Raw genomic sequence first — 144,179 nt, 5'->3', positions numbered from 1 at the left:
AAGAAGACCATACAATCAAAGACAAAAAACAATGAGCAGTCACTCCACCAATGATTGGACTTTAGAAAAATAAATCCATTTGTGCAATTGAGAGACCATAGGCTCAGACGAATAAAGCATAGCTTTCAGTGCGTCCCACTAATGTTAGCGCTCCAATCATAAAAAGATTAGTCTGATTTACATTTACTCACACCACACAAGCTTTGAATGAATCTTCCAGAACACAAGAACTTCCTGAGGGCTTGAATATGGGAGAACACAAGTCTACAAATGCTTATACTGAAGAAATGTGAAAGTTATATTTGAGAAATAAGTTTGGTTTAGATGTCAGGCTGATAATTCCTCAGACAGGTCTAAAAACTCTGCTACTGTGTGTTAAGATCATATTCATATCCATTTTAGAATTACACATCTTGCTGATAATGTAATTACTGAACAAGAAGATAGGGAGAACATCTAGATGTGCGAGTACATATTTTTGCACCTTAAGCATCTTATTTTATATACTTCTGTACATAAACTTGGGTTTCTGATTCTGATATTATAATTTTGTACATTCTATAGCAATTCCGTTTGATCTTTCCACATGAAATTTCTCTAAAAATAACAGTGTCTGTGACGTATAACGGCTGTAGAAAAGTGTTCATCATTTCTTTGGTGAAGGTGTAAGGGATTCTACGATGGATTTTACTGTTTTACATTCACATGTTAGGCATAAGAGGTGAGGCTGCCACATACAGAATCTTATGGGCAAATAAGTGTCAAAGAAACATTGTATCACTCTTAATATATACAGAAATAACAATGTGAAGGCTAAATCCTGGAGCCCACTTGAAAAACAAATTCCTAATGTCTTTGAACGTAAAAACAGGTCACAAATATGTAATTTAACCAACAAAAACTACTTAACTCCAGCAGGAAATCTTATGCCATGAAACAGTTACAATGTCAAAGTCCACACACAAGTGTGTTCAACTGTAATCTCTTGAAATATGCCCACAATCGGAGGCAAAATACATATAAAACATTGTGAAGTTGAGAAACAAATTCAAATGGATTCATATAATCAGTGCAAAGTGAATGCAAGTTGATCCTCTCAAGCATAATTTATGGGCAAGCTGGAATGGGCTTTAGTATGTATATCAAATTAGTCTTTACCTCATCCAAAAGTTTATAAAAGACAAATTTAATGTTAAGAAAGGAAATTGAAAAGAAACTAACCAACAAAATATAATTTATAATGATTAATTAAAAAAAAAATACACACATGTGCAAGATGACTCCACCTGTAACGCAAGGCTAGCTCTGCTTTAAAGGTAGCTCCTCATGTTTCCTTTTCAAATGAATAGTCCCATGTTACTCGAAGAACTCATCAGAAACCCGTTTGGAAAAATACCATAGCTCTTTATCAAAGGAAACAAGTTGTTGGGTCGGTTTGGGAAGTAAGGCCTCCATGTTTTGCATATGATGCCCAGGGGACTGAACCGCTTCCTCTCCTTGGGATGGCAGCCTGGTGTGCCAGTGTCTTAGTGCTACAGGGTAGCTAGCACTCTGAAGAAAGAAATGATAAAAACACACAACGACTGTCCTACTCCAAACACCAAGGCCTCCAAGGAAAACATGCTCTTCCCAGCCGCTTTATAAACTCCTGCAATGGCTGCACCTGTAAGACATTTATATTGATATGTATAGCATACAAGAAAAATATTTAGTGACTATTTAATCATTAAATGTCAAAATAAATGACTAAATACCAACATTTTGTATGTCTAGATCAGGGTTGTCCAATCCTGGTCCTGGAGCTCCAACTTGCCCTAACATATCAATCTGGAAGACTGCAGTGGTGCTTTTCCACTGCATGGTAGGGAATGGTACGGTTCAATTTTGGGGGGTTTTCCACTGGGTACAGTACCTGGTACCTCATACTTTTCTCAGTACCACATCGGGTGAGGTTCCAAGCGAATCGTACCATTACCAAAACGAGACATGTAAACTCTGCTGATCACGGATTGGCCGGAGAGAGTCATCACTACCTGAGTCACTGGATTTGTGACACGAGACACAACAGAACCGCTAGATTTAAATCAGCATAGCCAGTGAAGGATCGAACGCAACTGTTTTGAACGAGCGCACCTTTTGTTTAACAACCAAAAAAATGGCCGTTTCATTGTCTGTTGAGGAAGTACAGACGTTCCGCTCACTGACAGCAGAGGAGTGGATCCAGCGAGAGCTTGATGGGGCGACGCGGAATAAAAATGTTTTTTTAGGAGTCACAGCAGTAGAGGCGGCGCAACTATAACGACATGTGAATAATCCCGCCCATTCTAAAGCGATACTAAACTGCAGTGGAAACGCAAACCAAGCCAAGCCGTGCCGATTCGTACCATGCAGTAGAAAAGCGCCATAGTAATCCTGAAGATATTGATTACTCTGTTTCAAGTGTGTTTAATTGGGGAGCTAAACTCTGCAGGACAGTGGCCCTTTAAGAGCTGGATTGGACACCCCTGGTCTACATGCTTTTCATATTCATTATGACATATCTCAGATGTAGCTAGATCAAAAAAACCAAAAACAAGATACATACTAGTAAGAACCCCTCCAAACAGCGGGCCGATGATGCCCATTAGCAGGATGCCGACTGGGAAAAATCGTGCCATCTTATGTCTGCGGAGGGTTGCCAGAGCCAGGAGGGCAGCAGGCAGGTGGAACAACAATGAAGAGACAACAGCCCACAGGAACACCCCGTACCACATCTCTGCCAAAGCAAGACATTACATTCAGAAACACATTCAAAGCCTGAAGATCAGCCAACAGTCTATCAAACCTTCCCACACCTGTGATGTAAACATCTCCCACGTAACCTTAGAAAAGATCTCAATGACTGGCATCATAGAAATTAGGACAGTTTGTTAATGGTGAAGCGTTATTAGCTATAATACAACCCTGTAATACTGTAAATTGAATATTTAACTACATGTGTGATTTCCATCACACAACTTGAAGATAGATAAGACAGACAGACAGACAGAGAGAGATGGATGAATGAATGGATAGACAGATAGATACACAGACAGGCCTAAATATTCAGACTGACAGGTAGACAGATGAATACATAGATGGTTAGACAGACGGATTGATATATAAACAGATGGATAGACAGATAGACGAATGTATATAGATAAATATCTATCTGCAGGATGTCTATCAGTTGATCTGCAGTAATATCTGTCATAGTGTCTGTCCGTCTAATGATAGACAGAACTGACAGATAAATGTTTATCTGCCTGTCTTTCTGTAGTAATATCTGTCATGCTGCCTGTCTAAAGATAGATAGAAAGATATCTGCCTACCTATCTGTAGTAATATCTATCGTTCTGTCTGTCAGACTAAAGACAGACAGATAGATAGATAGATAGATAGATAGATAGATAGATAGATGTCTTTTTGCGTATCTCTATGTAGAAATAGCTGTCCTCTGTATGTCTGCCTGTCGTTCTGTCTGCCTGTCTATACTAACAAACAAGATATAACTACTATGCAAATAAATAGAAAGATTAAACAAACATATAAACAGACAGATAAAAATATCTGTACATATATAACGTTACTGACGCAATTCAATTTACCAATAACACCATAATTTTAGCAAACACAAGCATCCAAACACATTTAACATTAGCCGGACAAGCTAACGGACAAGCTAACAAACTAGCATTAGTTGCTAACCCGTTATCTGTTTGAAAGCCTGAGCGCTTTTCAGTGCAATGCGAATCATACAACACAATAATAGTGTGAGATAGTAGTACAATCATGAGCCGATCGATATGATGTGTGATGTCTGCTGCTGTGTAAACACTCACCGGAGAAATCGCACAGAGACGTGTCGTTCCTCCCGCAGTTGGTGACATTTTTCCTCGGCACCAAATTCAAACTGAGGATCTGCTTCACGAATCCTACGTTATATTCGTCCTGCATTTCTCTTAAGATTAACGGCGCGATCATGCGTGAGGAAAGTGTCAAATCCAAATAACAGCATTAGAAAAGGAATGTGGGCTTGAGCTGAGCGTCTGTTTTTAGCACGGATGCTCATCCATCTGCATGAACGTCCATTTGAACTGCGGAAACCCGATGAGATGAGTGCGCGGATTTATTTTCATTAAACTGAAAGCACTGTCAAACTACCAATACTTTGTAAAACCGTTCAAAAAACAAGAACAGTGTAATTTTAACGACCACAACTATGTCTGGTTTGAGATTATCTTGCTGTCACCTGCGATTTGTGGCAGGCGTATGGGCGGGGCCTGTACAGTATGAAGTATGTCCCTTCTCGGTATACGTAAAAACAGATTCGCACATCATATGGACAGGATGTGAAAGTTTAAACTGAAATGACTAAATTAAAAATAATTTTGTTTTGTTTTATGTTATTATAATTTATATTTTATTTTATTTTATTCCATCTTGTGTTGTGGACTGTCCATAATAATTCCGTTTATTCTCGTTGTTGTTAAATATTTTTCAAATATTTTTGTCACTGTTTTTAAAGCACAAGGTTGGTACACGAAAAAGATTAAAAAAAATACAAAGAAATTATAATAAAAGAGTCAGGAGGGCAGAATTTTATTAGTTTTATAAATTAATTTTATTTCTTTACTCTATTTTAATTTGATATATTTATTATAATGACCTTATAATATAATATTTGACCTTTATTTAAATTTAATAATAATAAAAAATAGTAGTAGTAGTAGTAGTAGTAGTAACTCAGTTTATCATTGTTGTTGTTGATTTTAATCATTAAAAAAATATTTGAATGAATACTTTGTCATTTTTTTTATTTATTGTCATTGTAATTAACACAAGGCAGCACATTATGAAAATTTATATAATATTTATGTAATAGAATACAAGAGCAAGGAAGGCAGAATATTAATCATTTCGTTATTGTATTTAAGTTTGTTACATTTTATTACTAATTTTAATAATACTTTACCTTTAATTATCTTCAATAATAACAATAACCTAGTTTATTATTGTTGTTGTTGTTCTTAATTCATATTTATTAAAATATTTATCATTGTTTTTTAGCACAAGGTTGGTACAATCTTGCAAAGAACTTTAAGTGGGAAAAGGCAAAAGCAGTTTGGCAAAAGCATTTGCAAAGATAGCTCGGAAAATCTATTAGAGGAGGAAAGGAAAAGAAGAGAAAGTAAGTTAAGTCAATATCCAGGAATAACAGAAAGGAATGATGAAGTAGATAGCACCACCAAAGAGCCATTTACACTGGAAGAGATGATGAGAGCAATAAAAAGATCAAAACCAGCATCCCCAGGGAAAGATTAGATAAGCTGTGTGATGCTAAAAAAATTGCGGGAACGAGTGCTTTTGAAGTAACTACATCTTTATAATAGAGTATGGGTGGAGGGGAGAATGCCAAAGGCTTGGAAAGAAGCGGTAGTTATACCGATAAGGAAACCTGGTAAGGACCCGTCAAAACCCACCAGCTATAGACCGATAGCCCTAACATCCAGTATATGCAAGATAATGGAGAGAATGATTACAGAAAGGTTATCATATGAGCTTGAGAAGAAAGGTAAAATGGCAAGCTATCCAAGTGGGTTCAGAAAAGGTTGAAGTACTGTGGATTCTGTGATCAGGCTAGAAAATGAAATAAAGAAAGCTTATGATAATATAGAGGCAGTTATTGTAGTGTTTTTGGACATAGAAAAAGCCTCTGATATGATGTGGAAGAAAGGAGTGTTCATCAAGTTGCAAAAGTTGGAGGGGGAGTTTTTAATTGGATAAAGCACTTTTTGTTTGATAGGAATATCCAAGTACGAATTGGAGCAGATTTGTCAAATCTGTTGAAAATGGTACTCCTCAAGGAAGTGTGATAAGCCCATTACTATTTATAATAATGATCAATGATACCTTCTCAAATGTACCAGCTGGTGTAGGTAGGTCTCTTTTTACAGATGATGGGGCCTTGTGGAAGAGAGGGAGAAATATGGAGTATGTAGTTAAGAAAGTACAAGAAGCTGTTGATGAGGTGGTGGAATGGGGTTATGAGTGGGGTTCTCAGTGGAAAAAACTCAAGTTGTTTTGATTACCAATAAAATAATTGATGGAAGATTGAAAATAAGGTTGTATGGTAAAGAACTAAGGGTTGGAACGTTGACATTTTTAGGGGTGCTTTTTGATTCCCAGTTGACATGGGGAGATCATATTAGAAGAATAGAGGAGAAAAGCAAAAAAGTAATACATGTTATGAGATGCTTGACTGGTAGAGAATGGGGTGCAATTTGTCAATCACTGAAATTAATGTATGTGGCTATGATAAGATCTATGATGGACTATGGCAGTATAGTGTAAACTTCAGCAGCTATGTCTTTAAAAAAAAACTAGATCTAATTCAGCCACAGGCATTGAGAGTGTGCAGTGGGGCTTTTAAAAGTTTGCCAAGTAGAAATGGGAGAAATGCTACTGGTATTGAGAAGGAGGTATTTGATAGCAAATTACTGGGACAATTTGCAAGGGCATAACACAAAAGATGTGTTGAGGGAATGCTGGGAGAATAGGAGAAGCAAGAAGGACAATTTTGGTAGGTTAGGGAATGAAGTGGCAAAAGTGCTTGGGGTCTTTGATATGAAGTTTTGATATGAAGTCAAATTTTTATGGGTTTCAGCGTGAGTGGAGGGGAATGAGAAAGTAGAAAAAGTAGGCAGAAGATGAAGAGAAACATAGAAGAATCAGTAAAGCAGAAGTGAAAGGCATAATCTGGGAATAAATAAACCAAAGGTGGCAAGAAATGTGGGATAAAGAGGGCAAAGAGAGACATCTATACCAAATTCATAAGAGTATTAAAGCAAAGAGGGTAGGAATTGGGAACAGGAGAGAGGTAATTGTGTTGACTATAGGTTAAGGCTGAGACATTGTGCTCTAATTAATACATTAAAATGGTAGGGAAACACCAGTCTGGTCTGTGTGACAAATATCAGAAAGAATCAGTGGAGCATGTAATTCTATAGTGTAGGAAATACAAGACACAAAGAGAGAAGAAATGGGGTGCAGAAACTTACTTTAAAATCAACCCTAAGTATGACGGAAAGAGCTCACTTTAGAGTACTCAGGCTTTTTAAGGAATACTGGGCTTTATTATAGAATATGATGGATATTAACTTATTATTATTAATATTATTTTGATCCTATTCCCCTTATTTCTTCATATCATCGTCTAGAATTGATCCACACTCCGGAACAGATGGTGGCGTTAATCTTGAAGTGGAAAAGAAACAACAGTTCTGGATGGAGGCAGATGGCGCTTTTATAGATCAGATAATGCTAGCAAGCTAACATGCTGGGCTTCTAGTAAGGCGATTTCACGTTGGCTCCAAGCTAGCTGGTTAGCCACTGTGTCTCTTTTAGCCTAGTTATAATCGGGGTCTTTGATTTAGCTGCTAACACAGCGCATCACACAGAGAAATAAAAATGAATTATTCGGATTACGACTCGGACGGCTATTCCTCAAATGAAGATGAAGACTATGTTCCTTCTGGTAAGAGATTTCAGCGTGAAATTAGCATGGTTGTACATGAGCAACAACACAGATGGAGCTGAGCTAACGTTACTTTGTCTGTGCTCTGCATATGTATAGTGCTCCGTTTTAACATCACACATTATTTAATTCACGATAAGTGATATGCAAAAACAATTACACAACGAGTATCAAAGATAATGCTTATTTTGGGTTCATACTATCAGAACGATCTTCAACATATAATTTGCATCTATTATCAAAGTATTGTCTAGAATGTGTATACGGTATATTTATTCGGAATCCATTTGAATATTACAGGTGTTTCATGTGATAAGATTAACTAATATTCTAATGTACTCCTTTCTAAAATAAGTTTATTTGGCTGTGAGAGTGATGAAAAGGATGCAAACAATAACTGATATTATTCATCAAGCCCCCTGCTGGTCTTTCATGGTCCTGTATGCCTTTCAAATGAACACCAAATCTTTCAACTACAGATTTTACTGCTTCTAAGAATTTTTAATATATATATATATATATATATATATATATATATATATATATATATAGTTTTAAGCTGAAAGTGACAACATGCATTTTTAGTATTAGTTAGTTTTTTCTCTTCAACCAACAGTGCACCAATAAGAAAATGAGGCAGAAATGCATCGTGATTTGATTTGCCAACTGCTGTGTTCTTTTTATCTTTGTGTCATAAATATGATCCATTCACATTGGTTTCATTTTTTTAATGGATCAGATGATAATCTGAGCGAGGATGACATGAGTGAATGTGTAAAGGAGGACGCACTGGAAGGGGAGGATAATGATGCGCAGCACGTGAAGAAGAAAAAGAAGAAAACTAAAGCAGACATCCCTATGAGGTATCATATTACAAACGTATATTTAAACCCAAGCAAAACTGATTGTAAGAAGAAATTTTCTAACTTTTTTTCCATATTTACTAAGAAAAGGAAAAAAGGAGGCCTCAAACTAGAAGATGATGCTGAGGGTTGTTCAGCAGACCAACAGAAAGGTGAAGATGGGACAAAAGAAGATCATTTTGTTACGGAGTCAAAAGAGGGCAAAGAAGAGAACATGAAGAAGAAAGCAGATGATCTTTGGGCTAGTTTTTTGAGTGATGTTGGCCCTCGACCCAAAGAGGCAGCTGAAAGTACGGGCTCTCAGCAGGTAAACATCAACTCAAGAAAACGATCAAAGTGAAGTAAGATATATAATTTATTGTTTTTAATTTTCATGTACTAACATAAGATTTCTGTCTTGGCTCCATTTGGGCTGATGCAAAAAAAATTTTGTGTGGTTTATTGTGTTTTTGGTTCAGTGTCTTTGCAGTCATGATACTACAGTCAGAATGCATTACTTATTTTTGAAATTTAAATCCGTAAAATTAAATTTCTTTTTCATTTTATGTGTTTTGTGCTTGTATTTTATCTAATTGTCTCTTAGATAAATGTGCATGTTTTTTGTTTGTATCTCTTATAGTCCACATCTACTACAACTGGCATAGATAAGCCAAGTAAACCCCCTACAGTGTCTCAGCAGCAGGAGGACAAACCCAAAGAATCCTCCAAAATCACAATTACTAAGGTGTTTGATTTCGCAGGAGAAGAAGTTCGGTAAGTAGAACAGTTTTTAGTAACTGTAAGCCTTTTATATGACCACCAGATGGCAGTATACATTCCTAATTAGATGTAGAGTTGAACATTCTCTAAACAATTCTTCAGAAATATGTTCTTTTTAAAACGGTGGTTTGTGCAAATAGGCAGTATATATATATATATATATATATATATATATATATATATATATATATATATATATATATATATATATATATATATATATATATATATATATATATATATACACACACACACACACTTATATAAATATTTGTGCATGTTATTGATGAATTAAAAAATGTATTGAAATATTTGGGCCATTTCAGTGAATGCTGTCATTTAATAGTTAATAAAAATGCAGTCGTCATCTTAGCATACTGTTGCTGCTTTTCAATAATTCATTCTAGTACATTGTATTTTTGAGCCAGTAAAATATTCAAATCCTGCCAAGCACAAAGCACTGAAAAGCTTTGAAGTCATTTGATGAACACATGATGTTTTTATAGAATAAATGTTAATATGAATCTCAATACATTGATGCCAGAAATATTTGGACATTTTTGATACTTAAAAATGTATGAATTTCATTGCGTAAATGGCTAAATATTAAAATGGTGACCCTCTGCAAACAAATGAAACCAGGTATAGGTTCACTAATGTTTGACAACCAGAAAATTATTTTATTTAATATTTTTTTCCAAATACTTTTATTCTTAGTATAAAGCAATTGTTGGATAATTTAAGGCCTAATGTATTTATTATATATGTTTTTTAAATGTTCTGCTTATAAAAATGCGTTTTGCTATATTTTTTAATTTTAAACTTTTGCTATTTCTGTTTTGCTGTTTTGATATGTATGTTTTAAATTGTGACTTGTGTGTCCAGATACTCTTTAAGGTGAAAAAATGCACTACAGTAAAAAAAGTTAAACAGTGATTTTATAAAATATTATTACTGTTTAAAATAAATAGAAAAATAATTTTCTATTTAATGTATTTTAAAATGTAATTTATTCTTGTGATGGCAATGCTGAATTTCCATCAGTAATTGCTCCAGTGTCATGGTGTCAGTATGTTGCTTACGAAACATTTCTTATTATTGATGTTAATTGTGGATTCTTTTATTTAAATTTTGAAATTCAAAAATACAGCCTGGCTCAGGGCTTGCAAAATTTCAAAATCCCTGGTAGCCCTTGAGGTTTTGGTAGCCTGAAATTTTAACTAGCCCAAATAAAAAAAAGACCTTTTTATATTTATATATGAGAGAGAATCAGATCAGTTTATATAGCAATCAAAAATATTTTTTTAAATACACAAATATCAACAAATATGAAGGAAGGAATTTTATTTCACTATTTACAGGGTATCTGCAGAATTTTTAAGGCAATTTATGACCCATTTTAAGAGCTGCACAAGTAAAATGAACAGTATGAGTGGTGTTGGACAATGTCTATGGTAACATACATAAAATTACATGATTTACACTTGAGATACAGGTTTTAACAAAAACAAAAATCTTATATTTTATACAACAGCATTTCAGCCTTTAGAACATTTTTATGAAAAAGGATAAATCAAGTATATAAATTGTCCATTTAAAACTATAAATATTACTGTCTTAATTGTTTAGATTTTTAGAAGGCACATTAACTTCTTTCTCATTTACAACTCTGTGTTTGCTGCGTAAAAACATAAGTTGATATTTGCATTGATCTGACCATAAACATAGGGACTTCCCTTTATAGGGAAGTCGTGGCCTAGTGGTTAGAGAGTTTGATAGGCAAAAAACCTTAAAATGAAATAAAAAAACCAACGACACGTTTCTGAGGACATTCGGTTCTCTTCAGATACATGCAAATAAAGACATCCGCGCTGCGTTGTGACTTGAAATGTACAACGCTCATATTTATTCAATGACATCATTGCCTTTTGAAGTTTAATCCAGCCATATCGCGACTCTTGTCTTTCCGTCCCCAAATGAAAGACCTCTTGAAACTACAATTAAGACATTTCTTATACCATTTAACGTATTTAAAACTTTTTATGGCCTTAAGTTTGATACTACTCACTTTAGTACATGCAGGACATGCAGGAAATTTGGTGCACCGTGTGTATATATGTGTGTGTGTGTGTGTGTATATATATATATATATATATATATATATATATATATATATATATATATATATATATATAGAGAGAGAGAGAGAGAGAGACACAGTGCAGAGCAGAAATAAGTACACCCCCTCTGAATAAACATAAAATATATATTTTCTTAATGATCACTAATATAATTCACAGAAAGGTGGCAAAATTGAAATGTATTAAGCATATACTTAATAAAAACAAAGAAATATATGCCAATATTTCTGTAAAATAATTAAATTAGCCAGTTTTGTTTAAATGATTTAATTCAAAAAATGTATAATATTTTAGTACTAAGTATGTCCTCCAGAACTTTAAGTATACTGTCCTGTTTAAATCCTAAAGGATTACCTCCTTAAATGCCCTGGTCTTTAATGGGGAGTGTTGCTAAACTCGACTCTACAGAATCCTCCACAGGTGCTCAAGATTGTTAAGACTATGTCCACTGAAAGAATGCATATCATCATTGTCATGTTGAAAAAATGGCCAACAGCTCAGGGAATGGAGAGTGTAGCACCTTCTGCTTCAAGTTTTTGTATAACATCACACAGTGGTGTGTGAATTCATGCAAGCATTGATAAAGCATAACACCCTCACACCTTCAGCACTCATAGTTCCAGAACTAAATGTACGGTACTAAAGTACTGGGACGATTTTCCAGAACCATTTAAAGGGTTGCATTCGCACCGACAGTGTGTACTAGGATGTGATGTAAGCCGGGCGACAGCGAAGTCATTTGTGCACGATGTTCAACAACGTTAACAAAGAAGAACAACGTAACAACAGCAGGACGGAGGATGCTGTGGTCGGAGCTGTGTTTTTGTTGTGTCTCGCGGGTTTCACAATAATGGACATGGAATGTCGACGTATACATAAAGCGATTGAAAGAACAGAAAGGAGGTCTAAGAATCTCCAACGACAACTGCCAGTGCTACATTTGCAACAAGTGCCTGCAATTCAGCGACCGTATATTTATTGCTATTTGTCATACTTGCAAAATAAGTTGACACAATGTTTACAGTATGTTTACACAGCATTTTAAATCATTGCGGGTGAGGGCGTTTTAAATGTGTGTGGCCAATCAATGTCTACTTATGTCACAGGTAGTACCAGTTGTGCTGGTTAGACCCTGCTCCGGAGTAGGAGCTAATTTGGTTCTCGAAAAAGGCAGTCCGGTACTAGAATCGTACCCAGTTCTGCACTCGAAAATGTCCAAAAGTGGGTAGTCCCACAGTTAGTTCTGGTACTATGAGAAGGTTCCTGCAGTGCAAAAGGCCCTATAGATCCCTATAGAAGAGCTTTACTACCATTGAACTTCACTGTGGGTACCAAGCACTTCTCACTGGAACATTTTGGATGCTTTTGGATCCGAAATGATTGACTTGTTCTCTTGAGACCAGAGTATGGATTCCCAGAAGTCTATATTTTTTAAATATGGACCTAGGTTAAATGATTTTATTGTGCTTTGGTACAGTAGGTAATTCTAGTGGTGACAACAAGCATGCATGTCACTTCTGCAGGCTGCGTCATACTCTGTGAGATAAAGTGTCACTCTTTTTTATAGCTTTTGCTGGCTCTGAGACACTTGCATGGTATTTCTCCTGCTCTTTTTCTAGCAAAAAAATCACTCACCACTAAATGAAAACTTAAAGTGAAGGCCTGATTATTTCAGAGGCCTTGTCACAAGTCCATTGTTTTTGAATGGTGGTGTTACTTCTGTTATATTTCACACTTAAAACAATGATTTGGTATTCCTCTTGTACCATTGTCCTATTTTATGCTAAGAAATAAGTCTCCTGGCAGTTCTCTCCCAAGTGGTTCCATTGTTGTCAGCATTAAGTCTGAGTACGATTCAGTAGGTTATATAACACTTTTAATTGTCAGGAAATGACTTGTCTTTAAATGTGTTGGTTTAACATACATACCTGTTGATCAAAAATTGCCCCAAAACATTTTTATTTATTAATTTTCAAGAGGGTGTACTTATTTTTTGCAACACAAAACACAACAACTTAAAAAATTTATAAGAAAATCTTATGTTCCTGAATAATTTTGACATTCTTTTTTGGTAACTGATCAAGCAGACTTGTTGGAACAAGTTTTAGAGGGGGTGTACTCATTTATGCTGTGCACTGTAGATAGATAGATAGATAGATAGATCTCTCTTTCTCTCTCTCTCTCTCTCTCTCTCTCTCTCTCTCTCTATATATATATACATATTTATACATATTTTAATGTGTAGAATAAGTATTTTGATCATTGATCATCTTGTTGTGATCCACAGGGTCACCAAAGAGGTGGATGCAGACTCACGAGAGGCCAAGAGTTTTCTGAAGGAGGAGAAAGTGCTGAAGGAGAAAGAAGAGTCCTCTGAGCCACAGCCGTCCGTACCGCTCTCCTCTGGATCCAGGTACCATCCCACAGTGCATCCCTTTAGTCCTGCGTTTGGTTGTTCTGATCCTTCTCAGTACATGCAAAATTACAGTTTACAACCATTGTGTCAGTTAATTAATGAAACAAAGTGGTTTTTAATGGTTCTGTTTTGTGTTTCAGTGACACAGAAGTGAATAACTCATTAGCGCTTAGACTATAATCAATTCTTTATTGATGTTGTTATATTACAGTAATTAGACGTGATCTCCTTCAGTGGGGTTGGTGCTGGTAAATGGATGGAGACGTCTGTGTGTGTTTGCTGTGAGGGGCTAGAGGGAATGCCAGACGTGTCATTGATCTCTGACAGCTATGATAGCGAGTCTTTGATCCTCTGTAATTCCATATCTGCCTGAAGGGAAAACCAGCGATGACACACAGCCGTGGTGTGCACAGACGTGTGTATACGGGTTGAATTTCCTCTACTGAACCAATCAAAAATGGTCCTCGTAGTCCAGACAGGACATCTGTGGAGTTTGTGGATGTTTAAGAGTTAATCGTTGTGATCTTCCTCTAGTCTTCACCACTCCTTACATAGGGTTATTTTGGACAGACGCTCTCATCTGTCCTCTGAGACCCTGAATGTGTGCTGAACAGGAAGTTATATTTTTCTGTGCACAGGATGTACAGTATGGGGCGTTGGCTTGCGGAGCAGGAAAGCAGCTTGAACCCCACCTCTCTCATCCCTTTATCATCCTAACAATCGGCTGTCATTTAATGTCCACACTAGAAATATTCTATATTCACTCTGCCTCTGTCTGTATCTGGCTTTCATTTTGATGGCTTCTAAGTGCTTGCATATAATTTCTCAGTCATTGTGACTTTTTAAATCAGGCCTCTTCAAATTCCAATGGCTGTCTCGCTCCAGCACAGCAGGGTTCCCGCTTAAACTAGGCACTGAAGGAGCCTAAACACAAAGGGTACCTGTCTCCAGTATTCACTTGCTTCCCTTCTCTTCCTTTAAGCCTGTTTTTGTGTGATTTGAGGTTAGAGGGCTTGAGTCAGCACTGTGGCTCTCTGTTTCTTTACTTAACAGTGTCATACTGCGCCTCAATGGAGAACTGCTGACGATGGTAATACACGCAATTCTTCCTTCCATGGCATTTTTGTACCTTTCCTTAAGCACAGGTCTTACTTTGAAACTCTGGTTGCTATAATTATGGAAAATTGTAATCCTTTACAGTAAAGATTAACATTATTAAACATTTTACATATCATAAAGTAATGATGAACAACTTTTTTTTATTAAATAAAAGATACTTTTATATTGTTATAAAATAAATATATCTCAAATTGTGTTACTTTGGGTTCCCTGAAAAAAGATCACAAAAAAAAAAAAAAATTAAATAATTTCACCACATTACTGTTTTTACTATATTTTTGATGAAATAAATGCAGCCTCTGTGAAACTTCTTTAAAAAAAAAACATTAAAAAATGTTACCAGCTTAACCTTTGACCAATAGTGTGTTTAGAAATAAACATTAATTATTGCTGTTAAAGTATTGTAGATTGGAAGCTCATGATATCTAATGCACTACTGTCTGAACTACTGTCAGTTAACTCATCGTTATTGTAATGTTACCAAAAAAAAAAAAAAAAACTAACTGAAACTGACAACTATTTAGATTTAACTATGTTGATTTTTGTTGATACTAACTGATTATACTGATTCTTGTTTGATCAGTTTGATGAAAGGCCAAATCTAATGCTCAGTATTGATTAATTGGATAAGGAAAGTCAAATTTAATGCTCAGGATTTTATTAAAAACTATTTTTTTCAATTGGATGAGCTTCGTTGATAAAACATACAAGAAGTAATTTGTGTAAATAATTTGTAAAGCCGTTCTTGCATAAACTGAAATATGGAATTATAAACAAATCGTTCTGGTTCTGTTTCCTGAATAAGGGCCATTGGTTCCCAAAAAGTTGAAAATGTTACAATATAAGCATGCAGAGCCAGTCATTTTGTCAGCAATTCACATTATTGAAATGATGTTAAACAGCTTTTCAGTTTCTTTCTCCCGCCACACACACAGACTCACCTCAACCCTCCATCTGTTGAATCTTCCCAGCAGCCCACTGGTGTGTGAACAGGGATCAAAATGAACACATTTGCCAAGTGCCAAAATGGAAGTAAAAATGGGATTTGGCAAGTAAATGGAATGTATTTCCTCACCAGTTGGCTGGTAACTTTATAAGGAACTGCAACATTGCTAGATTTAATTGAACTGTAGAATGTCAGTCTAACCTTTTTTCCTCCGTGAAATGGGTACCATTATAGTTATAGGATACCTTTTTTTTTCTTGCAGCAACCGTAAAATTGGAAATGCTGTATACAGTTTCAGAAGAAACTGTAAGAAATATTTAAGACATGTACGTTTGCTTTGGCAGGTGAAGTGGCAAATGTTCATTTTGGACACTTTGTGAGTTTGCATGAACGTGTGAATGATAACCTTTAGGACATGCCAGTTGTGAGCACCATTTGTGTGTACACCACAGACTGATGTAACCTCACTGCTAGAGGTTCAAGTGTGGAGCAGCACTGTGTAATTCTGTGTCGTCTAAGTGCTATCGATCACAGAACCAGCCAGATTTACTGAGCCTTGTTCTGAGCCCCAGTGATGGCTTGATTGATTGTCTAGTGTCTCTGTGGTCTTATCACAGAACTTGACTGACGTTGAGGCTGAGCTCCATGTAAGCACCCAGAAGCACACAAACAAATCTGTACTATAAGGACAATGGTGGCTTCATCAAAGCTTACATATTCACATACATATATAAGTGCTGGTTACACAACACACACTCACACAGAGTCAGAGAGAGATATGACCTCTGTCTTCCTGTTTCTGTTCCGCTTGGCTTCCCGTCAGCTTGCTGTACGTGAGTGTGAGTAACACAACATACAGTGGTTCTGGGAAACCTTTGTGTACGTCCACTTAAACTAATGATTTCCACATGCGCCAGTCACAGCTCTGCTTTTCTAATTATAGAGCCTCATCTCTAGGACCCTAAAATAGGGCCTTGCTCTCCATTATTACAGAACAGTCACACACCTCGCTCTTTGTCGGTTCAAGCAGTTCATCTCCTGTAAAAGAGAGAGACTGTACACTGTGTGTGAATGTGGATGAACAGTTTTTGTCACATTTTGTTACAAATATATACATATATAAGGTTGACACAAACAAAGAAAGAAGCCTTGTGGCCTTGAGCGATAATATTAGTAGTTTTCCCCTTGTGTGTTGTGGTTTGGTTAGTGCTTTCTAGTTCTCAATTTTCTCATGCTCAGGGCAGTATTCTAAGTGTTAGTGAATAATTGCTTCCATTCCAATGAGTAAAACGCAGCTGTTCTGTAGTAGTCCATACAGCAGGGAGTTTATGCTGTGTTATCCCTGCCATTGTAATTCTCCTAGTTTTAAGTCACATACTGTGAACATCAATGCGTCATGTCTTCAGCTGTTTTTAGAAACCTGGTTAAGTGCCTTTCTCAAAGGCACAGTAGTATTGGCTGATGCTGTCTTTATGGGACTCGAACTGGTAACTGGTAACATTTCCATTTCTACTCCAGAGTTACTCCACATAACAAAAAATCCACATCTAATGAAATCCACAACATGGCATTATCAGCACGATGCTCTAACACAGGCAAATTTGCATGACCAACTTGCACAAATGATTTGCGTTGAAGTTTTTTGCTCTTTAACGCGAGTTCCTCACGATCATACAGATTCCTATTGGAATGATGAGGCAAATAATGGATAGAAATGAACTTAATACAAGGTAAATGGTTTCTAATAATGATTAAGTTTCAGTTGCAGTTTGGGTTGGGTATGGAGAACCGATTCCTTTTTAGAACTGGTTCCAAAAAACAAACAAAAACTGTAAATTGAAAAAGACATGCATTTAAGTTTTGTTTACAAATATATATTGGCGTCTCCTCACAAGAGTATCATCATATTTGTGGTCCTCTGCATCAAAAAGTTTGGAAACCCTGCTATTATCAACTGAACTAATGATTCTCTCAGTGTGAAGGTCAAACTAACAATCTTTCTCTTACCAGCTCAGATCTTTAACCACTTCACCACTTCACCCAGCTACTTATAATGAGGTCAAAGGGAGCAGAGGGAAGCTTGTTTTGGGTCTAAATGGGGAAAGGCCGCTTCAGGATTTCATTAGCAGACCTGAAATGACCTGTTCCCTGTCCCCTCGCAGCTGCACGCCGTGTCAGCCGGTCCTCACGCTATAATGAATGCATGTTAACTGAAGTGAGGGTTCGATATCACGCCATCTCACCACCGGACACATCAGCGCGCCGCTGCCGTGTGCTCCGTCTCCCAGCTAATGCTTCTGACAAAACCAGGCCACTCTTCACTCCCCTGGCATCTAAAAATGTGCCGTGGCCCGGAAGAGATCAGGCCACACAGTTTCCTGTATGTGAGTGTGTGTGTGTATGTGTGTGTGCTCCTGCCAAAACAGATGCAGATCCCCCAAGTGACTCCATGTTAAACAAGAGATCACAGAAAGGCATTGTCTCAGGAGGTGATAAATATGTGGCAACAAACTGCGGTTGCATCTGACAGAGCTTCAGCTGATGTATATTTTAATCTTTTTAATATTTGCTTCAACAATCCTAAAAATAAAAGTTCTTTATTGGCTTCTATGGTTCTATCTATGGAAGAACCTTTAATATCCATGGAATCTTTCCGTTTCACAAACTGGTTCTTCTGCGACATTGCTATGAAAACCCCCTTTTAATAGTGAAGCGTTTAAACAGTGGCGATGACCTACAATCAAGCTTCAGCTCTGAATGTAAAATCACACATGAAATATTAAGAGTGTTTACTTCAATATCCAAAGTAGCGCTCAACATTTTTTGGGGGGAATTCACCACAGACACTTTTAAAATGTCAAATCAGCTCTTGCTGTTTAGACACTTTACCTCCCTCCTGTTTCTCTGCGGTCTCTGAGAGCTCCATCAGCCTCCATTCAGTCCGTCAATGAGACACAACTAGACCACTTCAGTCCTCGTCAGGCCTCATCTTCAAACACCAGGATGTGAGACGGATCTAGCTTGTGCTAGGAAGTGTATTTCTATCCTCACTGACATGCAGCTGCGGAGCTTCAATAGTCTGAACATTAAGGGGAAGGTTGGGTAATGCTCTTCTCTTCAATATTGTGGGAACAGATGGTTAATGTCAGTTTGGGGTCCTCTCAAGACCCCCTTCCACATTTCACTGCCCCTGCCAGTTTCCCTTGAAATACAAAGAGAAAACCATTTCAGGAAGGAAATTAGCCTCGTTAGAGACAAAATGGCTGGAAGTGATTATAGTAACTCGCTCTTAACGGTTATGCAGATATAATAAGACCGTAATTAGCTAAGGAAAGCTTTATGGATTTATGCAACTACCAAACTGGCCTCTTCGCAAAGTATGGTAATATGTGAGTGGAATGAGGATCGGAGCAGTATGTTAGTGAGAGAAGAAATGCAGAGCAAGGAACACGCGGTGGCTCTGAAGATGGGAAATGTACTGACAGCTTGGAACTGGGACACTTGTAAGGTGAACAAAGTCTGACAGCCTTGTGTTCACGTGGCAGAGACAGAGGAGTGACGGATGCATGCAAATACAGCGCTCTCAATGCTGATTTAATCAGAGCTCATTCTTTTATCATTGCTGTGTTCAATAGATTTAGCTAACAGATCGCTCCTATTCGTTGACAAAATTAGAAATTATTATCTGCAAACTGTAGTAAATGACGTAATGGACTCAAAGTGGAACTTTGAAAGACGCCAGCAGATGTAAGGTTTCAGTCATTGCTTACAGTAAGTTTGTTTTGGATAACGCCATTGTACTAACTGTTTCTTTTTGTTTATTACCTTTTTATGTGAAGAAACGAAACCATCGTAACATACCATCTCATTATTTGAGCACTATTGAATTCACTGTAACAGCGTCATGGAAATCACACTTTGGTCACTACAGCAATATCGTCATACATATGACGTAAGGAGAAGGTGGGCTTTTTGACCCGTTGTTAACTGCTTAGCAACAACCCAGAACACCCTATCAACTAAGTTTTAGCAAGCAAATTGCAATGTCCTGGCAACCACCAAGAACACCTGCTAGCATCATGGAAGCAGGTTTGGCATGATTCTTGCGTCTTTGTCTATTATCTGTTTTTGTCAAAATATAATAGTCCTCCTGTTACATGCTGGGTTGTGAGATAGCAATGTGATTGTATCTTTGAGCACTGCAAAGACTTACAATTCTCCATTAGGACTGTGCAATCTTCAAATGAGTCTGAAGTCTCTGAAGTTGCCCAGTTTGTTTGTGTCTTGAGGATACATTTCCTGCATTCCAGTCTGCTCCACATCTTGTTACAGACATGCACATATACACCTATATGCTCAGACCCAAAGAATATAAATGCTGGTCTTGTGTGCACACACAAAAGTCACACACTCTCTGAGAAGCTCCAAAGGACAAACCACACATATGTTTCACAGACAGTTTCCCTAGCAACTACTGAACACGTGAAAACAAAATCTGTCTGTGTGTATTTGAGAGGGAAGGCTTTCTCTCTTCACGTCTCCTTACATCTTTCTCCTGCAGAGCTCAGTTGAATTCACAGTTGGACTCAACACTTTGTCCATCTGTGCTGAAAATATCTGCACTGGTAATTTAGGAGAGAGAGGAACTGCTTCTTCATGGGTTCACACTTGAAATAGTTCACCCTGTATTAACATAATTTCACAATGTATTTGTAAACCTGGGTTTGAATATTGAGACAATTTTAATTGTCTCATGAACAATTATACATAGTGCAACATGCAGTGACATGCTTTTTCAACTCTTTGAAAAATAACATAGAAATAGAATCAGTAAATATGCACAAGTTCATTGAAACATGAGGTGACAATTGAACTTAAAATGTGACTTTCTTGATTTACTTGGTTTTAATATTTCAACATCTGGCAACCCCAAGTCAAGACGTACCTCCTTCCATGTGATTTTTCTGCACCACAACTTTGATATGCACTTAAAGACGTCAATAACAACAAGTTCAGTTTGGTTCTCTACACGATGCATATAATTTCTGCAAATGCGATTAACACTACATGCATTTTTTTTTTTTTTTAGTTGAAATTCGATCAGCGTGGTTGTCAATTAAAAAATTACTTGAATTACATAACGGTGTGTGTGTGTATAGAACATGATTAAGCAGTAAAAGGTGAATTGACAACCAGAATTTGATACAGAGTGTACATGGCCTTGGAGTATTTTTAGAAATGTGTTTTTAGCGAACATTTAGACATAACACATTTGTTTGTGTATATGAAACACAAATCACAGCATAGGGGCTGGGTGGAGCTGTAAGTGTCACTAAGTCCAGGTGGCTGATCACAGGGGCCCGGGGCGTAAAAGGTCTTTGAACTTTAGGTCTTAGCACTGCAGGTGTGTTTATGTGAACGACTGCATGTTCATTAGTTGTCTATGAGCAGGTGTGCTGCTCATTGTTCACAGAATGTAAATCTGTCGTTCATCGTGTTTAGAGGCGGAGCAGAGATGCTCAGAACCTCATGTTCCAACTTAAACAGCTCTTTGAAGATTAAAAAGAGAAAGAAAAATAGGACCCTAAAAATCAGAGGGAGTTGACGGGGAAAATATCATATTTATAAACTCCAATATCTTTGCCAATGCAGAATTTATATGTGACTGTCCTTTACAGGACGTGAGGCAAATGACAGTGTAGAATTTGCATGGTTCACACATGGTTTGTTTTACAAATAGTTTTTTGGGGGCCTCTAGATTGTGTTTTTCATTCAAATGTTACATTGCAGTATGCTACAGTGAAGGACAGATTTAAATGTCTCTGTCTTTGCCTCTTGGTAATGCATTGAATCAAAGATTATCACACTTGTTAAGTCTAATTATTTAATGTGTGATTATTAAATTGGTTATGTTTCCTCATGTTAATGAATAATGGGTTGGTTTGTGTAAAACTGTATTTTTTAAATCCGCTTTAGGGTCATGTCCATTAGACACAGATTAGATTTTTTTTTTTTTAGCATTATACGTGCAGTGTCTTTAGGGAAACTAACAATTTCTAAACAATAAATACCTCAATAACTATAATTTCGTAATACACAAAGCTATCATAATCTTCAAACAAATGCAGATCTGTGGATTGTGGGTAATATTTGGGCCACTGCTCACAGCAGGCGAATTGAAGTCTTGACAGTAATTGTCTAGAAATTTATAGTTGAATGTGGTTAATTTGTTACAGTTGGTGCTTTGATGTTGTACCAGCTATGCTTTTAAAGGGAATTAGAAACACAACTACTCTGAGACTGGTTTAGCTTTCTGTTAGCAGTTCAAACAACCCTGACCCGGAAACCTGTCTCTAAATTCATAATTGCAGCAGCACTGCCGCTGGCAATATTAAAGCTAAAATGATTAAAAAACAAATGTTAACGATAACACTTACTAGTCAGCCTCACTAACTGGCTTGTTGGGTGCCAGACAATTAGTCAACTAGGTTTTGATGATTAGCATGGCCCATGACAGCACCATCTGGCTGCAAAAGCCATTTAAAAATGACAGTGTGAGCATGAGACGTTTTTCAAAAACATTTTTAAAAAGATAAAAAAAAACACTTTTAACAGTCATTCACTTATGAGCAAAGATGGCTGATTTCAGATCATGTGATTCTGGGAATCCTTGCACCTGTTATCAATGATGAATGGGAATGCTAACAGATCTCCAGGTACTTTAGACCTCTTTGTTCCACAAGTGTTGTGATGCTTGTGGAAGTTTTTGTCACTAACTAAATGATATATTTGCTGTGTATTTACATGTTGGTATCTCTTCCTTCTATTGTATATATTTTGCAGTGCACGTATATGATTAAAACATGAGCATTAGAAACTTCCTTTATCTGTTGAAATATGTGCGTGTGAATGTTTTGAGATTGTATGTGTTTGTTTTACCACGTGGTCTCTCCTCTGGCTGTTCTTCCAGCTTCCGGCTGTCGGACTGAATGTGGGTCAGTTATGCTGCAACAGGGTCTTATGGAGGATGTGTGTGCACTGGGTTTATAGCCATTTCCCAGGCCCACGCCTGTACGTTCTCGTAAATAGCTGGTCTACAACTAGGCCAGTGTCCGCGCCTCAGGCGGCAAAATACCATTAGATCAGTCTGAGCAAGCAGGCTACTGAGATAATGTAGATGAAGCATTCAGGGTTAGCCGGCGTCCGTCTCCCATGATGCCCTGTTGTGCCTTCTCTTATGATGTCACAAACACTGTAATTACTCACTGAGGAGATGGAAAGACTTGTCAACCAACTGCGGGTCGATGCTGAGTTTATGAGCCGCTCTGTGAACTTACGATGACATAAACTGATATAATGAGGTGGGGGAATCTGCTTCCTGTCTTGAAAGGAGTCAGAATAGGATGTTCCAGCCTTTTCCTCTCCCTACACAGAGTGACGGGACACTCTGACTCTGTGTGTGCCTTTAAATGAGATGATAAAAAGACTTCAGTCATGGGAGAACTCTGACTGCAAATAAACAACTGAATTCACAGACTTCTGGGCTACTGTTTTACCCTGTACATCCTGTTTCCATTTAGGTTTTAATTCCAGTTTATTTGACTTTTAGGTGCCTGCACTGGCGTATAACAAAGTATGCTGTGTTTTATTTGCCTGTGATGTAACGCATACATATGTCTTAGGGCTGTACGATATTGAAGAAAACTGCGATATTCGATATGCGATACGATATTGCTTAAAGGGATACTCCACCCCAAAATGAAAATTTTGTCATTAATCACTTACAAAGGAATTGTTGAATAAAGTCATTATTTTTGTTTTCTTCGCTTACAAAAAGTGTTCCCGTCGCTTCATATAACCCAGATTGCACGTCTGATGGCAGATGGAGTATTCTGGTGATGACTTTCATACCTTTTAAGGACCTTGACACTGTTATTTACTTGGCAGTCTATGGGACAGTGACAGCCCTCCCGGTTTTCATTGAAAATATCTTAAATTGTGTTCCCGAAGACAAACAAAGCTTTTACGGGTTGGGGGTAAGTGATTAATGACAAAATTTTCATTTTGGGGTGAAGTATCCCTTTAAAGTGTGTAAAATCTATTTAAATTATATTTTAAAATATTTAAAAATGAAAATTATATAACCAATTTGTTTCACATTTTTTCTTGGAAAAGAAAGAATCACTATAACTTCTGAAAGTGACCAGCAGTGTTTTAGCATCACATAAACTTTGCTTTCCAAACACTTTAAGTACTTCTTCATATACCACAGCAACAACTATAGTCTGAGAAAGTTCACACATGATTAAAGGCAAGTGAATAGTCATAAAAAAAAAATGCACAATTTACAAGCATAGATAAAATAAACAGTAGTATTCAAGTACAGAAATGTAACTGTTTTGTTTTTTGATTTATATTAGTGACATATTCTGAAACATGTTTCTGTGTATGCGTGTGCTTTGCATGTGTGGCAGAACTGAAGAGACGCTGTGTGAGATTCGGCTTGTGCGTGCGCTTCAGGTGTGAGTCAGACAGCAAGAAGAGACAGCAAAGAGTTGTTTTCTGCAATTTATTGCACTTAACTTTTTAAAGTCAAGCAATTCTCTGCTATATGCATCGAACTAAAACTTTGACCTTTTGCAACGTTTTGATTTAAGTAGCCTATTAATAAAATTATTCAGATATCGCATGCCCTTGCGAAATGCATATTGCGATAATTACATTTGCGAAATTTCGGTAATTTCAATATATTGTGCAGCCCTAATAAATCTCTGTCAGTTTAAGCATTATGTATGATGAGACATGATACAGTCACCTTGGCTCTGCTTTTAGCATTCTGCCCCAGCGTTGTGTACTGTGGTCTGGCTCCCAGCCCAATGTTCCCTGCTCACATCGACGCTGCCGCATGGCACACAGGATTGACTATCAGTTGAGCCCTGATTGCATTTTGATTCCCTGTCAGGATGGGTTTAAGCAGTGCTCCTGTTTCTCTCTGTGTGTATGTATTGGTTCTGTTTACTAAGCTGTTAGATTTACTAAACTGCAGGTAACACTTTCACAATCATCCTCGTCTCACTCTTGTTGTTTCTTGTCTCGCTTCACAAACCAGATTGAGTCAATTCAGTTCAGTTTTTTTTTTGTAAGTCTATAAAGCACTTTACAATAAGGTTCAGTTTGTTAAAGGGAGAGTTCACCCAAAAATTACAATTCTGTCATTAATTACTCACCCTCATGTCGTCATCTTTAGAACACAAATTGAGATATTTTTGATGAAATCCGAGAGCTTTCTGACCTTGCATAGATAGCCATGCAACTACCACGTTTAAGGCCCAGAAAGGTAGCAAGGACATCATTAAAACAGTCCATGTGACATCAGTGGTTCAGTTTTATGAAGCTACGAGAATACTTTTTGTGTGCAAAGAAAACAAAAAGAACGACTTTATTCAACAATTTTATTCTCTTTTAACCATTCTCTTTTAGAACTTTTAGCCAGTAAGATTCCACTGTGCGCAGGGCTACTGCTTTGTGACAGTTTTAAATGAATTATTCTTAAATTCTAATTTTTAAATGGAAAGGCTAATGTGCTGCTCTGCTGTGCTGTCTGTGAAGAATTTCATATAGGCTAACTGAATTGTTCATATTAAAATCTTTGAGGTTTGTGTTTTCCATTTGACTTTAATAGTTATGCAGCAGTCAGGTGAGCTTTCCTCGTATGAAATGTGTTTGTGGACGCAGCTGTAACGGAGGGAATATAATTACAGTATTGATTTTACCATTATTGATTTTTACTTTTTGCTGGCTTTTTTGCACCCCAACATTATTTTTTTCTGTGTTGTCTGGCCAGACTTTGACTGTCGTGGGAACAACACTGCAGTGAAACAGCTGGCACAACGATGCATATACTGTAATCATGGGCTTCATTTGACATGTTTCAGTTTGCAGGTGTGCGTATATACATACATGCAGTTATAAATCATCCAGCTAACAATCCAATATTTTACATATAAATAATATAAAAGAAAACTTATATCCATTTATATATAAAACATTGGAAAAATCTAAAAATATAATGGATTAAAAAAAACCTATAATATATTTACGTTTTACTTATGGATGAATGTGACCAGATATTGTAAGAAAATATCCTAAGAATGTGGAAACAATTCATAATGAAGAACGATTAATTGTGTACGTGCAGATGTTAAAACATTATTCTTTGTTTCTGTTTTTTCATCTTGCATTTTTCACCTCCCTGTTTTCCTCCTTGAATAATGTTGACAGTTTTTGCACAGATGGCAGATGCATTTTAACAGACATTTAGACATTAGTCATGTGTCTGTTTGTGGGTCGCCTCATGCCTCTGTGTGCATGTGCACCCCGTGTGTTGAACACACAAGTCCTGCTATATCGACTTGATCACAGTGAGGAAACTGCAACTTGCAGTTCATTAAGAAATTAATGAAGTCTTTTTACCCTGCAGTCAAGTAATACAAGTTCATAGCATTCATTTTACTTCAGCCTGAAGCAAGACATAGCATTAACAACGGATTTATATAAAGGGAATTTTAAGGAGGTGGTGCAATTTTGTCCTCTGTGTTTTTAAACCGATATTGCAATACCTTCCTACCCAAACCTTTTTGTATATTAATATTTTATATTCATTTCATATTCTGAAAACAATTGTACCATCTTCCACGTACACACAATTTTCCTTCTCGTTCCTCATGGCAGACTTTCTCCTATGACTCGCCTGAGCGTGAAACAGTCTGTCCTTGGACACCCCGGCACCCTCTAATGCACCCCGAGGTCCTATTGCCACCCCCCATTCCCCCTGCAGACCCCCAGCCCACTCACTCCCTCTGGCACCCACATACAAGAGGGAGGGCTGCTGGTCTGGACTCTTCAGCTCTTTCATTCCACAGATCGTTTAACATTTCATTACTGCAGCCAAGCACAACCTCAGTGTCAAGATGACTTTGGTAATGTTCAAAACACATTTTTGTTCCGGCAGCATGTTGCGAGAAACATACCAGCAAAAGATTGCCTCTCCTTCCACTTTGGATCATCATTTGATCTTTTTATAAATAAAATGATGAAATATGTTTTACCCTGTTCCTTTGTCCGTCATCTTGCATTTTGAAACAAAATTATTTTGATGCAGATGATCTATTTCCACTTTAGAATCCAAAAAAAATGTCACTGGAGCCTGTTTTTAGCCCCTCTCAGTTAGAACAGCCAATTTTAATACTTGAAAATCCTGATTGAAAATATCTTTTATGATCTTCCTTTCTCTAGTGCGAAGAGGCCAGCGGGCATGGGGAGCATCCTGAATCGCATCGGGGCCAAAAAGCAGAAGATGAGCACTTTGGAGAAGTCTAAGATGGACTGGGATGCCTTTAAAACAGAGGAGGGCATTTCAGACGAGCTGGCAATCCATAATCGAGGCAAAGAAGGGTATGTTTAAGCCTCATTAGTGACCCAGACAAACACATCATCTCATATTATCTCCCATTAGTGTCTCACACTAGCTTCTGAGATTTTCATCAGAGCTGAATAAATATCATTAAGTGCTTAAAGCCACAGTGTGCTGGCATGTTATATTTCAGTGCAATTTTTATAATACATTACAATTCATTAATTATGCACTGATGTTAACTGGATAGTAAAATGAATGTATTACTACACGTGCATTTGATTAACATTCTGACCTTTGCAGTTGCTCTTAGGACTAGGGATGAGCATTTGGAGAAATAGTGTAGTGTTTGCCAACAGTATGTTTTAATTAAAATGATTAAATTACCATCAGGATGCACACTCTTCTTCACAAGTGTTGACGGAATGAAAAAAACTCTTTGTAAAATTGAGATTATCATTGCCCTCCAGACTGGTCTAAGATCAGTAGATCAGCAGAATGAATGGAAGGGGAGCCAAGCCGGTAGCACTTCATTTAAACCTGCGTATCTTGGCCTTGATGGCTATCTTGAGGAGAAAGAGGTGAAGAATAGGACTTTACTCAAAAACTGATGATGCAAAGCTGTACCAAAAAAAGTTTGTTAACCAGGGTCAAGAAGTTTAAAGTAGTGTTTACAGGAAGTGAATGAAATACTGCAGTATTGACTTCTCACTTTTATTACAGCAGTTTCATCATGGTTCTCGTTTGAGCTGGAATTGAAACAGGGTGTAGCTTAGAGGGATTTAAAACCAGAGAAACATCATGACGTGAAATGTTTAATAGGTATTTATGATTCTGCATTATTTCCAGGTCACAACTCAGATACTTGTGATAGTCATGCAACACTTTGTATAGATAGTCAGACGTTCTTTTTCCATTAAAGCTCAAGATGATTTTTGAATCATCTGCAATCGTGCTGGAGAACATTCATGTAAACTTAAGTTCAACTTTTCGCCAAATCTCTTTGTGGGAAAAAAAACACTTGTATTGGTAAAAGCTGTTTTAAATAAGAAAACCGTACATTTGAAGCTTTGTCACATGTGGACTCTTTTCAACACCTTTGTTATATTAGTATAGTTACGACTGACTCCTAGTCGACCAATCAGAAGTGTGTGGGACATTCTAGCCTACATGTCTTCTATACGAACACATATGCAATTTTAAACACATGAACAGGCCCTTATTTTTTTTTTGCTTCCATTTCATTCCATCATAATAATAAATTAAAGATGCAAGTGTAAAGTCGGATTAGAAAGTGTTCTCACCCTCCTTTGCCTAATATTAAGGATGGGGTTTCTGAAAGAGGTTTTCATGTTAATAACAGACAATACCCCTTTATCGATTCTCTCAGCATACCTCATTCATCTCAAATGTATAATTAATACCTAACAGTCAACGGTGAAAAGGTTTACGCCTGCTGTAATGGAGACTTAAGTGCATATAGAGATGATAAGAGAGTGAACCGTACTCTGTATGGATGGTTTCTTTACATAGTGAGCTAATTTTTGCTTGTCCCCAGGGTTGCTACCACAAACCTAAATACATGGTATTTTCTGGAAAATTACAACATTATGATACAAATTATGATGTTTAAGAGATTGAAAATAAAGTTCATAGATTAAGTATACTTACCACGTCAGGACCGACTGTAGTGCTAGTAATCTACAGATCAGTTTTTAGACTTCAAAAGGCTTTGGAAATTAAACAAGACCATAATTGAGATCTGCACATGCATAGTTTGTGTCTCTCCACTCTACGGTCATGATTAGATTTCATTCATAGTGAGTTTAGGAGGAAGTGAAATCTTGGTGGAACATTTCTTTCCCATCAAGCTTTTGGTGAATGCACCAAATGGGTTTGTTTCAGGAGGTGTGTAAATGTGAGGCCTCTTGGGTTTCATGTCACAGCTGCGGCTGTAGGTTATCTCAGTAGTGCATCAACTTAGTTGTTGTCTTGCTTTCCTCTCTAAACTAGCCCTGTCACCATAGTTACCCATCCTACATTCCTCTGGGGTAACGCAGTGCCACATTTGTGTGACGTTACCCCACTCCCAAGATGCATTTGGTGTAAAAACAAGCAGGGAGATGTGGGAGGAGAAACATGACATAATTATAATGACATAATTTGTGCATCCAGTTGCCATTCTGTTTTACTCCCTTACCATGCATTTGTAAATTTAAACAACTAGTTCAGCCAAAACTTCATCATTTACTTTTTTTCCATTCATACAAAGATGGTCGGTTGGGTCCATTGTTGTTTTGGACCCAACTGACTTTCATTATATGAACAAGAATAGAAAACATCCTTTAAATCTGAAGAATATCATGCAATAAGATATTAAATGATGACAGAATTGACATTTTTAGGTAAACTTTCGATTTAAATCTCACTGCACACTCAGCACTGATGCCCCGGCTTTCCTAAAAGAGCCTGACGCTCCTCATTTTTAATATATGGATGAAAAGAACTGTTAGTTCTCTATCAGACAGTTGTAGGGAGTGGAACAGTTACTAAATTAAAAACCTGGCCTGGGGGTTTAAAAATAAAGCAGACAAAATTATGGTCTGCCACTGTTTCCATATTTCTGTTTCTCTGAGAGGGATGTGGTTTAAGAGGAGGATCGCTGAAGGGTGTGGAGGATGCAAAGACCATAGAATAGCATAGAGACCATAGAATAGCATAGTGCACAGGCCGCTAGGCCAAACTGTATGCCCACAGGACTGTTTTCAGTGTGAGAATGATGGTTGAAGATCTTATTTTTATCACAAAATGTAGGACAACAAATGCACCCAGATCTGTCAGAGCTAACACAGTTTGTAAACCCAGGGCCTCATGTCTCTGGAGGCAAATGGTTGGTTGGGCATCAGAGCTTCGAGAGCATCATGGGATTGAGACACTGGGGAGAGTGACCCTCTGCTGGGATTAAGGGGGAACAGAGCGGACATGTGACAGATTGTGCTCTTCGAATGCTGCAGGCAGGATGTACAATTTTCTAGGTAAACAAAAAACTGAAGTAGCTTACATGGGTCATATCATTAAAAAATAACAATTGTTGCTTCATTTAAAAAGAATTTAGTATGCTATTGAATTGTATACTGTATTTTTTAGAATCCAAAACTTCCTCAATTACAACAAAATCTGTTCAAACACCTATTCTGTGTTTAGAAACATAATAGGAAAACATACTGTTATTCCTAGATGGACAAATAAAAAAAGAAATGTGGAGAGCATGTGCTGTTCTTGGCTGTGTGTAGCACCTACTGCTCCGCAGATCCTCCAGATGAGTCCCTGATAATTTCACTTTAACATGAACAGGTTGAGAGTCATATTTGATTATGTAAACTTGCCGCAGTGTAATTGCACACTGCATTTCTTAAAAAAAAAAAAAAAAAAAAAAAAAAAAAAAAAAAAACGTAAACCTTTAGCCCATGTATAAGCGCAGCAAATTGCTTTATTATTTCATATGCAAAAAGAGCATTTTACATAGAACTCTTAAAGGCAGAGCAGGAAAAAATACCAGTGCAATAGTAAAGGTTAGAAACAAGGGGAAAGTGTGCATAAATTTATTACTGTTTAGATGCCAAAAATTGACTATGGATATTATGTACCATGGCGGAAATAAATGAAGAATGATCAATTATCAAGTATCAACAGCTCTTTTCGTGTGTATTGTGATATACAGTTCAGTGCATATTATCAAAAAATTGATAATAATTATCAAAAAAGAAAATATGTATGGTGGGGACTTAAATCCATCGGTTGTTTTTTGGGCTTTCCACTCAAAATGTGTTGGCAGGTGAATGTATTGTAAAGGTACAGTATTTGGATTTACTTAAACTGAAATAAAAATAAATTACAGCTGTATAGAAATATTAAATAAAACAAATAAAAATGGCAAACAAATAAATAAAAACTGCATGGAATCATCCACAACAAGATCAATGGCATTTTAAAATGTGTAAATTTTAATTTCGTGTCAACTGTATAAAAAAAAACATTTTATGAGCCATTTAAACCCACTGTGCTGCTCAAATCAGATTGATTTTGTACTGTAAGTATGTGGGTGTTTGTGTGTGTTTCACAGAGATCCCATTAGGACTTCAAACAAGACACAGGCAATCAGTTTTTGCTCTCTGTCTTCTTTTCTTTATTGGCAGGGGTGTGATGTGATATCTAATAAAATGTTCAGTCTGCTCCATAGCCTCACATGTCTGCATTGCAGCTGCTCTGAGGGTTTTCCTAGTGTGCACAGTGCTCTACACAACAATTCATTTAGACCTTACAAAAAGCTTTGTGTAGGAGATGCCCTTCTCTGCTGATCATCAGCCAGCTCCCTGAACCTGAACCCAGACTATCAGGAGCAAAACCAGATGATGTCAGCCTGAAAGGGCCATTTTATTTTCTTTGTCCTCAGCATCTGCTCTTACTCTGAGTACCGGCGAGTCTTGTAATGACAATAAACAGGGAGGATGAATACATGCACCTATAACCTCCAAAATCTAATGGATACAGGTTCACTAAAGCCCCTATTGTGTTGGCTTTTGATCATTTGAGCTTGCCTTTATGCTATATAAATATCAAACCTGTGTGGCTTTTTTAATTGAATGAAATTGGACCACATCGACTTTCATTACATGGACAAAAACAGAAATGTTTTTAAAAATATTTTGTGTTCTGCAAAAGAACTGAAGTCATGCAGGTTTGGAGTAACATGAGGTTGAGTAAATTTTACAAAACCTAAGTATGTCAGAAAAGGAAAACTCTGTGGCCCTTTACAATTGCAAACCACTCGTGACAGGTAATAGAATCGTGAAGCCAGCATGCCTAAAAAAAGAAACAAATATGTGTGTGAAAACACTTTACCACCAGGGTGCTGACATTTACCAACACCCCACTGTCCCCACTCACTGCGGTTGTGCTTCATTCCAATGAGAAACGGCAACAAAAGTGCAGAAAGAAGCTTTAGAAACGCATCACTGGAGATGTAGTGTGGAACAGTTGCAAAAAGATGATATTCGGTGTATCCAGTCACTGAACTCACAGACACAAGAAGCAGCAAGATCCAGGGTTTGTGTCAGTGTCATTCTTGCCAAGTGCTTGTTTACATGTGCTTTCCTCCACCATTATCTCAGTGTCCTCACTGTCTCTGCTCTCTGTGTCTGTAGGTACGTGGAGCGAAAGAACTTCCTGGAGCGAGTGGACCACCGACAGTTTGAGTTGGAGAAGAGTGTGCGTCTGAGCAACATGAAACGGTGACAAGAGAAGAGAGCAGATACATTCACTGATCAAAACACAGACTGTCCCATATTCACACACACCCTGCATACACTCACAGTTTTCTTTGTCATATAGGTGGAATGGCCTGTACCCCCCCCCCCCCCCCCCAAAACAAAAACTGGTCTGCCTTCACAATCTGAATGTACAGCTCCCATATTATCTTTTCCTTCTTCCACTCTTTCTTTGTCCAATATTGCATGTCCATGTTTATTAGGGCTTGTTTAATATGAAAGAGGAACAGCTCAAGGTGTTTCTCTTCTCAAGGACTTCAAGGAATTCTTCAAAAACCTCATTGATGTACATCCTAACCATTCAATAAGAGTGACATTAATGAGAAGAAAACCTCTTTCAGATGCACAGATTAGCATAATTCATATCTTTGTTCTGACATTGAGGATTTTTTGTAAATGTAAACGCTCTATAGTGATGCTGTTTACACACAGGCATTCAGGTATATTCATTTATGTGATGGTAAAATGAAAGTGCTGTTGTTTTTGTTTTTCCCATGCATACTTCTGTCTTAAGAATTTATTTTGTTATTAGTGGTTGTATGGTAATTACCCCACCATCATTTTAATCGTGTTTCACTGACAGAAATAAATCATGTCACTGAGTTGGGACGCTTTCTTTTTAAATGAACCGTGTCTTGCTGTTAATTATTTTGACCTACTAATTACTTGCTCCACGTCTTATGGCTTTCCTCTTCCACATCCCTCTTTGCTAGCTTATGCCCTCCTTGACTACAATTTAACTCACCCCCACCACTGTCTGCCTTTTTTTTTTATTTTTTTTTTTTTTTTATATCATCTAGGAAAGGGATCAGCAGGGTTTAAGTCACGTATCTCTGAATCATTGAAGTGAGTCGTGCATGAATCCTTCCCCTTTTCAAGACTATAATAATCTGCTAGATCTTTTTCTGACAATGAAAGTCCTGTAGTTGCAGAATTTCATCATTTAAAAAAATGTGTGCTGCTTGACCATATAAAAGGTGTTTGAGTGGTTTTTATTGCATTGCTAAGCAGGGTGTTATGGGTGATTGCTCAACCCCAAAAGCGCATGACTTAATCTTTGTGATATTCTCATCTCTCGATATGGCTTGGTGTCTTTTTTCAGTTTTTTATTCAATGTCTATTAAATTTTTTCACTCATTTTATCATCCTCCAGGCAAAATGGTAAATCATATAGCATAGAAAAGTAATAGCACACCTCTCTTGCATGATTTGAGGTATCATTGCTGGCCCTATCACAAATGGGATGAGTTACATGCTTTGATGCATTAAAATTAATACTTTTATTCAGCAAGGATGCATTAAATTAATCAAAAACAAAATGTATGACAAAAACAATATGAGCAAAATCAGTAAGTATGTGTATTTCAGACTAAATCGCAGAATTGTTTGTTTTTGATGTGTTGATTCTCAATTTGTTATTTTTCCTGAAAAAACTTATTTGGTTTTTGATAGCATGGGTGGTAACTTGTTCATCCTTTCACTTGAAGATAATGGTCTTGTTTACATAATTCAATCTTTCCTTTTCCTGTGCATAGGCCTGTGTGGGCACAAAGTTTGTTTACTGTCATTTCCTGCTTCTCGACTACCATTTAGAAGGATGTTCGGCGTGTTCTGCGCATCTCTCCAGATTTCTGTAATGGCTGACCCCCGCAGCAGTCTCCTGCCTCACTGCTGCATTGCTTATTTCCCAAATGGAGATGAGTAGCTGTTTTGTGCTCTGATGTTGTCCTGCGCAAACATTAGACTCTGCAGGTGGGAATCTAAATGATACTGGCATAATTCCCTCACTTTATCAATGTTCTCAAAGCTCAGCACTGTGAGATTTTGTTTCACACCAGTACAGGCAGAAATAAATAAATGTGCATACATCAGCATACAGAAACAATCATGTCAAAACGTACATGACATTTGTAGGTATTCCATGCATAGCTGTACTCTGTTCACCCCAAAATGAAAATTCTGTCATTTACTTGCCCTCATGTTATTTCAAAACTCTGTGATTTTCTTTCTTCTGTGGAATACAAATTAAGATATTTTGAAGAATGTTAGTAGCCAAAAAACATGGACAAAACATAGATATAATGACATGTCATAGTGACATGAGGGTGAGTAAATGACACATTATTATTTTTTTGGTCCCACTTATATATTAAGTGGCCTTAATTACTATGTACTTAAATTTAAATGAATCATTTTATACAATGCACTGATTACATAAATGTTTTTAAATTGTACTTATATATTATAAAATAAACCTGCATATAATTAATTTCTGTAATTACATTTTTAATTACACTGTTGACATGTCCTTTACACCTTAACCCACCCTTAAACCTACCCATACCATCAAACCTGTCCCTAACCTTACCAGTATCCCACCTCAATAGCAGCAAGTGTTTTGCAGTACAATATGAACACAATAAGCACATTGTAGGTACAAAAGGTACAGTACACCCCAAAATTGTCATCATTAACTCATGTCTTTTTTTACTTTCTGTGTTCTGTGAAACCCAAAATGTACATTTTTGAGTTCTATCCTGGCCACACTCTTCAGTATGATGAATGAGGATGTGAGCTGCAGAATGTATAACGCCACACCTTGCTTTCTTACCTTGGCATTAAATTACATAAAATTATTTAACGCTAGTGTGTGACTTATCCCCCCCCCACACACACACACTTTTGTAAAGTCATAAAAACAGGATTTTTTTTTGGGGGGGGGGGTGGGTACAGGGGTAAATAAGAAAAAAAAAAAAAAAGAAAAAAAAAACTTGTAGTTTCTGTTCACTACAGAAGTTTATCCAGCTTTGATGACTTCCACTTCTAAGAACCCCGGAAATGTAAAAAGGTTCCTTTTCCAACAGGTAACAGCTCATTGAATTATCAATGTGTGATGACTTAAATTTCAATCTTTTCCTCATGCAAAGCTATTTTATGTTTGGCTTCAGAAGGCTGATGAGTTGTATCATCATATATTTTGTATACTTTTGTGTCCTTTTTGAAGCTTGAAAGTTTGTTTGTTTAGACCAACGTGAGGGTATGATGACAGAATTTTCATTTTTGTGTGAAATAATCCTTTAAACCTGCATGTAATGCATATCACCCTTTCCATGTGAAGGCAGAGTGGGAGTATAGTGAGGTAGCCACACTCATTTTCATTCATGTCCTCCCCCGTCCACTCAAAGTCGATGTTAAGTGTGTGGTATTCAGGAGTAGAGAGGAGCCTATTGTCCTCATCTTTATTCAAATGCACCTGTCCTCTCCTGATCTTACTTTCTCTCTTAGGTCTGAACACTGCTGTTAGCTCCTAAATAATGCCTTTATCCCTTTTCTTCTGTCACTTTTTCGATTTTTCCATCGCTTTCATCTTGCATTACACTTAGACATGTTGATGACACAAGTCTGATTTTCCCTTTGCAGTTGTCTCTGCCATTATCATTAACTTTGACTTCCACTTCACAAGACTTTTTCATTTCCTGTCCTTTTATACTTGCATTTCCTTTTATACTTGCATTTGTCTATTTCCTTTTATCTTATTTCACTTCTTGGGTATATTTCTTGAGCGATAGTATAACAAACTGTCAGATATTAACATTACTTAGATTGCGCTATGTATAGAGTCAAACAAGCAGGCCAAAATGGATCCAATCCAATGCATCCACATATCCAATACTGTGATAGAAGCATAGATCCTTAGTGCCCTATATAAAAAGACCTTTCTGGAGCAACAGGGCCTTAGGTGTCCACTCGGAATTCCTGTAGCATATATATAGCGCAAACTTCACCTCCAGGCATGTGTATTTGTCTGTCACCAAGTGCATGACTTCAAACAGCAGCAGAAACCTTAAAAATAGACAGCGCTGTTGAGAGGACAATTATAAACAATCACTGTGATGAGAACCTAAAATAAAAGCTGGCTAAAATGTTCCAAATGCCTCTTACCTCCAGGTCGCCAGAGTTAAGTGGAGCTTTAAAGCACTGCCGGGTATTTACTTCTCCCTATGTGTAAGCTACAATAAAATGATTTCCTCCTACATTTTCAGTGCATTGCCTGCTGCACTATTTGGTTTGCCTTTAAGGCTAGTACACTTTTTTTATGACCTTGATAAACATTCTTCTTGTCTTTTTGGAATCTGCAGCATTAGCATTTTTCTGCAGTGGAATGTTGCAGAATGGAATTAAATGGGTAAAATGTGTTAAAAAGAGCTGAGACTACCAGAGTGGTACCTGAAAGCATCATTAAATTACCCAAAATATTTAATAAAGAGACATGCGGAGGTGTCGGATGTACAGTATAGAACTTGATGAATGAGGGGCGTTCCAAATCTGAATCTCAAGTTCTGCCCATGCAGATTCTGTATACTAGCTCAGTGGCTAATATACAATTGCAGACCACAAGAAAGATTTTTTTTTTAATCTTTGCAGTAAATTCAGCCTTGTAACAGTGGACTGGTTTAGCAGCCCACCAAAAAGATTTTTTATTTTTCTTTGTGAAGGTCTTCTTTCCTGTGTTTTAGCCCTTTCAGCATTAGCCAATGTTGGCAGATGAAGGGAGGGAGTGCCATGACACCAATTTAACAGACATTTGAAGATAAGAAGAGGACCTTTGACTTCTTTCACACAGCTGCCCTGTATAATTAAAAGCTATTCACAATGCTCATGGCATAGCTTTCAGTGAGTAAACTAATCGTCCCCCACAACACGTACTTCTATCTGCTGTTTGCTAAATAACACAGTTTTTTTCTTAAAGGGAATTTTATTGAAGATGAGAGGCTGTCTGTATTATCTCTGATTTTTGGTGTTAAATCTAAACCTTTTTTGGAGACGTGGTTAATCTTTGTTAGTAACCCCAACCGTCCAGCATCAGCTATTTGAAAGGCCAAATATTTTGTTGTTATCTTTTGCCCCATCAGTTTTATTAATTGTTTTTCTTTCAAAGTTAGATGCTAAAATGTTTGCAGCCAGTTTCATCATGTTAATGGGCAATTGCTACTTTTTATACTAAATATACATGTATATGTTGTCAAAGAGATTGTTTTTCTGCAGATATGAGGGTTTTCCAAACTATGCTCAGTAATTGCCTCAGGATGCCCAGAAAACTAGAAATCAGTAATTAAGTTAAAAAAAGAATTAAACACAATTAGTTATTTTTAAACCAAACAGTCTACATCATCCATTGCTATGATGTGGAGTAAAAATATAGTTTATGTTAAAGTTTTTTCTTGTGTTAAGGATTTGCTCATTGAATAGATGTTATTTGATTGATCTGTGTCTAAGGGTTTGTTAAATGTGCCTGTTACCTTAATAATTGAAATTGAAAACTGGTCACAGCACCTTTTCGTGTTTCTGTATTGTTGATTTTTAAATAATTAAAGTGATCGGTGAATGTAAAAGCCTGGTGTGTTTTAAAGCAACGAATAATACATCTTTAGTGTAAAGAATCATTCAGTGACTTAAGCAACAATGTGGCCTGAACTCATTCATTTTCATTGAGAGCTGGTGATTTTCGCAACATGAGTGACTGTTGGTGACTATGTGGGCTTGTCCGGGGACTCAACAATGTTGAAAAAAACTTTAGGCAAATGTGGTGTAACTTGAAGACCAGCTACTGCGGTTTCTAGGTTTCTTTGTTGCTTACGGTATGAACGGGGCTTTGAGAACATTTCTGATTATTTCCATTTGATGTTTTATTATAGCTACAATAAAGAGGTTTTCGCGGTGACAGCGATTTCAGGGACAAAGCATCATTCATTGTCAATAGACAAATTTTGATCCAAGTTCGCATCAAAATGTTATAGCTGATCATAGCTTAATTACAATTATATACATATATTTTTATAGTAAAAATGGATGTTCTGCATTCTGCTGCTTGGTGCACTCAGTTAATTACTAAAGCCGAAAGTATACTTTAGTTTTGACACAAACATGCATGTACATCCAAACGCATAGTCTTTCGTTCCACACATGCATGCACACTATAAAGATTCAGCCTTTTCTATTGTTTTCACTATTTCTAGCCAGAACACAATTGCTCACCAATATGGGGTCTATTGTTGTTGCATATACAGTTGTTTATTGTTGTTTCATCTCCTACATCTCTTTTGCGATTGTGAAACAAGGGCCCAAGCCCATGTTGCTGCCTTGTGCACCAACTGTTTAGTGCAAAAATTCAAGGTCCATACTAATTATGAAATTTACATCACGTGCACTGTACAGATACTAAATATACTAGTTTGGGGTTGAATGTTTGAGTGTGAACAGATTTTTGGCTGACAAATATTCTCTAGTAGCTATACTACAAAATATCTTTGTAAGGCACGAAAATTATTTTCCAGTGAGACGGGGACATTAAAACAGTATAAAGAACATTAAATAGGAGAGTAGCGCGAGATACATAAACGCATCGAATGTAAACAGATTATTCCGTTCACAGCGTACAGTATAAACCATGCCGTGTTTATCCACACAGAGGTAACAGGAGACTATCCCTTTAAACAGAACTTGATGATTCCATCACAGGGAGAGAGAGCGCCAGAGAGCGAGCGAGCGAGCAGCGTGCTGGTTCGCTGTGCTGTCAGTGTACGCCACCGCAATACAGATAAACACAAGCCAGGTCATTCTTTACTGTAGGGGAAAACCGAGTGAAGAAGAGACGCGTTTTAATTCAAACACAGTCGTTTTATTAGTAGTCCAACATCAGCTCTCTGGAGAGGAGGAGTGAAACTGCGCAGCGCTGCCTGTGCGCGAGGTGGAGCGAAGACACATCCGAAACATTCACATCAAACTTCTCACGCCGTAGAGTCGCGGGTTGCACCCTTACTACAGACAGCATGGAATAGAAGGACTCCAAAAGAAGCCTAACAACACAAATTGATGTTTTCTGCTGAAAAACCATTAGAGGGGAAGAAACTGGTCCGTTAAAATCAGCATCAGCTTTGTAGTGGATTGAAAGAAGGAGCTCAAGATGTCTGTACCGGTAAGTTCTTCAATTCAACCTCTGATCTGATTCATCGCGATGTGGAAAAGTTACTGAACTGCTTGATAGGAAAGAACTTGCGTGCGTTGTACTGGACGCCCAGATGTTGGTCTGAAAGAATAGGCAGTTTGCTCACGGTATTGCTGTGGTGATGCACGCTGTGGTCGTTTGCTATAAAGCAGCTGTTCAGGACGGTAGTGGAACGGAATTTTTGTAGTTCGCTCAAGACAATACACGAGCTGTGTGTCAAAACCTAGTGAGCTGTCTATTTGCCCATTTTTGGGCGTCATAGGCGCGTTCCGAGGATGTCCGAAATGTTGTGAGTGCCAGTAATGCCCCAAAATACGTTCAATATCGGCAGCTTACAAGGTTTTGACACACAACCTCGGAATTCATGCACTGAAGTACAAAAAATAAAAGGATGCAGAATTTCCTCTTGACGGTTTTCCATACTAAATATTTCCGTTTTTTTATTTGCTTTAGGTGTTTTAGTTTTCAAACAAACAAACAACAAAAAACACAGGATTTATTACATTGTCAAGAATACTTACATAAAACACATTTGCCCCCAGTATTTTAAATAGCGTTACGGTTTTTTTTTTTTAATGTTACAATGCTTTTAAATTATGATTGACCCAAATGTGACCCTGGACCACGGGTATATTTGTAGCAATAGCCAGCAATACATTGTATGGGTCAAAATGATCGTTTTTTCTTTTATGCGAAAAATCAATAGGAGAAGTAAAGATCATGTTCCATTAATATGTTTTGTAAATTTCCTATTGTAAATAAATCAAAACTTAATTTTTGATTAGTAATATGCATTACTAAGGAAGGACTTAATTTGGACAACTTTAAAGGCGATTTTCTTAATATTTAGATTTTTTTGCACCCTCATATTCCAGATTTATAAATAGTTGTATCTCGGCAAATATAGTCCCATCCTAACAAACCATACATAAATGGAAAGCTTGTTTCAGCTTTCAGATGATGTATAAATCTCAATTTCTAAAAATGGACCCTTATGACTGGTTTTGTGGTCCAGGGTCACTTATATGAAGAACCTTATGACCTTTCACCTTTGGCCTTTTAGCTTGTTGCAGCTTTTAGTGGATTTATTTATTTATTGGTAAATCAATTAACCAAATTTGAGATTTTTTAAGATTTGGTCATGTTTTCTATGACAGTGTGCAATGGTCTCATAGAGCAAAAGCCCTTTGAAAGTAATTTATATTGCCGCATTTACTAAACAATGCATTTGTTTTGATGGATGTGCAAAGTGTTAACATGGTACTGTAAATAAGAATTGATAAATATTAATAATACTGTGTATATTCACAAGTAAACATGGTTGACCCTGAGGCAAAATTTGTTCTTGCACCATGGAACTGTTTCTTCCAAAAGAGTCTCAGTTCAGAGCTCTCCATCGAATCTCAACCAGTGAGACCTGTGTTCTGCCTCCCTGCTGCTTTTGGCATCTCATTTCGACCTACTGCAACACAATTTAATGTTTGCCCTCGCTGGCTGAAGTTAAGTGGAAGAAGTCAGTGGATTACTAATACGGGGCTGTGGAGGATGCGCAGCTCTGCAAAACATCATCACGGATCCCCGTGGGAGGAACGAGGTTAATTTGCATGTCTTGGCAGCTTACCTATATATTTTCCCACTGCTGTTTTTAGGAGAACTGGCATCTTGATAATGTTATGAATAAATAATAAAATCACCTCTGCTCTTTGCATCCAAGTGAGGAAATGGTCTCGGAAGGCCACCTCATTGGTCTGCGCCTTGTTCAGTTTAACTCTTACAGATAATGAGTGCCAGTGAAAAAGAATAGTGTATGTTCAGATTCAGCATCGCTTGAGTACCGATGTCCCACGCCATTTTCAACAAACAGAAGCCAGATTGCTGTTTTTGCCCGAGGTGTTCGAGCTTGATCGCAGCAGCTGTTCTACCACAAAGACGAGAATATGGTTTGCCTGTCTTGTGCCTCGTTTTCCACGCAACCGGTGTGATTCCGTTTGCCTGAGACCAACAGATGTCACCGAGAAGTGAAAAACAAACAAGTGTAATTGCTAAAACATTTTAATCTAGTGTTTGCAGCCTGTTTGCATCAGTAGGAAACCTGCAGGAGTGTCAGGATTGCAACCCACATTCGTTTATTTATTAGGTCTGAGTTTTAATCCGAACTTGTTTGAACTGGATTCACCATTCAATTATGAACAGTTTGGGCATATTTCAGTTAATAATCGATTTTGCGTGCATAAAAACTATGCAGTTAATTAAATATTTAACATACATAATAATCACCCAAAACTGATCTGTGGATAGTTGAAGTATTTTTTGTTTAAAACATTTATTATAACATTATGCAAAATTAATAAAAAAAAAAATATTTAACATTTCATTTGTTTTTCATCTAATATTTATATTTTATTTTATTTTAGATTTATTTTAGTTCACAAATATGATTTAAAACAGTTTCAGTTTTAGTTATGGTTAACAATATGAAGACAGTTGCTCCACTGATGCTTCACCAGCATGTGTCCAGACATGCATATCTCCATACATTTTCACTTGAATTCTGCAAGCGTGTATGGATACACGCATACTTCCTTTAATACATAAATTCATAAGTTTGAGTTCTACAAATGCTCTGCTTCATACAAATTGATGGGTATTAATGTTTGGCTGTTAACATCATTTGCCTCGGCTTTAGATCTTTATCCCATCCCCTGGATGGCTCCCAGAGAGCGTGAACTTATCCCCCCCCACCGTCCCTCGGAGTTTTGCAGCAAGAGTATAAATGCGACGCCAGCAGGGAACAAGCTTGCTAGATCACTCTCAGACGCCTGACATTTGGTGCTTGTCATAGATGATATTCCACATACATATTAATAATGTTGGCTTAGGTGAGCTGTCGCATTTCAATCAACCAATAAAGACCTTTTGCTATTTGTATGCGTTGCCCTGGTAACTAGAGGCCACCAGCCTTCCACATATAAGTTTCATTGGCAGTGTAACTAGTAGTAAACAGCATATAATGCTACACATGCCATGCATGAACAAGCACGATTCCAAAGACGAATTGTGACACGCGCTTGTGAATACGTCTATGAATTCCTCTCTGAAATCACATTATTCATGCTTGTCCTTGCATTGTAAGTGTCTCATCTCATAGACATTCTTTCCTTCATGCAGTCACACATCAGCGGCCCCTGCTTTGCCTCTCCCGGCAGGCATCTTTATCCGGTTTTAGTGATTAAGGATGGCCATTTTTTGCTCAAATACACACTCTCTTACACCGGACGCATCTTAATCCAGAGACCAGCTGACACGCTCATTAGTTTATTGCTTGTCAGCTCAAGAGAAAAATAGGAATGCTAGAAGCAGCTGCAGGTGAACATATGATGAATATGAATGTAAATATTAACGTTTCTCTCACCTCAGGAGGTAAACAGCTCTTCATATTCATCTGATTTAAATACCATTCGCATTAGTATGCAGTATATTGGTATATGTTTGAGTATCCCTCATTCTCGTTTATGTCTTTGTACGTTGCACACATATTTTGCATAAGAATACAAATGAAGGAAGAATTTGTGTTGTGTTAAAGGTTGTGTGTGTTTTCTGTAGTATGGAGAGTTGTATGTAAAGCATGACAATTGAATTACCTTGGACAGCGCTCACATTCTTCAGCTAAACTGTATTGATCACAGCTACAGAAGAACTTCATTGTGTTTATGTGAGCACTGAACAAAAATCTGAATTTAACTGAATTGACTTGAATGAAATTTATCTATCTGTCTGTCTATCTGTTTATCTATCTATCATCGTCTGTCTGCCTGTTTCTCTATTGTTTGTTATCTTGCTCTTTCTTAGATTTTACCTACTCCATCCATCCATCCATCCATCCATCCATCCATCCATCCATCCATCTATCTATCTTTTAAGGCATTATTGGTTTACATTTACTTCTCTAGTTAAAATTATGGTAATATGAATCTCTTTAAATTTTTTAAACTAATTTTAATTGCATTACCGATATGTTTTTTCTGGGGGCTGATACCGATACTGATATTAGGGATTAATAAAAGGCCGATATCGATATTTGGCGTTCGAGAGGGTTCCTCGAGCGGAAGGGATCCCCTGAATTTGGTGTGGATCCGCCCCATCGTTATGGAGATATGGCCATTTTATCTGCGTTTTATGTTCTGTAAAAAACATGTCATATCGGTGACATATTCGCTGATACCGATACTGTATATCTGCAACAGGCTCAAAACGATATATCGGTCGGGCTCTACTAATTTTTATTGTACTTCCTTGTATTTAAATTTGAATAACATTTTTCATTGGATTTGCTACCTCAGTTTAATTTCAATTACATTTCAGGAATATCATTGAAATTTAAAAAGTCATTCTCTATTCAGTTCTGAATGGCTTGCGTCTATGTTAATGTACACAAATACTGTATATTCAGATGATGGAGTAAAGCAAGTGCACATGTCTGTCTGATATAGTGTAGGAAAAGAATACAGTGTATGGAATTTGTGGTTTTGTGTGCAGTGATAGTGTGCAAGTCTTCAAACAGATCACTCCAAAAATATACTCTCTGACTGGTTTTCTATTTCTGAATATAGCTTCACATATTTCCAGCCTCTTTATACTCGCCAAATGCTTTTTACCCTTTTCTTATTCATCTGTTTTTCTCTGTCCCTGATCTTTTGTCACTCTAAAGGTTCTAAAGGCTTCTTTTTGCTTTTAATTTTAGTTTCCTTGCTTTTAACAGTCTGTGTGTGTGCGTGCACGCTTGCTTTTTTGTTGCAAAGCTTTTTTGCAGTTATATTTGCAGCAGTGGGGGACATACTCAGTGTGAAATCCAAGTAGGCCCCTTATGATTTCAAAAGCCGGTGTCATTTTACTCACCCTGGCATTGACTGTCCTGCAGACGACCCCTCTCAGCTGGTTGGGAGCACACATGCCGATCCTCATGGGACCTAAAACAGTCAAAGTAAACACCCCCTCCTCTTGACCCCAGGGTGTTTAAAGTGTAGCATCTTGTTTTCTGTGTTTCAGACTGGCAGGACTGACTCTTATGAATGCGCGGCCCTCTCTAGAGTTCTGTTTATGCTGCTGTTTAAGTCATATGTGTGTGTCAACGTGGCTTGGCTGTGCTGAGTCGCTAATGAAACGCAGGGCTTTTTCCCCATATGATGATTTGAACTCCATGTAACCAACTCTTTTGTTCCACTGCCCTGTAAATCTATTTCGTCAGCATTAGAAGGGGGAGGAAAAAGGCAATATGGGTGTATGTGCACGTCTGTGGATGGAGATTATATTGGGTGTGTATGTGCAAAATTTGCATGCCTCGTGTTCATGTTTTGTGTTTAGTGATTGTGTTGGTAGAGAGAGATGGTGTTTTGCGCATATTTGTTTGCAGCTCGGAGGACACTGGATTCTGATGTGGATCCTCATTATAGTGCAGCTGTGAGAGTGAAAGGGAGATAGAAAAACGAGCAAGTGTAGTTGTGTGTCTGTGTCTGTTTTTGCCACTGCCTGTGCCAAATCGTCCCGTCCCCACCGTCGTAAATCTGCTGGCTGATGTGCGCCGTGGTCATATTAATGGAGCGCCATCAATCACACCGGGCTGTCTGAGATTAGACTGTATGTGCATGATTGGATGGGGGAGGGAACTGTACCTACAAGTGAACCTGACAGAGACATCTGTTAAGACTAGACCAATTCAGCTAAAACCAATCCACATGAACTCAGCCTAGCCCAGTCTAGCCTTGCTATTTTCAGTGTTGTCCAGTTCAGTATGCCTAGTCCAGTTTATCTCTGCTAAATCCAGCTCAGTCCAGTCAAATTTAGCTATGCCCAGTCATTTAAACTTGGATAAATTCTGACCAGATTAGCTGAAGCCAATCCAGTTGTACTCAGCTGAACCCAGTCTAGTCCAGTCCAGTTTAGTTTGCCCAGTTCAGTCCATATTGGCTTGTCCAGCTGTATACAGCTAAACCCAGTCTAGTCCAGTTTAGCTAAACCTAGTTAGGTCCAGTTTACTGTGCCCAGTTCAGTCCAGATTTGCTAAAGCCAATTGTACTCAACAAAACTGGGCCTAGATCAGTCCAGTTTAGCTAAACCCAGCTATGGCAAATTTATTATGCCAGGTTCAGTGTGGAGTATCTAAGGCCAGTCCAATTGATCTCATCTAAGACCAACCCAGTCAGGTCCAGTTTAGCATGTTTAAATCAGTCTAGAATAGATTAGCTAAGGCCAGTCCAGCAGTACTCAGATAAGACCTGTCAAGTCTTGTCAAGTTTAACTAAACCCAGTCAGGTCCAGTTTAGCATGGCCAGATTATCTTAGGCAAATTCAGTCTACTAAGACTGATCCAGTCCACTCCAGTTTTGCTCAATCTGGTCCAGTAAAGTCTGCTCAATTCAGTCCAGATTAGCTAAAGCCAGTCCAGTTTATCTCAGCTAAGAATGACTCAGTCAACTCTAGTTTTGCTAAACTCAGTTAGGTCCACTATAGTGTGCCTAGTTTTCAGTCTAGAAAATCTGTGACCATTCCAGTTGTACTCAGCTAAACCCAACCCAATCTAGTTTATTTCAGCATTTTAGCTAAACAGGTCCAGTTTATTTCTGCTAAGGCCAGCCCAGTAAAGTCCAGTTTTAGCTAAGGCCAATCCAGTTCAACTCAGATGTGCCCAGCCCAGTCCAGATAAGCTCAGCTAGATCCAGGCAATCTGCAGATTGATCGCCCTCTGAATTGCAGAGTAGCTTGGCAGTGACGAGTGATGAAGTGAAAGGGTCAGATGAAGAGCAGGAGCCAGGAGAGAGGGGGATGGATGAAAAAGAGACACAAATGAGACTAGAACTGGAAGAGTCAAGTGTAATGGCCTCTAGAGAACCAGAAATTCATATGAAAGTTGAAAAGAGAAAGACATAATGGCAACACAAGTGCAGGGTTGCAGTGAAGGACACAGAGAGAAGAAGAGGAAAGACACCATAAGAGGCAAAAGATAGGCTAGTAGTAAGCACAAAATTTGATTTTTTTTTTTTTAGGAAGAGCAGGAAGATAAAGACAAAGAGAAGATTACAGAAGATGCTGTATGTGGACTACAGATAGAAGACAATCAATTTGTTTATTCTGGGCCCACCATCCCCTTCACAATGTTTGACATGCTTGAATAGACCTCTTTCCTAACAGCTGAGAAGAATTAGTGAGCTGTTATGTGTCCTGTCCAGTGTTATTTTTTAGTACTATTCATATACTGTTTTAGTATTTATTAATATTTAGAATTAGATTTTATTTAGATTTTTTTTTATACATTTTAGTAATTGTGTAATGCGCTTTTGTCATTTTTATTAGGTTTTTAATGTTTCTGTTTATCTTTATTATTTCAGTTGGCTGCCACACCAGCATTTCACAATTATTCATCTGGTATTTATATTTAATTTCAGATTTAAAACTAAAGCTATTAAAATGTGTTCATTGAAATAGTTAATAATAACAACACTGCTCCTGTCCTTATGAACCTCTCCACAGGGCACGAGCATGACATCATCAGCATCCTCCTGTGTTTTAATGAACCTCTCTGTCTGGATGCTCATTAAGGACGTGTGAGTGTAGAGCACCTCAATCACATCCTCTCAGCTGTGTGTGTCCATATGAGTGTGTACGTGAAATATCATATTGTATATGCACATGGGAACTCTTAATGCTAATGAGTGTGCTTGAGTGAGTGTGTGGCACTGACGTGCATGCGTGCCCGCGTGCGCCTCTTATTTGATGTGCCTAAGCCGCACTGCAGCAGCATGAAGAGGCTGTAATCTTTAGTTGAAGTCCCGCTAATCCACATGAAGGTTAATGCTGCACTGTATGTTGCATTCCTTAAATTAAAGCAACAGTGTTTGGGATGTATGTGTTGGAATGCTGGAACTCAATTTCATAATTGTTGGATCAGGCAGATTAATCAACTTCGCAAAGTATTAACTACATTCCAGGTTTCAGTATCCGACCTCTGGGACTATCCAGGGTCATTTAGTGGCATGCAAATAAATGTAAGGTGTATGCTAACACTCTTGAAGCTATTATAATCAGGGTCTCTCGGATAAACAGCAAGCATAATGCATAATTAATGTAATTTATTTCACTCTGGTGCTGGAATAGATTAGGGGTGCCCCCTTTGATTTGACTTGACCTCCATCATCACCTTACTGTGGTACTCCTTGAGGAAGCGTCTCATTGGAAGTCGCCGCGGATGTGTTCTTGCTCCTGTTGACCTTTTCGCTGATGGGAACTTGTGAGGTGTGACTGGGGATTTAGGGAGAGAGAGCAGAAGACAGAAAGGTGAGAGAGAAAGGAGGTGATGGGAGAGAGTGAGACAAAACGAGAGATAGTTTTGAAGTGGGCGACTCCATTTCACACAGCTGCTATAATATGACCTTTCTGGAGAACATTGTCCCTCTTCCTTATCAATGCAGTGCAGCGGATTAAAGTTGCATCAGCTGCAGAATGCGCTAACCCAATGCATCTCCCATTTTTCCACTAGAGGGGCGACCTTTAAGCAGCTTGTTGCCTTTTTAAAGTCGATGCCAGTGAGCTGCGCTTGCAGAAGGATAATAAAGGGACGTTGCACGTTATTACTGCAGCTTTGCGGTAAAAGAAAAAGTCATTTGTAGGCAACAAAGAAGCCTGATGTGAAAGAAAATTGATTTTGAAGATTGGCTTTCGATCACTAGGACTTTGTGGGTTTCGTAGAGTTGCCAGCAACAGCTGGGATTTTGCTTCTGTGCCACTGTTTGGAGATTAGTTCCTTAATAACAGTCCCATTACAACTCGCCTACATTGTCAAACACACAGCATACTTAGAATATTCACTCTCTCACTTGAAATACAATGTATGTTTCCATGTTTATGATTAACAATCTGGCATCTATGGAAATCTTTTTCTATCTCAGAGTATTATAGGTATTTGCGACTATATTGCAGTTTTTACTTTTTTTTGCATAATTGTCAGATTATATCTTGCAATGTTTTGTTTCTTTTTACTGTGACTTTATCAAAATGTGAATTTATTTTGCATTGTGACTTCATATCTCACAGTCACAATTTGTTTCTGTTTTGTTTCTTAATAATTGATTTTTATCATAGTTTAATCGTTTATTTTGCAATGTGCAATGTGACGAATTGTCATAATGTTGTAAAAACTTGTAAAATTGTCACTTTATCGTCACTGCAGGGCATCTTTATATTTTTCACTTCTCAATGTATATCTCACAATGTTATTTTGTTTCTCATTATTGCGACTTCACTATTTTGCATTGTGACTTCATCTCACAGTGGTATTTTATTTCTGATAATTGTGACTTTAATTCTAACTGTGATTTTATTGTAATTGTGAAATGTTCTTCTCAATGTGGTTTTTTTTTAAATTTTATTTTTACCTGACAATTATCTGCTTTGCTTTTTACTCTGAGATGGAAATTGGCTTCTGTAGGCATCCATTTCTTGATGTACAGTACAAGCTGTTTATATGTGCTGATGTTTTTTGTCCTTTATAAGGTCCTTGTTTGAGTGTGTGTGTGTTAGCATGTTAGTCTCAGGAGGGAGTAGCTATTACAAAGTTTATGTGCTATAGGAATGCTGTACTTCCTGTAGCACACTTAGAGTGCTGTATAAGAATCCCAGCATGATCTCCGGAATGCTTCCAGCCATCCACTGCAAACTCATCAGTTACCATTAATGAACCACAGCTGGCTCTTATAGATATACCTGCTGGACATTCTTATTCTCACAGCCTAGTTCTTCTCTCACAGGTTCTTACAAACTTTTATACTTCATCTAATGCATCTTTATTAGAGTTGCTCATGTGTGCTGATGTGAGACTGGCTTGGGTCCAAAAGGATGAATTCAGTTCCACAGTAAGGGAGATGTTTGGTGCAGTGGTCATTTTTCAAATTATGGTCATTTAGGTCTGCGATTGTATTGACTAAGCCCACTGAATTGGTCTCTTTGGTGATAAGTAGGATGTTTATGCTCTGGTGAATGCATAGATGTGTGTCAGTACAGGTGGCCAGTAGATCTTGCTACCCAGTGGAGCAGGTAAATGATGGGTTTCAGATAGAGGCAGCGTTTATCAAGGTCTTTAATTTACATAGCAGGTGGAGGCCCTGTGTTCATCCCTGTGGCTCATGGATCATTGCTAGACTTGGCAATAAATGAAGGTAACCAATGTGGCCAATTGCAGACTGGTTAAAGAAGGCCTTGTTCTTTATGACATGAAAGGTTCGCCATCTGCGCCCCCTACCCTACCTGGATTTTTTTCTGGTCTCTGAATTTAGCTACATGGCCGAGGGACTCCTAGTGTTCCTGGAGGCCTGCTCTGGATTGGACCAGAAAATCTAGAAAGCTTATTGAATGATTGGTCCCATTTAAAGCCAAATTTATGCACAACAAACCTTTTGACATGGGTTGGTCCAATTGATATGCATTAAGGAGATGAATGTTAATGTATGTGGGATGGACAAATGAACCAATCTACTGTGTTCAAAGTCTGAGGAAAAGGTTCTGTTCTTGTACTGTGCCCCTTTGCCCTGTTGGCTGGGCAGGTAATCTGCTCAACTGCCATGTGAATTGGGTTTGAACTGGGAGGGCAAGCAATTTACTGCTCATTCACAGACCGTTCCCCAGCTTATGAGGAAAAAAGAGGGGGATGGGGTTGAGAAAGATGAAGAGGAAAAGAATGGGTTAGATAGAAATGGAGAGTAAAAGATAGAGGATGAGATGAGAAATACAGAAAGACATCAGCAGATGGAACGAGTAGGAGAAATATGAAGGGAACATGGGGGTTTGTGAAGAAGAAATACATGGAATAAAGAGAAGTAAAGAAAGGCTTGGGATCTGTTTGCATGAGAGAGAAAGAGACTCAAAGCTTTGTTGATATGATGGTTGTGCCACCTGTAAAGGTTCCAAGATTCCCAATGTTTTTCCAGTATTACATTACACACACTTTTCAGAGGATAAACAATCTTTGAGTCATCAGTTGTTTTTATTATGCATAATTTCTTTGACATTTTTACTGCAAAACAGTATCCATTAAATGTTTATGCAATGTTGGTGTAATGTTGTGTATAGGTTCTGTGCCTGAATTTTGGAAAGCTAATTTGCAGACTTTTGGACCGCCACACTGGAATGCAGGCTTCCATTCCTCTGTTTCTCACTTTTTCTCTCTCCCCCAATTCCTTTCTTTTCTTTTCCAGACTGTGTGCAGGAGCTCTGGGCTTGGAAACTCCCAGAAGCCAAAGTGAGTCTGGGCTAGACTGCTGTCATGTCAACAGCCACTGCGCTGCTAATATACACAGGCACCTCAGCACTCGATCATTTCATCGTCCAGAAGAGCCCCTAATGCCACAGGCTTCACCCCAGTGCTCAGGATAGCTTTTGTGTCATGGAACAGTTTCCTGTGTCACATATCAGCTTCCCAAGGCACAATTCCATTTAATTTTTAGCATTTGTGCAGTGCAGAGCATCTTGCTACTTACTACTATGATAGTATCTTTCCAGAGATTACATGAATTGTCCAGCTGTCATAATCGGAAAGGATAATATGAAAACTGCAGCATTAGTACTAGCAGGCAGGTACTAGCTGGAAAATATTTACTTGGAGAAAGATGTTTATAGTTATTGGGCTGTGGGCATTTTTGAAAGCCTCCTCAGAGCGTAGAAAAAAAAGAGAGGCTTGCCTCGACTAAGGCCTTGGTAGATGTCCAGAGATAGACAGAGAGAACAGCAGAGTTACACACAGTTTGAATTCTTGCATTTAAAAACAACTAGCAACATGAATGCAGGGATCTTGAAACGTTTGAGCTATTTTTAACTAGACATTATCATGCTAAGAAAACACTGAGTGCAAATGAAGAGTTACTTGAGTCCTGTTTTCATAACTATACACTTGTCATGTGGCAGACTGTTTTTGGTTATTGTTTTCTTTTGATGGCTGTGTCTATAGCACCTAGTTTATTCTCCAACGCTGCCTTAAAGCTTCAAAACACAAGATCATGCCAATCTTCAGGATTTGGTTTCAGTGCTGCTGGCTGAGGATACAGACTATTCTGATATTATTTGTACCTCACACATTTGTAATCACACTACAGAAGATAGTACTTTGGAATTGATTAGAAACAGCAGCCAGGATGCTCACATGTGATGCCCAGTAGAGCATTGTTGTTTGTGCATGGTAGGATGTCTTATAGGATTGCCCTCAGAGAGAGGAAAGATGCATTGAGTGAAAATAAAATGAACATTCCACACACTTTCACAGCATATATATATCTCCCTCTGTATCTTTTTATGATGAATTTAAAGGGAGAGTTCACGCAAAAATGAAAATTCAGTTACTCACCCTCATGTCATTCCAAACCTGTAAGACCTTAGTTTATCTTCAGAAAACAAATTAAGATATTTTTTGATGAAATCTGAGAGCTGTCTGACCCTGCATAGACAACGCAACTACACATTCAAGATCCAGAAAGGTGAATGCGCATCGAAGACTGACAGGGAAGAGAAGAAATTGTTGAATAAAGTTGTTATTTTTTCGTTTTCTTTGCACAGAAATGTATTTTCGTAGCTTCATGAAATTATGGTTGAACCAGTGATGTCACATGGACTATTTTAACGATGTCCATACTACCTTACCGGGAATTGAACATGGTAGTTGTGTTTCTGTCTATGCAGGGTTAGAAAGCTACAGAGCCCCGCGCATGGCATGCAGGAAAAAATAGTAGGCTAAATCATGCGCACGATTTATTATTTCGTTCCCTCGTTTTATAAATTGTGCGCACTATTTACTAATTCATTCCCTCGATTTGCTAAATCGTGCACACGGTTTATAAACTGAAAGAACAAATTATTAAATTGTGTGCACGATTTAGCAAATCGAGGGAACAAATTAGCAAATTGAGGGAACGAAATAGTAATCGTGTGCACGTTTTAGTACATCGAGGGAACGAATTAGTAAATCGTGCGCACAATTTATATATTTTTTCTTGCATGTCATGTGCGGGGCTCCGTAGAAAGCTCTCTAATTTCATCAAACACATCTTAATTTGTGTTCCAAAGATGAATGAAGGTCTTACGGGTTTGGAACAACATGAGGGTGAGTAATTAATGACAGAATTGTCATTTTTGGGTGAACTATCCCTTTAATTACCATCGCCTTGAATCACTAAAGAGTTACATTTCACAAAATACAGAGTTTGTACCACAGGGTCTATTATTTTATATTTTATTTATTAAAATTATCTGTGGAAAAATGTTTGTGAAGAGGTTTTGTACAGCTGACCAGTCCTTTTCTCTTCTTTTTTTGCGAGCGGTTGCTCTCACCAGCTGAATACGGCCTTTGAACTGTGTTTGCTGTCTGACTGGTGTGTGTTCTAATGCCAGTTTGATGGCAGATTGATGTTGTGTTAGGATGTGCTTTTCGTCTGACTGATGTGTTTGTCAGTGAAGGTGCTAATACTCTCATAAGCACACACACACTCACTCACTCACTTATACACTCACATACATCCGTTTGCTGTTGACACACTGATGGATCTGATGGTGGCACCAGCTGGGTAGAGGTATTGTTCTGGTCTCCTGTTTCCTCTTCCAGCTCACTGAGCTGGCCATTTTACACTTTGTCATGTTTTTGTATGTGATGAAATAAATGGATTGTAAATATTTATTGGCGATGAATGCAGCAAGATGCTCTGAATCGCTGTCTGTGAGCTGCAAACCTGCCATCGCTCTTGATAGTCTCTCGATGGTACCCAGACCCTCAGAGGAGCTTTGAAAAACCACTATGCAATTGAACAAGAATAAATCTTGGGAATCAGTTGTTTCTCCACACATATTTTTAATTTGTGCACTAGGGCTGAGTATCAGTTGACTGTATAGGCATGATTTAAAAAAAGAAATACATATACAGTACCATTTTTTCACTTTCAGAATATATTGTGATACATTATATACAATTACCATGATATAAAATGACTCTGATATATGTGATATGAGTTTGATCATTTCTCTGATCATACAGCCTTCGCATGATATCATATCATATTGATAACATTTTCTCATTTATCCCCTTCAATCATGAGATGAGCTGAGCTTTGGATCTTAGTGTTGTGATTGGCTCAAAGAACTTCCTCCAATCATATTGCTCCTTATCAGGATTTTTATCTTCTGTTCTCAAGGAGGGAATCAGACAGACCTTAGACAGTCTTGCAGAACTTCGATTATCTGGGACGGGGCCCACTGGGAAATCTTCCTCCACTGGATTACTGCTCAGAGGTCGTTCATTGCTCATCTGTGGACAAAGCAGAAAACAGCAGTGCAGAACAAACACAAACACTAGGAAGAGGGCCTACCCAGAGATGAAATAATGCAGGTCCTTCTAACCAGCCACTCCCCCCACCCCTTTCACAAAAAAATAAATAAATAAAATATAAATAAATAAAATAAAACTTTTTATATGATGCATATTTTTTGTCTTGTCCTCTTTATCATTGAGAAAACCTAATTCTAAGATAAAAGATTATTTTACGATGATTAGTGAATTAGGTGTACCAAACAATCACTAAGCAAAGAAGAATTAAATATCTAGCCTAGGGGTGTGCGATGTTGACAAAAAATTATATCTCGATATTTTTTTCTGGGATAATCAGATGATATATTGCTGAGTGTGTTGCACTGCAGGACTGCCATGGACAGCTGACTCTGTGTGGTGGTCAGTTCACAGCAGTGACAGAAATGAATCTTTTACAAGTTTAAAATTATTTTTACTCTTTATGGGCATTTTACCTTTTTAAAGCCATTTACAAGTGTGTCAAATTCTTACATTTAATCAATAAAGTCATTTACAATAACAAGACATTTGGGGCTCAAACTAATAAAATCATTATCAACAAAATTCATGCAATGCAGAGGAAACACAGAAGCTGCATCTGAAGTGGCATATAGATGTATATACACACTGTTTAATGCAAGGCATGCATAATTTAACCTGCAGTTACAAATGCATAAATAATGTTTTGATATTTTAATCTTAAAATGTTGAATACTGATATTTGAAATGATTTTTTTTTAAATATATAAAGGTACTTTAAAATGTCAAATTAAAACCACTAGTAGGTGGCAGCAAGTCACTGTTAATAAGTGAGTCATGAAGTGAATCATTTAAATGGTTGATTCATTCAGGAACGAAACACTCATGTTTTTCATTGGCGCTTTTCCACTGCATGGTACGGTACGGTTCGGTACGGCACGGCACGCTTTGGCGCTTTTCCACTGCATGGTACGGTACGGCTCGGTTCGGTACGGCTCATGTTTTCAAGCTGTGGCTTTGTTTGGAACCATTTGTTGGCGAAATAGAGCGAAAAATAGGCAATATGGTGTCTAAAACACAAGTCTCTCAATATTAACTTCTTGTTTATTGAACTGTTGTATAAAATTTCTTCGTGTGATATTGATCAACTATATAAAATGATATAAATGCAGTGAAAGAACACACGCTAAATGAGCATTCACTCGAGCTAGTGTTTAAGCACTCATAACTTCTTATATAACCAATTAAGCTGTCCATGCTCGGTATGATAAATGAATCTCTAACTTACATAGTACGTACAACTTCACTTTGTTGCTTACGATGAGGGAATTCGCTAGTTTCAGTCTGAAAAAAAAAACCTCTGCGGTTTCTGCGATGACTCATCTGAACGCCTCTGATTGGTTACTGCATTCCTAAGCTCAACAGAGTCGTGTGCGACTGGTTATAATGAGCAACGCTGTAAAAACTTCATTTGAAGTATTAAAGTTTTATTGAAAAACCAGCGGACCCCCCAAGTATATTTTTTGGATGTTATGGGGGGTCGCTTAATGTTTATGGGAGGTCCGGGACCCCCCAGTCCCACCTCAATTTGAACACTGCATAATATAGGACTGTGCAAAAGTCTTTGTTAGATGGTTATTTATATCTTTTTCTTTGTTTATGTTGTTTTGCTGCTACTTAGATATCAAGTATGAGTTTCCAAACACTCCTTTTGCAAATATTGTAATAATCCAGTGGGGATTTTATATAAACAAAGAGTCCTTCAACAGATGGTAAAGTCCACACAGAGATCTGATGTCACCATGACTGAGTCAGTCTGGGATTACATGAAGAGACTAAAGCAGTTGAGACAGCCTAAATCCATAAAAGAACTGTGGCAAATTCTCGAAGCTTGGAACAACCTCCATACAAAATTCCTGATGATGGTGAGAGCTTTTGCAGCTTTGCAAATGGAATGTTTAGAAATCTAACATTGATATATCCTACAAGCACACCAAAACAAAATATATAAATAACTGTCTTTAAACAAATGTTGCTGTGAAGCATCTAATAAATATCCTTAGGAGTTTTACACAGCACTATACTGTATAATAGCGTCACATTGTAAGTTTAGCAACCTCAAGTATATTCATAGTTAAGACAAACAAGACATTTTCTTATGGGGAGATGGCAACACCTGGGTCTTCATCATTGCACTTTGAAAAGCACTATTTGTGTGATGCACATGCTTTACCATTAACAGATTTGCCTATGCAGAGTCACTTACAGTATGAGCTTCTGTGATGGTTTGGATGCTGCCTTAGAAGACTGCTGCCTACAGTAAGCAGGAAGAGGCAACGCAATTGTTGTTTCAAATTAAGTTTCATTACTACCTAAAACCCATCTCCTTAGAGGTTAATAATGCCTTTAAACATTGTGATTTACTCTTGTGCTGGTCAGACTGGAGGAGTGTTAGGGGCTGATGTGAGTTTTCTTATCATCATCATAATCTCGCCTTCTCTCAGTGGTCCTGCACTGGGCATGCTCACTCAACTCTGTGTTATGGGTCAGGAAATGGACCATTCCTTTGTCCTGACTGGCTGCTGAATAGACTGAACTTGTGTGTATCTGAGATACAGTTTGTGTGCATATGTCAAATGTATGTGTGTGTATGTGGTGTTTTGTTCTGCGCTTGTTTGTGTGCTCAGACCAAGGCTCGTTAAGGGAATTTTGCTGGAATGCTAATCACATGCTCACTAATGGATACAGGGAGAAGAGTAGGCAGTGCCCCGTTGACTACAGAACAGCTAGATAAACAAATGCAGAGAGAGAAGGAGAGGCCACCTAATGTGCAATGCCTAATTCAAAGTCTGAAAACACTTAAAAGCAACCAATAATCATATTTTCAGTTACACACATACAGTGGAAAATCTGTGGGACAATTAAAGTTTGAGCACTGGAATAAACATTATTGTGCCGTTTTAAGAGAATAGCCATAAAATAATCATTTACTACCCTTGAATCCACATTTTTTATTTTTTGAATCCACATGTCTATTAACTGTCTATTATATACGGTTCTTGTCATGGCTGTTTGAAGCCTATAAACCTGGTTACTTTTTCATGTTAGATGTGCCGTAACCATCCACAAAATATGGTTTACATAAACTATATTCACAGGAATTGTGGTGATAAATGATGTGATGAATGATGTGATAAATCAAACAATTTTTTTGTAAAGTTGCCAATGAGCTACCTCTTGATATTGCACAACTACAGTCAAAACTGAGAACCTTTGTTTTTTTTTCTTTTTTCAGTTTTTGCGAAATTTTGGTGCATCACTGTTGAATGCAGAACCAGACGTTTATATGGCTAGAAAGGTTGTTTCACCTTTTAAATAGAACAGTATAGACAATTGAACATATTAAATCATATACATTTTTACAGAGTAATTTATGTTACATTTGTTACAACAAAAACAACAAAAAACAAGTTTTAGATTTATTTTTAAAATACTTTTTGAAATACTTGCCCCATAGACTTCCATTGTAAGTGTGTTACTTACAAGAAAAGTGTGTTAGTTATGTCAAAATAATTTTTTGTGGTGATCCAGGAAATATTCTGTCGAAAAGCATAAAATTATTTAATCCCGAATATTCTTTTTATCATTCATTAACTCCAAACTCGATTATATCAGATAGCCTATAGGTGATGTATGATGCCTGTTTTAGTAATCAGACTTGCCTTGTCAATATTTTTGGTTTGCAAGTATGCATATTCACTTAGCATGAAATGCTTCAGTGGTCTGTGCTCATGAATCAGAGCTGTTTTTATTTTCAAAGTTATGATGAACAGTTGTTTCTGAGTGTTGGCTCACTCCATTCTCCAGCTCCCTGAGTCTTGAAAACCCATCATTGTCAGACCGAAGGGATGTGTTCTGTTGCCTCTGGTAGCAATCCATTAGAGCGGACGTATGCCTCCCTAATGGAGAAACTTCAGGAGGCAGAGATTCCTACAGATGGGGAAGTTGTGTGCTTGTGTTTGTGCATGCACTTTTCACAATGGCCTCACTCAACTCTCTAAATCCATTATCCAAATGTAGGTCATTTTGTTGAGAAGTTGTCTTGTGTGCCATGACATGTTTTCCATGCTCCACCCACTCTCAAGCCTCAAAGCCAAATGAAAAAATTGTCTGCATTAATACATACAGACACATCAAGTGGAAGGACCGGGATTGATGGTGACATTTCCATGTGGCCAGATAGTTTGAAGACTTCTTTCTTCCATCCCATCCTGACAGCAATGAGACTGAGATAGCTGCATGTGTGAAAGAGCTTTGATTGGGTTTCATCTGATCCAGACATTATTTCTCTTTGAGTGGACTTGGGAAAAAAGCAGGGCTGATAGGTCTGACCTGGCATTTTGCTGACAGTGGAGAATTTCTGTATATAATGTAGATTTGTGATTAAATAGTGCTATATACCTGGATTTCTATGCGTGTGCTCACTCTGTACACAAAGTGGCCTCAAAAAGTATTGTTTTGAGTCACAGTTTAAATGTTCATTGTATTTGCATAATATAATAAAATATGAAATCAAATAGCATTTATTTAAAAGATAATTTAGCATCATGTTTGCATTTGCTAAATTTTGATGTTTTGTTAACTAACACGGTGATATTCAGACATTTCATATGTCCAAATGCATTTTGGAACATTTTACATTTTAGTATCTATTAGTAGTTTGAATCAGCTTTTTATATTTTCAGTTTTCATTTTAATTTTAGTGATTTTTTTATAATTTAATTTAATGGAATTTAATTATTTTATTTCAAATAACATAATTTTTAATAGTTGTAAATTTAGATAACAATAACAACACTGTACTGTAAATATGTAGTGGTCAAACTGGTCTCTCTCTCTCTCTCTTTTCTCTTGTCCACTTATGTGTCCTCATCTGTCCATCACAAAATCAGCAAAATCAAGTTGTCTTTTTAGGAAATGAGTGGTCTTCTTTGGGGTGTACTACTCAAATCTGAGCAAAAAACATATTTGTTTCCTACATACACAATCATATACAATCATTGGTTTACATATCGAAATTATGTGTGCATATTTATTTATTAGTAATGATGGCAAAAGTAATCAGAATTGTATGCACAAAAAAAATAATGGTTAATATAACGTTAACCAATATGGAACCAATATATTGTGCATTGTTAAAATTTCTTTGCTGTTGAATTTAAAAGAAGGCAGTTTATGTTTTGCATGAACTGATGCATTTGTATTTATGTATTTGAGCATGTTTTGGGCCTTAAGGACAATAAACAGCAAGAACAGCATTGACTAAATATGTGTTATATAGTGATACATAGTGAGTGTGTGCTGAGCAGTAAGGACTGACGCTCACTGCTAGCCAACAGGTCAGGACAGGCAGACTATCAAAGAAAACATTGCCGTAGGGGGTGCATTCCTGAGGTTATGCTTTCTTCTTGTGTTTTAAATCCTTCTGTCTGTTGTCCATGCTCTAGTTTGTGTTCTTCTCTAGTCTGATTGTGTCAGTAGGGTTGGTGGTCAGACAGTATGAATGGGAACCTGTTTATGTATGTGTGAGATTGGCAGGAACATGAAGCCTGTCAAGGGAGCACAGGTCAGGAAATCCTGCCATGGAGACATACAGTACTCACAGACATCTCTCATTGGCAAAAACACAGATAAAGTGTTGTTTATTTACGTCTGGAACAGGTATGCTTTCATAAATATGTTTGCACATATTTTAGGAATGTGAAAAACTACATATTCTAGTATTGTTTGTGTTGACAAATCAAAATCATCACAAAAAAACGAAATACATCACGGATGACATCTCTAATTAAAAACATCTCTAATTAATTGATTCTATATACAAATAATTTATTATCATTTTATTTTATATATTTTTTTACAGAAATACTGTGTTGTGTATTAACATGTTTCTGCTAAATAAATTCTGGCAAATAATATTTCTGGTAAATATTCCTTAAAAATAATGTTTAATAATAATTTTATTAGTAGTAGTACAGTCATTATATTAAGTAATATTTCTTTCACAGTTTCTTCAAGTTAAACTGAACTTTTATTTTGACAGATTGTTGTGAAGACGTTTAGTAAACAAACCCGCGCATCTGCGCCATTCATTTACACAGAGACATGCAGAACATGCAGGATTCATATTTAAGTGGTATTTTTGCAGTTCAATATTCACAGGCACTAGTCTATATCACATTTTGATTTAAGTGCACTGACCTACTTTTAATATATCCATCCAAAATTTGCAAAATTTTGTGACACTTTGCATTATACAGTAAATTCCATTTTTATGACTGGATTCCGTGATTCTGTCTGAGTTTTCCTTATCGTGTAAATCATAGGGCCCTAAACAATTAGATCAATAAATGTAAGATATTCAGTGGCAACCACCCCCAAAAATTTTGCCCCAAAAGGCATTTGTGTGTCCTTGTGTGTTTGGCTCCATCTGCAAGTCAAATTATCTCAGATTAAAGCAGATAAATGAAATACACGCATAAAATTCTCAAGATTAGGTGATAAGTCATTGTGTGTAAATGATGCTTGTAATCACTCACGGGGAGTGTGGAGTTGAGCCTTGCAGCGTGACGTGATTGGCCTATAGGATTCTGGATGGGGTACTTTCGTAGGTGAGTGGAATTCTAATGAAATCGTGTCCCTCGAGTCTCAGTTTCTATTTCCATAGTCGCTGACTCGGAAGTTGTGCAAGCACGGATTTGTCATGTTACAGGTATTACATTCGGAAAGTGTTTGGCATGTTGAGGAAGGGATTTGCACGCAATAAGCTGCTGCTAGCATGTGATGGGAGCCGTTTCCAACCATTTGCTTTATGTCCAAGAGCTGATTGAAACAAGGATACAAGCACTTGGCTGCATAATAAAAGGCATGAAGAAACTTCTGAACTTCTTGTCTAGGTTTGTGTTTGGGATCATGGGAAAGATTTTAATATGTCTGTTTGAGTGCATCCCTCTCTCTCTCATGCATCAGTGAAGTGTCCATAGCCATTTGAAGTGATGGATGGAGGGTTGGTCTCTCTTTAAGCTGACTGGAGGTGACCTTCAAATTGCCGCTGGTCTCACACTCTCAGGAATAACCCACCCCCTTCCCTCGCTCTCACTCACTTTGTATCTCAAACACACGCTGCTCTCCATCAGCTGTGTGAGAGATGATTGGCACTCATTTTAACAGTCTAAATCAGTCTTACCACAATTCCATAAGTGATGTCATCACTCCAAAAATACACACACTGCTTCATTTAGTTAAAGGGATAGTTCACCCAAAAAACATTCTGCTATCATTCTGTAATGTTCATGCTGTTCCAAAATATTATTCATTTCTTTCTGTGGAACACAAAAGAATATTTGATGATGCACTAATTTTCATCACTGAAAATCAAAATCCAATTCAGTTTCAGGTTCTTAAAATTGTGTTTAAATGAATCCTAAATGTTTCAGTATTACTCACATCTTTGTTTACTTGCGCTTAACATGTTTTCAGAACAAAACTTCAGCACATGCAGAGTGTCCAGTCACCACGTTCAGAAAAGAGTAAGCCAGTGATAATGTCTCCAGAGCTACCGTGAATATAATTCTGTCAGGACCATTATCGTCAAATATGACTGACAATTAGCATACAGTTTGGATTGCCGGTATGGCTCAGTTCTGAACAAAAACTCCCAGCCCATCAATGCAGACTGTCATGAATGAGCAGGGAGAGCAGCAATAACTCCATTAGGGTAAACAGAACAGAACATAATGTAGCAGATATCAGTAATGTTCTTAATGACACTTTAATGTAACAACATTATTCAAGATAAAAGGAGTCTGATTCAGGAAAATGAGGAATATCAGAAAGCCAAGTCCTGATTGTGATGAAAGGAGGAGCTGGGGATGGAGGAGGGTAATTTACTCCTGAGTAAGTGATAAAGCTGCTGAATAATACTAAATGGAGCTTATACAGCAATTCTGTGATAGGTGTTGTTTTCCTACAGGTAGACGTGGATCAGCTGAGAGTCAGCTCATGCGAGCTCGACTCCCGTGACCTGCCAGGACTAACGCTTCACTTGATTTGTCATTATTGCCTTGCTGACATATCTAAAAGAAAGCTGACATTCATCTTAAAGAGTTTAGCAAATATTTAGTAAATATTCAGTCTCATCCACTGACTAGGTTGTGAGACATGAGACGTAAATAAACACACAGGTTCGTTTGGCATAAAACATAAACAACACTGCACGTGTGCAAGGTATTTTTGAATCTGACTGAGAAAATAGTTAGATTCAAGCATTTACATGCTAAATTATTTCCTGTTAATCGGATTTAATGTCTAGACCAATCCTTTCAGCCCAAATGAAATTTCATTCAGATAAGCTCTATTGGATCGATTGAGGTGTTTACATGAAGGATTTGCCAATTAAACCATCAATCTAAATATAAACACTCAAATATCATTGCATGTAAATGTAGCTAAGGTGTCAGATTGAAACAACATTCGACCCAATTGGCTTTCATTGTATAGACATTTTTCAATCCTCTTTTGTGTTCCACAGGAAAAAAAGTCTTGTAGGTTTTGAATGATGATGGCAATATTTAAATTTTTGAGTGAACTGTCCTTTTAAGAAAACATAGAAGTCTGACCCCTCTGTGTGCATGCAGGCAACATGATAAAATACTTGTAGTAATGAATATATTTGAACTTTGAGCTGGCCATCTTGTGATTGACTAAGCCAGTATGTTGTGGCCCATGAAGGATTTTTCAGTAGGATTTAAAACTAGATTTTTACAGTATTTCAGTGTCATTGGTAGTATTTAGGTAGGTATTATGAATGGCTTCCAGTGAGCTGATTTGTGGTTTCTAGGATATTCTTAATGGTTTATACTATAGGACACTGATTAGACCTTGCTTACTAGCCCAAGTAAAAAGCACCCATCTCCGAATCTTGTGTTGTTCCTTGTTTCATTGTAAGTCCAAGTTCCATTTTTTATGTGTGCTAGATAAGCACTGTACTGTAAGTCTGATCGCTTGGAAAAATAATTGCATACATCTCCGCAACATGTCATGCAATTTAAGGTAATGTCTAGCACAAATTGTGTGGGATGATTTATGCCATGAAGTTTAATTCCGAGGGTTAGCATGAGCAAGAATAATGGTAATGCTTGTCTTAGCAAATGCTGTTAATCCTCCTGTATATCTCCTGATCATCCTCGATTAAAGCATTAGTAGGAGACTCTGTATATTATTCTGAGCTGGGGTGTTTGAAGGGTTAGGATGTGGATATCACACATTCTCGCTTGTTCTCTGAGTGAGGTAGCATGGCTGTTATTAATATGATTTAAGTAGGCCTGCTTTTCTAATTAGCCTACTCCACTTCCGAGAGGGTATAAAAAGCTTGTCTTTTCTCAGAGGAAACACTGTTCCTTCTCTTCTCATTTTTTCACTGTTCCCAACATTCATAGTGACGCTCATTCCAGCTGATGTGTGTGTGTGTGTGTGTGTGTGTGTGTGTGTGTGTGTGTGCACCACAGACAAACATGTGTGGATGTCTGCTTGTGTCTTGGTGCACTGTGCTTTAAAATTACATATGTTTTTAGAGTAGAATAACAGTTTTTTTTTATCTTGATGAGGCTAAATTCATTGACAGTGCTTTATGTTTCCTAATTAGAATTAAATAATGTTTTCAAAAATGTCAGTTTCATAATTGAAGAAACATTTATATGTGAAAGTACTATTGGTATATTTGTCTTCATGTATGTGTATTTTGTCATTTCCTCTGTCTACATGTGTTTTTGTGAGTTTGTGTGGATCTTATAGTCAAATGTATTGTTATTCAAGCTGCTTTTGCCTGCTGGGAGAGCTTGTCTGTGAGTTAGTGGAACAAATAGCTGGACAGTGTCTGAGCTGTCAGTCTTCATGTCCTGGAGAGAAGACTCTCTCTCTATCTCTCTCAATCTGTGTGTGTGTGTGTGTGTGTGTGTGTGTGTGTATAGGCAGCACATCTGACAACACACAGATACACTGGCTCATGGTGCTGTTCTCTATTCCCCAGATCCACTCAGAAGAACTCACTGCCCCACAGCCACAGGCTCACAGGAAGTGCCACAATAGATTTCTGACCTCTGTGTTATTGATAAGACATCAGAATTTCATAATCCAGCAGAAATCCCATCAACTGTATGGAAACCACTGCATAATGGTCTTTTTGGAGGGCTGGGCCATCAAAATAACATTGACGTTTTCACACTTTTAATGATGTAGTATATATCTCAATATTTTTATTTATTTGCCTTGAAAATGCATTAATACTTTTTTAATCAATTCAATCACTTGGACTTAACAGAGAATGTTGCCAGTTAGATTTAAAACATGTAATGCAGGACGTAAAATAATAAAATATAACTTATTTAATCAATATAGTTTTTTTAACATAAATTGTGGGTTATATTAATATTTTTACATAATATCTTTACATAATATTTTTACGTTTAATATAATATTTTTAAATGTAAGCTAATAATTGAAATGATTGATATTTTGACATAATTGATTAATATTATATAAAATATCATGCTGTATAAATTGTATACTACTGTTTTATTCTATACTATCTATATTAATTGAAAGAAAAAAAAAATTGGTCAAATTTTATAAATTTATCAAAGAATCCTACAAAAAGTATCAGTTTCCACAGAAATATTAAGCAGCAAAGCTGTTTACAGCATTGATCATAATATGAAATGTTTCTTAAGCATCTAATCATCATAATAGAATGATTCTGAATGATCATGTGACACTAAAGACTCACTGCGAAAATTCAGCTTTGCCATCATAGAAACAAATTATATTTTAAAATATATTTATTTATAATTATGTGGTTGGTGTAAATTGTAATAATATTTTGCAATATTACTCCTTTTGCACTATTTTGTTAAAATCAGCTTTTGTGAGCATAAGAGACTTTATTTTTTTGAAACAATAGTGTATTTTTAATATACCACCCACACCTATTTCTCAGTTTGCCCTCTTATGAATCATCAGTCTATGTCTGCCATCCCTCCACCTTCTTACTCCATTTCCTCAATCTTTTCCCCCCTTTCTTCTTGTGGATGTTAATTGGATTGGGCTGAAATGTACAGTATAGTGTGGGGAGGGGCAGCATGTGCTGCTGAGTAGACATGTTTACCAACCTGATTTTGGCAGTGTGATCAGCCATTTATTCCCCCACAAAGAACAGCATTCCTCTCTGGGGCCCCTTCCATCAGCTCTGCAGCCTGATAAAGTACATTAAAGCATTATCATCTGCAAATGAAAAGCTTGGTAAGAGGCGTCCGGGTGAATGTGTTTCAGGAGAGCAGTGTTTCAGATCTGCCTGTGTGTGTGGCACAGATAAACGCTGTGTTAGCGTGAGTGATGAGCAGGGTCAGAGGTGAGGACGCATGCAGGATCAGTGTTGTGTGACCCGAGCTGATGGATGGTAGTAGGAGAATGTGGAACGAGCTGCTCTGAGTCTCTTATCAGAAGAACTGGTCCGATCTGTCTCCACTCCCTTCACTGCTACTCTGCTCTACTCCTGCACTGTCCTCTGGGGCTCGTAACCATAGAAACACAGCCTGACCCTTAGGCCAGTGTCAATGTGGGGTGTATGTGCAGGAATTTTTACAGAATATAGCAGTTATGTGTTCCAGTCAAATTTGGATGTGGAATATTGACACATACATTTTCCAACTTCCATTTCCTTTAGTTGAAACATTTCAACATCAAAGATGTGGTTTAAAGAAACTAAATGGCAATGCTAGTAAAATTTTGTGTAAAATGTATGGATGTATTAAACTACATATTTTCAAAATCATTGTGGAAGTCATGGAATTATCTGAACAACTAGTCAAGCTGAAAGGGATCTAGATTTTTATGATGTACTAGATGTTTTAGCATGTATGGGCACATCTTTTCATATACAGTACATGTATTCATTACAATATAATGTCATAATATATGAAATATACACTATTGTTAGGGTTGGTAAGATTTTTTAAATGCATTTGAAAGAAGTATCTCATGCTCACCAAGGCTGCATTTATTTAATTAAAAATACAGTAATTCAGAAATCATTCTAATATGCTGATTTAGTGCTTAAGAAAAAAAAAATATAAATGTGTGATACATTTTTCGGGAGACTAATAGAAAATTCAAAAGAGCAGCATTTATTCAGAAACTATATTTGATATAATTTTATACATCAATAGACACAGACAGATAGACAGATAGACAGATAGACAGATAGATAGATAGATAGATAGATAGACAGATAGATAGATAGATAGATAGATAGATAGATAGATAGATAATACATTTAGGAGATATTGTTGGTTTTAACATCCAAGTGCCATTCTTTTACATTTTTCTTAGGTAAATGATTACTTCACTGGAATGCCATATGTTACTTTTAATGTCTTGTATTTTTTATCATTCCTCATTCTCAGGCTATCATGTGTGATCTAACTTCCATTTATCAGAAGTGGGACACAACTGTTCTGCTGGTTAGATTATACATATGATACGACAGATTGTAAAATGTCACTCTAATTTGTCCTCAAGCCATTATCTGTCTGTCTTCTCCCAAGGTCTTTATCCTTTCCTCAGTCCTATCTTGTCTTTTCCCTCTCATGGTCTCTAGTGACGGGGTTCTCTCTCGTCGCTGGATGGAGCCTGACTTGGCGCTGATGATGCGTGGCCTAAGGCTGATGACATCACCAGCTGTACAGGCTCAGTGTGGTATTTGTGTGTGTATGTGTGCTTTTGATGTTGGACATGTTGGACTCTTGAGCGTGTAGGCCTCTGGCAGTGCAGGGGGAAGTAGATGTAAAATGTTGCAGATTCAATAAGTGCAGAACACCAGTTCTTCTCTACAGTGGCCATCATCATCTGGGCTTTTATGGTCATACGCCTCAGGATAAAAGCTCAAATGGCACCTGTTCATTGTAGGCTTTCTTCAGCACAGAAACTGCATGTACAATTTTATACTTTTCTTCCCCAAGGTACACATCATTTTTATATGTGTAAGTCTTATTTTATCACAGTTTACAGAAATATTTGAACTATAGTTCACCCAAAAATGACAATTTTGTCATTAAATAATTACGTCGTTCCAAACCCATATGACCTTCGTTCATCTTCGGAACTCAAATTAAGTTTTTTTATTTTTTGGATGAAATCTGAGAGCTTTCTGACCCTGCATAGACAGCAACACAACTACCACGTTCAAGGCCCAGAAAGGTAGTAAGGACATCATAAAAATACTCCAACCGCTTAACCGTAATTTTATGCAGCTACGAGAATACTTTTTGTGCAATCAGTTGAGATGCTAAACAAACCGCGATTCACTTAGGGGTAGGAGTTTATATGAATGCATGTCTGAGGGGAACTTACTGTCTTTAGAAAAGTTTAGATGGTATTTTTTTCTTTTCATCTTGCTTCTGTATAATGCATGTTAAAGTTCATAAGTGCAGCGCTGCTTCGTTTACAGCAGAAACCAAGGAAACGCTTTAAGCGCCACCTGCTGGCAGAGAGTGAATCTGTCTCATTCAGCTCGTCCGCTGTTTCATGCAGATATTTTTATGTATAGTTTCACAAAACTAAAGTCAAACCTTTCTGTTTTTGCTTCAAAATTTCTAAATTATACAATCTAATTTAAATTAAAAACTGCTCATGTTGCATGTATGCAGCATCTTTGTTTGGATCATGATTAAAATGCAGTGGTTGCCTCAAATTTTAAATGGAAAGAGCACAGACAAAGCCTTATTTTGTTTAAATGAAAAGATTTATTTTATTTGTGTTACTTATTTATTTGATTTGGGGCCTGTTCTAAAATTTCAATTTCATTTTTTTATTTACATTTACATTCTATTTAAATTTTTTCATTTAGCAGAAACTTTTATCCAAAGCGACTTACAAATAAGGACAATAGAAGCAATCAAAACCAACAAAAGAGCAATAATATACAAGTGCTATATTAGTATATTATGTCATATTTCAATTTCACAAAGAAATGTACAGCATTTTGTCCAAGCAATAATAAAAGGACACATTTAATTCATAATTTTAAATAAAAATCATTTAAAAAAAAAAAAAAAAAAAGTTAAATCAAACCAACAAATAAAAAAAAACAAACCAATAGAATCGTGAGTTGAGTGAATCATTACATTGTTACAAGAAAACAAAAATAATGACCTTATTCAACAATTTCTTCTCTTCCGTGTCAGTCTTTGACGAGCACTCGCGAGAGTACCAAGACTCATGCATGTGGTGCTGCTAATGCAGGAGCTGGCGTTCTGACATAGAACCCAGATACGCTGCAGCAAAGAAAGAAATACACAGGTGTTGTAGTACTGTCCTGAACACTCATCCAAGACTGACATGGAAGAGAAGAAATTGTTGAATAAAGTCATTATTTTTGTTTTCTGTGTGCAGAAAAAGTATTCTCATAGCTTTATAAAATTAAGGTTGAACCACTGATTTTCCAAGGAATATTTTAGTCTTTCCTACCTTTCAGTCTTTCCTAGTCTTTCCTACCTTTCTGGGGCTTGAATATGGTAGTTGTGTTGCTGTCTATGCAGAGTCAGAAAGCTCTCGGATTTAATTGAAAATATGTCCCGAAGATGAACAAAGGTCTTACGGGTTCGAAACGACATGAGTGTGAGTAATTAATGACAGAATTTTTCATTTTTGAGTGAACTATCCCTTTTACTCATATTAGTTCTGGCAGTAACAGTGTCTGTTGATGTTTTCAGTTAATATTTTGGCCTGTTTTTTTTTTTTTGCCTCTTTTGACCAAAAACCAAAATCTTTACAACATATCCAGATGGAAGTTTTGGCAGTGTATCTGGATTTCAGTGAATGTGTACTTATAATTCTGTAATTTGACAAACTTTTAAAATGAACTTGATCTCTGTCTGTGATTACACTGTTTCGAGTGATCGAGGAAAGAGAAAGAGTGAGAGAAAGAATGTGCAGCTGTGTCAACAACAGGTTCAATTATCAAAGCCACATCGCGTGTTTTACCTGTGCAGGCAGGAGCAGCATTGGACCGTCGCCCTGTTTCCACGGCGACCCCAATCAGAGACGAGTACTCGGTGCAGGCATGAAAACATGGAAAGCACAGGAAACACCCTGAGCAGCATACTTACATCTATGACTATATATCGCTATAGGGTGTATGTTTTATGCAGACCTGTATATTCCAAGTAATACCAGAGATGAGACAAAAAAGTGTGGAATGTGTAGTGTTGAATCGTAGAAACAGATAGTAATTATTACATTGAATGAAGCGTGTCTCCAGTGAGCCAACAGGTCAGGAATGAGCCACGGCAGCAGGGAAGCCGGCAGAGCGCACACTCGCACGCGTACGTGGACACACGTATTTGCATATGAATGCAGTTTTACAAAAGCATCTTCATTATTACTTCACAGCAGATGATTTGATTTAAACTTCCTTCTAAGATTTACAGCATCACATGCCACGTATACATTCATCTACTTTACTAGAACTAGTTTAGTACAATTAACCTTTTATATCCATAATTCTGTAAATGGGTGCTTCATTACGTATTTTCAGATGTATAGTTTCAATCCTGGATGCGAAGATTCAGTTTTGCTAAAATATAAATTGTAGAGTAATATGTGTAACACTGTAATATTTGTAGCAATAGCCAACGATACACTGTATGGGTCAAAATTATTGATTTTTCTTTTATGCCAAAAATCATTAGGATATTAAGTAAATATCATGTTCCATGAAGATATTTTGTAAATTTCCAACCATAAATATATCAAAACTTACTTAGGACTTTATTTGGACAACTTTTAAGACAATTTTCTCAATAGTTGGATTTTTTTGCACCCTCAGAGTCCAGATTTTCAAATAGCTGTATCTTGGCCAAATGTTGTCCTATCCTAACAAACTATACATCAATGGAAAGCTTATTTATGGCTTTGTGGACCAGGGACACATAGTTAAATACCAATAGCTGACACGTCTGAATCCAATGTTTGTGTTTTTAAATGGGCAAAACTACTTTACTTGTGCTGTTCTTACCTCAAAACGTTTGACATTTACTCCATAAAAGAATACACTGAAAAAAACGATACTATTTTTTTTTAAGGTAAGTGGTTGCAAACAATTTCATCTAGCTACATTTAAATAAATAAAAAATGTCAGTAGTTAAATCGATTTTAAATCGATGTTAAATTTTTTTTTTACATTTAAATGTAGCTAAAATAAATTGATTGCAACCACTTACCTTAATTTTTTTTTGTAAATTCAATGAATAATTTTTTTCAGTGTAGTTTCAGGTGCTTATATGCCGTTATATTGCATTACAATGAAAATGTATATATTTTATGCATGTGTGCATGGATGAATGAGGGTGAATTTCTATTTCATGCTGACTTTAAACAATGCAGTCAAATAGTTCTATATTTGTTTGATTATGTCTGAAGCATTGAATTTATTCTAGATCATTAGATGTGACGGTGCCTTAAAGGTCTGTCTGAAACTAGTTCGTACAAAAGCTATGCCTGTGAAGTCATTTGGTGTTTAAATGCTCAATAATATTCTGATAAACTTAGCATATTCTAAATGCTTTTATGCCATTATATTGCACTACAATTGTTACAAATGAATTTACTTAATATTTCAATTATTTAATAACTGTTTAGAAGTAACATGGCACTTAAGGCTATATTGTACATAAAATGTGAGCTCATAGCATAGCCTCTCATACCTAGATATTGTGAGCTACACCCCCAAACTACATGGTTATCTTGAGCCTGATGAAGTCTGTTGTTCTGTATTGCCGTGCTTCCTGAAGCACAGAGCGCTGTCATATTAAGGCTGATGTGTTGTTTGTTTGAGCAGACGTCTCATCTCCTCCCCTCCCCTTCCAGGTGTTCTGTAAAATGTTTGACTGTCTGCAGGGGGCTCCAGTTGAGGTAGGTGCAGCATGGAGTGCAGGATAGTCAGAGAGAGAGAGAGAGAGATGATAACTGATTGCACGACTGATCGTAAGATGGATCTAACAGCTGCTGGTTGCACATGGCTGCTGTGGATCTGTATGTTTTTGTTTGCAGTGGAGTCTCTTGGAGTGTGGAGCATGACGGTTCTGTTTTTATATTGATGTACGTAGATACTTGACAATTAACCACCAGTGACATCTTCTGATCCTTCTCTCCTTTCTGAACACTCTTTTTTCCAGCTGATTTCTCTTAATTTCCCATCCCTTTCTCTCTCTGGTTTTCATTCTCTCTGTGTTTACGGCCCGTTACCTCTCTAATCGAGGCCCTGGCTGTGAGGAAACTCCCTCTCTAAATGAAACCGGAATTAGAATCCCATCAGCAGGGCATTCTTCACTGCTTAAACAGATCTTCATTCTCCATAAAGCTTTCATGCACTGTCTGCAGCTGGTAACATATGTGTGTGCATTTGTGTGTGTATTATGAGATGGATATGAGTACCCAGAAGTGACAGCAATGATCAGTAATGAAAACACAGTAATTGCGTGACTTGAGTATACTATGTATAAACTTTAGGTTTAGAAACAAAATAATTTTCTTCATTTAGCCTCTTTTTTCATGATCTGAGAGTAGAGAGCAAATATTAGTGGATTTCCTCACACTCTCAAATATATTTGTACACTACCGTTCAACTTTTTTAAGTGAAACGTATGCTTATATTATTCAGCGAAGATGCTTAAATGATTAAATTGATATTTATAATATAGTTATAATATATATTTACAATGATGCAAAATGTCAGTTTCCACAAAAATATTAAGGAATAAATAAAATTTTAAATATATTAAAATAGAAATCAGTTTTTTTAAATGATAAATAATATTTTAAATAATTCTTCACCATATTAATGTTTTTACTTTATTTTTGATCAAACAAATGCAGCTGTAAGAGACGTTAAACAGGCAATATAGAAAAAAATAATTTCTACATAAAAAATTTAGGCTAATTAATATGTACTGTTTTTTTATTTGAAGATTTTAAATGACTATGAATCAGTAGTTCTATATGTTAGGCTACCCTAATTTTCGTGTTTGATTTCATTATGCAGAATGTTTCATGAAACTGTGGTCAGTTCCCTCATAAGACATGTATGCAAGTTTTTATTTTCAGATTTTCTTATCCTTTTTTGCTTAACACAATGTTTGGAATGAGATGCATGAATATGAAGAATTATTAGTTTGCGTGACCATGTATACCTACTAAATGTCATGTTTACCAGCCCATTATAATGCTCCTGTTCTCCAGATCAGTGCAGTCATTTATCTATGTCTCGCTGCTCTTTGATAGATAGCATCTAGAACGTTAAACCCCTCATCTGCAGGATCTGGAACTCTTCTAGAGCATCACCTACTTCCTACAGAGACGCTGGTAAGGAGTGACCGTCAAGGCAGCAGTGGCGCCTCCTGCTGGATGCTGAAAGCACAGTTTTGGCATGTCACAAATAACTCTCATTAACAACACTCCCAGCAATCATGTCTGCATGATCGCTGCTCATCACAGCCTGATCTCATGTCTGAACAGGGTGTGAAAACGGTACGAAATATGTTTATTTGGCCTCTTATATTTTTAGACTAAAGCACAGGCACCTCTCAAGGTCAAACGGAGGCATAACTGTACTAAATTGGAGAGCAGAGTGTGTGTTTATGTGCGTATGCATGCTTTGGCACCAAGCTAAATGACATGTTTGTTTTCCCCTCTCTATTTATCTAAACACCAGCTCAGTGGGTCTGTAATGAGCTATTAGCTGCTGGTCAGGCCTTTATTTCCAGCTCTCCAGGCAGCATTAGAGTAGGAGCCTATCAGGAATTGATGGGTCTCAGAGATGATCTCTAAGAGGCGTTAATGGCACATAGAGCATCGCAGAGCAGCACAGATACTGATCTGCTCATTAAAGGCCATTATATCTACACACCGACATACCCACACTCGTTTTGGAGTGATTTACAACAATGTACCTAAGATGTACATTCTTGTGTACAAATCAATTTAAATTATTATTTTTAATGTATATATAAATTTTTTTTCTAATTTTATTACATTTTATTATTCAATTAAATGTTTAATTTTTAATATTAATAAAATCTGTGAAATATATTGTATATGTAAACTTATATGAAATATACTCACAAAAATACAAATATCTTCTTGATTATATTTAGTTCCTCTATAGATAAATAAGATGTGTGCAATTAATGCAAAGTTTGTACATTTGTGTGCATGACACACATCATTTAAAAAAAATATATAATCATTATCGTTTAAAAATAAGTCATGATAAAGGGGTACTTGAGCTTACTGATGGGGCTATTGGGATGCATAAGACAGAAATGGTTATGAAACATTTTAGAATGGATGTGTCTAATACGCTGTCACTGTGTTGCCTTTTACATGCTTGAGAGTTCTTTGTGATCTTTGACCACTGCTCAGCGATGTCATCAACAGAGAACAAGAGAGAACTCTGTCATCCAACAGTTTTCTTTCTCCTGTGCAAAATTGCTTGCTGGGTTGTTAAATGCCTGGTATTTGGGGGATATTTGGCTTTGCCCCGTCACCCACTGTCCCCCTCTAATTTCTCAGCTGCGTTCCAGACCCATTGATAAATGGGTGTTGTATTTCACCAGCGTGCAGAGAGGTCAGCGACCCCACACTGCACTGTACTTCAGTCAGTGTAATGGATGTGTCCCCAGTGGTTCCTGGGAGGAGAGGTGAGAACAGCCGACCCTGGCACTGCCCTAACCCACCGACAATACCACAACCCTTGAGACCCAGACATCACGGTGTCTCAGAAAATCTGTCCGTCTCCATGAGCATTTGCCCTGTCCTCCAGTGGGCTAAATGAGGTGTGTTAGATTATATGCTGTGATGAAGAGACATCCACACGGCCAATCCCCGCTCCCCGGTCTCTCACACAGATCAATGTGATGTTTATCTGTAGGTCAGTGGAGTTAATAATTTCATCTGACCTGCCTGAACTCTATAAGCGCCACTGCACTGCAGTGGGAATGTCATAACTGTCCATGTATTACATGATGCTGCTGTCTGATGGTGTTTGAAGCAAGAAACGCTTTCATAATCTCTGTTTTAATGACACTGAGACACTGATTCATGTTCTGAGAATTGAGATCCAGGTATGATCTTTAAGTGCTCTCATGCATGACTCTCTGTTCTTGCTGGAGCCTCATCAGTGTCTGCTTACTGTACGTTATGGGGTGGTGTGTGGTGTAAGGGTTGATAACAAAAAGGTTGGAGGTCTGCAACATGGGCGATCTATGAGCTACCATTGTTCAGAACACTTTGGTTGTTGCCCATTTCTATAAGTGGCTTTGGATGATGCTGTCAGATATATTACCAGTATAAGTTTTTCAATAAATCTGATACCAGTAACTAGAGATCTTAGGGGCTAATGACTTAATTTTAGCAAATGAGATGTGCACAAAACTTCTGAAATTAAAGGATTGAGTTAATTATTTGGGTGATATATGTGACTATGGTTACGTATACATTGCAGCTAAATTCAGTTGTCAGTTCACCTTTTACTCCTTAATCGCGTTCTGTACACACACAATTCACTAAAATAGAGGAGTGACAACCGCATTTACAGAAATTCTACACAGTGTGTAAGGAACTGAACTGAACAACTAGTTGTTAATGACATATTTAAACGTGCACTCAAAAATGTGTCTTCGTCTGTATGTGAGATGCAAGAAAATAACAGTGAAAGAAATCTTACACTTAACACATTTTGACACAGGGCTAGTTGCACTCACAAGCCCTGCAGTAAAGTGTCAGTGTTGCCAGAAAAAAAACAGAAAAAAAAAACACATTAAACAAAGACAAGCACAAAAAACACTAAAACACCCAAATTTTATATATTTTATAACACAAAAAAAGCATATATCTCATATCCACAACAGACCACTTTATTAACTCCATAAAGTGACCATCTTTATGAGCTTAGACCAAACAACATACCTAAACATGCTTGTAAATATGAGGACATGGCAACACTGCAAGACAGTGCTCTCTAAAGAATCCAACGAAACGCAGCACGTCTATCAGCGCTAGTTTAGTTAGAATCGAATGACAAAAAAAGTCTTTAGCCAAAAAATGGCACATACCAAACGGCTAAATTCTTCACTCCCGCAAGATGCCAAAATGTTGCTATGGTTACAAATGCGAGAGTGACTGCTGTTCCGTACACACATGGAACGGTAATTTACGTGACTCAATCCCGCATTTAAATGCGGTTGTCACTCCTGAAACTTGCAGTGTGTACGTGGACTATAAATACTTGATAGTAATGTAGCTTTTCTCAGTGTGGCACTCAAAAGCTATAATGTAGGCTGTGGATGTGAGGTCCCGTTTACACTAGTGCGTTTTCGTTTTAAAACGCATAACTTTTGCTATGGGTACGCCTGTCATTTACACTGCTCCTTGAAAACGGAGACTTTTTAAAACGCTATAGATCCCATTTTAGTTTGTAAACTCCAGGATTGCATTTCAGTGGAAACGGACCAAAACAGAGACTTTTGAAAACGATGGCGTGGATATAACATCCTGCTCATTGTTGTACCCATAGATATGTATAGCAGGAGTTCCCAAACTTTTAAAAGCCCGCGACCCCCATGATAAATGCGCTGCTGCCCCCGCGACCCCCCCCCCCCCTCCCCTATTATTTTTCAGAATATATATTTTGCAACATCACGGATATATATATATATATATATATATATATATTATATATATATATATATATATATATATATATATATATATTTTTTTTTTTTTTTTTTTTTTTTTTTTTTGTATCAGACTTTTCTGCAAACACCATTTAACAAGTATTGAATTAACCCTTTACACACGTAAGTTTAAAATATTCTGGCTGACCCCCCCAGCGTGAGTTTTTCAAGGCGATCGTTATTTAGATGTGTCACTTTATTGGTTTCCATGGTGACGCGTCATTGCTTGTCACGTGACACACCGCAGAAACAAACAGAACTGAATGAATGATGATCTGCTTTTATGTCATTGTTCCTTTTTTATTCAAAATATTCACAAATTTGTTAGATATGGCATGAAATAGCTGATATTCCGATTTTCAAATATATGCAAGTGGAAGTGTTTTGTTGTTTAAACACCTTTATAACGATCGCGTTAGCTGTATGCGCGACGGCATCTTAGTCTGTGCCGCAGACGCAGTTCAGAGAATCGGATCTGTTGGATTTACAACACGTGAATTCATCCACTTCTCCCGAAATACATAAAAGTAAGTGGATGGTGAACTGGGAGAATAATAGTGTAAACTTTAAAGTTTACTTAAACAATGTGTATCTGATATGCATAAAACGTGTCTAATATGGAAAGGATTATTATTGCCTCGTCCTTTGACATCAGTGTGTATTTTTTTACAAACTCTAAATGTATTGTTTTTTTTGTACTTATATGTCTGAAACCTAAAATAAACATTATGTGGTTGGAAAACACTGAAAAGTTCTGATGACAGCTCTGAGCGCGCCTGTCACTGGCTCAGCGCCAGCCAACGCGCGCGAGAGCATATTTGAATTTCACGTCATGCACTGACCGGTGTGATCGTACACTCCAGGGACCAGCCTAGACTGATCACAACGGGGGGATCGTACGTGCGAAAAGGTTAAAATTAATTGCAACAAAAATATATAGGGCCTATATATTTTTTTCAAAAAATATATAGGGCCTATATATTTTTTTCCACTTTTTTTATAGAAATCATCTCGCGACCCCTGCGCGATATGTATAGGTAGATTCCCCACTCGACCGCTCCAATAAGACTCAAAATACATAGTCTAAACAATAACATCCTGCTCATTGTTGTACCCATAGATATGTATAGGTAGATTCCCCACTCGACCGCTCCAAACAGACGCATAATAGGGAATCTACCTATACATATCTATGGTTGTACCTGCATGGATGGTCATGTGACATCGGTTTTGGGTTGTGTAGTATGGACGGAGATCATTTCTGAAACGCAGTGAAAAACGCCAGTGTAGACGAGGATCGTTTTTATTTTAAAACGCTATTCAAAAATGAAAACGCACTAGTGTAAACAGGGCCTAAGAGTTGAGAGAATGTGGCAGCGTATGGAATGGAAGCGATCTGCAGAACTTGGAGTTGAAAGAAACCAGAGACTGCATTTCAGACCTCATAATTGAACTCTGACCTCTCCCCCTTCAAGTCAAGCTATTTTCATTATTAGTTATTTGCTGCATGGTTTCACTCAGCCATCAGTTGTTTCAGCATGTCAAGCCATCTTTTGAGGATTTATTTGAACAAGCGTCATTCCATGAAAGGACTTCCATTTTTGTCCACAATATTTTGATGAAGTGTTCAAATGTTTGGGGTCAGTAATATTTGTTTTGAAAGAAATTTATATTTTATTCAGCAAGGATGCATTAAATTGTTCCAAAGTGACAATAAACACAGTTTTAATTTTAAAAAGATTTCAATGAGAACAGTCATTTTAAACTGTAATAATATTTCACGTTATTGTATTTTTGATCAGCTTTGTAAATTTCTTTCAAAAACATTTTAAAATCTTACTATTTACTTTTCACTTAACACACACACACACACACACACACACACACACACACACACACACACACACACACACACACACACACACACATGTTTGTTTTAATAAAAAAAGATTATTTTTCTGATGTTTTCAGAGTAAAAATAAACTGTCATTTTAAATGAAGTGACATTATTTATGTCTTCAGAGTCAAGTTCAAAGCATTCATAATTTACTTTTGTTTTATGCTTTTGTCAAGCATAACATATTCCCTTCATTACATGAATTAGAAATAATGTCATTTTATAGCAAAAAATAATCTGCTCTTTCTAGTAGTTATATTGGTAAATGTTAATAACTGGAGTCCATAAACCCTGATAACAGGAAGTGCAGCAGCCATTGCCTCCATCACAAGTATCTCAACAGCTTTATTTATTAAAACTTAAAAGACATTCTTTGTGTGATAGAGAATTTTCAATATTTACCGTATTTTACATAAATGTACTATAAAAAGCCTCACATTTTATTTAATTACTTTTTGGCAAACATCATATCTCCCTAGTACACTGCAGTGTATCATTGAAAATCTATATTTGACAGTAAAGAGTGGCATGAAGACTAATCAGATGAAATTAGACAGGAGTCGGACGGTGGAGAGACTGGCAATGAGATTACATTAGATGGCAGTTACTGATGGCCTGTCAGCTCTGGCTGTGGTGGTCTTATCTCAACACTTCCCCAAGACCTCCGCTTATTGCCTTACCCAGACACCTGGGACCCAGAGACTCCGTTTCTCACACTGACTTGTTCATTTTCAAGGGCAGAGAGTAAAATCTTGGCTACGCAAGGCCATACACACACACACATATGCAGTGAAACGCAGTAGACTAGAAATAAACGAATGAAACAGTGTATCAGGCAATTGAGTTTATATCAAACGTTTCTCATTCCTCACAGATAGCTTCAAACAGCTGCCGCTTTCTGATTACAACTGCGCTTTTTATTGTTGGAAGCACATTTCTGGAAGTGGGAAATTGCAGCAATTCGTAATTAACCTTTCAGACAGTGAAGCTATTTGTAAGAGAGCGTAATAACACCATTAATGTCTGGGAAGAAGAGTATTACCTCACAATTGTCCAGACAGATCGTTTGGCGGGAGGAGCATAATTAAAGCTGTTGTTGTGGAGACCCTTGCTTACTTGGGTTATATGGATGAGGTGGGGTTCAAACAGAATGGCTACTTGGACAACCCCAGCCCATGGGAAAACGGTCCCCTTCCTGGAAGTGATGGTTGGAGAGCGTGGCGTTCTGCTAGGTTTAGCCCCACATTCCTGCATTCCACTGAGAGGGGGAGGGGAGGCCGGCTAATGCTGCGTCTGTGTCCGTCTGTAGGAGATTTGTAGGATTGTTCGAAGTTCTTTGGTGTCTCACGGTGTGTGTTTGAGTGTCTGTGTCTTGAATATTTGATGGGTCTCTCTTTTTCATAGTTGGTTCAGAGGTTAGTCACTCGCTAGGTGCAGTTCTCACTAGATTCATGGATCAGTGTGTGTAAGTGTGAGCTGATTAAGTGAAGTACTGTAAATTAGCTAAATCTGACAAAAACGTCTTTAGGGAATCTTCTCAAAGGTAAAATGATTCATAAATAAAATAGCAATCATAAAATTTATATTGTAAGAGTTTGGATAGTGTTAGTCTGTTTTATTTAAAAATATAGAAGTCAGTGGTATGTTCTCATTTATATATATATATATATATATATATATATATATATATATATATATATATATATATATATATATATATATATATAGAGATATATATATATATATATATATATATGTATATATATATATTTGTAAATCTAGATACAAAAAAAGGTGCTAAAAGTTCTGAAAAACCAAAGGATGAATGATTCTTTGAGTCAAAACAGAAGTGCATTCTTCTAAAATAGGAAAAATATCAAAACATCAGAGATGAGCACAAGTCATATTTCCAAAAATCATTTCCAGACCTTCCCACACTGAGAAATAACTTATAAAAAAAGTTATTCTGGGAAAGGAAAACACAGTTAGTGATGTTTCAGCATGTCGAGTGATTATTGTTTTATTGGGTGATTATATTTTTTATGTTTTATTTATAGTGTATTTTATGTAATGTTTTATATCTTTATTTACTTTTTAATATTATTATACATTTTTAATGTAGTTTGTTTAATTTAATTTAATTTAATTTTTTAAAAATCATTAACATTTTCATTTATTTGACTAACCTTGTCCTCTTTCTCCCTTCATATCCTTTAACTCTTTATTTACAGCACTATATTTATTGTCTGTGTTTTGTTGTATGTATTATATTATTATATTATATGTATTTTGTTGCTGCAAGTACTGTATACATTCCAGCAATATTGTAAATGTTAACAATCATAATAATAAAGCACTGTTGAGGGAGCGCTTTGGTATAGAGCGCTTTCCAATGTCATCCAGAAAGCAGAGAGCATTAAAAAAAAGGCTTAAAATGAAAAATCAAATCAGATCAAATCAAATCAAATCATCTAATTAACCAGCGGGATGCCCAGGTTCATTTATTGCTCTCCTCCATCTTTCACTGCCTTTTATATGTGTGTGTGTTGGGAGAATAAAGGAGGAGGTGCTGATTGGAAGTCTTTTTGCTTTATTGAGACTGTGTGAAGCAAACACACACACACACACACACACACACACACACACACACACACACACACACACACACACACACACACACACACACACACACACACACACACACACACACACACACACACACACACACACACAGACAGATTGTGAGGAATAGTAATATCCCCAGCGCTCCCTGATTATGCTCAACTCTACATAATGCCATTTACTTCCTGCCACATTAATGCTAATCTTTTTATTGCAGTGAGGATGAGAAAAGTGAGCAAGTCGTTGAGTGCTGATGTTGTTCTTAGTGTGTGTGTGTGTGTGTGATTCTTATACTTGCTTTGCACACGCCACAAGTCTCATCCTCGCAACTTTAGATTAAAAGAGAGGAAGACTGATTCACTTTGTGGTTTTTAATCATCTTAAAGTATTACCATGACTGATAAGAGGACGAATAATAATGAGAACCCAAATCTGTAAATGAACAAATATAATTATCTATGGAAATTAAATTTCTGTTTAGTCTGATCAACCCTGTTTCTCCTGTCGTTTGTTAAGTGTGTAAAATAGGGCTGCGATTTAGATTGGGGTTGATTTTCGTATGGGCTAGGTCTTGTTTTTTCCTGTTCTGTACAGATACAGACGCTTATCCTCTGTTTGTGGATAAGGGAAGACCACAAACACTCCAGAGAGGGTTTTGGAGCCGCCTGTCCGCCGGTCACTGCATCTGCTGCAGTGTCCTGTAGGAAAAATTATTATCCTGTTTTGTGTAGCACATATTTGTGTGTTTATTAAGACCTGTACTTTCAAGCAAGTGTGTGTGTGTGCTTTCACGTGAGTGTGTGGCTAAGGATTTTCTCTCTCTTCGTCATAAGTAGTTGAAAGGGCTCTGTGACAGACTGCGCAGCCAGCCTGACAGTCCCAACAAAGAAAGGAACTCTTTATTCCTTTGTCCTTCAAAGCTGCTTGAATATTGCTGTTGGCTGGGGGACCGGATGTCTCAATACAAGGATGTGCATTGTTTTTTCTCGGAGATAGAGACTAGAGCAATGCATCATGGGCAGGATGCTGCTGCTGCCGCTGCTGTTGTTATCAGGAGCTGCATTAGTAATTCTTGAATTAAGCTCCCAATACAGCTCTCATTCAGAGACACAGGAAATGCTTTGAGTGTTTCTTTTGACTTTGACAGTGATCTTGGAACTTATTTTAGTCAGACTTTTTAAAGCATTTATCACAACAAGCTATAAAGATGAGCTCAGATGTACTTAAAAGGGCTCTTGTATCAATCTGGACAGTTCAAATTTTGCTGCGATATTGTGGTTATGTCATAATATAGGTGGATTCAAAATATTGGAGAAGGGAAGCAACACTTGTTAATTGGAGAACGTGACTCTTTTGAACTTTTGGAGAAAAAAAAATCCAATTTTTAACTTCCTACATTTTTAAACTGTTTTAAACAGATTTTTTTTAGCACACAGATGCTTTTAGGCCTTCATAGGAGTTAAATGAAATAACTGAAAATAAATCTATTAAACTGTGTTTGCACAATATATAAAAATCAGACAATATCAATATATATTAGATTTTTTTCAGTATTAACATACTTTTATATATATTTTTACACTTTTTTGACTACCTTTACCATCATCTAACCCTCACACAAAGTTAATCTTAAAAAAAAAAAAAAATCTAAATAAATAATAATAACTCTCAATAACTCTAAATAATAACTCTCTGGACTGTCTCAAAATATATATCTATAATTTTCATAATTTTGTGATTCTTAAATTCAAATAATTTAAAATGAATAATTTTACTTTTTAGTGTCATTTTTTAGTGTATTTTTTCAACGGCATACAATTTATCAATCTTTTATTGATATTATCAATAATTTTTAACTTATTAAAGCCTTATTATTGGACAGAATTTTACTTAAATACTTTAAAAACGAAATACCTTAAAATGTTTTCATTAAAATAGTGTTCTTTTAAAATCAGTAAGTTTGTTAGTTAGAATAGACAGGAATTTGAATCATCAGTAAAAGGAACCAACCAATGAGGAAATAACATGCATTTGTATTATGTGAGACCCAACAAAGAACACTTAAATGTTATTCTTTTATATTATATAATTTTCTATTTATATATAATTTAAAAATATATAAGAAAACACCTAGTGTTTGAAATTCTGCTCATTCTTAAAGCTTGGCTGTATAAAATAAATCATCCTGTTGTTCCGAGATATATCCTAGTTCACCTTCCTACCAGAATTTTCCAGCAGATTCTTCTGGAATTCAGAGGACTGATGTAGAGAAATCCTAACGGAGATGTTTTACTTCTTGGAACGGTTCAGAGAGTTAGAGAAAAGAAAAAAATAGAAACATTGCCTTGATTCAGAGGGAAATGGGATTTCCATATTCACACTATGGGATTTTCATATCTGTAGCCCTAAATGCTTGGTCTGTTCTGGGGTGGCCGGGTCCGATCCGACTTGGCTGAGCCTTTCTTGTCAGATTGCCCTGAATCTCATGACACGCGCGGCATGCGGGGGGTTACAGAGGCCACTGGGCAGCGGTCACGACTCCACAGCCGAAACGCTGCCAGCTGAACAACATTGTGCGTAGGTGTGACAGCCTGACCAAACCGAGCCCGGGCCGCTCAGACACAATGAACCTACTGTTCCACACTCACTGAGCCATGAATACTCTCCAACAGAGGCTAAGGTACAGCAGACGTCACACATATTCTAGTCAGTGAATATTTTATACAGAATGATTTAACAAGAGGGTGCAGCGGTCTGTTTAACAGCAAAGATTGTCTCATTTTCACCTTTCTAGTGCCTTGTGACATATAGTTAGACCTCTCACCTCCAGACGAGCATTTCCCAACACCCGCCTTTTTCTGATATATAACAGGATTGTGATTAGTGGGCGCTGACGGAAGGGGGTTTATTAGCTGAAGAGTGAGAGGGGGTGGGGCGCTAATTGAAATGATGTCTGATGTGATAGCCTAATCTCTATGGTGACAAAATCCACGCACACTTTCTAATTTCAATGACAGCTCTGATGTCACTCAGGCTTAGCTGACGGAAATAAATAACAAACGTCCCAGAGAATATTAGAAAGAGAGAATGTCGTCTCTACCATCGAAATCCATCTTGCGTAGCAGCCACCCCGTAGTGCGAGATGAAGTGCCGCTCAATTGTCATGGAGACCAGACATGGCACTTGGTGGGCTGAGAAGACAGTCGCTGCGTGAAGATAAGGGCTTTAAATTCCTACGGCACTTTCAATTAGGGAGAATCTTGCTGATTTGACACTAGTTGTGCCGTGTAATTTATGGCCCCACATTCATGGGCTTCAGGGGATTGTAGTCACTCAGGTAATGAGGGCTGTGTCTCAATTCCTACTCTGCTTTTCTATAATTTGAGTGCTGGAAAAGGTTTTAACCACTAAACATTGGGAGACTGATTATAATTCAAGTATATAGTCACAGATATGTATGTATATCATCGCTGCAACATATAACATTTTTTTAGGTGAACTGTCCCTTTAAAGAACAAACAAGGCTTTATCTTATTTATATGTACTGTATATAATTTTGTTATTATATTATCTTATGTATATTTCCATTATTATTCTGCTTTTTTTACTTCTTTGTTTTTTACTTTGCATTCTAGAAGTTGAAAGTGTACTGGAAAGATTTTGAAAATTATGGGATACCCCCAGTAATATCTCATTCCCTGGCTAGTGGACTTAAAGAATAGTTGACCCAAAAATGAAAATGATTTCATCATATACTGATAATGTTCCAAATCTGTATGACGTTTTTCTTGTTGAACACCTAGACCAGAAAACAATAAAATAATAAAAAAAAAAAATACCTTATTTTACACACAACAAATAAAATAAAAAAATAAAAAATTTAGGATGAAATGAAGGAACTATCACTTTACTACAGAACTAGTGATTGAGACACACTCTAGATTTTTTTTTTAATCATATACCCAAATTGAAATGGTAACTTGATCTACATTTTCTCTGCGGGGTCAGATCAAACCATCTTTCAACAAGTGATATTACAAAACAGAAAATATTCTGTGGCAGGGCAGATCAGGTTCTGGAATGCTGCTCCAAAATGCTGGAGGCCTGCTGTCTCCTACCTGACTGACCTCTCTCCTGACCTCAACACCAGCCAATACGACAGTGTCGTGGCAGTTTGAGGACAGCGTACCTCTCTTCGATGACCTCTCTTACATTCCAGCTTTTAAGTAGGAATAGTAAGTTACTTTATGCCTCACACTTATCTGAGGACTGGATTTTCTTTATCTGTAAATCACAGGAGACAGTCCATTAGGACCTGCAGCTTTTGCCTATTTACCACATTGATTTAAATGTGGATCCCAATTTGACCCCCTGACCTGGTCACTCCCTCACGGGAGAATTGGAGAATGATGTCATGCTTTGAAATTCGTCTTCCTGGTGAACTGTGAAGACAAAAGCAAACATGAACGGATTAGCTTAGTTTACATAACTAACAATCATTATTCAAATGTTTTTCATTTAAAAAAGATATATATTGCCTACATATTAATGATTTAAATAATTTTAAATCTTGTTTTTATTCTGTCCACTAAGACTAAACTTGACCATCCACTCCAGATATACTACCCGAGGGCATTTAACATAACCAACTTAAAGCATTCACACAACAATGAAAACAGCAAACACACTCACCAGATAATTCATTTTCAGCCCCACTAGTGATTATTAAATAATCACTAGTTCTGTAGTAAAGTGATAGTTCCTTCATTTCATCCTATTACATTTTATGTCCACTGATTATGTTTTTAGCTTCATGTCTGGGTTAAAAAGCAAGCTTTGTTTTTGTTTATTTTGTGAAATATAGCCTGATTTATTTGCTTAAGTGTCCATGATAGTTTGTACTGCATAAATGACTAAATGAATGTCATTTGAAATAAAGACAGAAAATAACAGTGATACGTTAAGTAAATAACAGTTATTCCCTTCAGGATCCATAAAAAGTTTACCCATCTCTACTCTTTTCTTAATCGATATTACTTTAAAAATTCAGGTCAGATATATACTGAAAAAAAGAGGTTAAATGTTTTAATACAATGCAAATGTCAGTGGGGTTTGGCTTTTTTGTCTCTTGTCGAAGTAAAGAAGAAGGTTTGTGTGAGGGGACTTTTTACTTTTAGCACAAAAAAACAAACAAAAAATCAGCAGCAGAGGGAAGACAGAAAGTTTGAGGCTAAAGGAAAGGGTCTAGACAAAGCTGTGCGTTTGTGTGTGAGGGGTACAGCGGATGGCCAAAAAAACCAATGTCTGTGTCTTTCTCAGGTCTACAGAGAGGTTCACTAAACATTCCTCACAGGCAGGGGGAGGAAGAGGGTAAGCTTATTAACATAAGAACAGAGTCCTCAGCCAATCGGCAGCAGGGAGAGGGAATGACAGGATTGAGAAGGAACTGGGAGGGTGTCAGGTTACCCTATGCATTCTTCCCTCCTCCTTTTGCCGGAGAGGGAGGGAGAGAAAGAGCACAGGACGGACGCAGAGAGAGCAAGCACGTTCGAGAGAGAGAAGTATATGGGACAGTCTCATTCTTGCCTCCTGACATCACGGAATTGGAGTATGCGTTAGAAGCTGCCCATACTTTCTGCCCGACGGAGACGTGGAGAGAGTTGACAAAGAGCTGGACGGTCCGAGGGAGTTTTCATCGGGGGTCAAATCTCAGGCAGTTAAGTGCTGTCTGGAGTCCCAGAGACTCACACAGTGGGGCTGAAAATGAATTATCTGGTGAGTGTGTTTGCTGTTTTCATTGTTGTGTGAATGCTTTAAGTTGGTTATGTTAAATGCCCTCGGGTAGTATATCTGGAGTGGATGGTCAAGTTTAGTCTTAGTGGACAGAAAAAAAACAAGAGACACATATACATGTTTTCTTTTTGGTTTTCTTAGTTCTTCTACTTGACTTTTTAACATTTATCATTTTAAGGTGTTTATGACAGCAACAAATCAGAATAAGTAGATTAGAGGCTTAATAAAAGAGGCAATAATAATTGTTGTAACACTTCACACAGAGGCCAGCGGAATATATCTGCGTAGTCTGAGGTTTTTAAAAATGGCATTTTCTTAAGGAGCAGTGAGTTTTGAAAGCTTAGAGAGTGTGAGAAAGCAGGCATAACGGGGGGGAGAGTGAAAGGAAAAGGAGCCCTGCCACTGTGAGCTTCTCTGCTGACTCAGGAGAAAGCTGAAAGATTAAGGTTTTATGGAAAGGAGCAGGGGAAAGAAGGAGGGAGAGAGAAAAAAGAGAAGGAGAGAAGAACAGTGTGAAGTGACGGGCCCAAGCATCCGTTCCTTGCCATTGTTTGAAAGTACTGGCACTCGTTCAGCTTGTAAGAGTTTAAGAATGACACAATGCTTTGGTATTTGGATGTGAGAGTCGGACTGTACTCTATTTCCGCCTGTGAGGAATCTGGACACTGAGATTCACCCCCTGCAGAGACTGGGATATTCCCCGGCCATAGAAATGGACTTTGAAATGGTTATGGTCAATTATTAGTGCACTGAATATCAGAATGTGTATTGAAGCAGGTGATGACTGGGTTTTAAGAATTTTGGAGTATGAAGAGTATGAATTCTATTTATTTTGTTTTTCAATTTCAAGGCATTTCCTACTCTTTTCAATTTTTTGTGTTGGAAATTCGTCAGTTTTAGTCAGTTTTAGTCTGTTGAAACCAGCGTTAGTTTATATCGGTTCCTCCTGAGGTGGTCCGTGTTGAAGGAGGTGAGTTGTGTACACTTGTGAGAGGGCTGTTGACTTATTGAGATCACTTTCGAGTTGAGGTAACCAGGCTGAATCAGTTGCTAAGTTAAGAATGTTGAGTCATGTTGTGTTAGGTATCTTTAAATAAGAAAAAGACCCCTTCTTTAGATGACAGCTGAGTAACCTGAGTCCATCTCCCCCCTGCATCGCCTCTCTGACTCAATCCTGACTCACCCTCCAGCTCTTGTGTTTAGGAGGGAGGAATTCCCCATCGCTGACCTGAACCCCCCCCCCCCACTCTCCTGGGGGGTCTGATGGACAGGAGCTGCTCCTCATCCTCATTCTCCTCATAATCATGCACACATGGATGTCAACATCAAGCTGTGTCAAAGTTGTGCTGATCTAAGACCAAATTCAGTCCTTTTGGTAACATCACTCATGTTATTGTGGTCCAAAAGTAATTCAAGTGTTTAACCAAGGTGGGATAACAACAAAAAAGGTCGGCAGGTGTGACCTTTGATCAATTGAATGTTTTATATTAATATTTAAAAAAAAGTGAAAAAGGCTCCTCTAAAACAGGAGGCTTGACATTTATATTAATGTTATGTTATGTGTTGCCAACCATATATTAGCATTAAACGAGTTAATGGTTTCCACTTGCACTGTTTAACTCTCTAAGAGCCACATTGTTAGATCAAATATAAAATATTGACTTTTAGATCTAATAAATGGTACAGCCATTGTCTCCACTGAAGAAAATCTAATTGTTTAGACATTGATTTTTCATAGCTTAGAAAACTGGTTCATTTCATGTTTCAGATCTTTCTCTTAAATGTCTTTTGATATAACTATGACAACTTCTTTCATATAAAGCTATACAATCTGAATAGTAAATTAAACAAGGACGAATTTAATAAAAAAAAAAAATCATTCCAGTTTCCAAATGTGAGCACAGTTTTGATCATTTCTTTTTCCTCTGGAGAAAGTTTTAGAGCATAAGGAGAGTTTTTTTTCCTACAGTCTGAAAAAGATCCAATTAAACCAGCCTAAGATTGTTTGCTGGTCTTAGCTGGTTTAGGCTGGTATTATCTGGTTTAAGTTGGTGTTTAGCCAGAAATGTGCCCCAAACCAATCTAAAGCCACCTAATTGGGACTAACAAGACCAGCAAATGAGTTCATGTTGGTTTAAGGCTTTTTTCTCCAGAAGATTTAACCTTATATCTGTCTGAGAGATACAATTGAGAAATTTAAGAGAATTCATTTGTGATCTTTGTTTCCTACGGGTCTTTTTACAACCCTGTCCTTCATCTCATTGAACATTGGTGGCAGATATTGTTTAGCTGCCAGAGTTAAAAGTGAATATGTGTCTCTCCTATGAGCTTTGTAACAAAGCATGAGAAATAACCTATAGTAGCTTATTTCAAAGACTTAGAGCTCTTCAAAGAGACAACATCAAGGGTTTCCAATACAATTGTAAGAGCAGATAATGAAATGATCGTCATGTTTTCAATAGCTATGTCTTACATTGTTTTCAGTCGTGCACATTCCATCTGAGAGCTCCTCTTCCTGTCTTTGTATCTCAGACCTCCTTGAGTTTATGGCCCTCGTCGCTGTTATTGAACTTGTGGAATGACTGTTTGACGTCGCAGTTTCCTGGAAAGGAATAATCATGTTCGATTAAAGCCTGTCATTTTTGGATTTATTATTTTTGGACCGGCAGGATTCTGGACATGTTTATGCAGTGATGAAGGTCCTTCTCTCAGGGTGAAGGGGAAAGAGTGTTTATAGCACACACTGCAGTCCTTACGAAAATTCCCTGTGTCCTTGTTACACTCGCGTTTATCTCTTTTTGACTGCCCAGCACTGTAAATCACGCCGTAAAGATCGCACATCAGCATTGTGTTGCTGTGGAAAAACATTGGCAGTAAACCAACACTTAGCCTGTAGCTACAAGAATCAGAGCTGTTTTTTTTCCCTTTTTGAAGAGGGTGTTGCAACCTCACCCTTCTAGGAAAGGAGGGGCAAAGGAGGTGTCTTTGTGTGTTTTCTAGTGAACACGAGTGAAATGGATGATGGATGAGTGATGTTAAGTGCACATAGGAATGCAGTTGTGTTTGTGGGATGAGCGGTGTTTTTTTTAGGATTTGGATTGTGTGATTTTTGTCTGGCTGTGAATCACAAAGTGTGTCTGCAGTAGGGGATGCACCAATCAATGGTGGTGTCTGCATGTGTGCATTAGTGTTGACTGTACTGAGGGCATGAAATAAAAAAGACGTACAGTATGGAAGTGTGACTGTGTGTCTGGTGGGGTGTGAGGTGGGCTGAACGTATGGAATGTGGGCTAATATCTGTGTGAAGCTGAAGCCGTGGAATGTGTTAGGAATGAAAGGATGGGCCTAAACTTGCACTAAGAATGCTACAAACACACATGGATATTTCATAATGTGACATACCATAGATTTCTATGAAAGAAAATGAAGTATGTATACTAGTAACTCTACTGTTCAAACATTTGGGGTCAGTAAGAGCAAAAGTGACAGTAAAGACAAAATAGTATCTTTACAAATCAAAATATTACATTACAAAAGATTTCTAATTCAAAGAAAACTTTTTAAGCATCAAGAATCCTGAAAAAACATATGATGGTTTCCACAAAAATATTAAGCAGCAAACTGTTGTGTAAACTGTTTTCAGTATTGATAATGACAAGGAATGTTTCTTGAGCATAATCAGCATATTAGAATGATTTCTGAAATATCATCTGGAAAAGTGTAATGTAGTGTAATGTGTAGTGTAATGGCTGCTGAAAACACAGCCAGAAAAGTTGTTTTAAATAGTAATAATTTTTCATAATATTATTGTTTTTACTGTATTTTTGTAATAAATAAATGAAATGAAATGAAATGAAATGAAATAATAAAGTGTTCCAAAATGCTTCATTGTTAATCATATTATGTCTGAGAGTATATATAAATCATATTTCTCCGTATTTATGTCGTAAACTGTGACTGTATCATATGTTATTGTCTGTTTTTTGCTTAGGTTTGTACACACACTCAAACTTACAATCAGTTGTGTGCCTCCCAGCCTTTGCTCTTCTCCTACGCAGGCCTGTTGTTGGTGCTCAAGTCTGGTCTTGTCTGTTGTAAACTCACCTATATAGTGAAAATAGAGCAGGCCAGCGGCCCACTGTTTGTCTCTGCCATCAACCTTCTGCTATTGTCTTCCTTTCTGTTGAGGTTTTCAGGTCTCTTCATGTAAATAGAGCAGGTTTGTGCCCCACTTACATTGTATATTTCCAGCATGCTTTAATCCCTTAAAGGAGATATTCATCCGGTTCATACACTGAAGTTCTCTCAGGAGAAATAGACACTGTTTATTGTGATCTTAAAGGGATGGTTTTGTCATTGTTTACTCTCATGATGTTTTAACCCTGAACCCAGAAATTCATACCTAAATCATTTTTGTAACAGCATGAGGGTTAATAAATGATGACAAAATCATTATTAGGTGGTCTATTTCTTTGTGACCTTCTTTCCATGTGTGTGTGTGTGTGTCATACCTGACTGACACAGCTGATCTCTGAGTCTCAGCTCTGATGACTATCGCTGCTGTCTGATACAGCGTCTGCTCCTTGTGTGTATGTCTGAAAATGTGTCTACAACAGCTTACCATCCTAAACTCCAACCGCCTTATAATTACTCCAGCCAACCTGCTACTTATGCAAACAGTAAGCCCCTCAGAATAACAACCTGACTGCAGAACAACACCCAAGCCTCATATATAGATGGGAGAATTTAGAAACCTCTTATATGTTCTGGCAACACAGCTCAGATAAAATGTCTAGCTTTTGTTCTTGTTTGGTCAGGCTCAGGTGTCTTATGCGAATGACAAAACAGAGACGGCCTTGTTTTGTCTGCAGCGCCCATCTGTTTTTAAACCAATAAAAACTTTTGATGAGGTAGGGAACATTTTCTCCCAGAGCTCAGGAGGTGGATGTGTGATGAGAATAGACCTGAGACAGATGAGACTCTATCTTTAATGTGGTGTGAATGAAAACCAGGCCATGAGGGATAAAATTACAGCCTGTTCGAACTGTACCTCGATGACGATCATTCACTCGAGAGAGATTTTCAGTTAAACAATCAGTGCTCAGGTGTACAGCTTCTCTTATTTTTGTGATCACGCTGCACTGATATTAAAATTCTGGTCTCTGTTTTTTTATGTGTAGATTATATGTTACCCCAAACCATAAAACCAGTCATAAGGGTAAATTTTTTTGGAATTGACTGATTAATTAAGATTTCCATTGATGTATGGTTTGTTAGGATAGGACAATTTTTGGCCGAGATGAAACTATTTGAAAATCTGGAATCTGAGGGTGCAAAAAATAAATAAAAAATATTGAAAAAAAATCGCCTTTAAAGTTGTCCAAATGAAGTTCTTAGCAATTTACTAATCAAAAATTAAGTTTTGATATATTTATGGTAGGAGATCTACAAAATATCTTCATGGAACATGATCTTTACTTAATATCCTAAAGATTTTTGGCAGGAAAGAAAAATCGATAATTTTGATCCATACAGTGTATTGTTGGATATTTCTACAAATATACCAGTGCGACTTATGACTGGTTTTGTGGTCCAGGGTCACATATGGTATTTTATGTCCTGTTGTCATATTATAACCTATAAGTTCATGAGATGACTTGTAGCTGTGGTTTAGAGGTGTTCGTATACGGTCTCCATGCCCTTAATGAGCTTACACACACTCACAATAACACACAAAAAACTCTACCTGCCCCCACCTTGCTAACTTTACTAGTGTTTGTCCCACGGGGTCGTGTAGAGGCACCAGACAAAAGCTGTTCAGCTCCACCCCCCCGATAACAATACAAACACACACACACACACACACACACACACACACACACACACACACACACACACACACACACACACACACACACACACTCATTGACCTGTCTGTACAGAGCGCGCTCCAGCAGCTGCCACATTACCTCCTGTTCAGTGGCTCTGTCTGAATGAAGCGCTCGGCCCCTTCCTTCCTTCCCTCTCTCACAGGTCCACATCCCTCTTTCCTCTTCGCTCCATCCTGTGGAATTCTCTTTCATTCTCAACATTTCCATCTCTGCCACTTTTATCCCCATTATTAAAGAGATAGTTCACCTGAAAATTAAAGTTGTGGTATCATTTAAGGCCTGTTCACACCAAGGACAATACCTGATTACTATATCTATAAAGTTTTAATAATTGTTCTTATTCTGTGAGAATAGGGAGTCCACATCACAAATGTAATGACAACAACAGAAGAAAGATATTATTGGAGTCACTTTCAGAATGATTTTTTCCACCTGATGAATGCTGAAACCATTGAAAGCCAATCAGAATCCACCTTACTTTTAAGAGCTTGACAGAAGCTATTATAATTATCATTAAAGTCTTTATAGTTTTCTCTCTTGTTGTGAAGAGGCCTTTACTCACTCTCAAGTCTAAGTGTCATTATTTAATAAATATAAAAAAAAAAAAAACTATAATAAAACGGCTTAGTAATTTGACAGCCCCAGTCCTCATTTACATTCATTATTTGAAACGAGTGACTGGTATATTCTTAAAAATCAGTTTTTAAAAAAGTCATACGGGTGAGTAAATTATGACAGAAATGTACATTTTTGGAAACAGTTTAAACCCTTTAACACGTGGCCTGCTAAATGCTTCCGGGCTCATGACCCTTTTAAATGCAAATTGAAGAACGTTTTGTCGTTTGGATGATGAGTTTCCTTTCTTCTCCATTCTCTCCCTCCATCTCTTGTATCTGTTCTCGCTGTCTTTCTCTAGAGATAATAAAGTTAAGCATCAGTCTCCGTCTGCTTGAGCCACAGGGAAAGAGTTTGACCTGAACATTTCCATGGTGATCATCGCCAGGGAGAAATGAAGCGAAACTATCATCATCCCCTCATCTTATACAAGCCTCTTTACTATTTCTCAAACAATGCCTTGATAACAGTGTTGGCCAGTAACAGACTTACAGTAGTGTGACAGTTGCAATGAAGCATTTCCAGCTGCAAGATACTTTTTCAAGAAAGTAGCATTGTAGTGTGTTAAAGTGTCTTTAATGCTATATTGTATTTATATTTACACTATTCACATAGATTTATAGTTGAGAAATTGCTTTGTCCTAAAATGTCTCTCTTTTTCAAACTGCACTGGGTCCAGTTTGAAAAAGAATCTAATAATAATAATAATTTTAGAGAATTATTTCATAAATAAATGATTTGAGTAATCTGTGAGATTTTATTTAGCATTTTATGTGGCAGCTTTGCTTAATGCTATTGTTTGTAACAGTGTTTTTGATTTTGGTTATATAAAGTAGCTACAGTGTTTCTAGTCTTATCAGTAGTATTTCATGGTGACAGATAATTAAAAATCTGTCACCATGATTAAATTGAAAGCTAGTGTAGAGACAAAAAAATTAACAACATACAACCATCATCACATGTACTGAGATACACATGTACTCAGAAAGACTTATGAAGTCTGGACTCTTTTGTTGCAAAAACAGGATTCAGTAGGAAATATTGCTATGGCTTGCTACTTTTTCAAAAGTTTAGTTTGACTGTAACTGCTTTTATTGATGAATAGCTCCAAGTATTTTCAAAGCAGCTTCCCATTACTGCTTGATAAATGCAGATGTACACCAGAAAACACCCTTGAGGAACCAGCTCATTTTCTGTTGTTGTTTAATGCACAGTGCTTTACTGTTTTACTTTATAATTGTTGGAGATGCAAGGTGTGATTTATCCTGGGCTGTGAAGATGCTAATAGATCCATTGATCAATAGTCAAATATTCCCATCTCTGTTATTTCCCTTCATTTATCCTCCTGCTGTTGTCTTAATGCTGATGTGCCTGTGTTCTCCTGTGTACATTCCCAACAAATGAGAAAACATTCACTGTCACTGAATCATCGACTCGCCCTTACATGTAAACCCCTGTGAATCACTCCCTAAATGTTTTGTGCCCTGATCAACAGAGATTGAATTGTGGAGAAGTGGGAGAGAGACAGAAAGAGACAAACAGAGAAGCTTGGCATACTTTCTGTAATGGAGGCAAAGTTCAACAGCTTGTGATGTCATCAGTCCTCCAGAGCCTTTTTGCTTGGCAGGAAAATATTCTCATTAAAAAAAGAGTGTGGAATAGCCCAGAAAGCACATAGCACTTCTTTTCTGCTTTTCAAAGGCGGAGAAGGCAAGTGAGATAAGACTGCAGAATAAAGACAAAGACATCAAGTCACAGAAAATTCTTTTCTGAGGGTTTTTATCCAGTTGCTGCGACAACAATGTCAATCACCTAATTAATTGATTCATTATTGTCAGCCTGATCAAGAAGGACTATCCCATCTCTGGAAGAAGAACTGAACCTCAGCATGTTTGTCAGTACATAGTCAGAACTAGGGGTGGGCATTTTGACCAAGTGTATTTATTTATAATATTTATAATACACCGTATGATACATTCATTTAATCTTATTCAAATTACATGCTTCATAAATATATAGCCGATTGGTTCTTTTTGTATCAGCAGCCAATGAGCTCGCTGCTTAACATTCAGATACTTGGCTAGTGCTTGATGTAGTAGTTGTAGTGCGCTTCAGAAACCCTCCACCTTCCCCAGCTCCACCTGTATAGATCTGCTACAGGGTGATTTATGTATGTTGTGGGCTGATTTCATATATGTTATATGTGCAGCATGCTGTGTTTTGGCAGTAATTGGTCGTAACAAAATCACTATTTGTTGACGAAGAAATTCTATTGTTTCTCATTGTGCTCAGCCTTTGTTAAAATGTCCCATTCCTTTGCAAAGACTCCCAAAGAATGGCTTAAACTGTCTCTATGGAAAAAGCCCATGGAGTTAATGAGCTCTCTCAGCTGGTCTGAGTGCTTCTCATTATTTTGCTATCGTGTGTGTGAGTTTGAATGGATTGAATGGCTGTGAAGGTATGCATGCATGCATCTGTGCGTGTATATTCACACATTCCTCTGACTATATATGTGCATCAGTGCTCTGTGCGTGTATGCGTGTGCCACTACATGGTGACATCTCAACCAGCTGCTCGCAGGCAGTAAAGCCTCTCGGACGCTATTGTGCCCAGCCTCGGTCTCCTCTGGCTTTAAGGGAGACACTACAGGGACTGTCCCTCATCCAGGCAGCACAGGCAGGGCATTCATCTGTCAGATATGCCATCCGTGATCCTCTCCTCTCTCTCCTCCAGCTCCAAGCACAGAGACACCATTCATCAGAGCAATGCCGCTCTCCACATAGACCTTTAAAACACACTGGGAGAGATTCAAGGAGAATGAATTGCGCCCGCTGATTGCGTGCTGTCTGCGTTGTTTCAGCACTGAACGATGCAAACAAGGCCAAAAAACGTTGCACTGAGAGCAGTTTGTATGGCACAGTTCCAGATATTGTGGGCACTGAGGAGTTTCTGTGTACAGAGGTGCATGATTAGCATTATACCATAGGGATCCTGAAGGAAGATGTAGCTGCAGGCTGTGGCTGCATCTCATTTCACATCACCTACTATCCCAGATTTTATGTTAAAAACAGAAGGACAGAGGTGCTCGGATAATGTACTGTTTTCATTGAGAATGTGATATCAGATTTTCTGATGTTCCAGTCGAAAAATGTGTGAATACATTCTCAAAAATACACGTTTACATCATCAGTGAAGTACAGTAATAAACAAAAATGTGTGTTTGTAAAGTTTTTAAAAGACGTCTCAACAAGGCTGCACTTATTTGATAAAAAAATTAATAAGTAAAACGGTAATATTGTGAAATATTATTATATTTTAGAGTAACTGTTTTCTATTTTGAAATGTAGTTTATTTTTCTGTGATGGCAAAGCTGAATTCTTCAGTGTCACATGATTCTTCAGAAATCATTCTAATAGTCTGATTTGAGGCACAATAATTTTTTTATGTTTTTTTTTTTTTTTTTCAGTGTTAAAAACATTTGGGATGCTTAATTTTTCTGTGATTTCCCCCCCCCCAGGATTCTAGCATGAAATAGAAATCTTTTGTAACGTTTGTAACATCTTTATTGTCACTTTTAAACAATTTTAATGCATATTTTCTAAATGAACCTGTTATCTTTAAATAAATAAATAAAAGTCATAATTATTAAGTGATTTTTGTCTAAACAATGTAAGTATTTAGCGATTTCTTATTTCTTTCTCTCCAAAAATTAATAAAAAATATAACAGTATGCATATTTTAAACACTATTGCACAAGAAGCTAAAGACCAAGAATTGCGTACCTGATATTTCATCTTCGTATTTTATCATTCTCGTGCCACCACAGAGAATTATTGGATACATTTTTGTCACACAAGTATGACATCTTGTAAACCAGGTAATTGAGTCATTTTTTCTAGCAAACTTTATTGCTGCTGTAGTATCTCCCAGTAATGTATACAAACTAAAATGCATGGTCAAATTCACAATGCAAACTGTGTAATAAATACCAATTTGCCTCCGCCATGATACATGAATTTATGCCTCCAGTCCGAAAAGAGTTTCCCACTGGTAATCACAACTTTGTGATGGTGTTCATGCAGAGCTCATCTCGTAAATACGATCATTCCTACATGACTCGAAGGCAGCGTGTGTCCTGACAGGGGAGGTCTGTTAGTAATCAAACACCTGCTGGCTATCTGTTGTGCTGCATCAATCACCTGAGAGCTTGAGCTCAAAACTCTCACAAAACCACAGTGAACTCACAGTAGGAGAGCAGCAGACGGGGGTATGGGGGCAACATGGAGCTCTCTATGTTGGAAATTAGCAGTTCTGTACTGTTCTCCTGCACAAAGACCCTCCACTGAATCACTCAATAGCGGAGATGTTTTGTCTTGATTGAAGCCAAACTACTCTATTCTTCTCTTTTTTCCCCTTTAACAGTTGTAGAGGGTTTCAGCAGCACACAGTGAAGTACTGATGGTTGACTGTGGCTTTACACGTGATACACGTGTCTACTGGCACTGTGCCAGCACTCTTGTGCCAGAGAAAAGGGGTTGAACTGGTCCAGGGGGCCGAATTGCAAATATTTGTTTAACTGTCAAAGACCAGCCGTACTTGTGGGTGGCATTGTAAACGAGAGGACAGATGGAGTCCATGGTGTGTAAATGTGTAGGGAAGAGGTTTAGAGCAAATAGACAAAATGTAAAAAGCAATGGGGGTCACAGACCCTTGCTAACACCTGCTATTAAGAACTTGGGTGATCTGATCACAAGTGATCTTGAATTTTATAAAAATCAGTTATGTTGGTGTTTTACTGCATGTTGAAGTTCAAAAAGGTAAAAAAAAAAAAAAAAATCGAAAGCCAGTTTTTCGTAATTCTACATTATATTATTGTATTAGATTAACATATAAAATGTAAATATTTCTGTTTGTTATATAAACACTACCATTCAAAACGTGAGGTCAGTAAGATTTTTTTAAATTTTATTAAGCAAGCATTAGGCTGATTAAAAAGGAGGGTAAAGACATTTATAATGTTACAAAAGATTTATATTTCAATTGCTGTTTTTTTTAATTTTCAAAAAATTGAAAGAAAAAATATATCACTGTTTCCACAAACTGTTTTTAACATTGATAACAATAAGAAATGTTTCTTGATCACCAAATCAGCATATTAGAATGATTTCTGTAGGATCGTGTGTTACTGAAGACTGGAGAAATGGCTGCTGAAAATTCAGATTTGCATTTTTTAATTTTAATTTAAAAAAGAAAAAGTTATTTTAAACTGTAAAAAAAAAAATCAGTATTATTTGATCAAATAAATGCAGCCTTGGTGAACATAAGAGACGATCCTGGTGATCATTTGTGAACCAAACCAAAATCTCTTTCTCTCTCCTTTCTTGTAGAATGTGTTGGCAAAGGCCCTGTACGACAATGTGGCAGAGTCTCCGGATGAGTTGTCCTTTCGCAAAGGTGACATCATGACCGTCCTGGAGCGGGACACGCAGGGGCTGGAAGGCTGGTGGCTCTGTTCGCTACATGGCCGTCAAGGCATCGTTCCTGGCAACCGGCTGAAGATCCTCGTAGGCATGTATGATAAACAGCAACAGCAGCAGTTACAGCAGCCAACGAGCCAACCAAGCCCAACCCAGAGCCATCTCAGCATGCCTCAGAGTGCCTATAACAAGCTTCCCCCTGCATCCCAGTACACGGCCATGTACCCTGCCTTCTCCTCCAGCTCCGCCAACTCAACCAACCCAGACGGCGTCTACATGCTCCCCCCCAGCCACGGCCTGCCTGCTTCCTCCAGCCTCTACCAGGTGCCCACCGGCCCCCAACCTCCACAGCCCCAACCCAAAGCTCCCGCTGTGGCACAAAAGCAAAGCCAGGCACAGTACCCTCCCACCCCACAGGATGTCTACCAGGTGCCCCCCTCCATTAATGTTCCAGGCCAGGACATCTACCAGGTGCCATCCACTGCAGGAGGGCCGTGTCCAGGGCAGGATGTGTACCAGGTGCCACCCTCTGTGAACCAGACACAAGACGTTTACCAGATTCCCCCATCAATAGAGAAGAGCTGGGACTCTCCCAAACCCATGGGGAAGGTAGGGAAAGACTGTCTTATATACACATATATGTAACAAATTTTCAGACATGTACTTCCATTACAAACAGCAAAACCTGAAAGAAGAAGAATTATTTATTTTATTTATATATAATTATTTTTCAAATCAGCTTCAAATCAAAAACAATGCTATTTACTTTCTTAAAATATATGTCCTATTTTATTTATTTATTTATTTATATTATTATTATTATTATTTGTGGTTTTGTGGTAACATTATTTCACCCCATATACTCAGATAATACACTCACATTCAACTTCTTAAAACATACTCAGTGTCCTATTATTAACGAATCACTGGTGCATATTATTTAAAAAAAATCTTTAATCAAAATACATTACCTTTCTTCACTGCTATATAAATCTAAAATATGTCATATTTGGGAAGTAAATCAGGAACAGCATTTAAAGTTGGCCATGGTCATATACAAGGACATGTGATATCTTGGAAAACATACAGGAAGATGAGAGAAATATAGGCAGAGGAAAGGAGGGTGTGATAGACGGTCATAAATAATGCAGAGTTTGATAACGCCGGTGGACGTGGGCAGCACAGAGTGAGTAAGCAGTTTTTTTTTGAGTTTTAACTACAGGTTAAAGCTGTAGGCAGTGATGGTCCCTGGAGACAGCGTTGCAGGCCACTCTTAGGGCACTGAGTCATATGCCACGACTGCCGCAGCGGCGGGGGAAATGAAGTGTAAAGATGGAAGGATGAAGTGAGGAGAGGTTCAGCTGCAGGCCTGCTCACTGTCAGCCACCTGTCAACTGTGCTCTACCTACAGCCATAAAGATGAGACATGAATCAATGTCACTGGTTCTGGTCACTGTGACATGGTTACATAGATATTTAAACTATAGCATGCTAATGAGAAGCTATGATGTTAGTGTGACCACATCATTAATACTTACTTGATGATTATATAAAACAACTGAATCTGGTCAGGCAGTTTCAACCACTATGAAAGTAACATTCTCATTGTGTGGAAAGTTTCCACTGCAAAAAAAGTACTGTGGTGGCACTTTGGTACAGTAAAAGTATTGTGTTATACAGGGTTCCCATGGTTCTGGAAAATCATTGAAATTTAAAAGTATAATTTTCAGGGCTGGAAACATTTAGTAAAATACACAAACTGGGGTTTGTGAGGAAACTGCAGAGGTCTTGTGACTTGAATGATATAATAATTATAATAAATGATAAAAATTTCAAATTTAATAAATAATTTATAAATAAATACAATCAAAATTTTTACAAGTGATATTTTATATGTTTACCCTAATTTATGTCATGTGACCATTTACCAATATCAGAGAACCATGAATGAGCAAACGTGTTGGTAAATTATTTTTGGTCAAAGGGGTTCGGCTGAAAAAAGTGTGTGAATCTCTTCTATATGTACAGTCAATATAAATATTTATAGTTATACTATTTGGCTAGAAATTGCTCTTTGTGGGTGTATTATCTACAGAGTGATTTTAAAAATCCTTATCTAGTCATCACAAATGACTAGAGCAGTCCTGGAAAAATCATGGATTAATGTACCATTGTGTTTTCAAGAATCTCAATCTCAAAGAATACCAAGGTATTACCATGGTATGTCCAAAAAAACTACATGAATTTTTCCATTGTAAAATGGTTGGCATGTTTTTTCTTCTCAGTTGTTAGCCAGTAAGTTTAATTAATTTGAAAAAAAGTAAATGAAAACCATTCTGACCTTGGAGTCTGGGCCATTCAAAGGCGAGACTGAAAGTAATCAAACTGAAATATCTCAACATTTCTGATTCTTCACATTTTGTAAGCGGTTTAAGCCTTAGCTCAGCTTAGATTTAAGGATTTTTGTATCATATTTTTGTCTGTTCTCAGCCTTGGTTTTTTAAGCAAGCATTTTTTTTCTTTACCATATTCACTTTGAGAAACTACCAGCAATCTATTGCCTCTCGTGTCATATGAGTAGTTGACAGTCATTTGGAAGTTGGTAGAGTCTGTGCTGCAAACCCAATGGCTGAAGGATCGATACTGATGGCAGTGACCCAAAAACTTGCTAACACTCTGAGTACTGCAGTGAAGGAACAGAAATGGTGTGGATCAGTAGTCAAATCCAGATCAGAGTTCAGTGCTTATGTTCTCTAGTATTTGGGGCTGGGTTGAAGCCAAAGATAATGCAATATCACGTCTGCTTCCAGATACTGCAGTTCTCCATCTTTGAACACTGTTGCTAGAGCAATTTGAGAAGGAAAAGATCCTTACAAGCAATGCTTGTCTTGAAGTTTTCCTTTCATGTGGTTTATGAGTGGAGATTTTGATGTGTTTTCTCCTTAAGTCCTCTATTATGATCACTTGTCCTTGTGCCCACAGTCCCTCTACCACTGACAGTTTTTCATTATGTGATAAGAGTTCCTGTTGAGAGAGGAGAGGATGGATACACACGCATGCACACACATAGACACACATATATAGAAGAGCGCTGAAACCACCTTTATAATCTTGTTCTGCTTAATAAAGGAATGTATTTCAGAGCAGAAATACTTCAGTTGGTAAGTTTTCTCAAGGCTCACGACAAATCATTCAATCAAATGAATTAGAAACAGTTGTACAATAAAAAACTTTTGGCTGTATGTCATTGATTATATGTTTAAATAAAAATAATATAATAATAATAAATAGATATAATAAATAGAAATGTTTCTTAAGCACCATATTAGAATGATTACTTAAGGACCATGTGACACTGAATATTGGAGTAATGGCTTCTGAAAATTCAGCTGTCACCGGGGGAAAAATAATTGTAAAATATATTAAAAAAGAAAACAGTAATTTTAATAATATTTCAGAATATTACTGCTTTATTGCATTTTTGATTAATAAATGCTGCTATGGTGAGCTTAACAAATTCATCAAAAATGTTGAAAAATCCTATACCTACCCCAAAATTTTCATTGGTTGTGTATATTGTAAATATTACAAGATAAATAATAAAATATTTTACAGTGATTACTGATGTGATTCACTATATCTCTCTTTGGGATCTTGGGTAGTGTAGTCCTTTAGTGGGAATTTGGCTATGAATTCAGATTTTTGCTTACCTCACCCAAGCGATACTGTGGCAGCAGTAAGAGGAGCTCTATGATGATTGTGGATAGGGTCAGGGTTAGGACTGAGGGATTGTGATAAAGCAGCTGGAACAACTGAGCTGTGTGTCACATCAAAGACATGCGCATGCAGGGTGTGTTAGCACGCGACCCACAAAGCCCTAGCACGCTCCTCCAATGGTCTGTTTAATACTGTCTGAATGAATCATCATGAACTCTTATATGTGGAAGTCATTTCTGCCTCAGATTAAAGAAATAAAAAAGATAAATGTGAGATTAAAGATTAAAATAAGAAATAAAATCATTGTGATTTAAGATAAATAGCAATAATTCCGAGAAATAAAGTTGCAATTACTATGTAGAAATGCAGTCCCTGTTATCATATTGAAATCAAGCTTTCATAACTATTTTCTCTGTTGGTTTAGTTTCTCCCTCCATTTCATTTTCTAAGAAGCTGAACTCAGTGACTCATATCAATAAAAAATTCGATAAGAACGAACACTAAACATAATGACATGCTTCAATCAAACCGAAAGCTATCTGTGAAGATGTTTCTTGCGAAATGAGACTGTAATACCGGATGTGACTTTCAATTGTAAGAATAAGGTTTGTACATGTTTGTGACTTACCGCCGCTAAGACTCACCCGCTGTCCTGCTTACACATTAACCAAAGTGAGCTTACACTATCAACTCAAGTTGCACATTGACCATTAGAGTAAATAGAACTGACGGATGAAGAAAGCTTTGAGCATAAGCTTGTTCGTCCGGTTTAGGACCACGTGAGCGTGTCACAAAGAGGGTTTGTGGGTGAGGTGTTTAGCTCTATTATGGATGCAGTCGAATGGACAGTAAAGAGGGGCAGCAGAGGTGGAGAAAGAGTCTTTGCTTATCTCTATAATGGCCCATGCTATAGCCGTTCAATATGCTGGACAGATAGCTGGGTTTATTAAGAATAGGTCTGCTGGGAAACAGGAACGGGGAGCTGGCAAAGGCTAGATTGAGATTCTGTGGTTGGTTTGCTGCACTGCCTGTTCTGAAAGTAAATGTGTTATCTTTGGAGACTTAGTTGAGGCTGCTCACCTGATCAGGTGGGGAAGAGGAGGTTGAGGGAGGACGTGCCGGCTTGGCTTATCTACAGGACCAGGCAGGCAGCGTTTAGAGGAGAGAGGGAGAGGAGAACATTGTGAGGAGACAGAATAAAGGAAGACCAGAGGGATCATAGATCCATACTCCACCTAGATATCCACAGAGCTACAGCAGTACGGAGAAACACACCAGTTTAACATCTGCTATCATAATCTTATCAGTGTGTTATGCAATGTTATCAGTGAATTCCAAGCATCATTTTTACAGCAATGAAGGGCACTGCTAAAAAGGAATGTTATTCCTGGTCATTCCAGACAAAATTGAGCCATGGAATTCTGTCTTCTAGACACATTAGCAAAGAATAAGACTAGAGGGATTCCTCACCAAACCTAAGGTTATTTACTTCAGATAAAATCTTTTGCTCTTGTATATTATCTTTATATATATATATTCATGTAATTTCTATGACACCAAACAGATTAAATTAGTTTTCAAAATTTAGAAATAAAATACTAATTTCCACAGGCTTATAGTTTAGATAGTTTAGCAATGAAAGTTGTAGTTCAGTTTTCATCTTGTGTCTTTACTATCAGTATTTTTCAGTAGTATTTTAGTGCAGAGGGAATGGGAATGCCGGTGGGTCCTTGTGTGCATCTTGTGGGAATTTCCCTCACTGGCTGGCACGTCTAATCTACTGCAACTCTCTCCCACCTCACATTCCTGAAAAGACCAGAGATACTCCTCCCTGCCTTTAGACGGCCTTCAAGGCATCATGTTTTTAGGTTCATTTTAGGGAATCTAAAAGTTGTTTCAAGCCTCATAATGGAAAATGCATTTATGTGCACATGCAAGACAGCACATTCTATAAGGTACCATAAACTTCTTACAGTTACAGTAATTTTACCACTGAAAAGGTGGTTTTAGGCTCTCCATTTCACATTGTGCTTACAGGGATAGTTCACCCAAAAATTAAGATTCTGTCATTAATTACTCACCCTCATGTTGTTCCAGACCTGTAAGACATTCATTCATCTTCAGAACACAAATTAAGATATTTAATTTAAAACTACCCTCCATAGACAGCAACACAACTGACAAGTTCAAGGCTTAGAAAGGTAGTAAGGATATCGATAAAATAGTCCATGTGACATTTCAACCGTACAATCAACCGTAACCGTACCATGCGTCGTGGTACTGTCATGAACGTGCATCAAAGACTGACATGGAAGAGAAGAAAATGTTGAATAAAGTTGTTATTTTTGTTTTCTTTGCACACAAAAAGTTTTCTCCTTACTTCATAAAATTACGGTTGAAGCACTGATGTCATATGGAATATTTTAACAATGTCCTTACTACCTTTCAGGGCCTTGAATGTGTCAGTTGCGTTGCTGTTTGTGGAGGGTCAGAATGCTCTCGGATTTCAACAAAAATATCTTAATTTGTGTGTCAAAGATGAATGAAGGTCTTACGGGTTTGGAACGACATGATTTGGGTGACTAATTAATGGCAGAATTTTTGAAAATCCCTTTAAGGGACTATTTTTTGCCTTCCACTGTGCCACTTCCGTTGTTTTTCTGTTTGAATGTGCTCTAGCGTGTCTTGAGACCATGCTTTTTTCCCGTTACACTGCTTGCATCTCACGTTTTTCAATGCAAAAACACTTTTGTGTGAATGGCCCTTAAGATCACCTCACACTCAAACGGCATCATGACTGTTTTTCATTGTTACATAGATTGTGTGAAATGTTTCATTGTTTATGATTCTTAAATTCAAGTGAATGCTTCAAATTAATTGATACAGAGAGGCAGATGATTCATTCGTAAACTGGACATCCCTGCCAAAGGTGCTCTCTATCTCTTTCTGTTCCTCCTTTTGATTCTTTTCTGCTCTGTGAGTACCTCAGAATACTAAATAGAGAGCTCTTAATGGTTATTTAAATAGTCTCAGTTCCCCTCAGGGGCCTATGTTTGATTTTAGGTTTGTATCTCTGGGCCTCACTGGAGTGCATTGTGGGCTTTTAAAGAGGGACTTTGATATTGGCCTCACATCACAGCGCATGAGTGAAGCATTGGCTCCTCCAGGGCACTGCGCCTACACGTAGATTCATTACTCTCTCCTCAGACTGCACGCGCTCACTCTGAATCAGCACATATCCACCAGCAGTCTCCTGTACATAGTAATGTGATGCTGCGAGTGCGTCTGAAGACAACATGGCATCCATTACAAGCAGTGTGTCTGGGCTCAGTGCAGCGGCTGTAGGTTTCCTGTGATGTGGCTTAGGCGGAAGAGAGGGAAAGAGAGAGGGACTAAAGGAGAAAACAAGTGCTGATGGCATGTTTCCCTTACAGCTGAAGGAGACGCAGGAAGTACGATGACTGGGCAGCTCTGAACACGTGCATCTGGTGCACCGATGTGCTTTATTTATAATTCCCTGAGCTTCAGAGCTCAGTTGAAATCTCATTGCATCCTCATGACAAGTGCTGGGGAGTAACAACCTAAAAACAGAGTCTAATTTAACTACATTTTTCAGTAGCATGACAGATTGCTGCTAGCCTTAGCTGGTTTGCTGGTCTTCCAGTCTGGCCAGGCTGGATTTAGAGGGGTTTTACTTTCACTTTTTAAAACCAGCCTAAACTGATTTAAGATGCTTTCTGGCCACAACAAAAAGCTGTTTTATTTCACAGTGTGCCTCTAAAGTCTGATTTATTTTAGTGAATTGGTTCATTTATTTATGTTAATGGTCTGGATCAAAAATGATTTACTAATTTGAGTACCAGTGTTTGTCCTCTTGTTTTAGTTAGTTCTTAGTTCTCATTAATTAAATAGTTAATTAAAATAAGAAAACCAATGAGTTCATTTGCTCCCTCTCTTTAGCTAAACCATGGCCACTAAAACAAGGGAGCAAATTAGTACAATGTGACAACAATTGAACTAAAACAAGGGAACAAATGAATAAATCATGGCCAGAAATTAATAATTAATGTAACTAATTAATATTTTTTCTTCCGCATGTTATGTGTGGGATTTTATGCATTTTGTGTATTTATATATGTGCAGCATTAAATTATTTTTATATTTATATGTATTTAATTTTGTGTATGTCATGAAATATATTGTTAAATGCTGCTATAAATTATTGTATTTGTAGTTTTATAAGTTGTATATCTTTAAGTATATCTGTTCAAGTGTAATGGTGTTCCAACTGTGATTGTCTAACTGCAGAGGATATATCATCTGATCATTACTGTTATTGTAAGTTATTTAACTGCTTTTTGTTAGTAGCTTGTAGTTTAGCTTTAGTTAGACTATTAGTTGAACTGCTTTGTGATTGGCTTTAAGCTTCAGAAGCTACAGTGTCTTCGAGGACACATCATGCGTCCATTTGGCGCCTCGGGAGATCTTCGCTAGGTCAGTCAGGACCAGTGAGGGGGTCTCTGCTCCCTGTAACCTTGAGCACAGCACTTTGTCACTTTGTCAGACACAGTCTTATAGCCGCAGGTCGTGTACAATAGAGAATGAAAAAGACAGCGTGTGTCTGTCTAAAGAAAGACAAAATGCGAATCTTCCTAGCTGGATCTCCTCCATTACCTGCTGTGGTCTCATTTTCTGCTCTGACAGCGTGTGCCGAGCGAGGGGACGGGAGATTGACAGCTGAAGGGAGCAGAGGAAAACGGCAAGATCAGTGGGACAGAATTAGCAGCCTGAGCGGCGATGGCGGGTGGAGCTGCGGGAGGAGGTTTTCGCTTCTCATGCGCTGTGTCCTGTCATTAACGTCCCCACATATCCAGCAGCGGATCGAGGGAGAGGAGGGTAGACACGGGCCCCTCAGTGTAAACAGCAGACCACTGCGAGCCTTTATTTGTGCTCCAGTGGCCTTCATCAAAGGGCTGGAATATCACAGAAGGCCACAGGGTTCACTTTGTACTGCAGGGAGTTGAAAGGACTGAAAAAACACATCAGAGAGGAGAACATGGGGCCTAATGGAGCCGCAAACTCATTTACTGCGTCTTCACACGCTGTATGTCTTCCGCTGAAGAGTACACACAACCTTTGCTCTGTATGTGTTGTTCATCATTCTCTTTATGTTCATATATGTACTCAAGAGTAGGTTTAAAGGAGGCACGGTGTCATATTTTAATTGGCTTGTGAAAAGCTAACTCCAGCACCACGGGCTAAACTAAGTGGTCACCGCTTAAACCATTTCTGTGATGTTTTACATCTTTCCTTGAAGGTCAGAGGATACAGGAAATCACAGCTAGTTGTAGTTGTAATGAAGACCAAATGTTGCCTTATGTTAAAATCTAATATGCATTTTCAAGTTTGTTTATTCATAGCTGAAGTTAAAAGGAAAGTTGAATGAAAATTCTGTCATTTATACTCACTCTCATGTCAAACACAAAAATATATTTTTTTGTCCATACAGTAAGTGAGTGAGGTCCAAACAGTGCTATTTTAGTATTATTTATATACTATTATATTATTTATTATTCCATTTAATAAGATTTTTAAATATTTTTATTTTTATTTCAGTTTAGATTTCAGTGCTTTTGTCAGTTTTATTCATAAAAATATTCATACAGCTAAATGAATATTTATAGTTAGCTTTAACTTATTTCAGTTAAGTTTTGGTAATGTTAGTACTTCAGCATATTTTATTTCATCAGCATTTCTGATTTTTTAAATTGGTTTTTCATCTAATGTTTATATTTAATTTATTTCACCTTTATTTTAATTAACAAATCTTTAATATATAGTTAACAGTAACAACACTGGGTCCAAAACAACATCTTTTGTGGTCCAGAGAGGAAATAAAGTCATACAGATGTAATACGGCATAAGGGTGAGTAAATGGCGTGGAGATTTTTTGGCTGAACGGTCCCTTTAAATACACTTTCATGGCTAAATATCCTGAATGATATCTCTTTTCAGTGTCCTTCACTTCCTCAAACACACACAGTGGTCTCAGGAAGGGACTAACCTTTGATCACTGGCCACAGGGACGGTGTGGTCTCCAAGGAGACTAACTCATCTCGGTCTTATTAATAGGTGCTGCGGACAGGCCTGAGTGTTGTGTTGCCAGGAGAGCAGAAGGAGAGGAAGTGTGTATATGTGTGTGTACAGAGGACTGCACATATGCTGTCTCAGTTAAATGCGCTTTTGCAACTAGCATTGGAAAGAAATGAGAGAAAAGAAAAGGAAGACCAGCGATATGAAACCGAGAAAGGAAATGCAACAACAGAAAGATAGAAAGACATTATGCTGAGCTGGTTTGAATAAATGCCACTCATGCATACCACAGGTAAATTATTTGTGAAAAAAGAATGGAAAAAGAGGTGTTTTGCATAGTTGTTAGTTGGTTTAAGTGTAAGGGATTGTTTTGTAGTGTCCTAGCAAGTAGCACTAATAAATGATGGTTAAAGCGTATCTTAAAGGGACGTTTCACGCCCAGCCCAGTCATGGTAGCAATGTGGGGCATGTGTCAGAGGGCTTTGGGGGCTGTTACTGGAGATCTGTGTGGATTAGAAACCGGGGACTCACTGTCTCCAGGAGACCCCTTTAGGCCTCCCGTCCCACCAGCCGTCCCATCACACACTCTCACATGTGCCACATGGCACTGGCCCCAAGCAAAGCTCAGATTCACAAGTGTGAGCTAATTAGCCACTTATTAATTCCACAGCAGAGGATGAGGATGGGTATATAGGTTATAAATCCACTACCCTGCTTTCTGTTTCATATGGGTTTTTCGCAATTTGCTGCCATGGCTGTTTATGCTTCAGGGATAAAGCTGCTGATCTGGTTCACCCCTTTTAAGTTTTGAATTTTAACTGGCCCAATTTGATGCATTAGTTGCACAAAGTGTTTCCTGCTGAAGTATGTTTTTGCAGCAAGGGAACCCTTTCCTCGTTATTGATCCAAACTATATAATTAACTAAACAATATCATTTTTGCAACATATTATCATGTTTTTCTTTTTTCATATTTAACTCAGAATACTATATATTTATATATATACTATATATATATATATATATTTTTTTTTTTTTTTTTTTTTTTTTTTTTTTTTGTCATGGATCTGTAGATTTAGCAGTGGTGCAGTGCTGCCACTGAATATCACTGGAGGAAACACTGCATTGAAGTCAAATTCACTACTTTGAGAGATTCCCCACATTAAACTGTCCACTAAAAAACTTAAAAGCAACCAAAGTCTAGCTTTAACTCACTCAGGTTTACATAAAACTCAAAAGTGGACTTTCAAACCCAACTTGTGTAAAAAAAAAAAAATGTATCCAGTACATCTGCAAATGTGCCAAAGGGAGGCAGTTCTCTGTGGGATAGCATGTATGTGTGTGTCGGTGGTCCAGATGAGGCGCCACTGGCACCCACATCACACCAAGTCACAGAGCCCAGCTGAGCTCTCCACAGCCCGTGCTTACAAGCCCACAGCTGTAGCCTAGAGACGCCTCATCCCAGTGATGGACATCTTTCACCAAGGCATGTGTGGACCACTGTCAACCGTAACAGCATCTCCAGTTAAAGGCATTATTACAAACGTCCTTCAATCAATTGCACTTGCCTTTTCTTTAAAAACAGCAAAAATCTGGGCCACACTGAGGCACTGACAGTGGAAGTGAAAGGGGCTTATCTGTAAATATTGAAATGCTCAATTTCAGTTATTTTCAATCAGTTGCAATAGTATAGCCATAAGATGTAAAGAATATGTGTTTTTAGTATGAAAAAATTGATAGAAAATACTCCTGTAGTTATATTGCCATAAACCCTGAACAAATTGTAAAATTTATTATTTTAAAAGATTTACTTAATTACACACGTTTTAAAAGTAGAATTCAATGTTCAGTAAGATGTTTTTATAAAATTATAAGCGTCAGATTATAATGAAAGAAAGGAAAATTCCAAGTGGCTTTCTGTAACCTCCTTTTTTTTCCGTTTTAAAGAAGTCTAAACAAGTCTAGATTATTTTTTGTTGTAATCACCCCAAATGCTGTCATTCAAACTATTGAACCCTGAATATTCCTTCAATATATATTAAAAATTCCATACAGAATCCTCACCAAATGTTTGCTGTTGAAACTGACCTACATCCAAAATAAACATGTAAGTAAATACCAAGACTAGTGGAAAATGAGGGTAAAACTGAAAAGTACATCATGCCAACACACACAGAACCCTTACTTGCACCCCCTTCTTCGCACACGGTGAAGAGGACAGCTTGCTTCACAGATGGCCAAGGCGAGAGCGGTGGTAGGGGGCTATGGGGGAAATTCAGGCCACTTATATAGAGAAAGAGTTTATGTGAAGGTATGTTGAAGCCCTTCAGTGTTTGGACTTTGACCCCTCATTATGTTCCAGGCCTCTGGATGCAGTTATTCATGGCACTGCGTTGAATCAGCGCCAAACCTAGGGTCAAATTTGCTAAATCTAACTTTACTAAACTATTGCAACCTTGAATCTGTGAATGTGTTTTAGAAAAGGATAGGGAACTCTTTTGAAGAGTAGAAAGTGAAATGAATGGCTCGTGTGGAATGTGAGACGGGTTGGAATTGTGTTTATCAGATTATTCCATTCACAGCCATTTTGCATTTTCTTTTTTGGCCTTATTAAATTAAAATAATTAGTCTTGTTGCAGTGAGTTGAGGAAATGTGCTGTGACCAAGATTTGGAAGTCTGAAAGAAAAATAATTAAATTAAAAATATTACATTTCAAAAGCTTTGAAAATTTCAGCATAATGTTTTAAGAAAAAGAAAGGACCACAGAACAAAACAAAGAGCTTTGAGAAAAATACAGAATAAACATTAGGTTATCTATTTTGTCACAGGCAAAAGGTAGTGTTTTATTTCAAGCTTGCATTCATAATGCAATAATACGAGAATAGCCCAGAATTCTCAGCTTCAGATATTCGGATGCAGGCGGCGATTAAAATTAGCGAGATCCATGGTCCAAGGAGCCAGGCCTGGCTGGAATGTCTTCAGCAGACTTTGGCTGTGCTCTTTAGAGTGGTGGCATGTGTCATTGTGTCAGCTGGGGTAAGGAGGTCACAGCTCGTCGATGCAGCAGGGGGTACGGGGGCTTTTGTAAAGCAGCCTTTGCAATCTGTCCCTCTCTTCAGGGTTGAACCTAATGGCCGTGTAGCTGCTGTGATTGTGACTCTTGGCCAGCTGTCATGGTGCGGGGCAACGCAGTCAGACGGTCACTGCTCCCCTATTGTTTCCGTCCACACCAGGGAGTGTTTGTCTCTTTGTGACATCATCATTACAGGCACTTCACCCCACCCCCCAGAGATTGTTGTGACAGCTGGAGGCCTGGACCCACCCACTCTGTATGACCAGACCCTTTCAGCTATATTGATGAGGGCTAGATGATGGCAGTCCACCATATGTGCCATCTCCGCTCCTCAGAGTAGTGCTCATTGATAATTCACATTATTGATCGATGTTCATTACGGCCAGCTCTTCAGAGGCTCTCAGCGGGATGGAGTGACTATTACTTAAGGCTAAGCACAGGTCTGAGAGGGCAGTGAAATAAAACACAGGGTGTGCAGTACTAAAGAACCACATTGTGGACAGTGTTGATTGTATATATAGGCTCTGACCTGTAAGCAAAAACAGAATGTTATTCTATGGATGCTCTACAGTGATACATACAGTCAGTAAACATGTGTTTCACATCATAGCTCTTAGTGTGTGGAATATTTTTGCATGGTTGGAATGGTGTATTGGTGTATTTTAATAGACAGATAGATAGATAGATAGATAGATAGATAGATAGATAGATAGATAGATAGATAGATAGACAGATAGATAGATAGATAGATAGATAGATAGATAGATAGATAGATAGATAGATAGAGAGATAGATAGATAGACTATTTCTTTCATACAGTGTTTTATTTTGATTACTTTATTCAGTTTTTTGCAGTATACACCCCTAGATGGATTTATGGTTAGGCAGATACTGACTTAACTAGATAGACCAATGTCTAGATGGATACACACATAGATACATTCATAGATTCACCATTTTCTGAGTCAAGCTAAGTGAAAATGCAGAGTGTGACGACACCGGAGGTTGTGTACATGTGGATGTGTCAGATGAAACACCTGCAGTTCAGTCTTAATGTGTGTGAAAGTGTGTACAGCACCGTGGCGAATGTGGCCATTTACTGCAGCAGTGTCAGAGAGAGAGAGGAAGGTCGTGAGTGTGCGGATGTTCTGGAGGTAGAGGCGGGGTGGTCAACGGGTCACAGGGTTTCTCCAATAAATCACACCAATAACACGCTTTTACCTCACCAACAAAAAATCCCACGGAATTTATCATCTGCCATTTGGAAAAAAAGGGGCAAGAATCAGGCAGAGGGGTGAGACAGGTGAAGAGCGAGAGAAAAAGAGAGTGAGAAAGATGAGAATTAACAGTGACAGATTGCCAGCTTTCTTTAATGAGAACCGCTTAATTGGATGGTTAGCAGGGATGTCACATCTAAAGTGACAGGCTGTGTGAGTGTGAGAGTAAATATTAATACAAGATCTCTGGGATTTTCATTAGCCTACTGTCTTCTTTCTTGATTTATGTTGCACTTTCTATACATGACAAGCAACCCTGCAGTGTTGGGTAGACAGTATAGTTCTTTTAAATGCATTTTACATGCGTGCACTTGTGTTTCCATTGTGCTCGTCTTGTCGTCGCTCGTGCCTGGTTACCATAGTCACTAGATTTAATCTAACAAAGCATGAACGCCTCACAAAGAAAAGCTTCATTGAGTCTGTGTGGTTAATCAGCGCTGCTTTGCCCTCCCTGACAATAAGTGAAGACTCTTGCAGATCTAGAAATTATATTTTGCACAAAAGTGAACCGTATTTGTAGGACCATAGAGTTTTGTTTTCATTTTTCATGTAAATTAAGTACATTTCTTCTTTGTATTTTCATTACATAAAGAATTTATGATTATTTTTGATGTTTTAATTGATTTCTAACATTTTATTATAATTTTTAATACAGTAAAAAAAAAACTGTAATAAGATGATTTTTTTAATTAAATTTTAATTGAATTTATTTATTTTTTAATAAGATCTATAGATACTTCCCAATTTAAATAAAATTTTGTTTTTTTTTAATCTCCACATTACATTAATGAGAATGTGATTTTTTTCACCATTACAACAATTATAATTTGAGGGGGAAATATACTTAATTGTCATAAAAACATTATAACAATGCATACAAACTTTGTGTTCCTAAATATTTGCTTTATTTTCTTTCAGCAAAAAGTATTTTCTTATTTCTTTCTTTCAATATGGGGGTGAAATTTGCCCTGGTCATATAAGATTCACCCCTGTACAGGGATTATTGAGTGACTTCTCTACAAACCTGTGTCTGTATGATGCATGTGTGTATTTGTTGTTTAGTATGCAGGAAGTGACACCCACACACAAGGCTGGCACAGTGCGTTCTTATAGACTGGCTGGTGTGAACTGATAAAGGGAAAAAGAGAGCGAGAATGAAAGCGCAAGTAATCTCATTAACTCAGTGTTATGAGTGAAGGCCAGCAATCATGTTTAACTGGCCTGCGGGGAATCATGAAAACTACATAAAGCTCACTCCACCTAGATCATTAGAGAACACGCCTCACCAGTGCACACAAACCAATGCTGCCCGTCCATACATGTTTTATATTGAGGAGTGAATACTTCACAGAGGGTAGAGTGCCTTACTAACATACTAAAGCACTAAACCTCTTGAGGCAATGTGTTACAGTGGTTTTGCTCTGCTTCATGCTGAACAAAACCCTTTGACCATAGTTAATTCACTTAGAGCCAGAACTATCCCTTTTTTTTTTAATAAAATGTAGAGATGCACCATATTAAAAATCTTTACTATTTTGTCTAAATAAATGAAATATAAAACACTAAATTAGATTATTAGTCTTTTTAAAGGAATAGTTTACCCAAAAATGAACATTTACTGAAAATGTACTGTAAACATCACAATAATCCACATGACTCCAATCCATCAATAAATGTCTTGTGAAGTGAAAAACTTCATGTTTATAAAAAAAATAATGCATTATAACTTTAAAGGGATACTCCACCCCAAAATGAATATTTTGTCATTAATCACTTACCCCCATGTCGTTCCAAACCCTTAAAAGCTCAGCGTTCATCTTCAGAACACATTTTAAGATATTTTGGATGAAAAGCTGGAGGCCTGAGACTGTCCCATAGACTGCCAAGTAAATAGGAGTGTCAAGGTCCATCAAAGGTATGAAAGTCGTCGTCAGAATATGTATGCTCTTTTGTGTCATCCGCGCCACAAGGATGCGCTGTTTCTGCATGTATTTAGGTTTGATTTGAAATAAAACAGCGCATCCTTGTTGCGCGGATGACACAAAAGAGCATACACAGCATCTTCGCTTACAAAAATTTTTCCCGTTGCTTCATATAACCCAGATTGCACATCTGATGGCAGATGGAGTATTCTGACAATGACTTACATACCTTTTATGGACCTTGACACTGTTATTTACTTGGCAGTCTATGGGACAGTCTCAAACCTCCAGGTTTTCATACATAATATCTTAAATTGTGTTCTGAAGACGAACGGAGCTTTTACGGGTTTGGAACGACATGGGGGTAAGTGATTAATGACAAAATTTTCATTTTGGGGTGGAGTATCCCTTTAAACTATTGTTTCTAGCCACAATACGAGTCCATAATCTATAATAAGGCTTCATCTAATGGAAAAACGGAGTGCGGATTTTGCATATGGTTCAAGTTGGTAATGTTAATGTTGACCACCAGAGAGCTGCTTAGTTTGATTTCTGTGTGAGCTACACTATTGATAATAGATAATGGACATTTTTTATGAAATACTGCAGAAATTGTACTGAACTAAATGTAAATATGTCTTGCATCCCAAATATCACACAGTATTCTGTGAGTGTGCGTTATGTCACAGTCCGTGTGAAGGAGTTCCACATGCTGAACAGTGTGTTGTGATTGGTATTATGTCTCAGGCGTTGTACAAATATGGGGTCGTAGCTTGTTTTCATTTCCCAGGCTCACACAGTCGACACAGTCCTCAAAGCCTAAGACAGAAGGTAAACAGACGGACAAAAGGATGGCCCCTGTTCTCACAGTGACCTTTGAGACCCCAGATTTGCTGTAGTAGTAGTGTGTGTGTGTGTGTGTGTGTGTGTGTGTTAACCTGTTATGAATGGCTCCATCAGGACAGCATCTTTATCCTCCTTTATGTGCCCAGCTATTCATTCACACTCAGTCTCATGCAGTTGTTTTCCTCTTTCTCTCTCTCAGGTGGTTGTTCCCACGCGGGTTGGTCAAGTGTATGTGTATGACACGGGGAAAAATGAACAGGATGAGTATGACGTCCCCAGACACCTCCCACCCACCCAGGATATCTATGACGTGCCGCCCACACGCACCCAGTACAATCAACAGGTAAAGAATTCATCTGAACAGAAGCATCACATGGCCCTCTGTGCACTGATTATGTCACTGTGTTGAGTTTCATATGCACTTTAATGTCCATGTTAAGATCATTACGCTGTAAGTTATTTGATATGTAGTAATTTGTGGATGAGTCAGTTATTGATGATAATAGTCTTTAAGTGTATCAGATGTCTGCAGTGTGTGTGTGTGTGAGTGTGTGTATAATAGATGATCATCACACACTCTGAGACTCTGGTGAAGAACCTCCACATTCATTAATAAAACAAGCAAATGAGAATGTAAAATCTTTCTTTCTTTCTTTCTTTCTTTCTTTCTTTCTTTCTTTCTTTCTTACTTTCTTTCTTTCTTTCTTTCTTTCTTTCTTTATCATATTTTTGCTCACACTTTCTCATTCTCACTTTTTTTCTTTCACTCACTCTTACCTTTTTAATTTCTTTAATTCTTTTACTCTATGTAAATGCTTTTTTCTTTTGCTTGTTTTTTGTTCCTTTTTCTTTTGCTTTCTCTTGCCGACTCTTTTACTTAATCTCGGTTTTGTTCTTTTGTTTTCTAACTTTTTATTACTTTCCCTATTTTGCTTTTTTTGCTGTTTTTGTTCTTTCCTTCATTTTTACTTCACTTTTCAGGGATTTTTTTTCCCACTTTATTTTGCTTTCTTTCACACTTGCTTTTGCTTGATTTTTTTAATTACATTTTGTCTTTTTTTAATTTTTGTTCTAATTTTTCTTTCTTGCACTCGTTTTTTTCACTCTTTCACTTTCATTTGTCTTTCTTTTCTCCATCTTTCATTCATTTTCACTAGCCCTTTCTTCCTTTCTCTTTATTCCTGCATCCTTATATTCCTGTTGGCTCGATGATTGCATGCCTATTTTTAGATGAGGTCATGCATTACTTGCAGTGGAAGTAGATATTTCAGTGTCTGGAGGCGTTTCAAAAAGAAGGTCAACACTGTATGTGTGTGTGAAGCAGAATATCCCGAGACTGCTGTGTGTGCACACGTATGTGCATTGTGTGTATATGAGAGGGAATGTGCTGTCAGCGAGATCAGTCCTTCAGTGTAGCACACACACACACACACACACACACTAGAGCAGAGAGAGACAGACAAAGCCTGGCTCACGGCAAAGGCCACAAATACCCAGACCTCACAATTCCAACACACACACAGCCTGCAGCACAGCTATACAGAGAGAATGAGAGAAACATGGACGGCGGCAAAGACCCGAGCACATGCTGTAAATGACAGAGTGGACTAAACAGGACAGATGAATCGAGGCATCGATATGACTTTGACAGTTTGTATGCACAAAACACAACAGTATATCCAGTAGAAGTGTACAAACACAAATGACATAAAACAAACATAACACATATACTGTAGGGAATTCAGATTATTAACTTTGTTTACTGGCACATGCTGTTTGTGTAATTTTAGCACTCAATTCACTAATCACAGAATCATCTAATTCACTAATCTCATTTATTGAATCAAGCAAATTACTGTAAGTAATGGCCCAAACATGGAAAACTAAATGCAGTGAATACAGTTTTCTCATTTTGTAGGCCGGTTTTGGAATGTTTAGTGATGGAGGATGTTAACATATATTAAAGCTTAGGGCAAAGACTCAGGTATTTAATTTATTTTCGATTTAATGACGCAGCTCTGTACCAGAATATTTAGCATCTCCATCTCATCAGAGGTTAGTGAATAAAATCCAGGTTTTTACACAGAAAAGCCCGTGCAGCAACTGTTTAGTAAATTCACTCAATTTTCTCCCTCAATTTTTCATACCGACCAAAGATGCTGCAAGCCAAACCACTTCCACCTCAAAATCGCTCCAAATATCATTGTAACAAATCAGCGTCTCTCAGATTAGAGCGACACAGAGGAAAAAACATGGACGTTTAATCAAATGGAGCTGGCACAGTGGCTGCTGGATGCTCAATGAGAAGTTTTGGTATTCATGGGTTCTCCTGCCTTAGTCTCTGACTGCAGGCTCTCCTGGGGGCACACAACAGATTGAGAGCCATTGTTTGGCCAGCATTATAAATGCTAATGGTGTTTGTGTAAGGATGTGTGTGATTGGTGCAGTATTGATAGAAGTGTGGAGTAGACATGACTTCAGAAGTCTCCAGTACACATTAAAGGCATATATTAGGATTCTTCTGTGTGAATTTGTGATTGTTACTCGAGGTGTAAATTGTTTAAATCAGTGGATGTTTGAGAATTGCATAGCATTTTGATCTTAGACAAATAATACGATTTTTAACTCTAATATTTAAATGCAAAATAGAAAATTTTCACTTTGTATGTGACACGTATTTCTGTTATAAACAATGGCATTTCTGTAGAATCATCAGGAGCTCAGGGGAGTAATAAATGCAGAAGGAGTGGTATATAATGCTTGAAATGTGACATTTTATTTGTCCATAAAATAATGTCTTGTACTGTATGACAACAAGAAGTCTTTGTCTAACAGCAGCGTTTGTAATAATATACATTTCTGCCATTACAATCCTTAGAGGGCAGTTTGTGAACGACTGGTTTAAATTATTAATGCATAAGTATTAAACTGAAAATGTACTATTGAAATTTACCAGTCCCTAAGTGTGTGTGACACTTCCTCTATCTCAGACAAGATTAGACTCCAGCTTAATCCAAATTCCCTTGACCTCATTTCACCCATATCAGATGCAGTAGTGGAAAAATCAGACTTTTACTGCTAGCACTATAAAACATTTATTGGGTTTTAATCCTTTACTAACATTCGAGTGCTGTGAGCCTATGTGTGTATGTGTGTGTGCTTGTGGTTATTTTTACTTGTTTGTACCAGTTGAGCTGTAGGCATTATTTGATATTTATATCAGTCATCAAAGGTTTGACAGAGCATTGGGACAGGAAGTCACACTTCATTTATAGCACGTTTTGAAACTCAAGTCAGTTCTGCTGTTGTAGTGTTGAGTGCATGCATAGCTCTGTGTGTGTGGGTTTACTTAATTATACATCTGGGGGTGCCCTCAACTGGAAAAATGTTCCATAAATAAAATATACATTCATTTTTACAGTAATCCAAAAAGGGTGCCTTGGTGGGTAGGGTTAGTTTCTAATTGCAAACATTATTTTAGATATAAAAACTACAGAAGTATATGATGTGGTGAGTAAATTTGTCATACCTAAACATAAAATGATGATAATCATATATGTAGATATAAATAAATGTATGTGGATATATGTCTTAGTAAAATACATTAATTATAATCCCATTCTAATGTTTAAGATGATTTAGATTTTTTTAATTCTATTTGGACAAATTAAATTGATCAAGAGTGAGAATAAAGGCACTTATAATGTTACAAAAGATTTCTTTAAAAAAAATTACTGTTTATTTTGGATTTCAATTCATCATAAAATACTGACAAAAAATCTATCATAGTTTCCACAAAAATATCCAGCAGTTCATCTGAAGAATCATGTTACACTTAAGACTAGAGTGCTGAAAATTCAGATTTGCCATAACAGGAATAAATTACATTTTAAAATATATTAAAATAGGAAACAGTTCTTTTAAATCACAATTATAATTCACAATATTATTGTTTTTACTGTTTCTTTATGTTTTTTTTTTTAATAAATGCAGCCTTGGTGTACATAAAAGACATCAAGAACATTAACAAATCATACTGACCACAAACTTTTGTACAGTAGTGTATGTTACGGTGACATGAATCACTAAAATAATGACAGTACAGAGTAGTTTGCCACAGGACAACATAGCTGGGGAGTTTTATAGTATTTCACACAATGTAATCTTTGTTCTTGTTGTTATAATGGTCATTTTTTATGAAGACATGGAAGGCTTTAGTAGCTCTGCATACCTCTACTTAAGGCTCCACACACACACACACACACACACACACACACACACACACACACACACACACACACACACACACACACACACACACACACACACACAAAAACTCCTTTACTATCACACATGTTCAAAATCTCAGCCTGACCACAGAGCCACTGGACAGGTAGCAAAGAGAGAGAGATTGTGGGTGAAGGTGGAGGTCAGCATCTCTGCAGCACTGCTGATTTCCTCCAGCTGTTCCCGTCTGAGGTCGTGCTCCTGTAATCTCTCCACATCAGTGGGCGTGTGTCCCCTATCGGGTGTACCTGTGTTCCCTCCGACTCCCATTCATCCAACTGCCTCAATCCCAATTCTGCTCTAACATGCACAAAAAACAAGGGACAGAAGGAAGAGGGAGAAAAAGACAAAAAAGTACAATGTAGGAGAAAGTAGAAAGGAATCAGGGGCCCTGGGATGTAAAATAAACGAGAGAAACAAACAGAAACAAGTGCACAGCCCCTCCCTATTAGATTCCTTTCAACTAACACAAATTTCTGGTCAGGTCTGATCTACTTATAACCAGATCTATGTCTTGAATTTGTATTTATTTTCATTTTTAAACTAGCAAATGAGTTTTATGTGTCTTTTTGACCCTGTTCCTCTCTCTGGGTCCCAGGTTTATGATACACCTCCCATGGCTATGAAAGGCCCACCCAGTAGAGATGGTCAGGAGATCTATGACACTCCACCTAGTGTGGACAAGAGCCAGCTGCACTACCAACAATCGGTAATACTCTATTCTTGTCAGACTGACACAAATCAATTACACTCTGGTTTTATGTACACCTTTGATCTGCACATTAATGGGGGTTAAAGAGATCTAAATTTCCTGAAACAAAACACCACTGGTGGTCTTACATTGACAAATGCATTCAGAATAGATTTTGTAAGTGATTTCAGTCATTCTGCTACCTTTAGCCAGACTTGGCAACTGAATTAGGCCGCCTGCTACAAACACATGCCACTCCTCCAAAACCCTGCCCACTAATGACATCTCAACCAACCCAATGACAGCAAACTCTACAGTGTAAAATGATTCACATGCAGAAAGAATTTCTGATCGGCTAGTCAGTCACACAGGACACCGATTTCAGTGACATCTGCCAGGTAGTAGAGAGTGTACGCAAGCTGTTCCAAAACAACAGCATCAACAACCTTGAAAAAAAAAAAACCTTGGACCACATTCAAACTGTGTTCATTTAGCAAATCCTAAGTGTGTACAACTTTTAAATTAATTCAAGAAGTGCACAATATTTGGGTTCCATATGGACCCTTTTCACAACTAAGGGTTTTTTAGAAGCAGAAGTCATTATAGTTTGTTTAACTTCTGCAATGGTGAAGGGAAACTTCAACAAATATATGTTTTGTGTTCCCATCTGCTCTAATAGCAAAGAAAAGTCCACAAAAGTATTTATATGACTTTCCTAAAGTGGAAAAAAGTATTGAGGGATTGATTATATTGGTCAGTAGTGATAAAGATGTCAAATCTGCCATCTTCAGCATTATCTAGTTTCCTGTTTTTTAATACCAAGGTCATAAAAAACTAAGTGCAGTGTTATAAATGTATGTAAATTAAAAAAACAAAACAAAACAAAAAAAACCTATGTTTATGATGTTATCACATTCTGTGAGAAGTGTCTCTTGGTTATCATTGGATTTTAGACCTTGTTCTTTTTCATTTCCTGTATTTTTACATTTAGATAACATTTGCCGATGTCTAGAGCTTAGTTTAAGTTGATCTTTAAAAACACCAATTATTTAATTACATTGTTAAATGCCTTTAGCAAATTTCAAAATGCATATCCATTTTAAATTTTTTAATATTTAGTAAACATTATAATGGTGTGATGCCTAAATTCACTTAAACATTTAAAATGATTGACTGTTCATCAGCTTATCAGTATTGGCCAGAATTTAAATAGCTGTACATCCCTAATGAGTTCATTTATGATTATACAAGGCTAGTTTTGGTAAACACATTATTCCTCTTTACAGGTATATGACATTCCTCCATCTGTCAGCAAAGATGTTCCAGATGGTCCAATCAGGGAGGAAACATACGACGTTCCTCCTCACTTTGCCAAGATGAAGAGTCTGGAGAATCAGAACCAGGCCTATCTGTCTCAGATCCCAGGCGGTCCCGAGCCTCCCATACCAGAGGACGTCTACGATGTTCCTCCACCCCAGCTAATAGGAAAACGACAGCCTGAGGGCCAGGAGATCTATGACATCCCTGCCAGCCTGCGAAAGGGAGGCCCACAGGACCACCACCCTGCAGATGTGTATGACTTCCCCCGAGAGCGACCAGCGGGTGAAGAATCGGGCGATTATGTGTACGATGTGCCTCCGCAGGTGGTGCGTGACGCAGCGGCCACCGAGGAGCTCACTGTGAGCTTCAAACGCCTGTCGGCATCCAGCACGGGAAGCACCCGCAGTAACCTCTCAACGTCCTCTCTGGACATGGTGCCAGTGCGGGAATCTTCTGGTCCTGGCCGCCTGCTGCTTCTGGATCTAGACCAGGCCATGGAGCGGCTGTCCCGTCATCAACAGGCGGTGGAGAGCTCGGTGTCCCTCCTCATGTCATTCATCAGTGGAAACTGGCGCAGCCCCACTCAGATGGAGTCCAACCTCCCTGCCATCCGACAGGCCGTGGACCGCATTCGTGTGGCTGTCAGGGACCTGCTGGAGTTCGCTAGAGGAGCCGTGGCCAACGCCACCCAGGCCACCGACCGCACACTGCAGACCAAGCTCAGCAAGCAGGTGCAGAAGATGGAGGAGGCCTTCCAAGGTCTGGTGAGGAACAGTCAGGCGCTGGACTCCTTGGGCTGGTCCGCTGCGGCTCTGATGGCACCTTCTACAGGCACCGGTGGGGACGATCTAGACCGGCTGGTCATGTGTGCCCGAGGCGTGCCTGATGACACCAAGCAGTTAGCATCGTTTCTCCATGGCAATGCATCTTTGCTCTTCAAACGGACAAACAAACAGCAGCAACTGCCTTTGCCGCCCGTTCCTCATACTGGTGATGGGCTGGGTCAGCTGACCAATAACAACAATATCTCAGCCTATCAGTCAGGCATACCTGAACGGGCCAACATCCAGTCCCGCCCATTACCCTCTCCTCCCAAATTCTCAGCTGAGGAAGAGACTCCAGACAGGCCGTGCGAGACGACAGAGGAGGGTTGGATGGAGGATTACGATTATGTTCATTTACAGGTACGCTACATGTAAAATAATTTCAAAACATTCGATTGTTTCCTTTTGAGAAGGATCCAGGTGTATGTGTCAGCCTCAGGCTTCTTCATCAATCACCGAATACATGTGCAGACCTGCCTTTCCTTAAAGCCCACATGCATCTTCTGTTGCATGTCTGCTGTGTAGTTCTGTCAAAACTTCCAGTAAACTGTGCAGATAAGATGAATTCTGTTCAATCACAGAGATATTTCTTCATCTTGTTTCTTTTCAGTGGCAGTTCTAGCTCATTTTTTTCAGTTGGCCTTAGGCCAAACAAGAAAATATGACATAAAAATACTAACATCTTAGTTTATTCGGTATTCTTAAGGATTGGTCTAGCAGTGCAAAAAGACCCCGGAGTATATTATTTATATTTATTTAATATCTGTATATTTTATTGATTATTATTAATATTATTTTTCAGTATATATCATTAGTTGATTTTATTATAAATTGTATAATTTGATATTATAAAAAACAATGTTATATATAATATAGTATTTTATATTTTTAGAAAATTTGTGAAAGCTGTGACTCAGTTGGACTGACCATGTTAGCTTATTTCTGCCACACTGTTTTAGACAAACACATTTTTTACTTAGAAAAATTTTAGGTAATAACTGTAGAGGGCATGTTTGAATGGGCATTTGATTTCCGTAATGTTTTCCACAGCTGAAAATGGCTGTGTTGAGTTTATACTGATATTATACTGCCCCCTGATGGACTAAACAGGCACTTTCAGTCTGTTGGGATTCACTTTTGTTTTTATTATTATTTAAAGCAGTAGGAAGATGTATGCTGGTTGTGATTTTATTATTGGTTGTGCACAAATAATTTAACATGATCTTTTACTCTTTTGCTTAAATGAAGGTGTTACATTTTTGAATATGCATTACAATTGTTCACCCATCTATCCATAGAGAGTAAATTATTTACTATTTATTTAAATTTATTTTCTTTTTCTATTTTAGGGTAAAGAAGAGTTTGAAAAGAACCAAAGACAGCTGTTGGAAAAAGGGAGCATCAAACACAATAAGACTCTGCTGGAACAGCAGCAGGTATATGAGACTATAACACCTTATTCACAGAACTCTCTACAAAGTGACAATATTATTTTTGAGGGAATTTAACTTTTTAGAATCTCATCTAAACAACAGAATCCATAAATACAATTATCACAGAACACAATACATTGAAGCTCTCACATATAGCAGAAATATGACAGGTATCATGGTATTTGTATTTATTGTACATTTAATTTATTATAAATGATTTATGTAAATGTATTTATATATTTTATGATGCATTTCAAAGCCACATGTAGTTTTTTAATATAATTTATATACATCTTATATAAATACATAAATAAACAAATAAATTAATACATAATAAGTAGACATTAGTAAAACACTTTTTACAATAGTATTTTTATTCATCTATTTTAATACAGTATTACTCACTTGTGTCCCCAACAGCTAAAGCAGTTTGAGCGACTGGAGCAGGAGGTCTCCCAACCAATCAACAGTGACATTTCGGGCTGGACTCCGCCCTCTCATTACCCACAGACGCCGCGCAGTAAGCTGTGCATGGGCGACCGGCAGCTGCTACTCTTTTACATGGAGCAGTGCGAGGCCAACATCACCACGCTCACCAACGCCATCGACGCATTCTACTCCTCCATCAACAACAACCAGCCACCCAAAATCTTCGTCGCCCACAGCAAATTTGTCATCCTCAGTGCTCACAAGCTCGTCTTCATCGGAGACACTCTCTCCAGGCAAGCCAAGTCTCCCGAGGTTCGCACCAGGGTGGCCCAGCACAGCAACACGCTCTGCGAAAAGCTCAAAGACATTGTGGTCAGCACCAAGACGGCAGCCCTGCAGTACCCCTCACCAGGGGCCGCCAGAGACATGACGGAAAGGGTGCGGGAGCTCGCGGGCTGCACCCAGCAGTTCCGCATGGCACTCAATCAGCTACTGGCCATGTGAGTGCAGGGGTGAACGTGTCCCGGGACAGTCCAGGCACAGAGCCTGTTTTAAACTCACTGGACAAATGTACCCTGTGCCACAAGCTTTTTATCTCCAAAAAGGACAAAATGATTAATGGGCAGAGCCATTGGTTGTAAATGAATCATTGTAAATATTTAAGTTTCTGTATGTCGGGGACAATGTAACGCGGCGAATGCAGGCGGCTGAGGAACTTTTTGAACCAGGGAGGAGAAAGAGAAGGAAAATATCTAAAGAGTAGATTTAAGACATTATGCATTATTATAGCTAAACTGTAATTATTGCTCTGATTATTATTATTGTCATCATTATTATTATTATGAGATGCTGACTAAAGGTGTTTAAAATTTTAAACGTGTATGTAGAAGTACAACCATTTCCACAGAAGATCAACAATGGAGGCTTTTTTAATGAATTGTGCCTGTTGGAAGCAAAAATTGCATTTAACGTCTATCCTCTTGCTGTTGCTGTTGTTCAAAGAGGCTGATCACAAAGCATGCTGGGAGTGAGCCAATTGGCAGACATGAGACATTCTTCTTATTTACTGTGAGAGTACAGATGACTTATTTACCCATATTTACCAATGCAAAGCAACAAGAAGCAGTGGAGAACACATCAAATTTGGACTACTTTGGGAACATTTGTGAAAATTAAATATTTCATGAAATATTCCCTGCCTGTAAGCTCTCAAATGCCTGTTCATGGCTATGCCCCTTTGGCACGTATTAGGCTAGTTTGAAAACATATCACATCATTACTTGAGATCTGATTATGTTCCTAAAAAGAGCCAATATTTAGTCTTTCAGCATCATTTGACCTCCACTGTAGTGCCACTTCCTGCTGGACAGGTGCATTGTGGCCACATCCTGAGTGTTCCTGATTTCATTTTTATCCTTTGTCTCTCAGATAACACAGCACATCCAACATAGACAGTGCACAAATGTACTATATCCAAAACCAGCTTGTTTAAACTCTTCCTCCATTGCATCTGTTTCTGAATGGAGACCTGAACCACCTGCCTCGACTTCCCTCACCTTGTCTTTTAGCTCCTTGTTGGTTGTATTCTAAATTGAAGAATATGTCAGAAATGTAGTTTAATGAAACTTATTAAACTCTTTAAGTACTGCAACATGTTGTTGTGCATATAGTCAAAATCCTTATCCAGTTGAAAAAAAAAAGAAGCATTTAAGCCACACGGTGACCTGATATATGTTGTACTGTTAATCTGTTCCCAAACCTGTGTTCAAGGATTTGAATGATATTGACATATATGTTACTGTAAATTGCATAACTGGAAATATATGTTTAATATATTTTCATTAAAAAATAAATTCCAGTGCATCTTGCTATTAATCATGTTTTAGTGATCCCAGTTAATTGAAAACATATACCTTTAATACATTTTCATATTGTTCAAATGGTTCTCAATGTAATACAGATGTGCACTGATAATGCATACTGATCATCATGCCAATCACATGTCTGGTAGGTCTACTCATCTGCCTGCTAGTATGATAGTAGGAAAGCATTTATAAGACACTATAGTTGCAAATAAAGTCTAATATTACTGTAAAGAAAGAGGAAGGAAGCAGAAGCGTATACTGTAGCTAAATGTACATAATCTATACAGTGTTGCAAGGGGCGACTCTTAAGATTTTCGTTTTAGGGGGCTCAGCCCCCAGTAAGGGTATAATAATAATAAATAATAATAAACATATAAATAAAATAAAAAATTATTGACTAAACAAGGTGGTAAACTAAACTTATTGCATTTAATTGCATTTTGCAACTTATTCTATTCCACTGTACTGCATAGATAGGTATAACATTTGATTACTGAATAAGCCATACAAGTCTTCCTGAATCCTGATCTCTCTCTCTCTCTCTCTCTCTCTCACACACACCTGTTTACTGTACAAATTTTACTGTTTGCATTTCTAGTACAACCCTCTTTCTTTAGCTCAAGTATGCAAACCTATTTGCCACATGCACTGTAATTAATTTTTTTTTATATTAAAAGTAACATTTTCAAATAAAAATGGCAACATGATGGTTTTATATAGTATGTGTTTATATATGTTAAGGGATTAATATTCGCTGGAGGAAACAGCTGTGGTGTGATGAGGGGTGAAGGCAGCGAAAACTTTATGGGAGAGGGAATTCCGATTGCTCCCCCATGATATTTTGTAAAAAACAACCACAAAAAAGAACATAACATAACAATATATCACAAAAACCAATGGATAAACACACACATTGTCCTCATGTCTTTCGGTCTGCAGAATGTGTGGATTGAAGAACATGCTGAAAGACTGAGAGGAGCCGATTGAAGTCTGCCGCTGTTAATTTATTACAGGATTTACGGGGTTGTTCGTATAAATGATTTCAATTTATTTTTAATCTTTCTATAAATTCTAAGAATGTATAACATTCACAAATTAAAGAAATTAAAAATCATTTAAATAATTGTAAACAAGACATATTAACCCTCAATGTGTTTATGATTATGGTAAGCATTTATTGATTCACATACTGTAGATGATCCTTTGGAAGATCACAGATTTCAGAATTGCATTAATGCAGCTTTTTACAACAGAGAAGACATTTTTTAAACAAACTGATCTCAAATAAGCAGAAGAGGTTTACAACTTAAAAATAATTATTTGAATATGTAACTGTAAAATAAACAAATGCGGGTTCTACTAAGTACATTTCATGCCATTTCTTGAAAAGAAAACATAAAGAAAAGGATTCAGACAGCAGTTTAGCAAAACCAGAGTGTAGATTGTATCAGCATATACTCGGCGGAAGGACTTCAGTTGGGAATGAACATCTGGATGAGATGTTTTAGTCAGAGTAATGACTATATCAATCACATTGATAATGTTCACAGGAGTCCAAAACAGAAAGAAAGCCACAACGATGCTGATCACAAGCCTCTTCTTGTAAGTCCGAACATTTGTCCCCTGGTTTCTGGGTTCCTGGTCCTGTGGAGCTCTAGTTAGACTGGAGCTCTTGGCTTTTTGTCTCAACCCTTTGTGCAACCATAGATAACATGTCAACATTGTCGAAAATGGGATGACATACCCCAACAGGATCTCAAAAAGCAAAACAGTTACTTTTACAGACTGTGACTCTGTTATCCTCTGACATCTTAACAATCCATTCTTGTCTTTGAGTCCTTGAGTAAAAATGACTGGTAGGGCAAAGACAAAGGCTAGAATCCAGATGCCAGTCAGCTGAAGGCACCTGTGCCGTCTTTCCAGTCTCTGAAGTATCATCCTGTTAGTGACTCTCGACTTGATGACATTGTGATAGCGGTGCACGCTCATGGATGTGACAGTCAGAACAGCTACATACAGACTCCAGTGACCCAAAAAAAACAGGAACTTACAAGACCAAAGGCCAAATTTCCATCCAAACAGTATTCCATACAGCACAAAAGGAGCCAAGCAAAGGGTCAAAGCATCAGAGACCGCAAGGTTTAGCATTAGTTTTAAGGTGAAGCTCAGATTTTTGTTCCACTCACGAGCAATGCTGATAATTACCACAATGTTGCTTGGCAAACCAACCAAACAGCACAAACCCAGAACTACAGCAGGAGCAATCTTCTCTGAACCTACAGCAGTGCTGTTAGATGTTGAATTGAACCTTGATCCATCCATCATCAAATTCTTTGTCTGGAAAATGCAGATTATTCTTTCATAAATGATCGATGACTGACTGAAGAACAGGGGCTACATCGACACCTCCCACATCAAAGCTTTGCTTTCACTTCCCTAAAACAAGGGTCCTTAAATACAAAAAAAAAAAAACATGAAAGTTTCCTTCTGACTAGCTATATATACACCTACACCTTTACACGTTGTCCTAACAAGATGTGATGAAGTTCTACAGACAAGCAATTCATCTACACCAGACACAATACAGCTAATGTTACAGAACGCAACAAATCCAGTAACTAATAACAGCCAATCAGACGAGCATGATGGAAGGCTCTCTCTTCCTCTGCTGCGCACCACTCTGAGATAGATATCAAATGTCTCTTTCATTACATCTCTGAGGTACAATTATTTTCCTATTCTATCTTTTTATTATCTTTTTTTGTTTTCTTTTTATTTATTATATGATTTTAAAAACTTGCTACGTGTACTGCATTAAGCTAACTGAGACTTCTTACACTTGCATATTATTGATCTTTTGTTGATTTTGATTGCTTTCATTGTCCTCATTTGTAAGTCGCTTTGGGTAAACGCGTCTGGAGGCCAGGACTCGAAGTCAGGACACCCCAAAGGGCTACATGACTTTCAGAGACTATTTTCATATAACCAAATTTCAGTTTTTATTAAGTCATTCTTCTGCCCCCTTGGAAGTTTGCTGAGGCCCCCTAGTGGGCCCCAGTTGTAAGGAGGTTCTGTGGGGCCACAAAAAAACCTTTTATGTCACTTGGTGGCACTATTATACAGCAAAACCTGAATTTAGCTCTGCGAACAGACCACTGGTCTGAGTTAAATTCAGTCAAAGCTGATGCTTTGGTGTATTAAGATGAACCTTTATGTACCATTGTAATCATTCCTGTTTCCAGAAAGATATGTTCAATCAACATTTTTCAAATAGCTTGCTATGCCCTGATATTTGCAGCTTTCATTTAAATTCTTCCTTTTAAGCCTTAACCAGTTACATTTACGTAAAAAGATATCGCTTGCAAGAAGACATAATGGTTCTATTTTGTTTTTCTGTTTAGTGTCTTTTCTACACTGTAAAAAAGAATTTGTTGAGTCAACTAAAAACACTTTGTTACCCCGCTGCCTAAAAATGATTTGTTATCTTGACAACATAATTCTTGTTGAAACAAATTCCCATTAGAGTGGAATTAGTCCAGGTAATAAATTAGTTTAAGTTGACTTGACTATTATTTTCTAGTCCAGTCAAGCTAAATCATGTTGTGTCAACTGGGATTTTTTTTCTTTTTTTTTACTTGGATCAATAAACATAAGCAAATGTTACCCCACTGCCTTAAATTTTTAAATAAACATGACAAAACACTTTTTTTATTTCATTTATTTAATAATAGAGACAACACTTTCATTCACATTTAAATTAAACAAGCAATTTGCTGTCAACACATCAACTGACAATTGAAAAAAAATTGTCACACACACGTCTAAAGATCTGAACCAACACTTCAAAGTGTGATGAGTAATAAATAACCTTGGCATGGGATTGAGAAACATAAATAGTTGCATTTAAATTTCTCAGATCAAAACCACAGGGATTATTTTTAATTTCATACCTCAATATGAAAATCAGAAGGTTAAACATTGCATATTAATCCTGAACAAGTTTACATGACTCCCCCCCCCAGCATAATGCAAGTTATTGGTCAAAATGAGAAACCAAGATACTATATAATATATGTATATGTAAGGCAAAAGCAATCACATTTAGTTACAAAAAAATGAGTGTACTGTACTTCTGCTGATAAAATATGAATGGAATGCACAGTGAAGCACAAAGGTCTGAACCGTCAGATTGTAAATTTCATAGCGCAACATGACCAGACAGAAGTGTTAAAAAAGTTTCCAAACTCTTCCCCAACATAATGCAATTTAGTGGTCATAAAACAAGAAACAGAAAAAGGAAAGCAAAAGCACTTGTCAGTTTGAAGCAAAATGTGTACATTATAGGAAAATGAGACATGAAACAACATTTGTTTTCATGAGAACATGCATATTCCAAGTCATAACATGATAAACTTTAATGTGCATTCTAAAAAGTAGTGAAAGACTCAAAAGAACCTAAAATTCCTTAAACCCCCCCCCCCCCTTCTTTTTATGGAAGAGCTTGCTGTGGAGCATCATGAACATTGGTGGGAGCAGCTGTTCTTCACAAGTTTTTGCAGAGCCTCAATGGTGTATTTCATGCGTTTGAGGTAGTGGATGTTCACTAAATACAGACCCATTAGGAGTCCAAATGCTGTGGGGACATCTGAGATGTCAGTGATGACAGGATGTCCAAATGAGAGCAATGTTGGTTATTCCTTGGGAAGCACACCAAATTGCTGCTCCTCAGTTACAATCAGAATGCCCTCATTAGTTTCTTTCACAACATCCTCAATTTCAATGGGTGGCTGCGAAAACACAAAATATTACATTACTTATTAACTTTATAACAACTGAACACATATATGTACATACACTATTAAAGTTGTGAGTCTTGTTAAAAGGACAGCCACCAATAAATAAAAATTGTCCTTCACCCTCAAGTGGAAGATACTTTGAAAAATGTTTGTAACCAAACATGACAGTCAAAAGTCAATGGTGCTCCTCAACTGTTTCGGTTACAAACATTCAAAATAACTTCCTGTTAAAAGACTGTACAAATTTCTTTGTTCTGCTGAACACAAAGACTTTAAAATCCCAATGGGAAAATAAGTGGAAACTACACCTCCGGAACCAACTAAGCTACAAAAGGGGAAAGATTTTGCATGTTATTTTCTTTACTTGTATTGTACATGATTTCTAAATGTCATAAAATGTGACAAACCAATGCAATGTATGAGTTTTTTTCCCCCTTAACACTAGAACCGCCACAGGGTAAATTTTCAAATGTTTTTCAAATGTAGGCTACATAACAGATTTAAAATAAAACATTCAAGTCTTCCAGTCATTGACTTTTACTGAAATTATGTAATTTACAATCCAATGTTGTTAAAATTATTTAGATAAAACCAGATCAAAAAACGGGGCATTTATACCTATAAGCGCCAGCAGGTCAAATTTACTAAATGCAATGAGTGATGGAGAGTCAATGCATCCTGGGTCGGCTCAGCATCTGACGATGTTACTCTCATTGGTCAAACATTGGTTTAATTATTGAATTTTTGTCTTGCCATATCGTTTATTGTTCACTGCTGTGTTGTTGTTCTAGTCTGTCCGTTTGCTGAAGAAAAAAAAGAAAAAATTCGATCTAGGCCTATATGATGTAATGAATAAAACAATTTTTTGATTACCCAAAGTTTAATGGTGTTGTTCTCTTATTCAAATTTTAAATGATATAACTAAACAAATTAATAAATATTTAGGTAATATCAGTGGTTGGATGCTCTCTCAGGACAGGAACTATCTTGCTGTCAGAAATGAAAGTGTTTAGATTTCCATAAAACGAAATACAACGTGACGGTTGGATTGCAGCAGTGAAGAGAGAAGTCTGTCACTGATGTTACAGAAGTTAAGTCCTACAGTGAAGTGTGTGTTGAAGATCTCACTATGAGGGATATTGAAGACATGGAGAAACTGAACACATCTTACAAAGAGCAAGTGAGAAGCCTAGAGTCAAAGGTTCAAACACTTACCTGTGAGAGGAAACGACTGAAATCTGATGTGAATGTAAAGGATGATCAAATCATTCACTTCTACACTGGCCTTCGCTCATCATCACTTCTGACATATCTCACCACTGCTTGGAGTCCGAGAACACCGAGTCCTCCAACAGCTCTCCAGTTTTACTTGGTCTTAATGAAACTGAGACTTGGCCTCACTCATGAAGATCTTGCCTTTAGGTTTCATTGCAGTTGTGCAACAATCTCTGCCATATTTCATGACTGGTTGAACATAACGGCACAGCGTTTCACCTCTCTAATTCATTGGCCTTCAAGAGAAGAAATTAAAAGGAATCTTCCAGCCCTCTTCAGAAGCCCCCCTTTCAATTCAGTGAGGTGTATCATAGACTGCAGCAAGATATTCATTGATCGCCCAGCATCACTCAGTGCAAGAGCAATGATCTACTCCAACTATAAGTTCCACAACACCATCAAATTCCTGGTTGGCATTAGTCCAACAGGGTCAATCACATTCCTTTGGGGTGGGAGAGCCAGTGACAAAACAATCACCAAATCGTCTGGTTTAATCGATCCTTTGGAAGGAGGAGACATTGTCATGGCTGACAGAGGGTTTAGTTTCCCTGAGTATTTTGCTGCAAAAGGGGTCCAGCTACTCATACCAGCTTCAACTCGTGGAAACACACAGCTTTCAGGACAGGAAGTGTCCGTGTCACGTCACATGTCAAGGATGAGGATTCATGTGGAAACAGCTATTGGCCGCATTAAAAATGACTGTATTTTATGACAAACACTCCCCATAAACTTAGTCAAGCGAAGACCCAAAGACACAGTGGCAACAGTTGATAAAATATTACTAGTATGTTCTGCATTATCTAATTTGGAGAAGTCATTAATTCAGTAGAAAAATATATCAAAGACACTGACAAATTGTTTGAAAACCTTTATTTTAATATAGATTTAATTTATTGTAACTGACTGTGAACAGCATTAATATTAGTGGCTTAGTAGTTTAGCACATGAAAAGTTGCACTGTATGTCATTTGTATATACATTTTTAATGATTTTAATGATGAACTACCTACAGTTAAACATTTGTTTGTTAACTTAAATATTTTCTGTCTTGCAATTAATTAATTAAAACGTATTCAAAATTAAATTAACTTTTAACAGATTATTAAGAAGGCTGTGTATGATCTCACGTTTGTGTGGCTTGTGGCAAACACACTGAACAAAACCACTGATCACCAGGATGCCTTTTTAAGCCTTGACATTTCAGATGAAACACCTTTTGACAGACAGAGCACTGTGTGACAGATGTTTTAGACATTCTTTTACACGAACAGGAAGCCTCTGCGATCAGAAATAGTTTCTTCAGTTTGTGTGTGCACATTTCTGTGAGAATGTGCTGTCTGTAGAAGAGATCTAGTTTTGGCCTGATCGGAGCCCAGTACTCTTCAGAGAACTCTACCTTCTGAATGTGGCACTCCTCTCTGTTGTCCAAATTACAAAGTATGATGTTTTGAGTTCAACCACTGCCATTTGCCCCTGAACTTGTGCATAGTATGCATGGTCTTTTTTAAGCTCAAAATTTGTCCCTAGACAGAAATCTTTGCTTTTGATAGCATCAGGTATGGACATATTTGCATACTTCAAGGGGCATTTTATTTCAAGTGTAGCAAGTGGGCAGCACTTGCGATGGACTATTCCATCTGGGCTGGCTCCTAAATGTGGAAACTTTGGATTTACTACCAACCCAACTTCTTCCACCCTCAAGCTGCCATGACAAGACATCTGGTTTGAAGTAAAAGCTTCTCTAGCTAGTTTTTCATTGTTCTTACCCCATAAGAAGGCTGGTGCATTTCTGCTGGATGTATAGCCCATGATTTTATATGCCAAGCTAGCTTGACTTGTCTTGCATCTTAACACATCGTTAAAGTGACTTGCAGTGATCCGGCCCTGTCTCTGCTCCAACCACTGTTTACAAGAGGACTGACCCCTTGTACTCTTTTGGAGGTGCTTACAATTAAGTTCACTTCAGTTCTTGTTTCTGCAAATGTTTTCCTTACCTTCAAGGACTTAAAAAGCTTGCTTGGTGAGACTGGTGTGATGGGATCCCTACTCTGAATTGCTCTGTCTGACACCGCGGAACGAACATCTGCATACATACAACTAGAAGATACGACTCTTTAAACCATACTTACTCTTCTTATACAACATACGTAATTTTACACGTTAAGCCAATAAATACAAATATTTTACTTACCAAAGTTGTATTCTGAGAAAATGTCCAAACTTTGTGAAGAAGCTGACGACCGTCTTCTGTCTGCAATGGTCTTCACGAGAATGACGAGATCTCGCGATAAGTGATGTTGAGAACGTGATATTGCTATTGAATTAATTCAACACCTTTTTTTATTTATTTGAGAGGACAAATACTCTAGTTCAGTAAACTTACAGATTAGTTGAGACAGTGAACTTAAAAAAAAAAAAAAACTAAAAAACTAAAAAAGGAACAACTTCAGTAACTGCAAGTTGTCACCATAAAAAAAAAAAATCATTGAATTCTAGTTAGTGATGTGTCCATTTAAAGTTCATAGTCATAAAGAAACTGTTGGGCTGTTCAGATGCACAGCAGATGATCAAGGCACAATAAAAAAAGCACCACTCTTCTGCTTTTCCAAAAATGACTGCTTATCATGTCACTTGACAGGACTAAATCTGAAAGTTTGTGACATCACTGGTTTTTATCTCTGTGAATCATACTCTCCTTCCTATCTAGGTCTTCACACATCATCTCCTTACAGACTTACAGTACAGCTGTTCAGCCTTTCCCTCACGCATTGAGTGCTAGTGAGAATTCACAAACTGAACACATCCTGAATATTCAATGACATATAAAGTAATCTAAATTACTCAGCTTATTTCATTTTATTTGCACTCTGCCAATTTAACATTTACGCAACTTCAGTTGTCAAAGGAGCTATTTAACTGTTCTAATTAGAATTGTAAAGTATTTGCAGAAATAAAAAGAACAATGTGATCTATAAACATCAGTTACTTTACATTACTCCAGTGTAACTTTCCATTTAGATTAAAGTGTATTATTTGCAGAGCATTTGATTTCATCCCAACTTACATGTTTCATGTAAAGGACTTACGCAATGGGAGAATAAGACAGTCAACATTATCATTTAGCAATTATTTAAACATGACTTCATTGTCCTTAGACATATTTGCAATCCATTCTTGTCTTTGAGTCCTTGCATAAAAATACTGGTAGGGCAAATGCAAAGGCTAGAATCCAGATGCCGGTGCCTGTGCCTGTGGTAGAGGACTTGTTTGAAGTTAAAAATGTCTTGATTGATTTATTACAAATACACATATTTTCATGTTGATTACTTCTGAAACATTGTGATGTTTTTACCAGCTGTTTAAACTGTCACTCTGATTGCATCCATTCCCTGCAGAGCATCCATTGGTGAGCAAGTGATGTAATGCTAGATTTCTCCAGATCTGTTCTAATGAGGAAACAAACTCATCTATACTCTGGATGGCCTGAGGGGGAGTGAATTTTGTATTTTTTGGCTGAACCTTTACTTTAAAAAGAAATGTCAAAACATTGTGCCTTATCCTGGTTGTGGTGTAGCAAAAGTAGCTCAGCTTAACCTTAAACATTCATGTCAGTATACCAATTTAAACAGAATTTAGAGTAAAACTAGTTCCTAGGGTCAGAGTAAGTGTGGAAAATGGTCTATAAAACTAAATTATGAACCTTGTTTGTTTATATTTTTCTTAACACCATTCCAGCATTTATGGCTATATTCATGGTGAGAACCAGTTAATTCATACACAAGTCTGTTATACACACAAGTCGTACAGTGACATATATGGTCCTGTAAGTTGCATAGCTGGAAATATATGTTTAATATACTTTCATTAAAAAAAAAAAAAAAACGGTCCATCTTGCTGTTAATAATGTTTTAACTTATACAGGTTAATCTAAAGCATACATTTAAGTACATTTCCATACATTGTTCAAATGGTGCAATGCAAACTGATCATCATGCTAATCACATCTGGTACTTCTGAAACTAAACAAAGTGGTCAAATCACATGCACAGTGTATCCTTTCCTATTTCTGGTTTAGCATTTAGTGTCAGGTTAATGAAGCAAGGATAAGCAAGGTCCCATTGCACTTATAGTTCCATTACAAAAACATAAGACCTACAAAACATCTGCCTGCCAGTATTATAGTGGGACAACATTTATAAGAAAATTATTTAAATAATTGTAAACAAGACATATTAACCCTCAGTGTGTTAATGATTAAAGTAAGCATTCATTCATTGACATAGATGATCCTTTGGTGGATATCAGATTTTAGAATTGCATTAATTCAGCTTTTTACAACAGAAGTAATTTTTACACAAACTGAAATGAGCAGTTTAAAAACCTAAACATAATTATCTGAATTTGTAACTGGGAAATAAAAAAATGTGGCTTCTACTTAGTACACTTTATGACATTTCTTGAAAAGAAAACATAAAGAAAAGGATTCAGACAACAGTTTAGGAAAGCCAGAGTCTTACTTGTATCACCATATACTCGGCGGAAGGACTTCAGTTGGGAATGAACATCTGGATGAGATGTTTTAGTCAGAGAAGTGACTATATCAATCACATTAATAATGTGCACAGGAGTCCAAAACAGAAAGAAAGCCACAACGATGCTGATCACAAGCCTCTTCTTGTAAGTCCTAACATTTGTCCCCTGGTTTCTGGGTTCCTGGTCCTGTGGAGTTCTAGTTAGACTGGAGTGCAACCAGATATAAAATGTCAACATTGTTGAAAATGGGATGACATACCCCGACAGGATCTCAAAAAGCAAAACAGTTACTTTTACAGACTGTGACTTGGTTATCCTCTGACATCTTAGCAATCCATTCTTGTCTTTGAGTCCTTGAGTAAAAATGACTGGTAGGGCAAAGACAAAGGCTAGAATCCAGATGCCAGTCAGCTGAAGGCACCTGTGCCGTCTTTCCAGTCTCTGAAGTATCATCCTGTTAGTGACTCTCGACTTAATGACATTGTGATAGCGGTGCACGCTCATGGATGTGACAGTCAGAACAGCTATATACAGACTCCAGTGACCCAAAAAAACCAGGAACTTACAAGACCAAAGGCCGGATTTCCATCCATACTGTATTTCGTACATAACAATGAGAGCCAAGCAAAGGGTCAAAGCATCAGAGACCGCAAGGTTTAGCATTAGTTTTAAGGTGAAGCTCAGATTTTTGTTCCACTCACGAGCAATGCTGATGATTACCACAATGTTGCTTGGCAAACCAACCAAACAGCACAAACCCAGAACTACAGCAGGAGCAATCTTCTCTGAACCCACAGCAGTGCTGTTAGATGTTGAATTGAAGCTTGATCTTAGCTCCATCATCAAATTTTGTTGTCTGGAAAATGGTGAATCTTCTTTCATTAAAAACGAAATAAATGAGCTATATATGCGTGTTTGAAACACAGGGTCATTGGTGACACCTCCCACAATTAAACCAAAACCACAGCTTTGCTTTCACTTCAGACTTCCCAAGAACAAGGTTGCATAAGGACAAAAAAACCCTTAAAAGGTTATTTCTGTCTAGCATTATAATGTATTTACTTCACAATAACACATTATGGAATAATTACTTAGTAAACAGACAATTACTTAGTAAAATACAGAGAACAAATGATGAACTCAGCCTTCACCATTCTTTATGTTAACATCTTTGTTGTTTTGCAATGTGTCGTTTATTCTTACACTAGAGCCACTGAGAAATGGCCACAGAGTTGTGACATGCTTTGATCTCGCCACCACATAGTGACGTAGTTCATGGAGCGCTCAATAGTTCCAAACAACTCTGCGCTGTCAATCTATCTGTTTGAATGGGTTTAAGTAGGATAGACATCAGTTTCACTATATTTTTCAGCTATTAGCCTACTAGAAATTACTAAAGGGATACTCCACCCCAAAATGAAAATTTTGTCATTAATCACTTACCCCCATGTCGTTCCAAACCCGTAAAAGCTTTGTTCATCTTTGGAACACAATTTAAGATATTTTGGATGAAAACCAGGAGGCCTGTGACTGTCCCATAGACTGCCAAGTAAATAACAGTGTCAAGGTCTAGAAAAGGTATGAAAGTCGTCGTCAGAATACTCGATCTGCCATCAGACGCGCAATCTGGGTTATATGAAGCGACAGGAACAGTTTTCATAAGCCAACAAAACAAAAATAACGACTTTATTCAACAATTCCTTTGTCAACAGTCTCCTCTGTGTATCTCCATATCACCATATGCTCTTCTGTATCATCCGCATCACAAGGATGCACTGTGGATGCTCTGACAGTCACAGGCCTCCTGGTTTTCATCCAAAATATCTTAAATTGTGTTCCGAAGATGAACGAAGCTTCTACGGGTTTGGAACGACATGGGGGTATGTGATTAATGACAAAATTTTCATTTTGGGGTGGAGTATACCTTTAACACACAATGTGCATTGATTGTGCGTTAATTAATAACAACACTGACTAGCATTTTTTTCTGGGGAGCGATAAAGAGACAGCATTAATATGTTCTCATACTCCTTTGCAGTCAAATGTGTACAACAGTATATTTGGGTTCAGTTAGCCTATATTTAAACAGAATAACATCCCAAAAACAACATTTTGGTGACTGAAATGCTGAGTGGCTATTAATTTAGAAAACCACTAGCCACAGTGGCTGGTGAGCAAAAAAGTGAATGTCAAGCCAATGACTTCAATAAAAAAGCTTTTAAATATGTCACAAAATGTTACCTCAGGAGATCCATTCAATGTCCACAGCCATCTGCTTGTGTCATTTCAGCTTGTTTTAAAAATAAAAAGGTTTAAGAAATTTGTGTTGAAAAACTAAGTTACCCATGATGCTGTTCAAAAAAAAATTCCACCATCAGACTCTTGACAGAAAGATGGCTAAATCGCCATCTCCTGCTTTCAAGCTACGCAATATCGCGTTCATTATCGAAGGCGATTCATCTTTGATAATAAACGCGATGTTGCGTAGCTTGTCAGTGAACTACGACTCTGTCTATTAAATGCGGTCCATTTGAAAGCAGGTGATGGCGATTTAGCGGTAATCAGGGAACCGGCTTTACTGACGAAATGCGCGTGACAGTCGCATGCGATATATCGCCCAGTCCTAGTTCCCTTATCAAAAGCTACACTCGATGCTGCGCTCAATAGCGCTAATGATAAAATACCTTTTTCGAACCATTTTTAACAAACACTCCAAAAAACGCCAAAAATAACCTCAAAAAACCACGTCAGGTGACGTCATTGATTACGTGCACCTGCAGGTTATAAATAGACGTGAAACGGACACATCTTCAGGTTTCTTTGTCTTCAGAGACCGCATTGTGTGTGTGTGTGTGTCACGCTGCTGAAAGCATTATAGTTTAAAAGGAAGCATGTTGAGAGTAAAAAAAAAAAAAAAAAAAAAAAAAAAAAGTTTTAAACAACTTATTTTTCTTGCTGATTCTATAAGAGATGCGTGCCTCACTCTCTATGGCCGATCTCTGAGGAGAAATCGCATGTTTATTGTTTGGAAGAAAAGCAGGCTGCTGTCGCGTTCTAGAGTGGCAGATGTGAGCACCGCGGTTCACTTCCTATCCGCGCTAGGCTCTTTTCTCTCACGAGGAACGAGCTGCTTCCCGCTCATTAAGATCGCGCTTTGATCTGGCTGAGGATTAAAGTACCGGGCAAAATCCCCCTCTCTCATCGCCAGATCGGAAGGTTCTCGCGCCCACCTCCGAAGCGTGCCCAGGCACTTCTTCTGATTGGGCAGAGGCTGCTGTAGCTCTTGCTTCTGTTTGTAATGGATATTGAGAGTGCTCTCTCCTAGCGCTCCTCTCGCGATTAAAAGCACATGAGGAGTTACTAGGTGGTGACTCGTGTAGCGACCAGATAAAAGCCTTAAAATGAGGTTTTGTACATATTGATTTCCTAGGTGAGAGAGACGCTAGCAGGCTATCTCTCCCCTATAGGAGCAACATCGGTTCAAAAATAAATAAATAGATAAATAAAAAATAATTAAAAATGAAAAAAAAAAAAAAAAAAAAAAAAAAAAATATATATATATATATATATATATATATATATATATATATATATATATATATACAAAGACAGCAATTGCTCCCTGCCAAGCTATGTAGCAACATCTACACTTGGATGGAACGCATTTGCATGCTGTGGGTCAGACTAGTGCTGCCCTGCACACCACGGGTTCTGCAGGCACATCAGGCTGATCTTCTTAAAGATCTGAGCGCCAGAAGGAGACTTTTAATACGTTTCTCACTCACTGTGCTCAAGTGTTGGGGCTGTCAAAAAAAAAAAAAAAAAAAAATCCGGCTCAAAGAAAGAGTGTGGCAAGTTGTGCGCCCCCTCGTAAGACTGGGGAGCAGCTTGTAGCACTTGGCAGCCGCAGATGGAGCTGGACCAAAGTATGGTCATTACGACCAAAGCAAGGGCCTTAAGCTGTGCCCAGGACAAAGGGTGTGTCCCCTCAGGGAGGGCCATGGAAAATTCCAACAGAAGTGTAGGGCTCCTTCCTGGCACCCTTAGGGGATCACTGAACAACCTCCGCCACCACCGGTGATTCGGAGGGCAGTGGCCTCCAATGAATTGTTACATGCTCTGTTGTCTCCTGCCACGTACCAGGACACCAGACATCTAACACCCCCCCCCCCCCCAACAAACAAAGTGTCAAAATTAGTGCCCTTTTCGGAGAAGCTGGCAGCGTGGAAGCTACTGCCAAATATCTCCCCATGAGTGGAAAGAACTGTTACGAAAGGTTATAGGATTCAGTTTGCATATCGTCCTCCGCGTTTCAACGGCGTGGTCTCCACTTCTGTGAAATCGGAACATATGCATCTATTGACACAGGAATTGCAGACTCTGCTGGTCAAAGGGGCTATAGAACGTGTTCCACTGCCAGACAGAGAGTCAGGCTATTAAAGTCGGTATTTCTTGATTCCCAAGAAAGACGGGGGGCTGCGTCCAATCTTAGATCTTCGCGGGTTGAACCGCTGCCTCAGAACATACAAGTTCAACAGGCTGACAATCAAGATGATTGTTTCTCAGATCCAATCGGAGGATTGGTTTGTGACAATTCATCTAAAGGACACGCATTTTCATATAAAAATATTGCCACAACTCAGGAGGTTCCTGAGGTTTGCTTTCGGGGGCGAAGCTTACCAGTATCAGGTTCTTCCATTCGGCCTAGCCTTGTCATCCCGCACTTACACAAAATCCATGGATGTACTTCTGGCTCCTCTACGACTCCAGAGCATCCACATTTTAAATTATATGAACGACTGGCTGATTCTGACCCAGTCTCAAGAGCTAGTGCTTCGACATCGGGATGTTGTCCTAGCTCATCTCCAATCTCTGGGGTTGAGACTCAACACCAAGAAAAGTGTTCTCTCACCTGCTCAGAGGACAATGTATTTGGGGTGTGGTATAGGATCCGATCACAATGCGGGCACAGATGTCTCCTGCACGTGTCGAATCCATTCTAACCACCCTAAAGAACATCAAGCTAGGCCAGAAAGTCACTGTTCATCACTTTCAGAAAAGTTTTAGGTCTCATGGCAGCTGCATCCACGGTGATACCTTTGGGCCTCCTGCACATGAGATCGTTTCAGTTGTGGCTCAGAGCCAGGGGATTTCATCCGAGGGCCAATCCCCAGAGGCAAATAAGGGTTACGCGCCAGGGGCTTCGTACCCTATCTATGTGGTTCAGACCCCGGTTTCTGACTTTGGGTCCCACTCTAGGTCCGTGTTGTCATCGCGAGATGCTAATGACAGACGCTTCCCTCATGGGCTGGGGAGCGGACTTAGATGGCCGTCCAGCCCAGGGGATCTGGAGAGGTCATCTTCTCGAATTGGCACATCAATTGCCTCGAAATGAAGACTGTATTTCTGGCCCTGAAATACTTCCTCCAGTAGTTAAGAGGCTACCATGTCCTAGTGCGGGTGGACAACACATCTGTAGTCTCTTACATAGATCGCCAGGGCAGACTGCGGAAGCGCCACTTGAACGAGTTAGCGCAGCAGGTACTGCTTTGAGCACAGGACAGGTTCCTGTCCCTCAGGGTGATTTACATTCCTGGGCATATGAATGTGGGAGCACACTTGCTGTCCAGACAAGCTGTGAAACATGGGGAATGGAAACTCCACCCCAAAGTAGTCAGTCAATCTGGGATTGCTCTGCTCCCGGGAGTCCTAGCCAGGGTCCGTCGACAGGGGTCTCGCCTCTTACTGATAGCGCCCCGTTGGCCGACCAGAGTCTGGTTCTCAGATCTAATATCCCTCCTCGACGGCTCGCCGTGGGCGATTCTGATCAGGAGAGATCTTCTCTCTCAGGCGCAGGGGACAGTATTTCATCCCCGGCCCGAGCTCTGGAACCTTCACGTCTGGCCCCTGAGGGGGACCAACTAAGAGATGCTGGCCATTCAGCAAATGTAATAGAAACTATTCTAAGTGCTAGGGCTCCCTCCACTAGAAGAACTAATGCCCTCAGATGGCGTGCTTTCGAGGGCTGGTGCAAGACACACCATGTAGACCCAGCTCACTGCCAAATTGTTTCAGTACTGGAGTTCCTGCAAGAGAAAATGTCCTTAGGCACATGCCCTAGTACTCTCAGAACTTACATGGCCGCTAGTTTGGCTTGCCATGTTCTGATTGACAGGGTTTCTGTGGGAAAGCACCATCTAGTTGCCCGCTTCATTCTTGGGGCTAAGCGGTTGAGGCCACCCACTAGAGCTACGGTCCCTTCATGGGATTTAGCCATAGTGCTCGAAGGGCTGGCAGGCACCCCTTTCGAACCATTAGAATCAGCGCCTGACAGGCTTCTGACTCTAAAGATGGTTTTTTCTTATGGCCATTACCTCTCTAAAGAGAAATGGGGATTTTCAGGCTTTGTCAGTCCTCCCTTCCTGCTTAGATTTTGCCCCTGTGCGAGTCAAAGTTATTTTGCATCCTCACCCTAATTATCCTCCGAAAGTTCCTTTCTCATCCATACATCCGGTCATTCTCGAAGCCTTCTGTCCTCCGCCATTCACGACAGCGGAGCAGGAAGACTTCACTTACTGTGTCCAGTACATGCTCTTCAATTTACGTCCACCGCACTAGCCAGTGGCGTAAGTCAGAGCAACTTTTCACATGCCATGGGGGCCGCAACCGGGGGGCAGCTGCCACCAGGCAAACAATTTCACATTGGGTGAGGGATGCTATTGCCCTAGCCTACGAGGTGCGTGGTCAGACTTCGCCTCTAGAAGTTAGGGCCCATTCAATCAGGGGGGTTGCATCTTCAATGGCTTTAGCAAGAGGCGCGCCCTTGCAACAAGTGTGTGATGCGGCAGGTTGGTCCTCTCCGCACACATTTGTCAGATTCTATAGCTTGGATGTCCATGCTACTCCGGGCTCGCATGTCCTTGAGTCGACATCCCAGAGTCATGTCTGAGACCTCTTCGATGTTGTGCGCACACACTACTCAACCCTGGGGGTCCAGACACTTACAGTGCGGCGGCGTTGGTATTCTCGTTCCCATTAGCGCTATTGAGCGCAGCATCGAGTGTAGCTTTTGATAAGGGAACATCTTGGGTTACTTGGCTGTAACCCTGTTCCCTGAAAAAGCGGGAACGAGATGCTGCGCCTCAATGCCGCACTGTCGACGTGCCTGGACGTCTCTTCAGACAAAGGGGTAACCTGAAGATGTGTCCGTTTCACGTCTATTTATAACCTGCAGGTGCACGTAATCAATGACGTCACCTACCGAGGTTATTTAAGCCAATTCTTGGCGTGTTTTGACACACATGCTTCACAACCGGTCGAACAAAGAATGTTCTCATTAGCGCTATTGAGCGCAGCATCTCGTTCCCGCTTTTTCAGGGAACAGGGTTACAGCCAAGTAACCCGAGACGTTCTGATGATTCGGCGTTTCCTGCAAATGATGTCACAAACCAAATAACAGAAACGCGCCCCGCCTCTTTAATTACTGAGCACACTGTTTCCAATGACGCGCACTACACAGACTCGCCACGTCTCATCTTGTCTATCAAACACGTTTCCCACGACTGTATGCGCACTCGTGCCTTTGATAATTATTGAGTTAACTCCCTTTGATGCACGTCGTTTTGTCTGACGTCGTTTTGCAGGACCTGCCGCCACAAAATTACATTATATTTGTCCCATATTGTCATTAATATACATACTGACTTCAACTTGGACCAGTAAAAAAATAGAATGCTATTGTTATGCAAGTATGAGGGTTAGATTAT

At 37.9% G+C, this 144,179-nt stretch overlaps 5 protein-coding genes and 1 long non-coding RNA gene across 9 annotated transcripts in view; 2 read left to right on the top strand and 4 right to left on the bottom strand.

The window, feature by feature from the left end:
* The window catches only part of LOC109108846 (transmembrane protein 170A-like), a 4,453-nt gene extending 140 nt beyond the window's left edge, over positions 1–4,313 (bottom strand). Inside the window, exons 1-3 of the mRNA XM_042744031.1 lie at positions 3,861–4,313; positions 2,585–2,755; positions 1–1,663 (exon numbers count right to left, since the gene is read on the bottom strand). The exon at positions 1–1,663 is cut by the window's left edge and continues 140 nt beyond it. Of these exons, the coding sequence (XP_042599965.1) occupies positions 1,533–1,663; positions 2,585–2,755; positions 3,861–4,002 (444 nt within the window). The 5' untranslated portion in view covers positions 4,003–4,313 and the 3' untranslated portion in view covers positions 1–1,532. The remainder of the gene's footprint in view (positions 1,664–2,584; positions 2,756–3,860) is intronic.
* Positions 4,314–7,298: 2,985 nt separating this feature from the next.
* LOC109109429 (craniofacial development protein 1-like) lies at positions 7,299–32,630 on the top strand. Its single transcript, XM_042744027.1, has 7 exons — positions 7,299–7,555; positions 8,295–8,418; positions 8,503–8,725; positions 9,038–9,171; positions 13,606–13,731; positions 27,095–27,253; positions 32,417–32,630. Exons 1-7 carry the CDS (start codon positions 7,489–7,491, stop codon positions 32,505–32,507), a joined length of 924 nt encoding a protein of 307 aa, XP_042599961.1. The 5' UTR covers positions 7,299–7,488; the 3' UTR covers positions 32,508–32,630.
* Positions 32,631–39,061: 6,431 nt separating this feature from the next.
* LOC109109428 (breast cancer anti-estrogen resistance protein 1-like) lies at positions 39,062–125,819 on the top strand. 4 transcript variants are annotated; one of them, XM_042744023.1, is made up of 9 exons: positions 39,063–39,515; positions 70,873–70,917; positions 72,286–72,366; positions 97,943–98,641; positions 115,160–115,303; positions 119,846–119,956; positions 121,225–122,442; positions 123,432–123,518; positions 123,936–125,819. In XM_042744023.1, the coding sequence occupies exons 1-9, from the start codon at positions 39,504–39,506 to the stop codon at positions 124,446–124,448; spliced, it is 2,910 nt and encodes a 969-aa protein (XP_042599957.1). In that variant the 5' UTR covers positions 39,063–39,503; the 3' UTR covers positions 124,449–125,819. The 4 variants fall into 4 exon arrangements, with proteins under 4 accessions (XP_042599958.1, XP_042599957.1, XP_042599960.1 ...); XM_042744024.1 differs by lacking the exon at positions 119,846–119,956 and having other exon boundaries at positions 39,062–39,515; XM_042744026.1 differs by lacking the exons at positions 70,873–70,917; positions 72,286–72,366.
* Positions 98,820–102,519, bottom strand: LOC109108848. The gene is made up of 3 exons (XR_002020970.2): positions 102,378–102,519; positions 101,743–101,985; positions 98,820–101,056 (listed from the first exon to the last, which is right to left on the bottom strand). It is a non-coding gene; the product is annotated as an uncharacterized LOC109108848 (long non-coding RNA).
* Positions 125,820–127,166: 1,347 nt separating the features above from the next.
* Positions 127,167–128,288, bottom strand: LOC122140383 (leukotriene B4 receptor 1-like). Its single transcript, XM_042743774.1, has one exon. It carries the CDS (start codon positions 128,132–128,134, stop codon positions 127,169–127,171), a length of 966 nt encoding a protein of 321 aa, XP_042599708.1. The 5' UTR covers positions 128,135–128,288; the 3' UTR covers positions 127,167–127,168.
* Positions 128,289–135,699: 7,411 nt separating this feature from the next.
* Positions 135,700–137,734, bottom strand: LOC122140429 (leukotriene B4 receptor 1-like). The gene has a single exon (XM_042744022.1). It carries the CDS (start codon positions 137,293–137,295, stop codon positions 136,312–136,314), a length of 984 nt encoding a protein of 327 aa, XP_042599956.1. The 5' UTR covers positions 137,296–137,734; the 3' UTR covers positions 135,700–136,311.
* Between the last annotated feature and the right edge of the window lie 6,445 nt (positions 137,735–144,179).

The sequence above is a fragment of the Cyprinus carpio genome, chromosome B18, assembly GCF_018340385.1.
Source record: "Cyprinus carpio isolate SPL01 chromosome B18, ASM1834038v1, whole genome shotgun sequence".
NCBI lineage: Eukaryota > Metazoa > Chordata > Actinopteri > Cypriniformes > Cyprinidae > Cyprinus > Cyprinus carpio.
This window is presented reverse-complemented; position numbering and strand designations above follow the sequence as displayed.

What these genes read in the sequence shown, in the direction of transcription:
- LOC122140383 (XM_042743774.1), bottom strand. Translation starts at nt 128,134, where the DNA reads ATGATGGATGGATCAAGGTTCAATTCAACATCTAACAGCACTGCTGTA.
- LOC109109429 (XM_042744027.1), top strand. Translation starts at nt 7,489, where the DNA reads ATGAATTATTCGGATTACGACTCGGACGGCTATTCCTCAAATGAAGAT. An exon ending in TGAAGACTATGTTCCTTCTG is followed by an intron (nt 7,556 to 8,294) that starts GTAAGAGATTTC and finishes TTAATGGATCAG; the next exon opens with ATGATAATCTGAGCGAGGAT. An exon ending in AAAGTACGGGCTCTCAGCAG is followed by an intron (nt 8,726 to 9,037) that starts GTAAACATCAAC and finishes TATCTCTTATAG; the next exon opens with TCCACATCTACTACAACTGG.
- LOC109109428 (XM_042744023.1), top strand. An exon ending in CTCCCAAACCCATGGGGAAG is followed by an intron (nt 98,642 to 115,159) that starts GTAGGGAAAGAC and finishes TCTCTCTCTCAG; the next exon opens with GTGGTTGTTCCCACGCGGGT. An exon ending in CTCTGCTGGAACAGCAGCAG is followed by an intron (nt 123,519 to 123,935) that starts GTATATGAGACT and finishes TGTCCCCAACAG; the next exon opens with CTAAAGCAGTTTGAGCGACT.
- LOC122140429 (XM_042744022.1), bottom strand. Translation starts at nt 137,295, where the DNA reads ATGAAAGAAGATTCACCATTTTCCAGACAACAAAATTTGATGATGGAG.